Source organism: Urocitellus parryii, chromosome 5 (assembly GCF_045843805.1).
Source record: "Urocitellus parryii isolate mUroPar1 chromosome 5, mUroPar1.hap1, whole genome shotgun sequence".
Classification (NCBI taxonomy): Eukaryota; Metazoa; Chordata; class Mammalia; order Rodentia; family Sciuridae; genus Urocitellus; species Urocitellus parryii.
This window is the reverse complement of record NC_135535.1, coordinates 150978069-151122247: the sequence shown is the minus strand read 5'-3', so window position 1 is coordinate 151122247 and position 144179 is coordinate 150978069. Positions and strand designations below refer to the sequence as shown.

Genomic DNA, 144179 nt, shown 5'->3' with positions numbered 1-144179 from the left:
CAACTTAAGCATCCATTCTCTGAAGAAGACTTCCCTGACACAGACTAAGTTGGCTTCCATTGGTACAATTTATCATAACAGAATTTATTACAATAGAATGGGTTACTTGTGTATGTTTAATATTTATGTCCCCTTTTAAGTTGTAAGGTGCATGAGTCAGGGACTCTGTCTTGCTCTCCAGGGTATTCCAAATACCTAACACAGTGCTGATCACCTATAAAGTGCTAAAAAAATATTTCTTGATGGAATGCACGTTGAACAAATGAATCCCATCTCTACATATGAAGAAATGGGGGTTCAAAGAAGTTAAATAACTTTCCCAAGATTACACCTAGAAAACATAAAGAGCCAGAACCCCAAACTCTAGGCATTTAACTTCTATACTCACTGCCTTCACAGATTTTAACCAAATAAGTTCCACGAGGCAAAGTACTTACATAAAGTCATAAACTAGTAAATAATAGAAACAGGATTCAAATTCATGTCTTGTAACATTTGTTTTATTCTGTGCTACATTATGCTGTTTTAACCTTTCCTCTCAGAGCTTACAACAAGTCGGTGATCTAAGGCATACATAAATGAAGTAAATTCATAGTAAAAGAAATTAAGTAGGAAGAATCTATGTAGCTTGGTATCACACTTGTTACATAATAGATGCCCAGTAAACCTGTGTTGAATGAAAAATGGTCATAGCTCCCACCTTCAGAGTATTTACAATATGTCTGACTACTAAGCATATACATCCATATCCAGTGTTTCTCAAAGCAGGACCCTTGAGGCCTAGGGAGGTGGTCAAAATGAGGATGCCTGGGACCTTGATTGGAATCAATGGGCATGAGTCTTGGAAATATGCATTTTCACCTACCTCTCCAAGTAATTCTTGTTACCACTAATGTTTTGAGAAACAATCCATGACTTAAAAAACCATCAATGGCAGGCATTGGTTGCCCCTTATGCACAAGAGAAAATGTTGCTCAAGATGTAATAAATGCTGCTGTAGGTCACACCACTCATGAGCTTCCAAGACAGGAAGGATTTGAGGCTAATTCTGACTCCAGTGGCTCTTTTCCCTGCCACTGTGGAAGGAACGAAAGCAGAAAAAGAGGATGGGCAGAATGGAAAGTAGGAAAGGATGAGGGAAGGAAGACCAGATGGTTGATATAGAAAATATCTTTCATTTAGAAAAAGAGCTCTTCAGCCTGAGGTTGAATTCCTGCTGGAACCTGTAGGAATTGAATGGAGATTTATGGAGTCCCTTTCTTCTCTGTTTACTGAATAACGTGACTCATTAAAAAAGTGTCAGCCCTTGGAAATCAGATGAATTATTTCACCCAGAGTGCCAAGTAATTATGAAAATCCAGGGCTAGCCACACACTTCCCAATTAGGGCACAAGTCCACTTGCTCCACACTGGCCTTAAGTCCTGACTTTTAGGTAACCCATCAGTTCTCCACTGCCACTGTCTTCCAACTCCTGGCTGCAACTAATTGCATACGTGAATTCATTCTTTCTGTTTCTCAACAAGTGTTATGGCAAGCCTACTGTGTGCCAGTACAAATCACTTGCATCTTTTAAGCTTCAGAGCCCTAGCTGTAATTTGGCTTTAAAGCCTCCACCAGAATAATCTACTAGAAAACACTATTTCCATTAAATTCCGTTGGCATAGCAACCACCAAGCAACACTTTGGAAAGTGCCTTAAATCTCATAGCAGTCTGTTAGCCAGAGTGAATGTATAGGGAGTAGGCCAACTATAGAGGCTAAATTTAGACATCTTACAACACCGTGAGCTCCCTCCCACCTAGAAGAGCAGTGTCATTTGCTCTCCTTGGTGGGGTCAAATGAGAGCCAGGTGAGAAAGGGATGGGCTAGTTTTGCATTTAGCTGACTTCTTTGGCCCAGTGCTTGGATTAAGAATGTAGACACCCAAAGACTAAGACCCATTTCACTCCTAATTAACTTTGAGTTTTGATGTAGACTGGGCAGCACCTCTGAACTTCATTGTCCTCATTTGTAAAAGGTAGGAGCTAGAATGAATTGAGGAATTTCCAGCACCATAATCCTACATGCTAGTCCGTGCATTTATAATATCCTTGATAGCATAGATGGGGTGACTATAGGAGAGAACATAGCAGGCATCCCTGGTGATGGTGGAGTGGCACTTTAGCAAAGAGCAGCATTCACATCTTCCTGTACTGATGCTGATATGCATTGAGTCCTTACCATGTACCAAAAATAGCTCTAAGTGGTTTTTCACATGATATGACACTTAACCTTCCTAACAAGGTGCAGGAGAAAGATATTATCCTTATTTCTTAAATAAGTAAATGGAGTCAGAGAAAGGTAAATGACTCACTTTTTTTTTTAAGAAATACTAAATTATATAGCCGTGATTTGAACCCAAGCAACTTAAGAACCTACACATGTGAGCATTACTTCATCCATGTCTGGTGCCTAGATCCTTACCTAGCAAATTGAGGGCTCTTGAAAAGCACTTGTTGGACATATAATCAACGACGGTTGGAAACTTCTCTGAGTCTATTCCTCACAAGCCTTCAAGGCCTTTTGCTTTCTTGGTAATTTACAATGTGAAGAGAAATCTTTGAGACATCTTCCCTAAGCAAAATGGTTGTTGGAGAGCTAGAAAGCATGTTGCTATGGAATAAAATATACAGAAAAAGATACAGCTAAAACATGGGGATTGTTAAATAATGAGCTTGGATTATGTAATTATGTCAAGAGTGAATTATGAAACTGACGCTCTGTCAAAACAGAGCCTGTTTTCTAGGACCTAAAATACATAGGTAATTTTATTCTGCTATTTTAGGTGAAAATTACATTTGTTTTTAGAAGCAGAGAGGAAAAAAGCACTTTGCTATAGGCAAGAGAACTGAACTTGAAAATAAAATACATATAGACTTGTCTCCTGTATGTAAAAGAAACAGTAAAACCTGGTTAAACCCCATAACCCAACATCATAAGATGAATCCTTTTTAAATATTACTCCAGTGCAGACATCTGAATGTTTAATTGGAGCCCTTTTTACCCTTTGTTGGCTATAGAAATTGTTCTTCTGACTTGGAAGACAGAAGAAACTCTTCTCCCACCCAGATCAGTACAGGGCTGGTTTCCTAGGTTATGCTAAGAGATGTATTTTGCTAAGCAGCTCATGGTTACGATTATAAAGTGAGTTAAAAAGATAGCTCCTTTAGAGCATTATTATTACAAGGTGAAATAAGAAAAAAACTACTTTTCTTTTTGGCGGTGGGGATTGAACCCAGGGGCACTTAACCACTGAGCCACATCCCCAGCAGCCACCCCCGTTTTTGCAGCAAGTGCTCTTTTTTTAAAAAAAAATTGTTATACATGACAGTACAATGCATTTTGACACATTGTAGAACACATGGAGCACAACTTCTCCTTCCTCTGGCTGAACATGGTACAGATTCACACAGATAGTGTACTCATACATGAATATAGGGTAATGTCCATCCCATTCCACCATCCTTCCCATCTCTACCCTATCTCCCCTCCCCTCATTCCCCTCTAAACACTCCAAAGTTCCTTCATTCTCCCCCCACCCCCTATTATGGATTAGCATCTGCTTATCAAAGAAATGATTTGGTCTTTGTTTTTTTGGGTTTGGCTTATTTCACTTGGCATGATATTCTCCAGCTCCATCCATTTACCTGCAAATGCCATAATTTAGTTCTTTTAAAAAAAAACATTTATTTTTTTAGTTGTAGTTGGACACAGAATCTTTATTTTTATGTGGTGCTGAGGATTGAACCCAGGGCCTCACACATGCTAGGCGAGCACTCTACCACTGACCCACATCCTCAACCCAATTTAGTTCTTCTTTAAGGCATATTCCACTGTGTATCTATACCACATTTTCTTTATCCATTCATCTGTGGAAGGACACCTAGGTTGGTTTCATACTTCAACTATTGTGAGTTGAGCTGCTATAAACATTGATGTGGCTGCATCACTGTAGTATGCTGATTTTGAGTCCTCTGGGTATAAACCAAGGAGAGGGATATAGCTGGGTCAAATGGTGGTTCCATTCCAAATTTTCTGAGGAATCTCTATACTGCTTCCCATGGCAATGGCACCAATTTGCAGTCCCACCAGCAATGTATGAGTACACCTTTCCCCCCACATCCTTACCAACCCCTATTGTTGCTTGTATTCTTGATAATTGCCATTCTGACTGGAGATAAAAATCGCAGTGTAGTTTAATTTGCATTTCTCTAATTGCTAAGATGATGAAATTTTTTAAATATGTTTGTTGATCAATTGTATTTCTTCTTCTGTGGAGTGTCTGTTCAGTTCCTTAGCCCATTTATTGATTGAGTTATTTGAGATTTTTTGTTGTTGAATTTTTAAAATTCTTTATATATCCTGGAGGTTAGTGCTCTGAGGTGTGTGTGGTAAAGATCTTCTCCCATTCTGTAGACTCTCTCTTCACATTATTGATGTTTCCTTGGATGAGAAGAAGTGTTTTGGTTTGACTCCATCCCATTTATTGATTCTTCTTTTTTAAGAGAGAGAGAGAGAGAGAGAGAGAGAATTTTTTAATATGTATTTTTTAGTTTTCGGTGGACACAACATCTTTATTTTATTTTTATGTGGTGCTGAGGATCGAACCCAGCACCCAGCACACACTACCACTTGAGTCACATCCCCAGACCTCATTTACTGATTCTTGATTTTACTTCTTGCACTTTAGGAGTCTTGTTAAGGAAGTCAGTTTCTAAGCTTACATGGTGAAGATTTGATCCCACTTTTTCTTCTGGTAGGTGCAGGGTCTCTGTTCTAGTGCCTAAATCTTTGATCCACTTTGCGTTGATTTTTGTGCAGGGTGAGAGATAGGAGTTTAATTTCATTTTGCTACATATGGATTTCCAGTTTTCTCAGTACCATTTATTGAATAGGCTATCTTTTCTCCAATATATGTTTTTGCCCCTTTTGTCTGGAATGAGATAACCATATTTACGTGGGTTTGTCTCTGTTTTCTATTCTGTACCATTGATCTACATGTCTGTTTTGGTGCCAATAGCATGCCATTTTTGTTATTATTGCTCAGTAATATACTTTAATGTCTGGTATTGTGATGCCTCCTACTTTACTCTTCTTGCTAAGGATTGCTTTGGCTATTCTTCCCCAGACCATTTTTATATTTTATTTAGAGACAGGGTCTCACTGAGTTAATTAGAGCCTTGCTAAATTGGTGAGGCTGGCTTTGAGCTTGCACACCTCCTGCCTCTGCCTCCTGAGCCACTCGGATTACAAGTGTGTGCCACTGCACCTGGCCCCATTAGATCATTTTAAACTTTTTATTGAAAGCTAATATACGTGTAAGTTTCATATCATAGTTGTAAATTCTAACATATTTTCACAACTGGACACACTCATGTAACCAGCATGCAGACCAAGAAACAGTAATTACCTTCTTTGCAGAACATTTCTTCCTGGTCCCATCAAGTACTTATCCCTGCCTCCCAGAACAGTCCCACCATTCCATCTCCACACCATGGATTAGGCTTGGCTTTGTGTGTCTCCTTTAAACAGAAGCATGTTGTAGGCATTCTTTTATGTCTAACTTTCATTCGACACTGCTTGTGAGATTCACCCATATGATGTGCATAGTAGTATAGTATTTCATTATGTGAATACACTCTATGCATTCAACAGTGATGAGCATTTAGGTAGTTTCCAGCTTGGAGTTATTGGGGAAAGCTGGTGCAAACATTTTAGTGAGATACTGAGCATACAAGTAGACAATGGGCAGCATATATAAAACCTGAACTCTGACTTATAACATCTGTAGTGATCAGCCCAGGCAGCTAGATCACAACCTCTATATCAGGTGGCCCCCCAAATAGCCAGAACTCAATCACAAATGTCAGTTTCCCTAATTGGGGGCCCTACTTTAAATTTAGGACCAATCAAAGAAAGCCAAATATTCTTTTCTAACCAATCACTGAACCTACCTCCAGCTTCCCTGAACCACAAAATTCCAAGTAGGGCATACCTACAGCCTTTATTTTTTCCATTATGAAGATTTTCTTCTTCTTATCTGTCTTTGAGTCTCTGCCAAATTCAAATGATAGTAGCTCAGACCCTTGCTGGAGATAGCTTAGAATAAATAGCCTTCGCTTTGTTCCTATTGTGTGATCTTCTCTTATTTCAACACAGATGTCTTTAGGTGAGCATATGCACACATTTCTATGGTGCTCCAGGAGTAAAACTGCTGGTTTGTAGAGTGTGCATACTTAGTTTGGGTGAATACTGCCAAATAGTACTAAAAAACATAAAATATACAAGCCTACCATCCATGTATAAGAATTCCATTCTGACTGGGATGAGATGAAATTTTAAAGTCATTTTGATTTGCATTTCTCTAATTACTAAAGATGTTGAACACTTTTTCATATATTTATTGACCTCATGTATATCTTCTTCTGAGAAGTATATGTTTAGCTCCTTATCCCATTTATTGATTGAGTTGTTTGGCTTTTTGGTATTAAATTTTTTGAGTTCTCTATATATCTTGGAGGTTAGTGCTCTATCTGATGTGCATGTGGTAAAAATTTGCTCCCATATTGTAGGCTCTCTCTTCACCTCAATGATTGTTTCTTTTGCAGAGAAAAAGCTTTTTAGTTTGAGTCCATACCATTTATGGATTCTTGATTTTACTTATTGAACTTTAGGAATCTTGTTAAGGAATTTGGGGCCTAATCCAACATGATGAAGATTTGAGCCTACTTTTGGCAGTTATCAAGAATACGGCAATAATAAGTGTTGGAGACATCGTGGAGGGAAAGGTACACTCATACATCGCAGGTGAGACTGCAAATTGGTACAACCACTTTGGAAAACAGTGTGGAGATTCCTCAGAAAACTTGGAATGGAACCACCATTTGATCCAGCTATCTTACTCCTAGGTTTGTACCCAAAGGACTTAAATCAGTATACTATAGTGACATAGTCACACCAATGTTTATAGCAGCTGAATTCACAATAGCTAAACTGTGGAAGCAACCTTAATGCCCATGGATAGATGAATGGATAAAGAAACTGTAGTATATATAAACAATGGAATATTACTCAGCATTAAAAGAGAATAAAATTATGGTATTTACAGGTAAATGAATGGAGTTGGAGAACATTATGCTAAGCAAAGTAAGATAATCCCAAAAAAACTAAAGGCCAAATATTTTTTTAAATTAGAGGATACTGATCTCTGATGGAGGCAGGCAGGGGCACATGGGAAGAATGGAGGATCTTTGGGTTGGGAAAAGGGAAGGGTAGGGAGGGGTTATGAGGGTAGGAAAGATGGTGGAATGAGATGGACATCGTTACCCTAGGTGCATGTATGATTGCACGAATCATGCCTCTCTACATTGTGTATAACCACAGAATTGAAATGTTGCACTCCATTTGCGTACAATGAATTGAAATGCATTCTGCTGCCATGTACAACAAAATAGAACAAACTTTAAAAAATAAAGGATTCCAAATACCCCAGTTCCTGGAAATTTCTGACTTTACTCAGCATTCTGGAAGGAGAATAGTGGTATCTCGCTGCAGTGTAATGTACATATTCCTGATGGCTAACAAGGCCCTTTTCACAAGTGTTTTGGATGCTTGGTTATCTTCTTAAAAAAATATTCATTCAAATTGTTGTTCATTTTCTTTTGAGTTACCTGTCTTAATCCTATTGATTAATAAAACTTTGTATATATTCTGTATTTGAGTCCTTTGTCAGATATACATATGGAGATTCATCCTTTATGGCTAGTGATTTTATGTCTTGTTGAAGATGTCCAAGGTCATAAGGTTGTCTTCCTATGTTCTGTGAAATCTTTATTGTTTTACTTTTCACATTTCGATCTTAAGTTCATCTGGTTTTGTTTTGTTTTGTTGTTTTGTTTATTAGAGACAGGGTCTTGCTGAGTTGCTTAAGGCCTCACTACGTTGCTGAGGCTGGCTTTGAACTTGTGATCCTCTTGCTTCAGCCTCCTGAGATTCTGGGATTTACAGGTGTGGACTAACTGCACCCAACTTGGAATTCATTTTTGAGCCATAGTGTAGGAAAGGGTCCAGATATGAATCAGTTAACCCAATGACACTTATTGAAGCTGCCTTTCACTCATTTCACTGTCGCCTTTGCCATGAATCAAGCGATGATTTGCACGTGGGCTCTCTGATCTATTTTGCTGGTAACTTTATCTATTCTGTATCAATATTGTGGATTTTCACTGCTTTAGCTTTATGATGAGCTTTGTTCTCAGGCAGAATGAATCTTCAGCTTTGCCCTTTCACTTTTTACTACCCTGCATCTCCTAGGACCCTTGCATTTCCATGTGAAATTTAGAATCCATTTATCAACTTCTAAAAAAGCTTCGGACAGCATTTTGATTAAGATAGTGTTGAATTTGTAGATTAATTAGGGGAGAATTGACATCTTTATAATATAGTTTACAAAATATTAAAAACTTACACTCAATGTTTCTCAAGGATGTTCATTGTTGTCAGTTTTGGAGTGGTGCCAATCTTTTGTTAGAATTAATCTTATGTAGTTTATATTTCAATATTATTATAAATAGTATGTTTTAAAATCTAATTTTCTATTTGTAGGTGATACATAGAAATATAAGTGATTTTTAAATAACTGTATTCAGCAACGTTGTAGATTCAATTATTTGCCTAGTTTATAGACTCTTTTGGATTCTCTTGCTATATAATCTTGATTTCTGACTTTCAAATCCAAATTGTTAAAAATATTGTAATGGCTAGGACCTCAGTAAATTGTTGCATATAAGTAGTAATAGCTAGAATCCCTCTCTCATTTGTAATCTCAGAAAGAACATTTTCAGGAAGAGTAAATGTCATATCATTGGTTATATTTATCATTTGAGAAAGCTTTCTTTTGTTTCTGGTTTGCCAAGAGACTTGTTATTTTTTAAAGCCTACTCCACAGGTGCACTTACACCTATTGATGGCATATTTTCTGGTCACCTTCTCGTTTGTAGCAGAATGTCCCTTCCTCTCAGTATCCTTATTAGAAGGAGCCATTCTGTGGACCCAAATTGGAAAAAATAAGCTTTTTCTTTAACAGTTTTGCAGTGGGCCTATCATTTTATTAATCTTTATAAATAACCAATTGTTTTTATTATTAATTATATGCTTGTTCTGCCATTCATTGATTTCTGCTTTTACCTTATTTTTTCTTTCTTCTGTTGTCTTTAAATTTAATTTCCATCTCTTTTTCAGCAGCTTGAAACCAAAACTTAAATGATTTAGTCTTCTTTCATGTGTATTTAAAGAAATGTATTTCCTATGCACTGCTTTAACTGAATTTTATAAGTTTGAATATGTCATATCTTCATTATGATTTAGATCTGAATTTTCCAATATGCATTTTGATTTCTTTGATTATTCATGGTTTATTTGAAAGCTTATTGTTTAATTATCAAGCAGTTAGCATTATTCAGGTTATACTTATTATTATTTATTTCTACCTTGATTCTGCTTCAGAAGGATAAATCGCACACTATAAATGATTCTAATCTTTTAAAATTTGTTGAGACTTTCTTTATCATTTTTGTAAAAGATACATTTGTATCTGAAAAAAGGGTGAATTCTGTCATTGTTTGATGTAATACTCTATGTAAGCCAATTGGATCAAGTTGGTCACTCATGGTATGTTATTACAGTTTTTTGTTTGTTCGTTTTGCTAGACTACAAGCTATTAAATGAAGTATGTTGAAATTTTCCATTAAGAGAATGGATTTGTCCATTATTTGTTTTAATTCTGTCAATATTTGCTTTAATATTTATATTAGTCAGTTTAAGCTTCTATACCAAAATATCACTATCTAGGTAATTCTTAAGCAAAAATTTAGTTCCCACAGTCCTGGAGGGTGTGCAGTCCAAGATCAAGGTGCCTACAGATCTGGTGTCCAATGAGGACCAATTCCTTACAGATGATAGACTGTGCCCCCACATGGTAGGAAGAGTGAAGGAGCTTTCTGGAATCCCTTTTATTAAGATATTGATCCCACCATCAGGACAGTGCCCTCATGACTCCTTCACTTCCCAACCGCCCCACTTCCTAATCACACTTGTGATTATGTTTCAACATATGGATTTTGAAGGGTACACAAACTTTCAGACCATAGCAATATTTTAAGTTCTTTTATGGAGTTCATTCAAATTTGAATGTAATTGCTTCCTGCTGGATTAACCCATTAGTATTTGTGTAATCCCCCTCTTTTCTCAATCCTTTTTTTCTTTAAATCTATTTTGGTTTTAGCATATCACCATTCCTTTGATTAGTGTTTGCATGGCTTTTTTTTCTCACTGTCAACTTTTCTGTGTTTTTATATTTAAAGTGTGACTCTTTAAGCACAATAAAGTGGCTATTTAATCCTCTCTGACAACCACAAACTTTTGATTGGTGTGTTCAGTAATTTACAATTAATGTAATTACTGACATGTTGGATATATATATATATATATATATATATATATATATATATCCCATGTTGCTATTCATTTTTTTATTAAGTTCATCTGTGTGTGTGTGTGTGTGTGTGTATGTTTGGTACTGGGGATTGAACTTAGGGACTACAGGAATCTGCACCACCATGCCCAGCTCTTTCTGTCCTTCTTTAGAACTAATAAAATAGGACTAATGAAACTTTTAAAATTACCATTCAATTTATTCCTTCTATTATCTTGGAATCATGTCATTAACTATTTATGTAGTGGCTCTCCTAGATTTACAACATACAATTTTGATTTATGATAGACTAGTACAAATTATTCCTTTTGCTGTTACTTACCTTTTACTTTTTAAAATTACTGTTCTAAATATAATTTAAACCTCAGGTGACATATGTCTATTGATTTGTATGGTTAATACTCATTTATATTTACCAATTTAGTTTCTCTTTCTGGTGCTCTTTATTCCTTCCTCCATTTTTATTTTTCTATTTGAGATCTTATTTCATCTGCCTGAACATAGTTCTTTATTTTTACTGAAAACATTTTATTATAAAATTTCCTTAATATTGTTTGCCTGGGGAAAAAAGTACCTATTTCACTGTCATTGTTAAAAGATATGTTCACTGACTATAGAATTCTATATTAGCAACTATTTTCTTTTTATCTCTCTAAAAGTTTCACCAATTATCTTCAATTTTTATCACATAGGGGCTGCTGTGCTGTATCACTAGGACTCTCCTTCAGGACCAAAGTATAAACTTCTCCTCTTACCAGGAATATCACATGCCAAGAGCTCATAGCTTGGTCCCTCCTTAAGAATCACTATTGGTGAAGATAGAGGATTACTCAAGCTGTGGCACCTCTGCAGGGAGCATTCACTTCCAATGACTGCTTGATGTGTATGTAGAGTCTGTTCTTAACTCAGGACACATCTGAAGGGCTTTTGCAGCTTCAGAGTTCCCCCAAGGGGTTGGGTGAGTCTACTGTTGAAACTACATCGTACAAATTCTTTCTGCTCAATGCTGGTTTCTTCCTTCCTGCACAAGTATTGCTCCTGCTGACAAGTCCAAATACACTTCCTATGTACAAATCCCCATCTCTATTTCCCATCCCTCAAGACTGTCCCCAGTGATTCCCATCCCTTTGTATTCCTTCCCTTCCACACTGAATCAGAGCAGGCTTGTATAAACAACAGACTTCTGCAGCAATGGTGGTGTATAACTTCTGATGCTAGCTCATAAAAAGGGATGTGGTTTCACCTTTTTCTCTTGGATTTTCTACAGTGAGACAGGTGAGCTAAGTGAGTGAGCTACCAGATACTGAGGACCTCATTTATCCTAATGCAGAAGCCCAAATGGAAGGGAAAAAATAACCAGCATCAACCTGCCAGCTTTGTACAGATGCTTTTGTAACCTCAGTTAAAGCTTCAGTCAAAACAAACTGCTGACTGCATCTCACAAGAGACCCTGAACCAAATATACCAACCAAGCTGCAATGAATTTCTGATCCACAGAAATTATTAGATAATAATTTGAATTTTGTTTTTTGTTTTGATTTTTTTGTTCTAATCCAGTGGGCTTTGGGTGATTTTTTTCTTTTTTGCACAACAGTAGATACAGATTTTTATAACAAAAAATGAGATGATGTCATGAAAAAATAAAGTTAAAAATATGGTGATTGTTTTGGGACAAGTTGGTGGGAAAAACGAAAATGGACTTGGAAAGGTTATTAGTGAAACCTGAATGTCACTTGAGACAGTTAATGGAAACTGGATGGTGCTCACTGAAGATATAAGGTGAGAGAGAGGCAAAGAAAATGTAACTGGAAGCTGGAGAAAAGAGGACATCTATTACAGAGTGATGGGAAGCTTATCACTATTGTTGCCTGAGGTAGCATGGAGAATTTAAAATATGCCTACTAAACTGGAAAAACTGCTAAGAGGATTTCAAGCAGGAGTGTTAAATGTATTGCCTGGCTTCTACTTGCTGCTCCTCATAAAGTATAAGAGCATGGAGATAAGCTAAAGGAAGAAGTGCAAATGATAAAAAAATCAGCATGTGCTAGCTTTGAAATTAAAATCATTTCTTATTCCAAGACTTTACAGATGGCAAACAATGCTAAAATTAAGAAATAGCTTTCAGGCATATATCAATCTAGGGCACTCAGTAAAAACATGATCTAAAGATGAAGCAGATGGTATAACTGTAAAATTCTTTGCTAAGAGTTTAGAAAAATCTAACATAATGCCTTATGGAACTGCTCCGTGAGTAAAAAAAGTTGTACACAAATTTGAAAGATGTTCTTCATAAATCTTCTCTATTAAATAATGAAGCTTCTAAATATCTTGGGGGATGTCTTTCAACAGCCCCAGAAGAAGCCTAAGGTTGAAAAGGGCTTCCAGTGAAGACATTTGTGAGTATGGCTTTAGCTAATAGAGTAAACTCCAGTAAGATTCATAAGAGACTCACACAATTTTTAAAAGAACTGTATTAATGGCTATAGTATATAAACTGATATGGACCAAGATGATACAAAATGCAAAAAGGTCTTCAGACCACCAAGTTTATTGAGTCATATAGAAGGCTGAGATAAACTATTCACCTGCAAGTAGGGGTTATCATTTATAGAAGAGGAAAGAATATTTAGAGGTGGAAACAAGACTCCAAAGAGTAGACTAAAGTGCCATGGGGAATTATTTCCAGAAAATAATATTGAGTCTTAATAACTGAACTGGCAACACATGCCTAGAGAGATTTCAGAATTTCTGTGCATCAGTGATTCCTATCTACCTCTCATGTCCTCTTTTTTTTTTTAATGGGAAGGCCTATAGTGGTTATCTTATGCCTGCCTCACTATTGTAATTTTGAGTATTTGGGAAGTAATAAAATTGCCTCATTAGTTTATGGGTATTCAGACCAAGAGAAATTACTATAGAAGCTATACTTAGGACCACAACCAACAAGACTTACCTGAAACTTCATCCTGTAAAGGAGAAACTACCCAGGATGTGCTGGATTTAAAATTAAAATAATTTCTCCAAGTCTCAACAGATGACAGATGCAGAGTTTGACAGCAGCGGTGTTACAGTTTTGTTAAAGAGCAATCCTTCTGGTTTGACCCCAATTTTTGTTGGAATCCACATGACAAGTATTAGTCTTTTTAGCCACAGAAGAACATAAAAAGGGAACTTCTGCTCCTGGCTGTGACAAATAAGCTGGATAAGATGTACAAGACCATTGTACAGGCTGTGCAGGGCTATACCCGTGAGAGAAAATAATGCAATCCTTAACTTTTTCCAGCTTTGCCTGAATGCACTTTCCAGACTGTGGAACAAGGAAGAGAAACACAAGTAGAATAGGTCACTATCGCTGAGTTAAGGAGACATTAAATTGGAGTTTGGGGAGACTGTGGCTGCTGAAATTTGTAGGGGGGCTTACAAAACACAAAAAGAAATTTAAAACTCTGCAGAGTTTCCTATAAGACTTCAGGCAATACTAAGCTAAATATATGTATGGTGAAACTCCACAAAATGGGGAAATCTGGTTGCTACAAACTGAATAATCCTCAGAGATCATATAAAGCTGGAAGATATTTTCACTCCAATCTTCCAGAGGGGGAAAAGCAGTTAAGTTCCCAGGAAATTCAATAGAAACTTCAAAATTATCATATCTTAGTAGTGGAGATAAACCAGCCCAGAGTAAACCCTACTCTAGACTACTTTAACAAAATTTTTAAATAAAGATAAAAATGACCAAGCTGGTCAGCAAATAATTTAACCAATCACCAAAACAAAATTGGACACAATTTAAAGAAAGACAAGGAAACCCAGACATTTGACTATTTTAACACCATAGTACTTAGCATTCATTTAACACTATATGTGCAAAGAAACAGAAAAATTGTATATCCCAGAGAGTATTCAGTTAATAGAAACAGCTTTGTGAATAAGTGGCAGCTATTATGAAGACAAACAACAATAAGTGTTGGAGAGGATGTGGGGGAAAAGGTACACTCATATATTGCTGGTGGGACTGCAAATTGGTGCAGCCAATATGGAAAGCAGTATGGAGATTCCTTGGGAATCTGGGAATGGAACCACCATTTGACCCAGCTATCCCTCTCCTCAGACTATACCCAAAGGATACTACAGGGACATAGCCACATCAATGTTTAAAGCAGCACAATTCACAATAGCTAAACTGTAGAGCCAAACTAGATGCCCTTTAATGGATGAATGGATTAAAAATGTGACACATATACACAATGGAATTTTACTCAGTATTAAAAGAGAATAAAATACTGGCATTTGCAGGTAAATGGATGTAGTTGGAGAATATAATGCTGAATGAAGTTAGCCAATGCCAAAAATCCAAATGCCGAATGTTTTCTTGATATAAGGAGGCTGACTCATAGTGGGGTAGGGAGGGGGAGCATGGGAGGATTAGATGAATTCTAGATAGGGCAGAGGGGTGGGAGGGTAAGGGAGAGGGCAGGGGATTAGCAAGTATGGTGGAATGTGATGGACATCATTATCCAAAATACATGTATAAAGACTGGAATTGGGTGTCAACATACTTTATATATAAATGGAGATATGGAAAATTGTGGTATATTTGTGTAATAAGAATTGTAATGCAAAATAACAAACTACATGTATAAAGGCATGAATTGTCATGAACATACTCTATATACAAAGATATGAAAAATTTTACTCTATATGTATAATAAGAATTGTAATGCATTCCACTGTTGTGTATTTAAAAAATAAAATCAATAAAACTAAAAAAAAAGAGAGAGATGGTGGTATTTATAGGTTAAGGATTTAAAAGACCTCTGAATAGATGCCCAAGGACTTAAAATATGGACATGAGGAGGAGAGAAATAGAATTTTTAAAATGAACCAAATATAACACTCGGACATGAAAATATAATATATGAAATTAAAACCTCGATGAATATTATGGTTTAGATATGTAGTGTATCCCTCAAAAGCTCATGTGTGAGACAATTCAAGAAAGTTCAGAGGTGAAGTAATTGGGTTGTGAGAGACTTAACCTAATCAGTGAATTAATCCCTAATAGGATTCAACTGGGTAGGAATCCTAGGCAGGTAGGGTATGGCGGGAGGAGGTGGGTCCCTGGAGGTATGTCTTTGGAGTAAATATTTTCTTCTTGTTGAGCAGAGCTCTTTCTCTGTTTCCTAGTGCCATGTCCCCAGCTGCTTTCCTCCACCACAATCTTCTGCTTTGATGTTCCCCAGCCCAGAGGAATGGAGCCAGCTGTCTATGGACTGAAATGTTTGAAATTGTGAGTTTCCAAATAAATTTTTTCTACTCTAATTGTTCTTGTCGGGTCTATTGGACACAGCAACGAAACCTGACTAAAACACTGAATAAACTCTTCAGAGTATTAGATACTTCAGTAAAAAGAGATCATTGAACTTGAACACGTATCAATATTACATATACAAATATGAGGATGGAAGAAACTACAGAATCTCAGTGACCTGTGAGACAAAATCAACCAGGCAGAGATTTATATAATTAGAATCCCAGAAGAGGAGAGAGGAAACAAAGAAAAAAAAAAAACTCAAAGAATCAATGGTTGAGGTTTTTTTTTTTCAAATTTAATCAAAGCTATAAACACACAGATCTAACATCTTTTTACAAAGTGAACTCTGAATCAGATCAAATAAAGACAATGAATCTGTGTAGTTGAGAAAAGCAAATCTGTAATCCCAGCATCTCAGGAGGCTGGGGTAGGAGGATCGCAATTTCATGGCAAGCCTGTGCAACTTAGCAATCCTCTAAATAATTGCAGAAAAGGGGCTGGGGATGTGATTCAGTGGTAGAGCACTTACCTAGGGTACTGAAAGCCCCGATGTTAAATCCTCAGCAACACACACACACACACACACAAGCTATATATAGTTGCATGTTGTTTCAGTTTTTTCGCTGTTCTGACTAAAAGACCTGACCAGAACAATTTTAGAGGAGAAAAAGTTTCTTTGGGGGCTAATGATTTCAGAGGTCTCAATCCATATATACCAGGCTCCATTCCTCAGGGTTCAAAATGAGGCAGAACATCATGCTGGAAGAGTGTGGTGGAGGGAAGCAGCTCACATGATGATCAGACAGAATAGACTCCACTCGCCATATACAAAATATGTACCCCAAAGGCACACCCCAATGCCCACTCCTCCAGCCAAACCCTACCAGATGCTACAGTTAACAATCAGTTAATCCCCTCACAGTATAAATTCACTGATTGGGCTGAGACTCTCAAAATTCAACCATTCCGCCTCTAAACTTTCTTATATTGTTTCATACATGGGCCTTTTCAGGGACACCGCACATCCAAAGCATAACATGTGCTATTAGTTTATTGCCTCTCAAAACCGTTTCAGTAGGTATTCTGTAAGAAGGGGCTGGACCCTATAAGCATTTTTCTATCAACCTTTGTTGGTAGAAGGTGCTGGTCCATCCCGTTTTCTGCTCTTCCTGGTCTAGTTATCTACTGTTTTATTTCTTGTGACTGCAGCTGTACAGCCTGTCCGCTGAACACATGTGGCAACATGAGCTCTCCTCTGCCTCACATGACAGCCTAGAGTCCCCCACTGACCTTGCAGCCCAGCCTCTACCACAGAGCTCCCCTTCCAAGCTTGTCTTTCTTTGGGTGCTCATTCCCCTGAACCCTAGAGTATCCTTTCAAGATCTCTTTATGTAATGAGTCACTTTTCTCTTGCTGCTTTTAAGATTCTATCTGACTTTGTCCTCTGACAGATTGACTTTGATGTGTGTAGGTGTGCAATCCTTTAAGTCTATTCTATTTGGAGTTTGTTGAGCTTCTTCCGTGTGTTGATCAGTGCTTTTCATTAAATCGAGGGACCTTTTTGCTACTATTTCTTCAAACAGTTTTTCTACCACTCTGGACACATGCACAAGCTGTATATAATTGCATATTGGTATGCTTGGTGTCCCTGAAGATTCTGAGACTGTTCATTTTTCTAAATTATTTTATCTTTTGGCCTGTCTCAGCAGGCAGACCTCATTGCTTTCAGTTATCTGATGCTTTTTTAAAACTGTGATTGTTGCAATATATTTGACTTTTGCTAGTTGTTGCTAGGTATTGCCTGATTTGCTGGACTTTTAAAACCTATTTCTCTATTTCTTTCAACAGATTTACTATTTCATTGGGTTCATTACACACTTATTGTTCCCTCTTCATTCTCCCCTTCTTCCATATTAAAGTAAATGTGGACTGCTTGCTGAATACAGGGTTTTCCAAAGTAAGGACTACACTCTTCAACATCTTTTGTAGCTAAGTGTGGATATTTTTTTCCCATTAGGATATGAGCAGAAATCATGCAGACAGCTTCCTGGTTGCATGATCAAAGTGAAGGTGTCTGCTTCCGTCTGTCCTTTCCTTCTTCCTTCTGGTTAGAATACACATGTGGAGGTACACATCTGGTGCTACCTGGAGAAAAGCAACTTCTTAGGAAAAGGGGAGTAAAGAGTGGTGAACAGGCATGACAATCAATACTCAAAGATATGGGTTGGCGAAATAAGTCCTGTGAGTCAAATCTGTCTACACTCTGTTTTTATAAATCATTTTCATGGAAACAGTCAAGCCCACTCATTTTGCCTATAGCCTCTTTCACACTGCTGTGATAGAGTTGAGTAGTTGCAACTAAGGCTACATGACTCCCTTCTTAGTTTCCTGTAACTACTTTAAGAAATGACCACACTGGAAGAGAGAACTTACAGAATGGGAGACAATCTTTGCCACCTGCACTTCAGATAGAGTATTAATCTCTAGGATATACGAAGAACTCAAAACTTAACACCAAAAAAAAAATAATAATAACAACCCAATCATTGGCAAAGGAACTGAACAGAACTTCGCAGAAGAAGAAATACAATTGGTCAACAAATATGTGAAAAAATGTTCAACATCTCTAGTGGTTAGGGAAATTCAAATTAAACTACACTGAGATTTCATATCACTCTAATCAGAATGACATTTATCAAGAATATAATTAACAATAAATGCTGGCAAGGATGTGGGGAAAAAGGTTCATTCATACATTGCTGGTGGGACTGCAAATTGGTGCAACTACTCTGGAAAGCAGTATGGAAATTCCTCCTAAAACTTGGTATGGAACCACCATTTGACCCAGTTAACCCACTGCTTGGTACGTACCCAAAGGACTTAAATCAACAAACTATAATGACACTGCCACATCAATGTTTATAGCAGCTCAATTCATAAGAACTATCCCAGGTACCCTTCAACAGATAAATGGATAAAGAAAATGTGGTATACACAATGGAATATCATTCAGCCATAAAGAGAAATAAAATTATGGCATTTGATGGTAAATGGATGGAGAAGACTATCATGCTAAATTAAATAAGCCAAACCCCCAAACCCAAAGGCCAAATGTTCTCTCTGATATGTGGATGCTAAGTCACAATAAACTGAGGTAGGTAGGGAAAAATAGAAATACTTTGGATTAGACAAGGAGGAATGAAGGAAAGGGTGGAGTTAGTAGAATAAATTGGACATTACTTTTCTGTTTATATATGTTCACATATGAATACGTGACCTATGTAATTCCATATTATGTACAACCAGAAAAATGGGAAGTTGTACTCCATATATGTATAACATGTCAAAATACATTCTACTGTCATATATATATATATGTGTGTGTGTGTGTGTGTGTGTGTGTGTGTGTATGAAATGACTACACTGTATGTGGCCAAAATAGTAGAAATATATTATCTTACAGTTCTAGAAGTCAGAAATCCAAAATCAAGGAACCACACTTTCTCTGGCTACTCTAAGGAAGAATCCATTTCTTACCTTGTGCAACTTCAGGTGGCTGTGGGCACTCTACTTAATGACTCTATCACTCCAATCTCCTTTTTTGATTGCTTTTCCCTTTTCTATCTTTCTATCTTCTGTGTGCCTTTCGTAAGGATGCTTATTATTGAATTTAGGTCCAACTCAGGTATTTCAGGATGATTTCCTCATCTCAAGATCCTTAATTATATCTGCAAGGACCCTTTTTAAAAATAAAGATGTGGCATCTTTGTAGTCCACTACAGTCTCAAAAACTGAAATACGTATTAGTTGACTTTACAGAAATTCCTCAATCCTATACAGTATTGTAAAGAAAGCCAAGTAACTCAGACTGATAGAGATGGGAAATCAAGAATACATTCTTAGAGAAAGTTTTATTTGAGCTGAGTATTGATGGTTAAGTTACATGGTGACAAATCTTGAGAAGTATTGTAAAAATATGAGAGTAGAAGAAAGAACAGTGGGCATACAAAAGAATAGCTGTGCACAGGCTCAGAGGAATGAAACAGTGTGGTATGTAGGTACATACATGTAGCTCAGCATGGCTGTTGTGTCAGGTACATATGAAAGGGTGGCAAACGTCAGGTCATGAGGAACTATAGGAACAAAACTAAAAATTATGGATTTAATCTAAAATACCATAAGATACAATGTTGAATATCAAGCTGGACATAAAAGCAATGAGATATGCATTTTATGAAGATTAATTATGATGAATTCATAGAAAATATATTGTAGAATATAAAGAGTTGGATCAGGAGAAAACTAAGAGGCTATTATAGGATTCTGAAAGTTGTAATGAGGGCCCAAACTGAAGTGGACGTAAGGAAGATCTGGAATTTAAACATAACTTAGAAGGTAGAATCAATAAGACAAAGAGATTTTTTTATGGACATGGCAGAAGTTGGACAGATGACTCCCAGATTGCTGAGCTGGGAAAGTGAGTCAATGTTTATATTGATTATGGAGATAGGAACTACAGAATAAACAGATTTGTGGAGAAAGATGGAGAGTTCCACGGTATAACTATTGAGGTTAGGGGTAAGATGATATCTCACATTTTGAACATGTTTGAGTTGTGGCTATCTATCTGAATCTATTAAATAAGTGTGTCCAAAAGTCAAGAAAGGTTATAAGTTTTATTCTATAATTAGAATTATATAGAGAATTTATTCTATGATTATACTTCTTTTTTGAAAATTATATTCTATTCATTGTCCTTACCTTCTATTTATTGTTTAATATCTTCCCCCATGGAGTGAGGTGAAGATTCATTTTCATTAACTTGTCAAGATGAAAGAAGAGTAGAACAATTATACTTTAGAATAATATTAGGATATGTTCATCACTATCAGGTAATGAAAATCAACCACCACTTCACTTATTTCCCCTCCTACTTTACAAATACTAATTAGTATTTAAAACACTCATGCATGGTGAATAAGAGCATCACAGAGATTATTCATATACTTCCTGGTTGCTGGAGAGCCAATTTATCCACATAGTAGACTGGGCATCCAGGAAGTGACTAACACATGTATTAAGTTGCATGATAAAATAAGTAAAGCAAGCAGAATTTCTCAAGTTGAAAACTTACAAGACAGGAAAACATATCTGAGTTTTAAATAGATGTTCAGATATTATTCTGGGCTTGGTAATTCAGCTTTGTGATTTGTATGATGCGTTTCTTATTTTCCCTCTTTCTCAACCTTATGGCTATTTGCTAAGGAAGATTCTGTCGACGTTAACTAATTCAGGCCTTATCCTACCTCATACGACCTGGACCTCCTTCTTTGCTATGTCCTAGACATGAAAACTGAGGGTTTTTGTTTTTGTTTTAATACATCATGCTTTTTCTGACTTATACTTGAAGATAAAGAAGGAAAGATAGAAATCTCCTGTGATTGATTTTTAGTTTTACCCCATTATGGAGAGGAACATACTTGAATAATTTCAATCCTTTTAAATTTACTGAGACTTGTTTGTAGGCTAAAATATGTTTGATCCTGGGGAATGTTCCAGATACAGTTGAGGAGAAAGTGTCTTCTGCTGTTGAGGAGAATATTCCGTATAACTCTTAAGATCTGGTGGGTTGGTTTATAGTGTTATTCAAATCCTCTGTTTCGTTGTTCATATAATTGTTCTATTATCAAATGTCAGAGAATTGCAAAATATACTTCACAAATATGTTGACTTAAACAACACACTGGCGACTTGGGAGGCTGCGGTAGGAAGATGGCAAGTTCAAGGTCAGCCTCCGCAAGTTATGGAGACCCTCTCTCAAATTAAAAAAATGAAAAGGACTGAGGATGTAGCTCAGTGATTAAGTGCCTCCAGGTTCAAAAACTCTTTTTTAACAATCAGTGGGTTAAAGAAATCACAGGGGAAATTAGAGAATATATTTTGAGACAAATAAAAAGGATAATTTTCAAACTTTTAGAATAAAAAGAAAAAACTATAAATACCTACTTTAAAAAATAGCAAACACCTTGAATCAATAACTGAACTTTAGATCTCAAAGAAATAGAAAGAAAAGATCAAATCAAGCCTAAAACTAGCAGAAAAAAATGAGCATAGAGTGGAGATGAAATGGAGAATAGAAAAAAACAATATAAAGAATCAGCAAACCCAAATTTATTTTTTGTAAAGATGAACAAAACTGACAAACAACAAAAGAAAAGAAAATGCATAAATTGGACCTCATCAAAATTAAAAATTTAGTGCATCAAAGGACAATACTAAGAGAATTAAAAACCCAACTCATAAATTAGGAGAAAATATTTGAAAAGCATAACTCTACTAAGAATCTAGTATTCATAATACCCTCATACTTTGCTGGTGGGCTGCAAATTGGTGCAGCCACTCTGTAAAGCAGAATAGATATTCCTCAGAAAACTTGGAATGAAACCATCATTGGACCCAGTTATCCCACTCCTCTGTATATACTCAAAGGACTTAATATCATCATACTACAGTAACGCAGCCACATCGAAGTTTATAGAAGCTCAATTCACAATAACTAAGCTATAGAACCAACCTACATGCCCTTCAACAGATGAATGGATAAAGAAAATATGGTTTATACAAAATGGAATATTACTCAACCATAAAGAAGAATAAAATTATGTCATTTGCCCGTAAATGGATGGAACTGAAGACTATCTTGCTAAGTGAAATAAACCAATCCCTCAAAACCAAAGGCCAAATGTTCTGTCTGATATGTGGATGCTAACACAAATAAGTGAGTGGGGAAGAATGGAAGTTCATTGGATTAGACAAAGGAAAATAAAGGAAAGGGAGTGGGGATGGGATTAAGAAAGAAGTAGAATCAATCAGATATAATTTTCTATGTTCATATATGAATACACCACCAGTGAAATTCCACATCATGTACAACACCAAGAATGGCATCCTAATTAGAATACATTATACTCCATAGATGTATAATATGTCAAAATACACTCTACTGTCAAGCATATTTAAAAAGAACAAATAAAAAAAAGTCTTTTTTTATTGGTTGTTCAAAACATTACAAAGCTCTTGACATATCATATTTCTTATATTAGATTCAAGTGGGTTATGAACTCCCATTTTTACCCCAAATACAGATTGCAGTCTTATAATTCAACAACAAAGAGAATCATTTAAAAATGGGGAAAGAACTTTAATAGGCATTTCTCCAAACAAGAAATACAAATGGTCAACAAGCACCTGAAAAGAAGCTAACTATCACTAATCATTACGGAAACAAATCAAAACCACAATGACATAATGAGATATCACCATTCCTACTAGCATGGCTAGAATGTTTTCAAGTAAAAAGAATGAAAGAAAATAAAGATCAACGGGGATGTAGAGATATTGAACCTCTCTTATATTACTAGTAGCCACTGTGTAAAAGAGTGTGGCAGTTCTTTGCTAAGTTAAAACAGACTTACCATCTGATTCAGCAACTTTACTATTAAGTACATGCTCAAAAGAATTGAAAATGTGTGTTCAAACAAAAATTCTTAGAAGAACGTTTATAGCAGCACTGTCCCCAGTAGCAAAATAGTAGAACCAACTCAGGAAATAATGACTGGATAAATAAACATAGGACACCTCTACAGTGGAATGTTGCTTGGCCATAAGAAGTAACAAAGTTTTGGAACATGTTGCAACATGCATGAACTTGGAAACATTATGCATAAGTGATGGAAATCAGACATAAATTCCACAAATTATTTGATTCCATATACTTAACATGCAGGTAGTCCTATTCACACAGATCAAAAGCAGATAAGTGGTTGCCAGTGACTGGGGATAGAGGAGCATGGAGAATGACTAATGGATATGGGGTTTCCTTTTTAGGTGACGATAATGTTCTGAAACAAAGAATGGTGATACTTGATACTTGATTGTGAAAGTAATAAATGCCACCAAATTATACAGTTTAAAATAGTTAAAATGGTAAATTTTATGTGTGTATTTTACCACAATGGAAAAAGTAAAAAAAAAAAAATTAAAAAGGCGAATAAAAATAAAACACAAACCCAGTGTCTGGACTCATCATTTCCCCATAAAAATTTTTAGAATAAACCCATAAATACCTTTACATCATCACCATATTGGATCCTTCAATCTATTAATATCGTATAGCTTTCTATGTCTTCTTTGTACTTTTCATTGCAGTTTTGTCCTTAAAAATTGCATATTTTGGGGCTGGGGATGTGGCTCAAGCAGTAGGGCACTCGCCTGACGTGCGTGCAGCCCGGGTTCGATCCTCAGCACCACATACAAACAAAGATGTTGTGTCCGCCGATAACTAAAAAATAAATATTAAAATTCTCTCTCTCTCTCTCTCTCTCTCTCTCTCTCTCTTTTAAAAAAATGCATATTTTAGTTAGATTTATTTCTAAGTATCTTTTATTTTGCAATAATATTTGTTAAATTTTATATATATATATATATATATATATATATATATATATATATTCATATACAGAAAAGAGTAAAATACATAAATGTATGAATTGATGAACTAGCACAAAGTGAGGATACTCACAGAAGTACTAACCAAATCAAAAGACAGAACATTACCAGCACTCTACAGAATTTTCCCTTCTATTCCTTCTAAACTTCCACCCACTTCCCTAAACCACTCTTTTGACTTCTACTTTTGATATAGTTCAAATTTTCAACATTTCCGTTGGGGTTAGTGTTATCTCCCTTTTTCAAATTACAAATAGTACTACAATGATCACATTCAATAAGGTGATGGAGAAATCGAGGATCAACTTCCTAAGAAAGTTCTAATTGTGATTATAATAAGTAATGGGGTAGAAATTTCAGGGATCCAAGAGACAGAGAAACCAGTTAAAAAGAGTTATTGTACAACTTCTTTATTCTCTACTGGGAGCAACATCATCCTGTATTCAAACATTACTGCATTGACTCAGTTCACTGTGAGTACTCAGAACGTTTTAAATATCTGAGTTCTCTGGACTTGCCAAGTTTTATCAAGAGGATCATGGGTGAGTGACATCTTCAAAGGAGAGTATTCGGGCTCTTTTGATTAAGGTACAAATCATTGTCAAGTGTCCCTCTGAGAATAGTTCCACAGATAAGTTCCTCTTGCTAATTTGTTAAAGTGTTATTAAGAGCATGCTGGAAGGCTTTTTGAATAGAGATTTTTAATAAACTTTGCAATCCTTACATGTTCAATTTGTGGTAACAATGAAATAGATTTTTTCTAAGAAAGGCCCATGCAGATCTTGATATGACTTGCGTACAAGTGTTAGATAACAATTTGATATTTTTCCCTCAAGAGATGAAAAATTACAACAGAATGTGTAAGGGTGCTTATATTAAGGATTTATTGGAATGGGGGGGGTGAATTCCTGAAATTTGAAATGCTGACTTAAATAACATGCTTTTAAATTTTGATTAAATGTGTCAAAGTGTCCTCTAAATAGTTATTTAAGTTTATACTTGTATACATTTCTATTACTCTGACTACACACATACATACACAGACACACAATCTCCCTCCCTCTCTCATTCTACTTGTCAAAAATATAATTTGTACACTATGGTACCTTGGTTTTTCATTGCATTCTTAAATAATGAATGAGTTTTAGCATCACACACTCCTTTTGTTTTTATTAGTGTGTTATACATAATAGTGGGGTTCATTCTAGCATAATTATACATGCATTGAATATAATTTACTCCATTTCAGTACCTGGTACTTCCTCTTTCCCTCTCTTCCTTCCTCCCCCTATTCTCTTTCCTATACTCTACTGGTCTCTTATTTATTTATCTATCTATCTATCTATTTATTTTAATTGGTGCTTTCTAGGCATACACAAAGGTGAAATTCACTGTGGTATATTTATATATGTATACATCATAATTTCATCATTTTCATTCTGCAGTGCCTTATTTTTTCAGTCTTACTCCTTCTTCCTCAATCCTCTTCCTCTACTCCATTGACCTACCTTCTATTTTCATGGAGTCCCCCACTATTTCCCCCTTGTTTTGCTCTAGCTTCCACATATGAGATAAAACATTTGACCCTTGAATTTCTGCATCTGACTTATTTCACTTAGAATGATGTTCTCTAGTTCTATCCATTTACTGGCAAATTCCATAATTTTATTCTTCATTATGACTGAGTAAAACTCCATATGTAAATATATACCACAGGTTTTTTTAATCCATTTATCTGTTGACAGGCATCTGGGATGCTTCCATAGTTTAAATGTTGTGAACTACATTGCTATAAGCATTGGTATGCATGTGTCACTATAGTATGAAGATTTTACTTCTTTTGGATAAATATCAGGAAGTGGAATGGCTGAATCAGATGATGGTTCCATTCCTAGATTTTCAAAGTATCTTCATACTGTTTTCCAAAGTGGTTGTACTAATTTGAAATCCCATCAACAATATATGAGTGCATCTTTTTCCCACATCCTTGTCAGCATTTATTATTATTTCTATGCTTGATGATTGCCATTTTAGCTTGGGTGAGATGAAATCACAATGTAGTTTTGATTTGCATTTCCTTGATTGATAGGGATGTTGAACATTTTTTCATGTATTGTCCATTTGTGTTTCTTCTTTTGAGAAAAGACTATTTGCTACTTTTGCCCATTTATTGATTGGGTTATTTGTGTGGGCATCACATAATTCTCTTATTGTGGAACACTTGACTAAAAGTTTCTTTAAAGCACCTCAAAGCAAAGTGAAGTAATCATCTCAACATAGGTAAATATGAAGGGAAGCTAGCCCAAATTCCTTTTAAAAACAAGTACTTTTCCTTCAGTACTACTAGAATTTTTTTTCTACACTTATATGCACTGTGACTTTCCAAAAGGGAATTAAAAAGAAAGGATTTAAAAGAAAATCAGTTCACACTCCCCTCCCTACACCTTTCTTACCACAGCATTTTATAATGATTCCATCACTGGTTCTTTGATGATGTGGAAAATATTACTTATGGGTACATATTACTATGTATAGAAATTATAAAGTGTTTTGTTGCTAAATATGTTAGTTATATAGTTGTGGTGTGTATTTGTCATTAAGAACTGTCTTAGCTGATAAATAAAGGGATTAGATAAAATAGATAAAATAGGAAAAAGATGTAGTAAACTGTGAAGAAGCTTGACAAATACTCACCCTCTCCCTACATTAGCAGACTGTTTCTCCCATCAAGCATGAAATCTATTTCCCTTCCCGTTGTGCCTTCTGATTTGTTGTTACATATAGAACGTGATGGAAATTATTTTGTGCAAGTTCTAGGCCCAGCACTTAAGAGGTCTGATAACTTCTGCTTTTACTTGTTCCTGAGGCAAAATCCAGATTGATCACAATGTAGGAAAGAGGCCCAGCTAGCTTCCCACTTCTTTGCGATGCCCACCCTGTCAGTAGAGCCATCATGGACTTCAGCTCAAGTCAAGCTCCCAGAGGACAACAGTCACACAGAGGATCCTAATCAATGTCCTGTAAGAGGAAGAACCACCAACTGAGCCCAGCTAGCCTGAAAAATCAAGAAAAAATTACATAGATAACTAAGGTAGGAGTATAATAGTACCTAAACACCGAGGTAGGGTATAAGATAGCACCCAGAGACAGTATTGTTATGAAATATAAAATAAAATTTAATTGTCAAGAAAAAGGAGCTCAGTGAAGATGGATGGGGGGAGACCCCAGACCAATAAGAGGAGAGAAACAACAACTACTACTACTTCTCCTCCTCTTCTTCTTCTTCTTCTTCTTTTTTTTTTCTTTTTGCAGTGATGGGGATCAAACCCAGGACCTCACACATCATGCTGGGCAAACACTCTACCACTGAGCTATATACCCAGCCCCCAGTATATAATGGCTCTACCACAGGTTCCTAGATGATATGGAAAATATTACTTATGGGTACATATTGCTGAGCTATATGCCCTGAGTTAGGATTTAATAGCTGGGATTAATATTCTCTACTTGTGCTTCCATTAGAACTTAGATGATAGAAATATTCATCTGTAATGATTTCAATAGTTACTTGGACTATAACTCTTCTGTGAAACTAAATTTTTAATTTTTGCATGTAAATTTAAATAACATGTGGCAGTTAGACAGTGTAGTTTACTATATCACATGTCAGACTTTACCCTGATGAAAGACAACAATTTCCAACCATTCACCCTTAAATTGTATCTTTGCCATGCTTATTCCCTTTGGAATCCTGAAAAGAACCTTACCACTTAGACCTACCTGAGTCAGAGAGCTGTTCAGAATTGTCATGTAATTTCTTGACATCTCTAATGCAGACCCAAGAGTCAGAAGCAATATTTCCCCCTTTTGTGTTTTCTGATAAGAGATGAGGGAAGAACATTAAAACTTTAAAAAAATATATATGGTTCTTTTATTCTAAGGCTATAACATCTTGAGGTAAAAGCATCTATTATAAAAGGAATTTCTAATGACTTTAATTAGGGTAGTATATGAAATTCAATCCCAAACTTTTATATATGTATGCTTGTTCCCCAAACTTCTTTCAATATAAAAATAGTTTGTCTATGTGACCTCTATTAACCTCTTGCAGCAGCAACAGGACACATTTTGCGAATGCTGTTTTAGAAAATTGCAGAAGAATTTTTATTAAACAGGGATAAATGTCATAATGAAATATTGAACACTTCAACCATGAATACTATATGATAACTTTCCAAAATCAATTCCATTTCCTTAATTACAAAATTAATCATTTGAGATTATTAAACAAATATGAGGCAAGATTAAAATGATGATTTTCATTTCCTTATAAGTTAATTTTTAAATATTTAACAAAAATAGAATAATACCCTTCTCAGAGAAAGCAAGATTGTAGCTGAGATTTAATTTAATTATATGGTAACTAGGTTCCAAAATTTTCAAACACTGTTTTTAACATCCCTACCTCCTGAAGGCAATATTGACAGTTACATGAATATAATTATCGTTTTTCTATGCCTACCTGGAAATGAGCCATGATTTTCCAAAGAGCCGAGAACAAATAACTATTTCAAGGACTTTTTATTTATTTCTTTATTTTTTGCTAGAGAAAGTCTTGCTTTCTTAGGAGAGTAGAATTTGTTCTGCTTCACTGTCTAATTTAATACCACTGAAATTGAAAATATGTTATTTCAACTAACATCCCCAAAGGATTCTCCTACCTCTGGAGTTTGTTCCAATCAGATCATCAAATTAAGATAAACCAGCTAATTATTGCAACCACTTAAAGATCTGGTTAAAACGTAAGAAGTTGTTTCTTCTCCCAAAATCCTGTTCATAGAATTTTATTGTTGATAGCAGTCCTCAAAGATTCACCTCCTCCAGGTTTCCATCCTCCATGTACCTTAAACTAACTGCTGGTAGAGGGGTTGCCTTTATAAAATGCAGATTCCTGGGCTCCCACTCCAGACTAATCTCAGCAGGGGACAAGGGAAGTAGAAGGGTCAAGAATAGATATCCTGAAAGCCACTTGGAAGATGCTAACGACTCTTATGACAGCAGGCTGGTCCATCCTACTCACTTTGCATATGTGGGAACTGAATTGTGAGCTGTTGCCATTTCTTTTCTTCTTCATGACACCATCAAGACTGTGGCCCTCTCAGCAAGCTTGTACTTGGGGCTTAAAAAAGGAATGTGTTCAGGGTCACATCAGGAGGTGGGTGGAGATGGTGAATGAGGAGAAACTAACTTCCCACCAAGGCACCACTCCTGTCTGCATACTGACTTTTTTTTCATATTTTGTTTGAAAAGAGGGCTCTTCTGCTAATGTATGCCAAGGCAGAAAAATCACGCCTGGAAAAATGTGAACAGGATGTGAAAAATGTCCATGTCTAAGATGTTTATCTCAGTAACTTAGGAACCAGACTCCAGTGATACTATTAATGAAATGTGAAAACACTTAAAAGAACAGAGGAGTATTTGTTCTTAAGTCACGATTGTTTTTCAGGTGTCTGATGAGTTTTAAGGACATAATGTGAACTCAGATATTTTACCCATGAAAAAATGTGTAGTAGATAAGAATCTCTGAACACGACACAAGTTTCAAATTTTTGTAAAAATATATATATATATATATATATATATATATATATATATTTGTAACTGACAATTACTATTATGCGTCCCATTACCCTAATATATAATATTCAGTGTACGCTGCCCTGGCCCATCGTTGTGCCTGATCTGGGAGATTTAGTCTGTTTACTGGTCACAGGGAGGGCTCTGGTCCTTGGTGCCTGTCTGTCCTTGCTTGCATCCTCTGAGATAACCTCCTTCCCACCTAGCCTGGGGCGGGGGGCATGAATACATACAGATCACTTGCATTCCTGACCACAGAGATTCTTAGGTCAGCTTTTTATCAATGCCCATGGCTTGGTCTTTCAGAAAGCATTCTGTTCCTCCCCTGAGTCCTTCTGGGTTTCAGGGCCCATGTAAGAGTGCCTCTGGATCCTCTGTTCAGTCATCATCCCTTCTGCCATTTCTCTTCTATCCTCTATCACACTGTCAGGAGGGGACCTATGGTGCTTGGTAAACTTCCTAGCTCCAAGCTGGAAGTGAGACTCAGCTCTTCCCCACTGCTGGAAACCCAAAGCTTTCTGGAAGACCAGCCTTAGCAGTGGGGATCCAGGCACAGGGTCGCTTTCAAGAAAACACAAGTGTTAAGTGTTAGTCTGTGGTGTCTTCCTTAAAGAGATGGTAATCGAGGCGCACAAAAACCGTCTTGAACTCAGCACATTTTGTTCCAAAACTGTTACTCTATTATGAAACCTTCAGGATCCAGGCTCTTGCAATGCGAAACACCTTTTTCTTCAAGGTACTTGTTTACAAAGGCCTATTTTAAGACTCCAGGGCAGAGAATTGAGAGCTGTTCTTCCTTTTTCTGTCATCTCAGAGAAGCTGCACCAGGGAGATGGGGAGAGCCACAGGACACAAAAGAGGACCAAAAAAACACATCAGTGAAGACATCGACATTTTCTATACGTGCATATTTCTCAGATTCTGATTAATTCCTTGACCTCCCTTCAAAGTTCATTACTGACTTCATTCTTTTTTCCTTATTGTGGATCTTCTCTAACCAGAACCTCCTACATAATTTGGGGGCTTTCCAGTGAAAAATAAAAATTTGGAACAGCTTGTTAAAATAAAATTTTTAAAAAAACTATAATGATGATTTTCAAGACAGCTACAATGCAGCATCAAACCAAGCACAGGTCCCTTCTGAACACAGTGATCCTGGCCACAGATCCTATACCATGAAACCAGCCCTGTTTTTAACCCTTACAGCATACCTCTTTTTGATTTTCATTGGAGTGTTGTGTATTATCAGAATAATTTTTAAGACAACCTGTTTCCAGCACTAGGAATTCATAATATAAATTATGGAATATGATAAATGGCTATAGTTTAATAATTATATGGGACTATTAAGTGACATGGAAAAAAACGTTATGATTCTGTACATTGGGAATGTTAGCATTGCTTCTCTGAACATACCCTATTGTCAGGGAAACAGCCCCTTCCACAAAGTTTAGCTACCAGGAAGGTGGGGAGACCTTGTTTTACTACATGGCTCCTCCCTCCACTGTGACTGATTGGCTAAGAGATGAGTAACAGGTCCAAGAGCAACCAATCAGTCGATTTGTAAGTTATCTATTATCTCTATGGGCTGGATGGGGAAAATGAACAGGGTGAGTTTGAAATATATACTAAAAACTCAAGATGCCAAGAGATAAAAAGGTCAAATCTCAACTAAAAAGGCACAAAGATGGGTTGAATCTTGAGAAACCCTGTGAGAAGCAGTAAACCAAAAGTATGGGGGAGCAAAAGTTAAGACTCAGTACACTAAGCCATTTGGAGGCAACACAAAAAGATGATCCCCCAAGTGTATCCCCCAAGACTCCCTGTTACTTTTCAATGGAAAAAAAGGCAGGCCAAGTATACTTATCATTACCAAGGACAATAAATTAAATAAGCACCTAAATTAAGAAATTTAGCCTCCTAAACACTTCTCTTTCTCCTTCTCCTCCTTCTTTTTTTGCCATACTGGGATGGGGATTGAGCCCAGGTGCACTCTAACACTGAGTTATATCCACATTCCTTTTTATTTGAGACAGGATGTCCCTAAGTTGCCAAGGTTGACTTCAAATCCTCTTGTCTCAGCCTCCTGAATCTCTGGGATCAGGACAACCTGCTAGGCCACCATGCCTACCAGGTCTTCTTAAACACTTTCAAATTCTTTTCCACATAATAGTATTTTTTTTCTTAAAGAGTGAGCTCTGTCCAAAAGTGCATTCTCTGTTTCTCCAGACAGCAAATATTCTAGTTTTATTTGTTTCTGATGTAACTGGGATGTTATATATATAGTTCTAGTTGCATAATAAAAACTACATGCCAGGAACAGTTAGTCACTCCAAAAGCACCCCTCCAAATGTGCATGCTCGCTTCTGTTATCTAAATAATGCTGCAGTGGTTTAGTACATCCTTACTAAGATGTACTTACTACAAAACCCTTTTTAAAATATTAGATGATACAGACAGCAAAGAATTCTGCCAAAAATATTCAGTAGCCCAGGTATAAGGCTTACCTGAACAACTTGAGCAATCCAGAAGTTTTTTGATTCAATTTGATATACTTATCCCCAACATAAAATTTCCAAGAAATTGTGGAATCTTTTGCAATCTTCTTTTCCTATGACAGTAGAGAGAAATGCATTACTTGCTCCTACCAATATTCCTTGACATGTGCAATAATAACACATGCACTAAAGAATAACTATGGCAGTCTGAACACATGGCTGCAAATTCTTTTGTACTTGCCCCACTGAGAGGTGTTGTGGGGTGAGGATGTTGGGGGTTGGCTTATACTAAAAGTGTTCTACTTTCAAATTTCAAATTCTTTTGAATTTGAAAGCTTGTGACAGCTTAGACAAATTGAGCATGGCAGAAGGGATGTGACATGCTTTCCAAACCCAGGTCATAAATGGCCAAACAGCTTCTGCCTTATTTGTTGGAACATTCTTGGATCCATGAGCTACTGTATAAGATCTGACTCCCATGAGTTTGTCATGCTGGAAAAGCCTGGGGAAGGCACACCAGTTACAAATTTCAGCAGAGTCCAGTCTCTCCCAGCCAGGAGACAGACTTGTAAGTGAAGCTGACTTAGACCATCTAGACCAGCCCATTTTCCAGCTATATTCCATCAAGCAAACAGAAAAATCTTCCATGGAAACTTACTGACCCACAAAATCATGAGATGTTAAATTTCAAATCAACAGGTTTCAGAAATTTGATTTTATAGTAGTAGATAACCACAGGCAACTGCATCGTTAGTTCGGTAGACACTGATTGATTGCAGGATGCCACTCTGAAGCAAGCTAGTCTACTTGACAGTCAAGAAACTGAACCAGAGTCACACAGTAATGCAGGGATAGAGCCTGCTTCCAGAGGTCACTGAGAACTGTGTTCTTTCTTCACAACATCTTTTCATGTTGATCAGGAAATTTTTGAACTCGAATGGGAAAAATAAATGAGTCCATTTGCTGCACCCCCCCCCAAAAAATAGGTGGCTCAAAGCTCATCCTGGGAAAGAAAGCAGTGTGGGTAGAATAGGTAAGTGGGAGCCAAAGGTGGGGGTATTGGGGGTTGGCTTAAACTAAAAGTGTTCTACTTTCAGTAGTAACATAAAGAATGTTGGTATTCCACTTAAGATATCTTTTGAAAAAAAATTCCACTACTAAAAACAAAAACTAACAAACAAAAAAGCTCTCAAAGTAGTGATCTAGTCCAAGTTCCTCATTGTGCAATTACAAAGCCATGACCTGATAAACAAAGCATTTTGCTCAATGTTATAATCTACTTATTAGCCAACCAGGTTCCATGATTCCTTTTGCAGGATTTTGCCATGTTTATGTACAAATAGTCTATGTTATTTATATTAGTATTACCGGAGAATGAGCTGGATAAATTTATCCAACCAATATTTACTAAGTACCTCTCAGGTACCAGTCTCCACACCAGGTTCTGGTGATGTGGTGTTGAACATGGTGGGTCTCATCAGGGTTATACCTGAACAGGAAGTAATTGCCAATCAATAATTCATGAGTTTTCTTTTTGTTAGTGATTTTAGCTTCTCCCTGTCTTACTCTTAACAAGAATTATCAATAAAGAAAATGTCAAAAGTCATTTCACATAGTCTCTTGCTGAAAACAGAAGTCAAGTTATAACTAGGGGAAAGAAAAGAAGAAGGAAACTAGAATAATCCAGAACATGAATAATTAGGTCCCCATTAAGCAGAGTAGGGTCATGCATATAAAAGAGAAAGGCAATATAGACTTTTAAAATTCCTATGAAATCGCCAAAGTGCATTTTAAAGTTATGTTGTTTATTCAATTTTTTTCTGAGAATATTGCTAGAAATTTTTGCAAAAGTACTATACTTTTCAGGTAGCATTTTATATAACACTCCATAAAAAGATCAAACTAAACACAAGCAGGAATGAGAGATATATTTCAAAAAAGAAATAGGCCACTTGAGAGGATATGTGGACGTGGGTGATCTCTGAGCATCTGTAGCTATAGAAATAACAAGTAAAAATATTTCATCAGTTCAATCATAAAAATTCAATCCCTTCAGGCAAATCAATTCTAGAATTTGTGAGCCAAATAACTCTTAATGACTGAGTTAACACATTGGAGTATTTTATTTTTAAAGGTGCAAAAGGGCATATTTTAAACTTTCTATTTTCATTTTAATTTAAATAGATAAAGGTTCTGCTTCAACTATTAAGAAATTCCAGCTGTAGAAGCAATTCTTTCAAGTCATTCTCTTCCTTAAAAACTATAGTTTCGGTAAAATCATCTTCAATTCTTCCACAAACTCTTTACTTTTTATGATCCGCAACTTAAACCAAAAATTGTTTTTCTTTTTCAGTAGAGGAAACTCCTTCATCCAGCATTGTCATCAGAGAACGATGTGTAACAGCAGACTAAAACTCCAGAGTGATCATTTTTATTATATATGAATTATTGGCTTTCACATCTATAAAATATAAACAAAAATATCTCACACAAATTTATTCTGATGATTAGTTAATCTTTGGTGATTCAAATGGCCTAATAGCATCACTAATATAAACATTTATTTTCATTATCTACAATAATAGATATAAATGATGACAAATACTAGGCTAGGTCTTTGGTAATGCTTGGGAAAAGCTTTTAAAATCAATCTTTAATGTGAGCTTTTTATTTCCATTTGTCTAAAAAGCATCCTTAAAAAATTTACACATACATCCTTACATATACTTATTTATCTCCCCAGTCAGAGGTGAACTCTTTGTGACTATAGCCTGAAGCCTTATTTCTTGAAGCTTTATTTATCAAGCTCCTCACAAAGGAGTGCAGCCCAAAGATGGTGCTCAATCAATGTCCACTGAGGAACTAGATAATAAACAGGATTTCGCAGCATTTGGCTTATATTGATTAGCTTTGTTTTGTTTTTCATAACAGCCTGAAGAGTGAAGAAGGTCAAATGGAAAATTAGGTATTTGTCACTTTTACAGCCGTGGTATTACTGTGTGCTGAAATCAGGACTCAACTCTTGCCAAGTCCTGTCTCCTTTCCTTTCCTGGACCCTACCTACCTCAAATTAGGAGAAAATAAAGCTTTCAAGCAAAATAAATGGTACTATGTGGTGTCATTCATTCACTTGTTCTCTAGCACTGGGCCTTTTCTTTTCACTTGATTCACGATATTAGAATTTATAATTCCATACATGGGTGTATGTTTGTTTGGTGCCTTTTCTTTCTAACTAGATTGAAAGTCCACAGGGCAAGGAGAAGGTCAGTTTAGTTACCCAGAGCCCAGCCCAGCACCTCCTGCATGGATGTTTGTTAAGTATTTGTTCAGTGTTTGTTGAACATTACAGAAATTGTTGCCATTCTGTTCTCCATTTGTAAGCTACAATAGTGTCAAAAATCATGATCACCCTGAGGAGGAGGTGTCATTGAGCAAATGCCACAGCCATCTCTAGCACCAGACACCCAGGACCTACCTTTACAAGTTGACTACTCTGAGAGTCACTAAGGAGGTATTTACCCTCATATATTAGCCATTTATCTCACCCAAATGTTGTTTCCAATGGAATCTGATATTTTCTTCTTCAATTGACTTCCTACATAGGAAAAAAAATTAGAATCTTTTTTGCTATTTTCTAGATGTTTTCTTTAGTTATTTTTAACCTTTTTTAAAATTTGAAAGTAAAAAGATTCAAACCTCAGACAAATGACATATAAAATATATCTCTTCCCCCAAAGAGGTCCTGTTATCAAAGAAAAACTCTTTTCAGTTCTTGTATATCATTTCAAAAAGGTTTTATTCAATTTACTCTGGGTGTGTGTGTATTTTCAAGGTAAATGCTTTTAAATTAATGTAATACATATGTCTTTTAAATGTCAGTTTTTAGAATACAACTACAAAAATGACAAAAATCTAAGAGGCAAGCATAAACCAGGACTATCTTGAGTCAGTCCTGACATAAGGTAACCCAACCTTCAAATGTTCCCAAACCCTAGGAAGGTATATCAAGATTGTAACCACTATTAAGAACCTGGTTTGCTGAAAGTGTCACATGGTGCTAGTTTTACACTTTAGAACTTAATCTATGATAAAGCTTTTTCCTATTCACCAAGGAAACAAGTAGAATCCAATGATAATATTTTTATAAAATGAAACTGATTCCACTTAAAGATTTGTGTCTTTTATTTTTATTTTTTTAATTTATTTTTTAGTTGTAGTTGGACACAATATCTTTATTTTATTTATTTTTATGTGGTGCTGAGGATCGAATCCTGGGCCTTGCAAGTGCTAGGCGAGTGCTCTACCACTGAGCCACAATCCCAGCCCCTTGTATCTTTTATTTTGAGAGTATGTCTTTCCCATACTTTTTATTACTTAATTGTCATTTCAAGTGTATAACAGTCATTTTTTAAAAAGTTTTCAATGTTAGTTCAGTTTGGAATGCATACAACTGTAAGGAACAATAACCCACTAGAATAGGCCTACAAAAAAGTTTGGAAGTAGGTAGCAAAGGATGCCATGAAAGTTCAGTGACATCATCAAAGCCCCCAGCTATATTTCTACTGTACCACCCATGGCGTGATGGTGCCTCACATTAGCAAGATAGCTGCTGCAGTTCTAAGTACCTCATTTAAGTTTGTGACAGGAAGGGCTTTCAATCCATAATGTTTAGTGTTTCTTGTTTTTTTTTTTTTGTTTTTTTTTTAACTTGACAACAAAAGCCTTCCACAGTAGCCTTCTTAATGCAATCTTATCTCAACCACTGACCAGGGCGCAACACCATAGCTCTAGAATTATTTTTAAAACAAATTCCAAATCATTCCATGCCTCATTCAAACCCTCCATCATTTTTCCATAGCACTGAGGGTGAAAGGGAAAGCCCATGAGGCCCTACTCAGATCCCCTCCCATTCTGCTTCTCTGTTCCCTGTGTGACGGAGTCTATTTCTCTCCCCTTCTCTATGCCAAATGCCTTGGCCTATTTCCTATTCTTTGGACACTGCCTGCCTTCTTCTCAGTGCTTCTGTACTTGTGGCCTTCTAGTGCAGACATGGTTCATTCCCTTCCCATGAGGCCATCACTAACCATTCTCTGTAAAATAACTACCATCAATGACCACTCAACCTATTACTTCCTGTCTAATCTTGCTTAGTAGTTCTCCCCAGCTCACCACTGGGCATAGTCTATTTGCTTTTGCATTTAATTACTGTTGGTCTCTTCCCAGTAGAATATGGTTGTCCATTAGTATCCAGCAATTGATTTGGGGACCATGCCCCCATACCAAAATCTGTGGACACTCAAGTCCCTCAATAAAATGGTGTGGTATTTGCCTATAACCTACAGATATCTTCCTGAATATTTTAAATCAACACTAGATTACTTACAATACCTAATAAATAGCTTATAGTGTATTTTTCAGGGAACAATACTAAGGAAAAATTCTGTACTGCTCATTAAGACACAATTTTTTTTTTCCAAATATTTTTGACCCATGGTTGACAAAACCCAGGGATGTGGAACACACAGATAACGAAGGCTGGCTATTTCAGCTTCTTGAGGACAGCAGCTTTGTCTGTTTTGTTCATTGCTGTATCTCCAAGGTTTAAAACTAAGTCTGATTTGTTGTGGGTGATCTATTAAAAATTGTTGGACTACATTGATTTCAAGGTGAAGTCATATGATTTAGGTTTAAAGTAGATGCCCGTCTTTCCTATTGATCTAGGATCTCCCCTCTCTAACTTAAAAAAGTCTATTAACAGGAAGGGGAGGAGGACAAGGAGGAGGAAGAGGAGGAAATTGCTCAACCAGGTCTGCTGCCATGTTTTTACCTAAGAAAGTGAAACATTAGAAAACTTCCACTGGTTTCAATCAATTTTATAAAAATGAGAATCAAAATTAAAATACTTAGGAAACTTCCCTGCCCATCTCTTCATCTCTGCCCTACCCCTTCAATACACTTAGTGATCTCAGTCCACTCCTTTAAATTTGGGTGGCCCTTCCATGAGCAAGATGACTTCTTAGCTGTCTGCCTTCCCTGCACTGACTCCCTGAGTCTCCATTTCCCAGGGGTACATGGTGGGCAGCTCCTTCTCCAAAGCCCAAGCCCCTGCTGTGGCAAACCAGGTCCAAACCAATAGAACAGTCTGCAACTACACACTTTCAACATGAATTCCTAAGAAGCAAACCATTAATAAATCCTAATGACTACAACAGACTTAAAAATATATTCGAAGTCACATGAAAACAAAAGCAGTTAGTAGTAGAATAACTTCAAAATTATTTAAGGAGACTTGCTAGAGACATTTGCACTAAATTTTGTTGCTGATTAGAATGAAGATTTAAGTCTTTGGTCAGTAATCACCACTGGAAATTCATTAGACTCAAAGAAACATTTTAAAATATGTTTCTGAACTTTCATGAATTGTTTTTGGTCTTCAAAGGTTATCCCTCAGCCTCCAATCCTTCTCTCTGATTTGTTATAGATTTGTGTGTAATAATAGCCCACTTCTATTATGAATCTAAATGTGCGTGTGTGTGTGTGTGTGTGTGTGTGTGTGTGTGTGTTTAGCAGAGCGATGATGAAACATCAGGACACAGCAGCCTTCTGCTTGGTTCTGTGCTGCACAGTTGAGCAGTAGATGCATGACACTGTGGAGAGCAGTCAGTAGAGCTGTGAGTGAGAGACAAGAGAAAGGACAGATTCCCTGCCCACAGGATGCATGGAACATCTGTAACTTCACATTAGGTGGAAAATTGGGCTCAACACAGTATGACAAACTAGATTCTGAGGTATCATTGAGTAGTTGATCTTCAAATGAAATGGTATGCTCTATAAAAAGAAAACATGTACTCTTGGCAAGTGGGACTCCATTTTTGAGACTTCATATAGTGCCAAATGACCTCTTCTCACTATTTCGACATTAGATTTCACAACAGACCTGAAAGTGTTTTGTACTTGTTTGGTCTTAAAATTAGAAGTAGGAGATGGTTCTCTCCTCCCCCACTCCCCGGATCATTCCCTACATGCACATATGTATGTATGGACATGTGGTAGACATATACTCCTTAAACCAATGGGAGCTGTGGGCCTGGGTGAGTACCCTAGGTGACAACAGTGGTGATCAAGACTCACCCGTTCCTGCTTTCAGGGAACTTCCATTCTGGTGAGAAGTGATAATAAAAACCATTATACAATGAAAAAATTAACAGACCGCCTAGATCATAGTCTCTAAAATAAAATAAATGGCATATTTGAAGAATAGAAAGGTCAGTTGGCTAAGGCAGAATGGAAGTGATAATGTTGGTAGAGTGGGCAGGTCCAGGACTTAATAAGCTGAAGTAAGAAGAATGGATTTTATTCTATTCATTGCCATATAGGATTCATTTTAGGAATATTTTCATTCTCTTTTCATTTGATTGTTTATGGGCATTGAGTTGTTTCCAGTGATATATCGAAGGGTCTTACACTGAATTGGTGTGTATACCTCCCTAACTCCCTTGCATACACATACTCCCTTAGCCCTTAATATGGTCTGTTTAGTCATTAAGAATATACTTATAGGGTTTGACAACACTTTTTTTCCAATTTAAAAGCAATGTATGTTCTTTCTTGAAATTTGAAGGGCAGAAAAAAAGTACATCATAGTCAATAAGTGAATCACCCACATGCACTAGTTACCTTCTGTTTGCCTCTGCAAATCTGCTCTCCGCTTAGTTCATCTTTACCCTTCTTTATGTCCCCGGAGCCTGTCCTGTATGGCTGCATTTACCAGCAACTCAGCCTCATGGCCTCCTATTGGGTGTGATCAGTGACAGGCATCAGCAAGAGACTGGAAGGGTGGAGGAAAGAAGGGTTGAGGGATTTATTCTCCTTGTTCACTCCCAGCGGGCTCGCTAGGAGTTGGCAGCATCTCTCCATAAAAGACCTCAGCTCCCATCAGACAGCCATCTCTATGTGGCCACATTCCAGGTTCTGACAGTCACTCTCTTTAAATCCTCCCCACACCTTTGTAAATAGTCCTTTTGGTAAATGCTCCTCAAAGTACCCAGTCTAAGTGTGCTAACCACATCCTGTCAGGAACCTGACCGATAGACCAGAGATAGGATTTTCTATATTTATTTCCAATGTTTCTTATTAAAAAAGAAAAAAAAGAATTTTATAATTTGGATCATACTTTTGTTACTTATTTATACATTATAAGCATTCTTAAATATTATTTGAAAATGTTACTTGCATGATAATACTTATTCTGTTCACAATTTAAAGATTACTCTACGCTTGGATTGCTTTCACTTTCTTGCCATTATATAAATTACCATGATGAATATTCTTATCTGGATTTCTAATTATTTTGTTTAAAATGATCTTTCCTTATTTTTTTGTCACTTTAGATCTACAATATAACTTGTAGTTGACTTTTCTGATTCACACACACCCAAGCTTTCCCAACACCATTTATTTAAGTGACCATCCTTTCTCACTGCTCTACCATAGCACATTTTCACAAATTTAATGTCCCTATATCCATGTATCTATTTCTGGGCTTTCATCTTTTCCACTGGGCTGTATATTCTTATGACAATTGTCATTTTATTTTGATTAATGCAACTTTATAGTAAATCTTGATATTAGTAGAAGAAGTCCTTTCACCTAGCTCTTCCTTTGAAAATTTGTCTGGGCTATTCATTAATTTATTTTTAGGAGAACATGGGACAATGAGGGTTTTTTTTTTCCTGTTTCATTTTAAATTTCATTTTGAAAATAAACTTATGATGATATCCCATTTTGGAGGGGGTACAGTCCTATGAATTTTAATAGAAGTATGGATTCACGTAACCACCAGCCAAGGCAGGCCGTTGACAGTTCTGCCATCCCAAGAACTTCCACAGGCTCTCCCTTTATAGTCACCTTCTCCTCTACTCCTGACCCCTGGCATTGAGGTGTTCCTTTTCGCTAGACTGTTTTTTCTTTTTGAACAAAGTCATATAAATGGAATCATGAAGCATATACATTTTGAACCTGGATTCTTTCACTTAACACAATGTCTTTGATATCCATTCAAGTGGTTTCATGTATCAATACCTATGTTCTTTTTATAATTCAGGAGTATTCTGTTGGGTGATTGTACCATAGTGTTGTTTACAGCTGTTCCCAGGTTTTAGGTATCATACTATAAGTATTCGGTTTTGTTAGGTGGGTTTGAGGTGGCTAATGGAACAAAGCACCAGGCAACCCACAGGTGAAAGAACAACTAATCAGGCGACTTATAACCACCTGTCAATCAGGGGGGGTCTCCTGATTAATCCTGGAAGGACATGGAGCCCAGCAAGATGCCCCAACCAACCCCAGGAGTACAAAGAACCCTAAAAACCTCCCCTTCCTGCCCCAAGCCCTTCCTTCCTGTTCCAATCTAGCTGAGCCTGGGTGAGATTTCCCTGGACCCGGGGATGTTGGACTGGAGTGTCTTACCTAAAAGCGAAATCTAAATAAAGCCTTGTTCAGCAGTTTTTAATCTTCCTCCTTTTGGTCACCGGTGCCTGACCTTACAGTTTCTGCATGAACGTAGTTTTTCATCTTAATTGAACAAATATCTAGCAGTGAATTTGCTGAATAATAAATGTATTTTTAACTTTTTAAGAAACTGTTACTGTTGGAACAGAACGCTCAAAGAACTCTCTCAGAGACAGGGTCTCACGCTCCATAAGCAGTTTATTGACAGGAATGTCCTGCCAGGCTGCTCAGGTGGGTGGCACAGCAGCCAGTGTCACTTGAATGGAAGCTTATATACCTTTTGGACAAGGAATAAGGGCAAGCTGGAATTGACCTTGGGTGCCAGTGGTTGGTAACAACCATTTTTGTGTGTTTTAGGGACCTTGTGGGGGTTATGGGAACAGGGTATAGTAAGTTTCTTTTTCTTGGCAGTTTATAAGTTTTGGTTTCAGGTCAAGATGGAATCCCAGAACCAAAATGGAGTTACTAATGTCTAGGATACCTCATTATTGTTTTGTAAGTGGTTGTACCACGCCATACACCAGGCTTTGTCCCATCAGGAATACTGAAGAGTTCCAGAGGCATAAGACCTGATATTTCTCTTTTTTAACTTTAGTTTTCAAATGGTATCTTGGTGTACTTTTGGTTGGCATTTCCCATATGATTGATAATGTGGAAGATCTTTTCATATGCACATTTTTCTTCTTCATATTCTCTCTGGTGAAGTGTCTCTTCAAGTGCTGTGCTCATTGTTTTTAGTTGTAGAGGTTTTTTGCCTTATAGTTGAGGTTCAAGACATTTTTATACAGTGGATGCATATCTTTTTTTGTAGGATTTTTGTGTGTGTGATTTGAAAATATGTCATCCACTGTACATTTTTTTTCTTTTGTTTAGATGTTTTCACAGAGCAAAAGTAGCATTTAATTTTGATGAAGTATAATTTATGATCTTTTTCTTCCATGGATTATACTTTTAGTGTTAAGTCGGTCAATCTTTGCCTAATTCCAGGTCATGAAGATTTTCACCTAAGTTTTTTTTCTAAAATTTTTGGCGTGCTGTGTTTTACATTTAAGTGAAATGGGTCAAACAAGTGATATCTTTTGAATTAATTTTTGATTAAAATCTTTATATTAAATTTTGATGTCTGTTTTGTTTTTGCCTATAGATGTATAATTGCTCCAACCCCTCATGTTGCAAAGAGTAGTTTTTCACCAATGAATTTTTTTTTTGCATCTTTGTTGAAAAAATTTGATCTGTTTAAGTCCTCATCAATAGGAGACTACTAAGTAAATTTTGATGGCACCACAAAATAAGGAACTAAGGCATCATTAAAAGTTGAGGAAGATGAGGAGGAAAATGAGTAGGAGGAAGAAGAAAAGGAGAGAAAGAAGGAAAAAGAAGAAATATACATACAAAGATATTCACTGTGAATGAACAAACTGTTTTTTTCTGGGAAAGGGAATTGATTGAGAAATGAGTGAAAAGAAGACTTTTTTTCACTGCTTAATTTTTTATGCCATTTGGATTTTGAATCACATGCACGTTATTACCTATTTGGAAAAGTAGATAGATGGTTTCAAAAAATTATAGTGGCCTCCATTTATAATCACAGGCTAATGGCCTTCCATATCTTGCTTTCTTGATTCTCAGAGTAAGAGGACAATGGACTGAGTCCTCAAGACAGTTGATATATGTTTTAATAGCTGCCTTTTTGTCAAAAGGAGAAAAGCATGTTTCCATCCACCTAAGAGAAGTCTCTGATGTTGGTGTTGCTGCCAAAGATGCTTGCAGGCATGGTCATGGCAAAAACTGTAGAAAGTCCCCTGAAAGTCTCAGAGGATAGTCATGTATGTGTTGTAAGGGGTTCAATGAAGGGAGACCAAGGTGATGACAAGTGACATCCCAAAAGTCTTACCTTCAAATGTAACCCAAGCTCATCAGTAGCAAGTAGCAGAAGCTGAGACAGGCTATGCTGAGCAGATCTGAGCAGTACTGTCTGCGGTATATGGAGGGACGATTTTTAACAGAACTTCCCTTGGATGGTGTGGAATCCAGAGAAGAAAACCACTTCTGTTGAAGATTTGTAAATTAAGATGAATTCTTTTATCCCACTAAATATTAAATTGTAGTAATTTCTCTTTTCCTGTTCTAGGTTTTCCACTTCACTAACTACATCAAGTTGAATATCCTATTAGCTCAGTGTAACCTAAGAACACTCTGTCTTTCAAAATAATTGCTTGGGCTCATCTACAAAAAGTTGAAACTTTCCAATAAAAGCAAATACATAGGCACATTTTAAATAAACTGTGCACACTCTTTTATAGTTTTCTAAGTCAGATTCCCAGAGAAAGCCCATTAGTCCTCCAAATGAGTTTTCGGATCACTTAAACAAATAGAGCATCTTGTTTCTCTCATTACTTGTCATAACGAATATTCTCAAATTAATGTATCATACAGTTGATATGTATGACCTTGTTGTTTTCTTTTATATTCACCATCAAACTTTGAGATGAACAGGCCCCTAGTAACAGAATAGATCTATGTTTTTTTTTAAATATTTTTAAAGCTCATTTTATTCCTTCCATTCTAATTTCTGAAAGAATAACTGAAGCATAATAAATGCCTCTTTCTCTGAGTGTAATTTCTTGAACCTAATGAGAACTGTGGGACACTAAAAATGCTAAGCCTCAAAATTGAAATCATTCTGTTTATCCACCAAATATTAGCTTCTCTCTCACGTTCAAATGTTGACTTTAATAGACATAAGAATTGCCCAGAGCTGCTGATGTGGTTTTAGAGTGGTTAAAAGAGCAGAGCTGGGAAAAGACTAGAATATTCTTGATTTCTATAGAGGAACAGGTTTTCTTAGGATGAAATTCAAGAAGCTGTCGATCAAGGCAGATCTATTCCAAGTTAAGATGAGCATAAGGACAAATTTGAGAATAATGTGAATTTAAAAAGGGAGGAGGTTATTTGTAAAAGTGTTTTGATAGTAGGACCAAATTCAAAATTAAGATGAAGGATAAATAAATCAATATTTCTTAGACAAACAATATTTTTTAAAAGTAATTCATCTTCTTTTAAAAATTTGCCTTTAAGAACAAATAGGTACCTAGGTGGATAATAATCTGACTGCTGTGTCCTCAGCCTCTCACCACGGGGTCTATCCCCAGGAAAATGCTCTCTTATCCTCTTCAACCTCTCTGTGTACTTTCTGCCCTTCACTTTCTGAGATTTACTCTAAGAACTTTATGGTAGGTGCAATGAGGGCTGAGTGATTCATATTTTCACAATAATTACATAAAAATGTTTCAGCAGCTAGGTGCGGTGGCACATACCTATAATCACAGCAGCTCAGGAGGCTGATGCAGGAGGATTGCAAGTTCAAAGCCAGACTAAGCAACTTAGTGAGGTCCTAAGCAACTTCATAAGACCCTGTCTCCAAAAAAAAAATTGTTTTTAAAAAGGGCTGAGGATGTAGCTCAGTGGTTAAGCATTCCTGACTTCCAAAAAAAAAGTACCAAAAAAAGAAAGAAAAAATAATAAAATATAAACATATATAATATGTATATATTCTAGTATGTGGGTAACTGAGTGTGAATGAGTACTTAAAACATCAAATGCCTAACCCCAGAGGAAGGCCAACATAATCTTAGCTTTATACTTATTTGGTTTTTATCACAAATATCTCAGTGAAACAAAACTCAGTACCAATTCTGCTTTATCAACAGAGCCTCGTGGTGAAACTACTAAGAGGAAAATTCTAAAATGTTATCCCTAAAAAAGGAATTGCTAATTTTAGAGGAAACTTTTCCAAATATGATTTGATGACTTTAATGATCTGCTATTCAGTGGCTGAACTGAAATCTTAGGAAACCAGGTCAACCATACAATAATGTCATGATTGATCAAAATTAAAAACTTTTGTTTTTCAATGCCATCCATTTAATTACAAATGTTAAGATTTTATTCTCTTTTATTGCTGAGTAGAATTCCATTGTGTATATATGCCACATTTTTTTTTTATCCATTCACCTACTGAAGGGCATCTAAGTTGGCTCCACAGTTTAGCTATTGTGAATTGTGCTGCTATAAACATTGATGTGGCTATGTCCCTGTAGTATGCTGATTTTAAGTTCTTCGGGTATAGACCAAGGAGATGGATACCTGGGTCAAATGGTGCTTCCATTCCCAGATTTCCAAGGAATCTCCATATTGCTTTCCATGCTAAGTGAAGTTAGCCAATTCTCAAAAAAAAAAAAAAAAAACAAATGCTGAATGTTTTTCTCTGATATAAGGAGGCTGTGGAGTAGGGAGGGGGAGCATGAGAGGAATAGATGAACTCTAGATAGGGCAGGGGGTGGGGGAGAAAGGGAAGGGGTAGGGGGTTAGCAAAGATGATGAAATGTGATGGACATCATTATCCAAAGTACATGTATGAAGACACAAATCGGTGTCACCATACTTTATATACACCAGAGACATGAAAAATTGTGTAATAAGAATTATAATGCATTCTGCCGGCATTTAATTTTTTTTAAATCAATTAAAAATTTTTTAAAAAATAAAAACTGGAAAAAAACTTTGTTTTTAGGTCTTTGTCACATGAATTGAAGATATGTGTACCAAACAGCTGTATCAGATTAATCAGATTTTAAATCTATAAAGAACCTAGGAAAACTTAAAATTCCAAACCTGCCCTTCTTCCCAAACCACCCCTGTTTATTCTTTACTCTTTCTTTATTCCTTACTTTCTTTTATTTTTCATCTTGTTTACTTTCTGTTCAACAATCCAATGGTTGGTATTTTGAGAACAATGTTAAATTGTAATGTGTTTTATCCTCTTTATGACCATAAGGCATGATACATACTTTTGTTAGAGACATAAATTTAATTTCATTAAAGAACTACCAATTCCCATTTTCTTAGAGTTATTTAAAACTCAGAAATTGATTTTTTACTTTTTCAGATAACATTGGGGAATTTACTGACAGGATCACTTCTTCCCTCTTGAATGTGAATGAATTATACAAATAGATGCCCTTAAATTATTTCATCTTTATATTTAATAAATGAACCCACTTGGATATGGTTTATTGTTTCTTTGATGTGTTGCTGAATTCTATTATACACATCTATGTTTATATTCACATATACAATTATAGGTAATATGAACATATTTATACAAACATGCATATACACATATAAAAAAGATGAATCTCTACATTTTTCCCCCTTGTACCTTTTTTGTCATGTGTTTCATATTTAAGTGCCAATGCTGTGCTGGCATGGTTTAAAAATTTTAGTAAATACTCTTCTCCTTGTATGCTCTAAAATAATTTCAACACTAATAAATATTTTACCTCTCTGAATGTTAAATACTATTCATTTGTAAACCATTTGCACTTGGTAGGTCTTAAGATGATAACTGGCAATTTCTCAATTTCTTTCCAGTTTATTTGTGTTTTTAGGTAGTCTATTCCTTTAGTGGTTAAATCGCCATTTATTTCTCTTTTATTCCTCATCTCTGCTATTTATTTCTCTTTTTTCTTTCTTTTAAAAATGTTTTAATTTATTTGTTCTAATCATAATGACAGCAGAATGCTCTTCAATTCATTGTACACAAATGGAACACAACTTTTCACATCTCTGGGTTGTACCCAAAGTAGGGTCACACCATTCGTGCAATCATACATTTACCCAGAGTAATGATGTTTGTCTCATTTCACCATTTTTCCTATCCCCATGTCCCCTCCCCACCCCTGTTTATTCTTGATGAGTAAAAGAGAAAGAGAGAGAGAGAGAGAGAGAGAGAGAGAGAGAGATTAGAAAACTTGTCCAAGGCTACTGATAGCCTAGAATGAATCAAATGCACCAAGGGCTCACTCACTCCCTGATTTTTCTCCTGGTTTTCTCACTTCTGAAAACTCGATTATCTTCTTACCCACTCTTGGAATGTTTTGTAGAAAGTTTCACTCACTCCTAGATTGACTTAGATAGTTCTCTTCTTCCTTACCTTTGCAAAACAATGACACACATTGCAGATAGAATTTATCTGCTGTGCTGTGAGCATTGATTTCTATCTACCTGCTCATTAAACTAGAAGAGCAGGTAAAGTGGGTCCTACTTTCTGTATCCTCAGCACTTCCATGACACTCAAAATATATGAGGAATTTAATGGCTGTTGTCTTTAAAAGATTTAGTCAATAGAACTTTCAAGATTCTGCTTTTTCTATGGAACCAACCTAGGTGCTCTTCAACACCTAGGGGTACAGAAAATGTGGTATATATACATAATGGAATAATACTCATCATAAAAAGAAGGACTTTGTGACTTTCGCTGGTAAATAGATGTATCTGAAGACTATCATGCCAAGCAAAATAAGCCAATCTGAAAAAAAACAAAGGTTGAATGTTCTCTCTGAGATGTGGATGCTAACACACAACAAGAGGTGGAGAGAGAAGAATAGAGGTTCATTGGATTAGACAAAGGGGAATGAAGGGAAGGGAGAGGGGTGGGAATAGGAAAGACAGTAGAATGAATCAAAAATAACTTTCCTGTGTTCATATATGAATACATGACCAGTGAAACTCCACATTTTGTATAACCACAAGAATGGGATCCTAATTAGAATAAGTTATATTCCATATACATGTAATGTGTCAAAATATACTCTACTATCATGGACACCTAAAAATAACACAATTTTTAAAAGATTCTGCTTTTTTTCATTATACATCCTATGCTTGGGCCATATCAACATTTTTTTTTTTTACTGCATTGAACATCTGGGTTTTGTTTACTTAGTAGTTTTGTTTGTGTACACAGCATCTGGCTGCATTTTCCAATTAATGACATTGAAAAATTGCTCTACTCTCTGTGTGGTCTGAATATGTGGACCCCCATATCTAGCTTTGGCAGTAGTCAGAAGACCTCATCATTATACTTTGTGCCCTGGCCAGAGAGATATATCTGTTCCAGGGAAAGGTGTAGAGATCAAGTCAGATGACTTTGACCAAATCCTAGGACTGTGCTAAGAACTCTTTCAGAGGAAATTCTCTTTACACAAAGAAACTTATATCAATAATATGACATTAGTTTGAACATGCTTGGGGCTGCTACCTGGAGCCCAATAACAAAGCCAATGCTGAGGAATACAGAGTTTATATAGAGAGACAAATATTAGGTCATATATCTTAAGCTTCTGAAACTAACAGTGCCTCAGGCAGCAATAAAGTTAGAGTGCTTTTGGCTACAAAGAATAAAATATTTCATTAAAAACAAGCACTTATTTTCCCCATTATCACAAGGAGTTCAGGGGTAGTTTGTTGTAGCACTGATTAAGTAGAGCAAATCAGGGATCTTGACCATAGCTATTGTCCAACCATTGGCCAAAAGAGTGGAAAGAAAAGTGCTTTCTCCTCAAGATCTCTCTCTCACTAGTAGAGTATAATAGCTTTTCGTACTGATTCCCAATTTGACTTCTTAAGTCTCATTGGCCAGGACTGGATCATGTGCCAAACACTTGCTGCAAAGGAGGCTGAGTAGGTGAAGATCTATCATTTTCTACCTCCACAGAAAGGGGTAGGCTTTTCCTGGAAGAAAATAAGTGGTAGTAGAAGGAGGTGAACCATTAGTAGGGTCTCCCACACTGGTTTCCTATGGATTCCTTAGGTACTTGAAGAAAAATTGTTCACTTATTTAAACCACTTCGAGTCGGATTCCTAATCCTTATAGCCAATCATATATAATACTGTATTCTATTTTAAGATATTTTTACTATAAACTTTAAAATATTTTAAGCAAATTTTATATGTGAATATATGATTATCGAATAAATAATTAGAGAAATTATCTATTTTTAGAATAAGCTTTTGATTTTTTGTAGGTTGACCCAATTATTCATGCATGTTAAGTGGTATCATTAATGTATTTACCAAGAGACTACCTGAGCCATTACCTCAAAAACAGAGCTTTGGTACAATTTCAAAATAATATCAGTTAATATTTTATAGGGTTCTTTATCTTTATCTTGTTTTTAATCTTTGTGATAAAAATATTTTTAGAGTTCAAGATTAACAAACTGTTACCTACTACACATTCTCCAAATACACATCATTCCATTGCTCACTTTCTTCTCTTTTAAAGTTTTTTTTTTTTTTTTTTGGTACTGATGATTAAACCCAGTGGTTCTCTTTACCACTGAGCTACTACATCCCCAGATAGTTTTATATATTTTTAAATTTTGAGAGAGGGTCTCACAAAGTTGCTTAGAACCTTGCTAAGTTGCTGAGGCTGGTGTTGAACTTGCAATTCTCCTGCTCCAATCTCCCTTGGATTACACACACCCAGCTTGGAGATAGTTTTTAAAGGGATGCATAGAACACAAAGACATAAAAATTGTACTCAATTGACTATCAGAGTTGAAACTCAGAAGTTTTCTTCTTAAAAATAAACAAAAAAACAAACTAGGTTACTGACATATGTGTCTATATTGCACTACAATGCACTATAATGCACTGAAGTGATTAACTGCTGAAGACTGGAACCATTTGCAACTTAAATAATTTTTCCATTTTCTTCTAGATGATGTTGCTTTTTTCAAAAGCCAGGACAGATGGCTTTTTAAAAAAATTTTCAAACTTAATTATAGCTGCACATATGAGAAGCAGATTTATTGCCATTTGTGTGAATTTGCTCAAAATTTTGTAGATAATTTTATAAATACTAAATTTTTCTCTATTACTGTAATAGGTTCAGAAAACATACATCAGTGAGACAGCAGGACTAATCTGAAATGAGTGGTTTACAAAATAAGCCCCATACTCCACGCATAATTTTATTGAGAATATCAAAATTCCTGAGTGTAATCATACTTTAGTGAATAAAAAATAATCTAATTAGGGAACAAATGAAATTTTTAATTTTTATTGCACTTTTGATCTCTCTCTAGTCACTCAAATAATTTAACCCATTTGAAATGATATTTCAAATAATTTGTTAAAACTAATTAAAATTGAGGGCTGGGGTTGTAGCTCAGCGGTTGAGCACTTGCCTAGCACATGCAAGGCCCTGGGTTGGATCCTCAGCACCACATAAAAATACAAGTATTGTGTCCAACTATAACTAAAAAATAAATATTTTTTAAAAAGTAATTAAAATTGATTCAAAGCAATCAGTGCTAAAATATGAAGATCAAAATATTTAGACAAACTGGAAATTTGGAGGGAAACATTCAAACTCCTGGGTTTTTCAACCTTGGCACCACTGACATTTTGGGCCAGATAATTCTTCTTTGAGGGGCTTGTCTTGTGCATTATAGGATGACTGGTAGCCTCCTCAGCCTCTCCTTACTAGATGCCAAGAGCACCTCCCTCCACTGTGACAACCAAAAATGTCTGCAGGCAAAAATTGCCCCCAGTGGAGAACCATTACTGTATTAATCTGCAAAAAAATGCAGAGGACAGAAAAATTTAAGATGCAATCAACAAGATCTAGACTGTGAGAAATTCTATAGAATTCTGTTGTTTCTACAAATACATCAACTCACTACAGTGTATGGAATATATTTTGACACTGATACATACAAAGTTCAAAATTATACAAAAATAAGAGAACTATGAACTCACTGGCTGGCTGGTTGATGATAGTAAGGAATTATTAGAATCATGGGATTATGGTTATGTTCCTTAAAAGAGATTTTATCTTTCAGAGAGCTCACTGAAATACTTTAGAAGAAATGAAATGTCATTTGGGATTTACTTCAAATTGATCCATGGCTAAGGCTAGGAGGAGGGAAGCAACTTAGATAAAACAAGATTGACTATAAATTGATAGTGTTGAAATCAAATGATAGGTTTATGGGACTTTATTGAATTATTCTCTTTACTCTGGGTTGTGTTTAATATTTGCCATACATAACAAAGAACTTTAAAATATTTATGTCTTTTTTGATAGTTTTAGGCTCATATGCAATCACTCTATTAATGGCTTAATTTTTAAAAACGAGTGATTTAAGTTATTAATTACTAAATTAATTGCCCAGGGAAAACACAATGTATTTGCTTTAATCTAAACTGATAGACTCTATTAATCAACTTACAAAAGTATTACTAACTCCCTTTCTTCTATTAAGCAGACAGAGCAAAATCTGGTACAGAGCCCAGTGCCGTAGTTTTTAAATAAATAGTGTTCACCACTAAACCTGAACTTCCACAAATATTTTGTTTCAATTTCACCTTTCAAATATTTTCCAATTTTTTTACTTTTAGTTGTGGACACAATACCTTTATTTTTTTAGATTTTTTTTTTTTAGTTTTTAGGTGGACACAATTTATTTTTATGTGGTGCTGAGGATCGAACCCAGTGCTTCATGCATATTAGGTGAGCACTCTACCACTAAGCAACAACCACAACCCCAGACCCCCCTTTATTTTATTTATTTATTTTTATGTTGTGTTGAGGATGGAATCCAGTGTCTCATACTTGTTAGCCAAGCTATCTACCACTGAACCACAACCCCATTCCTTATTTTCCAATTATTTTTAAATTGACATTTAAAAACTCAACCTGGAAAATTATTTACCTGTGGTTACTATGTCTATACATTAACTCAATTTTCCTAGGACTAAGGAGTGAAGTTACATTTCCCATCAGTGTTTAATTGAATACAGAATGTTCTGAGATTGCAAAGGGATTAATTGAAAAGTACTATAGTTTCCATACCTAGTTTGTGGTAAATCTGAATTTTCTCTACATTTTATACCTTTTCAAAGATGTGAGTATTTAAAGGGCTTTATAATTTCAATTTGCAACTATAATATCCAAATATTATTTTTTTATTTATTGTTATCTTTAGTCAATATCATTTTTGTGGTCTGAATGTTGGTATCTCTCCAAATTTCATATGATATCCCACGTGACAGTATTAAGAGCTGGAGCATTTGGGGAGCCATTATGTTATGAGGGCACTTGATAACACATAAATGGTTTTAGTGCCCTTACAAAAGAAGTTAAAGAGATCTTTTCTGCTTCCACCATATGAGGACACAGAAAAGTTGCCATCTAATGAGGAGACTCTTAGCACTGCATACTAAATCTCCCAGCACCGTGAGCACAGACTTCCCAGCCTCCACAACTGTAAGAGGTATATTTGTGTTATTCATAAATCACCCATCTAAAGAATTTTGATAGGACAGTCTGAACAAACTAAGTCTGAAATTTGACTCCAAGGATTGGGATGTCACTATAACAAATACTTAAAAATATGAAAGTTGCTTTAGAACCTGGTAATGAGTAGAGGCTAAAAGAATTTAGAGATCCATTCTGGGAAAAGCCTGTACACCCATGAATGGACCAGTAAGGGCAATCCTGATGAGGGCCCAGCTGAAGAGGAAGTTTGTAAAGTAAGCTTCAGTATTCTTAGGAAACTACACAAGTGGGTTCAATCAGAATATTGGTAAAAATGCGGACGGTAAAAGACATGTTATCGGAAACTAGAGGAAAGCCCATTCTTGTTATAAAATGGCAAAGAACTTGGATAAATCACATCTATGTCTTAATGTTCTTGCCAATAATGATAAAGAATATTTGGTAAAAGACATCTATTCTATTCTATTTGTATCAAAATGATAGTGCAGTGAGCCCTAGAAACAAACAGATCTTGTTTAAATTCCAGCCGGGTTGGTTAATTTTAGCTCTGACAGTCAAGCAAAAATTTTAAACTTCAGAGTTTTTATAGTTTCCATTACTGTATTTACTTGCTTCAGGATTGTGAGGATTCAATGAGATAGAATAGAAGAAGCTTTAAGCACCATGACTGCCAAACAAAAATACCAAGTAAATATAAGTTGCTGCTTCTGTTGTTTTTATTACATGCCAAATCTGTAATTCATACTTCCCATCGTAGGACTACTAAAAAGATTATGTTATCATCTAAACAAAGAGACTTCGATTCAATTTTTAAATGGGGAAAATAGTTAAAAGGGGAAGAAAACACTTAGAAAGATGGTCTGCTTTTAGCTTATTTGTATTAAGGTCCATGGAAATAATTTAAGAATAGGTGCATAAGCTATGAAGTCAAAACCATTAGGAAAAAAATTTACTACTTTTCAGTAATGTAGGCGAAAAAGGAATTGACCCCAATTAAATTAAATGATAAACTTAACCAATTAAGAATAATTGGTTGGTAGAATTTTCAAAAGAGTTGTGTTTTCAGGATAATGATTCTTCTTATCTTTGTTCTGCAGTTATTTTTACTTTTTTTCCATCTTAACATTCATTTGTAAGTTAGAAATTGCTAAATGAAGTGGTAAATTCTACAAATGTGAAGAGGGAATGACCCTTCTCAAATACAGTTAACATGGGAGAAGTTGAGCCCCTTGTCATGAACCCAGCATCTCTTCAACACAGCTGAGATTCAAAGGTTTAATTCTCACTGGATATGTCAAATCTATATTCTGTACCATAGCTTGCAGATAATATGACTCTTACTAATACCATATCCTCTGCTAAAGAAAGATAAAGGAGTTTGACTATTGATCTTTTGAATTCGGAGATTTGTGTACCAAGAACACTGAATCACAAACTTCAAATCAGGGAACCAAACTAAATAAAATTTAAAAAAAAATAATGTCCCCTTTTTATACTTTCAGCTAACCATCTTGAAAACCCATGAGAGAGATGTTTGTACTGTGAAGTCAAGTATGATTAATTTTAGAATAAATTGAATTTTTACAAAATGTATTAGACATAGAACTAATACAATTACTGCAGTACTATCATATTAGTATACAATAATTAAAGTGAAAATGAGCATATCAAATTTAAGGGATGAAAACATGATTTATAATATCCATAAGGATTAATAACTTGCAAGAGAATAACTAATTTCTTCAAATAGTTCCAGCTTATTAAAAAATAGAAGCATGAAATGACGAGGACTTATTTCGTATTGACCCATTTTAGAAAAAAAGCAAGTTGATTATTAGGAAAATAAATGAGAGTCGAGAGAAATAATCTATCCTAATTGATCACTAATTAATTTTGACTGGTTATTCTTGCTAAACATTTGTATGAAATTATTAATATTAAAAGTACTTCAATAATTTAGCTATGTATATGACATATGTTGTTTTAATGATACATGAACGACATCTTGTTAACATTCTGGAATGAATAACTTTATTCATACAAGCATAAATATGAGGATCATAATAGCATTCAGATTTGTTATCTCATTTTTTAAATTGATTATTATGGCAGTGGACATTTTACTTAGTGTTGTGTGACCTACTGGTATTAATCTTGTGAATTTGAGGTTTGTAATGCAGCTAGAGAAATAAATAGCAATGACAGAAAATTATTTAATTCAAAATGTAGAATATTACACAGTTTAGTGTAGTATTGAGTTGGAGGGTGAGGCCAGCAAGGCTTTTTGTTGGACTCTTTATCTGAAAAATTAAAGTCTCAAAACTCAGCAGATGAAATTCAGCTTGCTTATTCTTCTAACAGCAACCTTTCTCCAATAAAAGCTGAAAATGAATCCAGCAATTCTGAGGCTGAGTCTTTTTTTTTTTATTGGTTGTTCAAAACATTACAAAGCTCTTGACATATCATATTTCTGACTCTTGACTTTAGAGAAATAGATGTGACTGTTGTCCAAGAGCTCTGTTTTAAAAGTGAGATTTTGCTTTATTGTTAAAGAGAAAATTGTTGCTAGTGTATGGAAGGGAAAAAGATGACTTTCTCAGTGGACGAATGAATACATTTGTTCTGTAACGGGTACAGCTGTACCATCCTTCGGTCATGGTGTCACTAAGGAAGCATTTTATTTAAAAGACATTGCAACTGTCATGACCACCGAGCTCCAGCTTGATTAATGAATCTCATATACACTGTACCAATTGGGTGTGGGAGGCAGAAAAACAAGCAGCACAGCAAGATATTCAGCACAGGGCATCTTTTCTTTCTCACTCTTTTCTTTCCATTGAACTGCCTACACCTCCAACAACACTTATAATTTTAAGGCTCGCAGCTGGAAAGACAAACTGCAGCAAAAGCCTTTCACATATTGCTGTTGTGGCTGAGAGATGAACGTAGGGAGATGGTGCTTAGGGGTAATAATGTACCTGGGTGAAGCCTTTGCCAACAGTGAAAACAGTAATTTTAAAATGATGGAAAAATATTGTGCTAGCCCACCATTAACAACCAATTCATGTTTTTTAGTAAATGTTGTCATCAAAAAGGCTACATCTATCATAAAATCCTATGCAGCGCTTAAAGGGAATAAAAGAGGTAGAAAAATCCCGAGGTGGACCAAACTTCATGACATATTACAAGAAAAGAAGATACAAAAATGAGTAAAGTATGTTTATGTACACACACAAAACAGACCCCCACACTAAATATATACATGTATACATTGTTTACCTTAATTTTATACAATTGCATCTCCAATATATACACATATGCATATGTGTGTGCATATATATATATATATATATCAATATAAATGCAGTATAAAACTTTCAAAAAATGTACTTTTTTCATTCAAATAGTAAAACAGAAGATAATTTAAGTATATCTCTTGATATCAAGATGTTTCATTGTCCACTGTTTACTTGTTTATAGAATTCTAGTAAAGCTAGAGGAAAGGCATTTGTAGTCTACCCAATAGTTCTATGATCACTAAAATTACCATAGTCCATAGGTATAAAGAGTTTTTATATCTGAACATCACAATGTTTGCTTCTTTTAAAGGATAATTTTGTGTGAAGTTGTTTATGATATTGTTATAAAAGGATAGCTCCTGCTTGGGCAAAAAGTAATAGTTTCATGTGGCTATTTTGTTTATTATATATGTTATACTATGAAGTACATCTAAAGGCACATCACTTATTATTCAATAATAAACCCTAAGTTACTCTAAGTTGCTTATAGAAATCTTCACATTTTACCTAAAAAGGGAGCTTTCTATGTATTTGCAAATAAATGAAAATTGCTGCATTAAAAAAGAAAAAAAAAGCCACACCAGAAAACCATTCTGCGAAATGTTCTTTTACCAGCACAGGAATTGAACCCAAAGATGCCATCTGGGGGTTAATACTCAACACAAATACATAATAAATGAAAGTGAGCAATTTACTATATTACTTACAGTCTTTAGGAAGAGATTTACAGCATGTCCCAATAACATGTTAGAAGTACTTAATGAGTGGTAAATCCTTTGTTATTTTTAGAATATTTTATTAAAATATATCTACAATTTTCTAGAAAATTGTGTAATAGAACTAGATAGATAACTCTCTAAGCCTTGTTCTAATTTCCAAAATTCTATGATTGAATCTTCTTTGTTCTGAAAGTCCTAATATACATTTTCCCAAGAGTTCCAAAAATTCTGACCTGATTAAGCCATAAAAAAATGACACCAACCCAGATCTTTGCTAAAATCTTTATGCAATAGATTTTTTTCTCTACACCTTAGAAAAATAAGCATAATATCTACCTTGTATACTTGATGGTAATTAATAAACTATTCTCATATTCATAAAACATAGGAAAGATCTTAAATTTATTTAATGAATATAATCTGTCATCATACAGTTTTAAAATAATTTTCTAGTGCAACCTAAATTAACAATTTCTCCTAAAAAAATTTTTTGGAGGAAAGACTTTGTTTGACTAATAAAAGATTTCAAACATGTTTAGTTTCTTTTTTGTTTCCTCTCTTGATAAATTAAAAAAATATTAAAAAATCATCAAAATACTCTTGAGTCTTAAGGATTTTTTCATTTCTTTCTACAGACATTTCCAATTTATAAAACCCATTTTTGTTTAAAAGGCATTATGTTAAAAATATTTTTTGGCAATCATGATTTTTTAACCAGTCTTGTTATTTAAATATTTTATAAATTTGAAACACCAGTAGTAGATAAAAATTTAGTTTTAGTAAATAAGTAATTTCCAAAAAGAGGAAACAAATCTCACCTTGGATAATAAAACATGCACCATATTGTATGTAATTTCTAGAATTAGGCTGAACCTAAGAAACTATTAAGCAAAGAAGTACTAAGCAGAATTCAGTTAAATAAAAACTATACAGAAAAATAAGATAATGGATATTGGGAAGGAAATCATTTTATCGGGGAGATTACTTAGTCTTTCTATTTAATATTTATACAATATTTGTTTCTAGCCATAACAATATTTTAAAAAGCATGTTTTGGTTTGACATTTTGAAAATATGCATCAACTGTGCAATTAGAGCACAGAAATCTTCTTTAGAACTACACATTAAGAAACATATATTAAACCTATGAATAAAATATTACCTTTTACTTTTACTCTGTTAGAGGGAAAGAGTGACATTGATATAGCAGTTTTCACGAAGCAAAGAAATGAAACTCTAAAGTCTGAAGATATTATTGGTACATAAACAATATAAAGGTGAGTATCTGAAAACCGTATTTTCTAACATGAACAAATGTCCTCTCAAAGCATCAGTCATATTATTTGGGTTACAAGTGACAAAATGTTTCTTATTGTTATTACATGCTTTTATACTTTATTTACTTATTTCAAGTAAAGAATTTAATGTGTGTTTTAAAAATGAATGATTGCCTTTCTATAAGTAACAGAGAAATCATTTGAAGAAATAAAATTATCTTTATGGCAGAATTAATAGATGAAAAAAAATAGAAACAATGACCAGCAAAACATAAGCTTTCACTTAGCATTAGAAGTTATTTAACACCTAGTTTGAGCATAAATAACCAGTAAAGCTTATACAGCTCAAAATGAAACATGAATCTTTTAGACTTCTCAATGCAAAACTAGAAGAACAGAGATAATGAATTCATTCCAGATACCTAATACGAGAAGGAACTCAGGGTTTCATGTATAATTATTCATTACATGTCATTATCATTACTGTGACAGTACCAGTCAGCACAGTAGCACTTCATAGAATTAGGAGGGAGCTCCACCCTACTTCTTGAACATTCATAACACAGCAAAGAGCAAGCCAAAATCAACAATCCCATAAGACCCAGAGTTACCTCTAACTGAAAGTTTAAGGAATCAGTTCATATTCTTCATTAACCCATGCAGAACTGCTGAAAGTCTCCTACTCTGGAAAGCAGTCACAGAAATATTTTCCTATCTTTAGGTTTTCAGAAAATAATGGGAAAATAATGGGAAGGGCATGTTATAAGACTGTTTGGTTTGTTCTTTGTAATGAGGTGATCTCATTGGTAGACAAAGATCAACCCCGAGGGGCTCAGAATTTAGGACAACAGGAAGGGCAGATGGACTTGAAAATAAGATAGTTTAATAAGGTTGACTCTAGAATTGTGGCAAGCAGGCAGCCAACTCAATATTTATTTTGATATCAAATTACATAAAAATAGAGTATTTTTCTATGTGCAAAAAATAAATATTTTGGGCTGGGATTGTGGCTCAGTGGTAGAGCACTTGCCTGGCATATGTGAGGCCCTGGATTCGATCCAGAGCACCACATAAAAATAAATAAATAAAGGTATTGTGTCCAACTACAATTAAAAAAATTTTTTTAAATAAATAAATATTCCTGTTCTAAAATTACCTTTGATTTTATTTTTGTTGTTCACACTTTTATGATAGAATTTCAGAACCATTAAAGATTTAAAAAAAAAGTAAAGAGGACATGCATAATTATTGAAATATTTTAGATGGCAATATATCTACTCCACACTGAAATTATCAAGTCGTTCATTCCATTGTTATCTGATTTAAATCTTGAGTTTTCATAACATCTCCAGTGTTTTCTTCTTGGGATTGGCATTATATAGATGAGAAGATGCCAATTCAGTGTTGTTAATGATACTTCTGGCATATATTTGCACATGCTTTACATTTTTCAAACACCTTTACTTACAATGGATACCCAAAACAAGCCTGGGGAGCAAACAGGAAGTGTAATTAGTTCTGCATTACAGATTTAAGAAACTCCTATTTAGGGATATCAGAGGACTTGCCAAAATGATATTAGGGGGCAGGGCTGACTATAACTGAAATCCTCTTTCTCCCAGTTTGGTCCTTGTATCAGTCAGGATGGACAAGGTAATTACACAATCACCAGATCCAGAGGTTCAGGACAAAAATGAGTGTCTCGCTTCTATAGAGCCATCCCAAGATGACTGGGTTCTGTCTTTAGTTCTCTCACTCCAAACCCCAGGATATATACCATCCACAATCTTGGAAATTTATCTGTCACTTAAATACAAAATTATAGGAAGGGTAAAGGGGTACATACCTGCGATCCCAGCAGTTCATAAGACTGAGGCAGGAGGATCACAAGTTTGAGGCCAGCTTGGGCCACTGAGGAACATTCTGTCTCAAAATTAAACATTTTTGAAAAAGGGTTGGTGATATAGCTCAGTGATAAAGCATTCCTGGATATATGGCCAAAGAGGAAGGAGGAGGGAGGGGGGATTAGAAAGGGTAAAGGGAAGGGGAAGGAAAGCAAATTATACCAAATCACATGCTTATTTTTAGAGTTTGGACTTGAAAATAAGAGATAATCTCAGTTATAGTCAGCCTTGCCCCCTAATATCAATATTTTTTTTTTGTTCACTGACCCTTCTGTTCGTGGTTTATCCACCAAAGCAAGTCTTATAGTAAACTGGTAAACCTATGAAGAAGTGAAACAAACTGGGATTTTGTGTTGGTGGTGGCAGTAGATATCATGGATTATAATAACTGGTTTCCTAGACACTAACCATTCTATTCATTTTCCTTCCTGTAGGAAACAGACATCTGCTTCTGAAGGAGAAAACCCAGAAATTCCATGCAAGATGTTAAGGTAAATGCAAGATTTTGGGTGACACATTGTAGTCCTTACATGAGAGGTAAATGTGTTTCATATGTGTAAGTGCCTTGAACCAAAACTTACAAACCAAAAAGGCAAGTTATCTCCTCCACATGCATCCAATACACTGGGGATGCAAGTTCAGAATAACCTCTGTAACTATTCTCATTTGGAAAGGGGAAGAATGGGAGACACATAGCACTTGTAGTCTGTAGTAGTTGTGAAACCTCAGAGGGCAGATGTTGTAATGATCTTCCATCCCAAGGGAAGAGAAATGTCCCCTAATTAGACCTGGAAGAGGGGTTCTTTGTTCTACTATTCTTTGTGGCACTTGTTCTACTCTTCTTCCTATTCAGTTCTGCTCCAAATGGATCACATTCAAAGGGAACATCAGGAGATATGGTCCTTTTTAGAGACTGAGCAGTTTTTACAGGTGGAAAAAGGAGAAAAGAAAGATACTACAATGAGTTTCCTTTAAAACCAAATATGTGTAGTTTAAAAAGACTATTCTTTAACTATGCACTTATAAGTTTTGTGTTAAACTCTCTTTTCCTGTGGAATTCTATATCAGCAATTCCATGGATTTCATGGGTATGACACCTCTAAATTTTATGTGAATTTTAAATCTTGCATTAAGTATAGTTTTATGGCATTGCTGGGATATCAGGAAAAAATAAAAACCTGTAAGGATCTAAAAATAAAATAAGAACAAAACCAAACAATAAATGAGTTAAAATCAAAGCTGTAAGCCAGAAGTGCATACATTCATGTACACACACACACACACACACACACACACACACACAGAGAGAGAGAGAGAGAGAGAGAGAGAGAGTGTTTTGCTCTGCCTATGGCTGGTGAAAGGACTAGTATTTAAGATTCTTATACTAAGTCTTGGTATCTGAGTTAACTGGTCATGAGTATCTAGAGCCTTATGCCTCCCAGAAGAAGCACATGCAATTTTCTTTCGGTAAGGAAGTATAGATTAGCTAAAAATGAACACCCAATCAATGATTATAAAACACAAGGAATCAAATCAACATTGTAAATTTCAGTGGAAATGACATAAAATCAATACACTCAAGAACTACAAGTATTAGAATGAGTAGATACAGAGTGTAGAATAATTATGAAAAGATTTATGGAAATAAAATAGAATCACAAAAACTAATAGGCAACAAAATATTGTTCAAAATGACCAAGGAGATTTTAAGAAGTAACTAAAATTGAATTGTTATAAAGGAAACATGTAATTGTTGGGGGAAAAAAACCCAGTAGATGAATTTAAGAATTTAGACACAGATAAACAAAAAATATGCTTAGGCCTTATGTGGAAAAGAATTGAAAACTTTATGACATTTAATATATTGAGGATCTAAATTTTCAACCTTTACGATGTTCATGGGTAGGAATACCCAACATCCTAAGTATATAATTTTTCTCTAAATTCAATACGATTCTGATAAAAATTCCAATGGCCTTCCATTTTGCTTCTTCAGAACTTGAGAAGCTGAGTCAAATTTTTACATTGAAAAAGGTCTAATAATGGCCAAGATACCCTTGAGAAGGAGAAAAGGGCGCTGGGTATCAATAAAGAAGACATTTCCAAAACCAAAGTATGAAAAAAGAATTCACAATATAATATATATAAAGAAAAAAATTACCTAGAGAAAGTGTTGAAGCTTCCTGGAAATAAGAAGAGCATATGAGAATGCATGAGAGGTGTTATGGCTCAGAGGGAGCAGAATCAAAGAAGAATTTGCAGTTGTGGGTCTGGTTCCATCTGCAATAATTTCAAAGTGGCATTTGTCATGTTTTAGCATATGTTTTCACAGTTACAAAGGATGTGATTGCTGGTATATTGAAAACAATTACAATTAAAATTTAGAACTTTATATTCATGAAGTGTATTCAATGAAAGAGTTGATACCCACTCACCATCATCATGTAAAAGTATATGAACAACTTGACCTCTAATTTGAAAACTTCACGTTTCTCCTTGGGTTTTTATGTCATTTCTATAGAATTTTATGCTAATATAAAATATTTTTATGTGTGAGAAGTCTTTATTGCACACCTTATCATATTTCTCTGCAGCAAACATATGTATGTATGCTGAAATTTTATACATTTTCACATTTATGGAAAGGATGAGCCCCTTTTTCTCTCATTACTTTCTGTATCTATGGGAAAATATTACTTATGCTAGAATGAGACAGAGTTTAACATCAATTCCACATCTGGTTTTCATTTTTATAAATATAAGCACTAAGCCCCTGGTTCATTGCCTAGAGCAATATCAACACCAATAATTTTAACTTTCCCTCAGCCCCCAGATGGTTTTTATAGCCTGGAGCAATGCCATAGAGATGGGTGAAGTGAAGCCTTTCTTTTGCCAAATGGGAAAAGGTGATTGTGAAAGGGTGACCAACATGAGGCCTAGCAAGCAGGCAAGCTATTAGATCAACTTCAGGATAGGGAACCTAAGTTGAAGATCTTAACAACAAGTCTCTTTAACTGTTCAGAACATCATTTTATATATAACTCCAGTGGACTAGTTTGAGGCTACTGGTAAAAGTCATACAACTAATTCCTCTGATTTGCTTGGTCAGTAAGAAACATTCTGATTATAATGTCACTTGAATTTCTACTGGCCTGTGTGTAATATGTGGGTCATGTTAGCAGTAATAACTTAAATTACACTTAATTTTGTCCTTATCTGCTGACAAGTCTTCTCATCTCTTACGGATTCCCCTGGTCCCTTGCCTCCCACTATTCCCAAATACCAGCTCTTAAATTTGAAGAAAAGTCCATATAGTCAATTCTTTAGCATCTCTTTCTGGGAACATGTACCAGTGCATCATAGTTGTGCTTCCAAGCCATTAAACAGTAAAAATGTACTGGAAATACATCAAATATCAAGTCAAATTTTGGAATCTAAAATTACATCATTATTTTGCTAAATAAAGGTTTTAATGCCTCATATTATTGTTTAACCATCATATCTTATTTACTATAAAATTATTTAATATAAAATGAGGCATATATATATGTATATATATATCAGGTTACCTGACATATATCTGTATAGATCTATCTATCTATCTATTTACCTATATACATAGGGTTACCTGATATCTATCTACCTACCTACCTACCTATCTATCTATGGTCACCCAACTTAATTAAAACATGACCAGTAAATAGCTTTATATCTGTATGCTCTCTCTCTTTCTCATCTTGTTTTCCTCTCAGAGATGTCCACTAAACTAAATCCTATTTTTAGTATTCTCTTTCTTGTTAAGTATAAACTTTTATCATGTGCCCGTTTCCCTAAACAGTAATGTTTCAATTCTCATTATTGATGTTCAAAATAATTGCACCCTGTGTATCTTCTGAAACTAGCTTACTTTATTCAGTATTTCAATGATTTATCCATATTATTACACATAGCTATAGTTTATTCATTTTTAAAGACATATGATACTCCATTGGGTACAGCAGCACAATTTATTCATATTCCTGGAATGAGCACTTGGATTGCTTTAATATTCTATTATAAGCAACATTGGTAATAGAAATTTGTAAGAATTTCCCAAAGGACTGACACCTAGAAGTGGAATTGCTAGATATACACACAGTTTTGACTTTACAAGATACTTCTAATTATTTTCCAAGTTGATTAGACACATTAACATTTCCTCCATCAATGTATAATATCCCTTGTGTTTATAACCTCACCAACCCCTAGTATTATCAGATTTCTTACATCTAGTGACTATAAAATGATACATCTAGTGACTATAAAATGCTACCTCTTTGAGGTCTTAATCTGGCAATTTGCAGACTAATAATAAGGTTGAACAATATTTCATGTTTATTTGCCATTTAGGTTCACTTTCCCATACCATTCGGCCATTCTCCAATAGGATTTTTATTGATTTGTTGGATTTTAAAATGTATATTCTAGATATTATTTATCTATGGTAGGTGATACATATTAAATACATCAGATTCATATACATTTTTCTCCTTCAGTACCCAGAGTTCTGCAGGGCCAGTACAATGGCCTTTGATACTGAATATTCTTCCTATACTAGTAATGGCTCATAATTTTGTGGGACAACTAGTTTACAAAGTTCTCTCACAAATCTTATCTCACCTGAGTCTCTCAACAATGTTTAAAAGACAAGATGGGTATTATGTTCTTGTTTTATAGATAAGGAAGCAGAGTGGCTTGCCTTCGGTTGTAAGTCTATTAAAGTCTTCAGACTCTGCATTCTATATCTTCCTTATGATTGCATGATGCTTCAGCTGTTTGTAGAGTATGGCCCAATCATTTAAGAAAATGCTGCACTTTTGCTTAGCATTTTTATCTTAGTTTTTTTCCCTATTCCTCTCTCATATATAACTCAAAATACAGCTTTATTCTATGAATTTTATTCTAATTTCATTATCTATAAGATGAACAAACAAGTAAAGGAAGCACCAAGAGAATTTTTATAGTTTTGAGAGTCTAGGAGTATACTAGAAATCACAAGAGTCACCTGTTCTGTTGAAAACCACGTTTTTTAAAAATAATGGATCTTTTTTTGTAAGAGAGAGCTGAGTTCAACTTCAGTGTTTTTCTTCCCTTAACCTTTTAGACTTAAGAAGAAGAATGTAGGGAATAAAGAGTAGAAGAGTACACTTTGATATGTATCAATATCATGTAAGTTGGCTACTCTATGACAAGTAGCATTTAATTAATTTTTAAATACCATGCATTTGTTATATCAGATATAGTTAATACTTACTACACTTAGCATTAAATATTGACTTTATCATGGGAAATAATATTGGTAGGGCAATGATCCCATCACTAAATCTCCAGCTGAATCTCTTTGCACCTAAGCAGTTGGGTAGATATCCAACTTCTAGGAGAGACCAAGGAGGGGGAGTTAAGAGATGTCCAAATTTAACATCAAATATTTGAGATGGTGAAAGGCAGTACTTATTACTTCCTGGAGTTATACAATACATAAACTACTTGGGATGAATAAATTCTCAAGTTAATCCAACTATTGCATGTGAACTCTTCAACTTTTTGGCATTTCCATGAACAATTCTGTTGTTATATATATTATACACACCAAAGAGAATATGTTTTATGAGACTAGCAGTAACAAGAAAGAATCTGGAGATAAATAAGGAAACAAAAGTCTTACTCTGAGATATTTTAATCACCAGATAATAGTTAAGCACAGAAGAACTTCCTGGATACATCCTCTGATGAATACAGAGATAGGGTCACATCATATCTTCTCCAAAGAGAAAGGTCTTTCTTTAATAGCAACTAGCTGTAGTCTAGGTAAGTATTAAATATGGCCTTTACCAGATCACCTTCTTGGAGTATTACAAACACATCTGCAGTTGTATACCTAGTATTCACTCATCAAATATTTCCACATAATTTCCAATGTCCATTTGGTTGGCTTGCCTGTTTTCATAAGTGCTGCCTTCTGTACGTATTTTGATCTGAGTCTGAAAGCTGTGTGTGTTATGCGATAAATACTGTATGTCTGATGATGAACTCTCTGTGTGTTTTCTTTTATGAGTCAGGCATTATACCAGACTCATACAACTCACATTGAGTAGGGGATAATTACACCATAAAGTGGTAGCATGAGGTGTGCACTGGGAAAAGGGGAACCTAATGACAATGGAATTCAGATGTGTTTGGAGAGAACAAGATGAACTCTGTGTTGGTAATTCTGAGTTCCATATGCTTTATAGTTGTGTGTAAGGATATGACCCATATACTCTTAATGACCCATATACTCTTTTTGTAAGAGGAGAGTCATTCTTAACTGAGCAGCTTCTAGTATCACCTAGTCCAGAGGATCTCAAACAAACATCTATTTGACAGAAAGAACACTTCTTATATTTTTAATAAGTATATCTTCAAATCAACAACTAAAAAAATTTTGTGTATAAGATGAACATATGTACAAGATGAACATATAATAAAATTCACTCTAGGACATGTGCAAGACTGGTGGAACATTGGGATAACAGATCCATACAGGGACTATCCCAGGCAAATAAAAAACCTGGTCATCCTCTTTATGGAGAGAAGTGTCCAAGGCTTTCTATGAGGCAAGGGTAGGAGGGTTGATTTGTTAGACTCCTTCCTCAGGAGAAAAACGTCTTAAATCCAAAGAGGCTTCCTGTACCCTTTTCAAGGGGGAAATCATGATAAGTCAAGAACATTGAACATTGAATATTGTACAAAAGTCTGAAAACCCTTTAATAAAAGGTGGTCTTTGTACTAATCTTTAGGGTTAGCAAGAAATGGGGGCTCTTGGAAATTGGAAATCATACCTTATGATATGGTGGGGGAATGAGAGAGAAGAGAGGAGAGAAGAAGAGGGGGTGCGATGGAACACATCTGGAATTAAAAACACAACACAACACTGGGGGTAATAGAGGAAATACTGCGAAATAGCTGACATGGTGCCTCAGGAACCTGATACACAAGACCACGGTATCTAAGTGAGTTTGGGTGACAAGGCAGTACTATGAGAGGGTTTGAGAGCCAGGCCACCTGGATCTCTGAGAGCAAGACCGGGGTCTCCTAGTGACACTCTGTTCCTTGAATTGTCTGGGGCGGGGAGTCCAGGAACTGCAGCCTGGAATCTGTTTGCTAGGATCACTTTGGAGGGCCCTACTTAGGGCAAATGCAGGGCACAGTTAACCCGCAGCCTACACCTTGAGCAGGACAGCTTGCCCAGCCGCCGACTCCGCCCCTCGGCCCGCCCCCTTTCAGGCCCCGCCCCATTCTCCGACAGCTCCTTAAGTTTGCCAGCCGCCCGACCCTTCCCACTAGGTCCTCACTCAGCAATCGGGTCTCTGCCGACTTCCGGCGGCGGGAGCCTCTGGGTGCACCTACTGCGCGTGCGCGAGGCCCTGGCGACCCCTGATGCTCAGTTCCCCTGTGGCGGGGACTTGGTACGGCCCAGCGGTTGGCGTACTTTGAGGCTCCAGTCAGGGGCGGGCTTTTCAAATTACCCATTTGAAGGAGAGGCGACAGCCGGGACTGGTTGCGCTGGAGATGGAGAAGCAGACCCTGAAGGGGCCTGAGCTCAGCCTGGCGGGGCTTCCCGCCCAGCAGGTGAGTCAGGAGGGAGCCTGCAGCCCGCGAGAGGGACTCCGCTGCAGCTTTACGCCTCGCAGTGTCTGGTGGCCGGGGAAGCCCCAGCCTCGCGCCCTGAAGACCGCAGTCGCCAGACACAAAGGGAAGGACTAGGAGATGCATTGTTGGGGCTATGAAGGACTTGGCCATCTGCACCCTCTGATTTTTCAGGGAGAAACTGAGGCCCGAAATGGGACGCGATGCCAGAGCCCCGCAGCGCGTTTCTCTGCACTCCTGTGCGTTGCCCTCCGCAGGGTTTGGGCTCTTGGTTTTACAAGTGTAGGTGGTGCTGGGGGTAGTGGGTGCCCCGGGATTTGCAGGAACGCCCTGGAGAACTGTTGACTTGGCGTCGGATTTAATGGAAAGCCTAGCTCTTCGAGCGGTGTCTATGCACAACATAAACTGTTGGTGGGAGGCGGGGTGGAGAAGCAAATTGCAACCTCTCAGCTTTAGAAAATTGAAAGTTTGATAGTGAATTCTTTCCATATAATTAGAACAGAAAAAGGGAGGACACTTTGAATTGGATATAAGCTTGATGCTTGCTTTTTTCCTCACATTTTTATTGGTGCATTCTAGTTGTACGTATTGATGGATTTTGTTGATACATATTCGAATATGCACAAAATAAACAATATCATTCCCTAGTAGTTGGTGTTTGCTTTTTAGATATGATGTAAAATATATGTTAGAAACCTTTTAACTTAACATAGACCAACCTTATTTCTTGGCAACATTACTTAAATATACCATCCACTCTTAACCATAATTATAAGATCTTAAAAGAAAACAATGGCGTCTTTCATTTGGATTTTCACTTCCTTTTTAATCTCTGCCTTTTACCTACTCATGAAGTGCAGTTGTTTAAACCATATGAAATTGCCTGTTTTGTGGGTATAATATTTGCAATTTCATATGGTGCACCTTATATCTTTGTTTATAAGCCTGGAGTTTCCTTAATAGGTAATATGATTTTGAGAAGTCTTAAATAATACTGTGAAAAATAAAATAAAGCAAGATGTTAGGAGTTACAGTTTGGTAGTCCAGGACCTTTATTAGTAATTTGTGCTGTTTATGTCAACATTTAAAAATAAATATTTTGATTAAAATACTTAAAAAAATCTTGTTAGGTACTTTGGCTGCCCCAATTTTTAGCATAATCTTGATTTCTAGTGAATTGACAGTCTGTTGAGGTTCCTGTACTATCATATAGGTGTAGCTGTCCAGCTATATTTATTAGCTGTGATTGCAATAATATTTAGGAAGGATAGGAAAAGGGACAGCAGATAAAATCACAAAATAAGTTTAATTGCATGGAATGAAAATGTTTAAATATTAAATATGCATAAGTGCTGGGTTATATACATGTGTTTAGTGATGTCTAAAGTCAAAATAATTTTCATGTGGAATTGCTTCTGTTGTTTGAACCTTGGAAGAAATCACAAAATAGTAATAGATTTCAAACAATAAATATTTTATTTGGTGTATTTTTTTTCCATATAAATGAAATTGTCATCTAATAGGGGTAAGACTAAAGACTTTGATGTGGTCACATGCTAGGCAAAGACCTATTAAACCTTGGAGTCATCTCTGATTCCTCACAGCAGAGAACATTAGTTTCAGATTCAGAGTCAGGTCAAATCCAACTCTGCTTGTCCAGTTTTTATTAAATTACCTGTCTTTTCTAAGTTTAGTTTCCAAAGTTGTAGAATGCTGTACAATTTTGATTAAATTGTCTTCTTTAATTCCAGTTTCCATAGTTGTATTGTCTATAATTCCTTTCTTAGAAAGTTGTTGGAACTTGAGAACCTCTCTAAAGTACTGAGTACAGCACCAGCACTCATGACATGCTTCAGAGATGACTATTATTATCATCATCATCATCATCATCATCATCATCCTTTGTCCCACTCATCTGAGCAATTGGGGCAGTCAACTATTTTTTATTTTAAAATGTACAAACTCTTGAAAAAGACTTGAATGAAAATTAAATTTGAGAAATAATACTACCTAATTGCTGAAAAGTCAATGGATACAAAACTACAAGTTTAAGAATTCTCTGTCCAATTCCATTTTCATGGTAGTGCTAACAACTCCAGACCTTTTTCTGTACATGAACAATTCTTAAAATACACAAAATTTCTTTTGGAAAACTGCGATCCTACCATATATAGTCTAATATAATTTTTCTTTATCTTTACCTTGGTTTCTTAGTTAAACTTGACTTTTCTTATCATTCATTAGTGAATGATAATTTCTATCGGAATTACTACTGGATAATGTCTATGTTGTCTTCCCAGCAGCCCAACTTCAATTTTTTTTTTAAAAATTAGTTCTTAATAACAACAATAAGGCCATTTTCTTTGTACTTTCTTTGTGTTCTTCTAGCTTGTAAAACCAATTCAATTTCTCATATATTCTGTATTTCTACTTTTTGAATTTTATTTATTTGTTGATTATTTATTTATTTATTTGCAGTGCTAGGGATCAAACTCTGGACCTGGCACAAGCTAGGCAAGCATTCTGTCATTGAGATATACCTCTAGCCTTAGATTTATAAAGTGTCCTCCTATTTGATTCTCAGCCTTGCTCTGTTCATTTATTTTTATCAGCCTAACTTTAAGTACTTACAAGATCAGGACATCAATGTAGGTTTCTATTTGACTTGATTATAAGCAAGCTCTTATTCAGAAAATTGAACTAGAAATAAGAAGAGGGTAGCTCCATCCCATTCTTTGCTATTCTGCAGATTTGTATTCAAACACTGCAAAGAGGGATAGGTACAAGGAAACATGCTTTTGCCATTGGTCTTAATCAACCTTGACTCTGTTTGGCCATTTCCTTGTGGCTGAGGCCACAACAGATGATTTTAGCCCCCTAAACAGTAAACATCACCATTGAATGCTCAGTGGTTGCCCTCATTTCCTCCCTAGGATCACTTTGTTGCATTTATTAACTAAAACCAACTTCTTTGATTCCATCAACCCTTACACTAAAGCTAGTATTGCTTGCCCAGAGAGGTCTACTTCTGAAAGGAAAGAATAGATGTATACTAAAAGAAGTTGCGTGGAAAACACATTTCTGGCTAAAATGATAACCTTTTAGAATTACTCAGAATACATTAAAAAAATCCATACATACACTTCCCAATCCATTCTGCTTATGTTAGCTACCCCAGATCCACTTAAATTAGCCTGACTAGACCTCCTTCAGCAAGAGAGAAGGGTCATAGTTTATGTATGTGAATTGGTGTGGGTAAAGGCTACATATTTTCAGCTTTGTAGGCCAAGTCTATGTTGAAATAACTTAACTCTGCCATTGTATCTTGAAAGTAGCCATAGACAATATGAGTAAGTATGACTGCTTTCCAGTGAAACTTCATTTACAAAACAAGTGACAAACAGGCAATGGTTTACTAACCTCTGTTAGTAACTTTTTCAGATTAGAATTCTAATAGTATCATCTGCTGAATATACCTCATTTTCTTATGAGTATTAGCTTAATCTTACACATAAGTCTTTTTTTTTAAACCTCAACTTATATTTCTCTTCTTCACTATTTCCCAAACCTCTATAATTTTATGGTGTCTTTTTCAATAAGTGACAGGGAGAAGGCAATCTTCATTCATAGAATAGAAACTCTAGAAGCCCAGATTGATTCCTTAATGTGGCTGTGGCCACCTGCTGGTTCTGTAACACTGTTGCAACTTTCCAGGTTGCTGTAGAAATTTCCAGTAGTCCAGTAGTTCCTTCTCGATCTAAGACATAAAATCACTAGAGGAACTTTTTAAAAAATGCTCAGGTCTCGCCTCGAGAGGTCTCATTGGTTTAGGTTAGATAGCAGTTTAATTTTTTTTTTTTAATAAAGCCCTTCCTCTTTGCCTCAGATGATTCTAAGAAGCAGCCAGCTTTGAGAGTCATGTGCTAGTTCAACTGGATGCCTCATTGTTGCATTTAAAAAGCAAAGTTGAATTTAGTGGCACCAGATGGTATTTATATTTGGGTTTTGGGGTAAAGCTCTTCCTCCCAGCATCAAGTTGCTCCCTGTGTTCACTCTCCAATACCAACCAGTCTGCCACTGTTAAGAGACATATGGGTCACATAGATAATTCTTATAATTAATTGCTAATTACATTAAGGAAGAATTTACTTTGGGGCTGACAAGTCATAAAAAGATGAAATGGAGTTGTTGAAATTCAGTCATGTGTAAAAAAGGAAAACCAGCAAATGACTACATTTATATGGTACACCAGTTTTGAGTTACAGCACACCAAGAGAAGGTTTTTATGTGGTGATTACATGATATAATTACAGAAGGTAATTAGATCTGTTTTCTGTATGTGAAAAGCACAGTTGATTGATTTGGATAGTCAAGTTAAATCATCTACTGCAGTTTCTCTTTTGGGGGTAATCTTTATAGACTAATCTCTCTCCTAACATACATCTTTTCTTTCTGAAATAACTATTTTTCTAATATCTGAAACTTTTATTATTATTAGATTCCTTTCATATTTTAAATTTATATTTTGATTTAGTTAGAAAGCAAGTAATAGTGCTCATTTTTACACAAAAATAGACTTAAAAGAAGCATTATTGCATGTTTGTGGTAAAGAGTACCTTTGTGATTTATAGATTTTTTTTACAAAATCATTGAATAAAATCAGAACCATATATTCAATTTGTAGAATTTTATTGCTGAAAGTGAAGCTTGTATATAGATCAAATCATTATAAGATTATTAAATGAACTAAAAAAAGACTTTCAGAACTAAAATACTTAGTAGTTTCTTGATGACTCAGTATGTCCAGAAGTGTATTCTAAGTGTCCGTTTGAGGTAGCTAGACCTGTGACATTTTCTAAGCAGAACCCTGCATTCAAACAAGATTACATTCTGAGGTTCTGGATGGACATTAATTTGGGGGGACACTATTAAACCTAGTATAGTTACAGTAAGAATGTGTACTGTCTCATTATTGTTTTTCTTCTGTTTGTCCAGTAGATTGTAAAAACTTTCTAACAATGAAAGAAATTAAGGTTTTGCAAAAAAAAAAAAATTTAAAAAGCTCTATTTTAATACTATTATATATTTAAAACTTTGTTTCTTTCTCAATATGGTATACAATGAATGATCCCTAGTACATTTTCTATTATGGATTTAAAAAATGTAATTCTGGATTTTTGCTACCTTTTAAAAATGCTTTTTTTCTTTATTTTAGGACTGCAGCATTCAAGAAAAAATAGACTTAGAAATTCGAATTCGAGAAGGCATATGGAAGCTCCTTTCTCTGAGCACTCAGAAAGACCAGGTTTTACAGGCAGTTAAGAATCTCATGGTGTGCAACACTCGAATAATGGCTTACACATCGGAGCTACAGAAATTAGAAGAGCAGATTGCAAATAAAACTGGAAGATGGTTAGTAGCACAGTTTACCTATGACTTTTAATGTGCTTGAATATTTGAACTGAAAATACAATATAATTTAAATGTAAGTACAAATCACCATACCTTTTTAAGCATTTTAACAATAAGACTCAGGGTGAACTATTAAGCAGCAATTTTCATTGGGCAATTTGTTGTTCTCAACATGTAACAATACAATGAAAGTGATTAAGAAACAAGGAGTAGGGGGATATTTTAAGAGGAAAGAACTAACACTGATGAGTACACATAGAAACATAGACTTAAAAAAAATGAATTGCTTAGAGACCTGTTAGTAAAAAGGTACTGGTTAAGAATAACAGAAATTTAGATAAGGAAATTCAGATGAGTGGGCAGAAAAATTATAAAGATAAAAAAACTTATGAATGGAGAGAAATGTAAAAATCTTCTAGCATATCCCTTCAAATGATGAACATAAGTTCTAGAGAGGCAAGGAATTTACTTAAGGGCATGAAACTAGCTAGTGACAAGCTAATGAGAGTTAGGATTTGCTAAGTAACTTCTGAACCTTTGTGCTATCACTCTTTGCTGCCTTTTAGATTAGATTTACAATTTGTATATGAAATTATATTCTATCCTATTTGTAATGCCAGTTCTAACTTTGACCTAACAATCTACTTAATTTAGTGACTAGATGTTAGTGTCTTTTTCAATAGGAATAGTCCTACATGTCTCTTTGTTGATTAGCCTTATAGCTCTGGTACAAGTGAAAAGTTTCTTTGTAGATATTAGTAGCCATTGTGCTGGTCACTACTTGGAAAGTAAGGTAAAAACAGGTAGGAGAAGCTGGGTATAGTATTATGGCACATGCCTATAATCCCAGTTACTTGGGAGACTGAAGCAGGAGGATCACAAGTTTAAGGCCGGCCTAAGTAATTTAGTAAGACCCAGTCTAAAATAAAAAATAAAAAGGGCTGAGGATGTAGCTCATCAATAGAGTGCCCTAGGTTCAACCTCAGTACTGTAAATAAATAAATAAATAAATAGAACAGTTTAGAGAAGATTTTTGTAAAAAATAAAATATTAACAAAATCATGATTTAATAGAGACCTGAGTACAAAGTAGCCAAACATACTAGTTGTATTGCTTTTGGATAGCTATTTTCATCTCTGTGTCTTAGTTCTTTCATTACAGTAGGCATGCTAATATTTACCTTTTAAAGATTGAGATAAAAAATACATATGTAAATAAATATGAATAAACCTAATGTAACATCTTTTGCATATTTAATACTCAACAAATGTCAAATGGTTTGTTTTGTGACCATGCATTATTAATAAATTGTTCCAGTATCATAATATAGGAAAATATTTTTCAGATAGACATACATTGATTTAACTCAGTACTCTTCAAACAGGTCATGTGTCACTAAGTATAGATTATGTGTCCAAAGATAGGTAGTCTTTTAATAAATAATGACACATCTCCTTAGAACATGAACTTTGAAGATGAAACATAAAACTTTAGAATGTGGTAGAGTTGTTAGTTGTGTTCTCAGCTTTCATAGGGGTTTTGTTGGGAGGCAGTTTCAGTGGGAAATTTTGAGAAGTACTGCTTAAAAAAGTATAGGACTAAGCTGGGTGTGGTGGCTCAGGAGACTGAGGCAGGAGGATCAAGAGTTCAAAGCTAGCCTCAGCAAAAGTGAGGCACTAAGCAACTCAGTAAGATTCTGTCTCTAAATACAATTTTAGAGCTGGGGATGTGGCTCTGGTCTAGTGCCCCTGAGTTCAAACTTTGGTACCCACCCCACAAAAAGTAAGTGTAGAATTAAGCATTTCATATTTTATCATTTTTCGTGGTGTCATGGTGTCTAAAATATTCTTCTGTGAGCCATAACTACCTCCATATTTAGTGCTTTATTTATAATAAATTATGAATTGGGAATTTTCTTAATTTGGCAGCTTAAATTTTCAGAAGTTGCTGATTTATAAAAATATTAAACAAGCTTAATCTCTCTTAAATTTATATAGTAAAGATGAGGAAAAATTTTGGAATGCCTATTTAAAAGTGTATGAATTTTAATTTTTTTCTGATCTTTGATAGATAAAAATATCTTTGTTTCTATACACACATACTTGTTCATCTTTCATATAAACCATTGTTACCTTCGCTTATTGGCGTATTTGTAGAATTTAATGAAACCTTGAATATTCTGAATGGATTTTTTTCCCACAACTTTATTTTGTATATACTTTTAGAACCTGAGTTCACTGATCAAATAAAACTAGAAATTATAGTACTTGATATCTTTCTTATCTTTTTAAATTGAGGCATTATAATGATATATAAAGTTGGAGTGCTTTGTGGTGTATTCCTGCATGCACCTAATATAATTTGGTCAACTTTATTCCACAGTTTTTCCCCTTTTGCTCCCTCCTCTCTCTCCCTCTGTCCCCCCATTTCTACTCTCTCCTTTCTATTTTCACAAAATTGCCATTTTTTAAAAATTTCTTTTTTCTCTCTAGCTTCTGCATATGAGAGAAATACCTGACCCTTGACTTTCTGATTCTGGCTTATTTCACTTAGTATGATGTTCTCCAGTACTATGCAGTTACCAGCAAATGACATAAGTTCATTTTTTGTTTCAGCTAAGTGAAACTTCATTATCTCTATGAACCACATTTTCTTTTTTTTTTAAATTAGTTCTAATCAGTTATAAATGACAATAGAAAGCTCTTCAATTCATAGTACACAAATGGAGCAGAATTTTTCACTTCTCTTGTTGTTCACGAGTTAGAGTCACACCATTCGTGCAATCATACATGTACCTAGGGTAATGATGTCCTTCTCTTTCCTATCCCCTTGCTCCCTCCCCACCTTCCATTTGTCCCATCCAAAGTTCCTCAGTCTCCTGAGCCACTGGGATTACAGGTGTGCACTACCACGCCCAACTTAGTTTTACACTTTCTTAAGCAGTACTTCTCAAACTTTTCCACTGAAATTGCCTCCCCACAAAATCCCCTATAAAAGCCGAGAACAAAACTCAAAACTCTACCACATTCTAAATTTTCATGCTTCATCTTAAAAGTTCATATCTAAGGAGATGTGCCATTATTTATTAAAAGACTGCCTATCTCTGAATGCATGATCTATATTCATCCCATGCTGGATGGATTATGGATATGGATTAGCATATACTTATGGATTAGCATCTACTTATCAGAGAAAACATTTGGTCCCTGGATTTTTGGGACCAAAAAATGCTTATTTTGCTTACCTTGATATTCTCCAACTTCATCCATTTACCTGCAAATGCTATGAATTTATTCTCTTTTAATGCTGGGTAATATTCCATTGTGTATATGTACCACAGGTTCTTTATCTATTCATCTATTGAAGGATATCTAGGTTGGTTCCACAGTTTAGCTATTGTAAACTGTGCTGCTATAAACATCTATGTGGCTGCGTCACTGTAGTATGCTGTTTTTATGTCCTTTGGATATAGACCAAGGAGTGGGATAGCTGGGTCAAATGGTGGTTACATTCCAAGTTTTCTAAGGAATCTCCATGCTGCTTTCCAGATTGGTTACACCAATTTGCACTCCCACCAGCAATGTATGAATGTGCCTTTTCCTCAACATCCTCACCAAAACTTATTGTTGCTTGTATTTTTGATAACTGCCATTCTGACTGGAGTGAGATGAAATCTTAAAGTATTTTTGAATTGCATTTCTGTATATAATATATATATATATATATATATATATATATATATATATCTAGAGATGTTGCATTTTTTTCATATATTTGTTGATTGATTGTATATCTTTTTCTGAGACGTGTCTGTTCAGTTCGTTAGCTCATTTATTGTTTGTTTGTTTTGGTGTCAAGTTTTTTGAGTACTTATATATCCTGGAGATTAAAGCTTTATGTGAAGTGTGTATGGCAAAAATTTGCTCCCAAAATGTAGGCTCTCTCTTCATCTCATTGATTGTTTCTTTTGCTGAGAAGAAACTTTTTAGTTTGAATCCATCCCATTTATTGATTCTTGATTTTATTTTTTGTGCTTTCCATGTCTTGTTAAGGAAGTCAGGTCCTAAGCCAACATATTGAAGATTTGGGCCTCCTTTTTCTTCTATTAGGTGTAGGGTCTCTGGTCTAATTCCTAAGTCCTTGATCAATTTTGAATTGAGTTTTGTGCAGGTGAGGGAGAGAGAGGTTTAGTTTCATTTTGCTGCACATGGATTTCCAGTTTTCCCAGCACCATTTGTTGAAGAGGCTATTTTTTTCTCTAGTGTATGTTTTTGGCATCTTTGTCTAGTATAAATGTTTTTATGTTGGTTTGTCTCTGTGTCTTCTTTTCTGTACCGTTGGTCTGCATGTCTGTTTTGGTACCAATACCAAATACCATGATGTTTCTGTTACTATAGCTTTGTAGTATAGTTTAAGGTCTGGTATTGTGATGTGTCCTGATTTACTCTTCTTGCTAAGGATTCCTTTGGCTATTCTGGGTCTCTTATTATCCCAAATGAATTTCATGATTGGTTTTTCTGTTTCTATAAGGAATGACCTTGGGATTTTAATTGGAATTGCATTGAATCTGTATAGTACTTTGGGTAGTGTGGCCATTTTGACAATATTAATTCTGTCTATCCAAGAGCACTGGAGATCTTTCCATCTTCTAAGGTCTTCTTCAATTTCTTTAGTGTTCTGTAGTTTTTATTTAGAAGTCTTTCACCTCTTTTGTTAAATTGATTCCCAAGTTTTGTTTTGTTTTGTTTTGTTTTGTTTTAGGCAATTGTGAATGGGGTAGTTTTCCTAATTTCTCTTTCAGAGGATTCATCACTGGTATATAGAAATACATTTGATTTATGGGCATTGATTTTATATCCTGCTACTTTGCTGAATTAATTTATTAATTCTAGAGTTTTCTGGTGGAGTTTTATTAGATCCTCTATGTATAGAATCATGTCATCAGCAAATAATGATAGTTTGAGTTCTTCTTTTCCTATTCATATTACTTTAATTTCTTTTGTCTCTCTAATTGCCCTGGCTAGACTTTCAAGGACTATGTGAAATAGAAGTGGTGAAAGAGGGCATCTCTGTCTTGTTCCAGTTTTTAGATGGAATACTTTTAATTTTTCTCCATTTGAATGATGTTGGCCTTGGGCTTAACATAGCTTTTACAATGTTGAGGTATTTTCCTTCTAAGTTTTTCTAGTGTTTTGAATATGAAAGGGTGCCGTATTTTGTCAAATGCTTTCTCTGCATCAATTCATATAATCATATGATTCTTATCTCTAAGTCTATTTATGTGATGTATTACATTTATTGATTTCCATATGTTGAACCAACATTGTATCCCTGGAATGAACCCCACTTAATGATGGTGCACTATTTTTTTTAACATATTTTTGCATGCAATTTGCCAAATTAAAAAAAAATTATTTATTTTTAGTTGTAGTTGGACACAACACCTTTATTTCTTATTTATTTGTATGTGGTGCTGAGGATCGGACCCAGGGCCTGGCACATGCTAAGCAAGCACTCTACCACTGAGCCACAACCCCAGCCTCAGCGATTTGCCAAAATTTTATTGAGAATTTTGCATCTATGTTCATTGGGGATAGTGGTCTGAAATTTTCTTTCCTTGATGTGTCTTTGTCTGGTTTTGGTATCAGGATGATACTAGCTTCATAGAATGAGTTTGGAAGAGTTCCCTTGTTTTCTATTTCATGCAATAATTTGAGGATATTAATTCTTCTTTGTAGGTCTTGTAGAACTCAGTTGGAATCCATCTGTTCCTGGGCTTTTCTTGGTTGGTAGGCTTTTGATGGTTGAAATTGATCTGTTTAAATTATGTATGTCCTCCTGGTTCATTTTGGGTAGATCATATGCCTTTAGAAATTTGTCGGTGTCTTTGAGGTTTTCTATTTTATTGGAGCATACATTTTCAAAATAGTTTCTAATTCTAATTAGTGTCTGTCATGATATTTCCTTTTTCATCATGAATTTTAGTAATTATTGTTTTCTCTCTCCTCCTTTTCATTAGGGTGGCTAAGGGTTTGTCAATTTTATTTAATTTTTCAAGTAACCAGGGTTTCATTTTGTCAATTTTTGAATTGTTTCTTTTGTTTCAATTTCATTGATTTTAGCCTTGATTTTAATCATTGCCTGTTTTCCACTACTTTTGGTGTTGTTTTTTTCTTTTCTAGGGCTTTAAGAGGTAGTGTCAGGTCATTTATTTGTTGACTTTTTCTTCTTTTAATGAATGAGCTTAATGCAATGAACTTTCCTCTTAGCACTGCCTTCATAGTGTCCCAGAGATTTTGATATATTGTATTGGAGTTCTCATTTACCCTAGGATTTTTTTTAAATTTCATCCCTGATATCTTCCATTATCTGTGTGTCATTTTGTGGGGTATTATTTAGTTTGTAGGTGGTGGAGTAACTTCTATTTTTTACTTTTTCATTTATTTCTAATTTCATTCCATTATGGTTAGATAGAATGCAGAGTAGTATCTCTATATTTTATAATTGCTAAGACTTGCCTTGTGGCATAACATATGGTCTGTTTTGAAGAAAGATCTATGTACTGCTGAGAAAAAAGTGTATTCTCTCATTGATGGGTGGAATATTCTATGTCTGTTAAGTCTAAATTATTGATTGTTTTATTTGAATTGTATGGTTTCTTTGTTTAGTTTTTATTTGGCAGATCTATCCAGTGGTGAGAGAGGTGTGTTAAAAGTTACCCAGTATTCTCTGTTGTGGTCTATTTGATTCTTCTTGTAGAGAGGGGTTAGTTTGATATACCTAGATGCCCCATTGTTTGGGGCATATTTATGTCCTGTTAATGTATGATTCCCTTGAGTAGTATGAAATGTCCTACTTTATCCCTTTTCACTAACTTTGGTTTGAAGTCCACTTAATCTGATATGAGGATGGAAACCGCTCCTTGTTTACGTGGTCCATGTGAGTGATAGTTTTTTCAGTCTGTGGATGGCTTTTCCAATAAGATGATTCCCTTGAAGGCAGCATATTGATGGGTCTTTTTTTTCTTTCCCCTTTAATCCAGTCTGCAAGTCTATATCTTTTAATTGATGAGTTTAGGCCATTTATATTCAGAGTTATTATTGAAATATATTTTGTATTCCTGGTCATTTTGGTTTATTTTTGGTTTTTAACCTGACTTCGTTTTACCTTTGATTGGCCTTTCGTTTAGTGTAGTTCCTCCCTTTGCTGATTTTCATTGTTGTTTTTCATTTCCTCCTCATGGAATATTCTGCCAAGAATGTTCTGTAGTGCAGGGTTTCTTGCAGTAAATTCTTTTTATTTTTGTTTATCATGGAAGGTTTTTATTTCATTATCAAATCTGAAGCTTAATTTTGCTGGATATATGATTCTTGGTTGGCATCCATTTTATTTCAGAACGTGGTATATGTTGTTCCAGGATCTCCTGGCTTTGGGGGTCTGGGTTGAAAAATCTGCTGAGATGCAAATTGATCTCCCACTACATGTAATCAGATTCCTCTCTCTTTCAGCCTTTAAAATTCTATCCTTATTCTGTATGTCAGGCATATTCATTATAGTGTGCCTTGGTGTAGATCTGTTGTAATTTTGAACATTTGGTGTCCTATAATTGATTTTCCAATTCATTCTTCATGTTTGGGAAATTTATATTATTTCACTGAAGAGTTTGTGTATTCCTTTGGTTTGAATCTCTGTGCCTTCCTCTATCCTGATAAATCTTAGATTTTTGTCTTTTGATGTTATTCCATAATTCTTGGATATTCTGTTTATGGTTTCTTACCTTCTTCACTGTGTGGTCAACTTTGTTTTCAAGATTGTATATTTTGTCTTCATTGTCTGAAATTCTGACTTCCAAATGATCTAGTCTGTTGCTCATGCTTTCTATTGAGTTTTTTATTTGGTTTATTGTTTCCTTCATTTCAAGGATTTCTGTTTGGGTGTTTTTGTTTTTTTTCTCAGATTCTATCTCTTTCTTGAAGTAATCTTTTGCTACTGTATTTTTTCTCATCTCTTTGTTGGTGTGGTCAATTCTTGCCTGAATTTGCTCTCTTATCTCATTGTTGGAGTTATCAGTCTTTGCCTATATTTGCTCTTTTAGGTCACTCTTTAATTTACAGATCATTTTAATTATATATATTCTGAACTCCTTCTCTTATATTTCATCTACTGCCCTGTCAATGGACTTTATTATTGTAGTATCTTGATTTGTTTGGGGCACTTTCTCCCCTTGTTTTTTCATGTTGTCTATGAGTCTTCCTCTCTTGCAGTGCAGATCTGAGGTATTGCAGATTCTACCCTATAATCTTGAGTATCCCTGCAGGTTACCAGTACCACCTCACCGTGAAGGGGGAGATGAATGTTTGCAGCACCAAAGCAACCAATATGCAGCCATAAATCAATTAACTTCTATTTAGACATTTACAGTTTTGTCTCTTTAAACAGAAATGATGAGTTTGGTTATCTTCTACCACATAGCCAGTAGGTTTGCATAATGGTTACAGTTACTAATAGTGGACAGAGAGAGAATGGGGAGGTAGGATTAGGATGTGATGTTAATGAGGTAGGATGTGAGAATATAGAGGTATTAGATTATATGACAAGTGAAAGGGGAATCAAAAGAAGTTGGGTGTTAGCAGGAGGAAAAAGAGAGAGAGCCGATGCCATGCAAGGCTCCCTGATACCTCTACAACAGGGTGGTGTCTGTTAGCACACCTAGTAGGGATACCTCTGTTGCAACTGGGCCCACAGGGAATTTGGTAATGGTCTTCCAGGTCCTAGTTGTTGTCCCTGGATAGAAGCAGCCATGTCCCTAGTTGGTGGCGGCAGTAGTGTTAAGCCTGTTGGTAGATTTTGGGCTTCTGGGCCCGTTTGTGTCACAAGATGGAAGCTGCCCCAACTAAAGATGGCTGAGGTGGCAGCGGAGGTAACCCAAGATGGTAGTAGAAGTGTCCCAAGATAGAGGCAACCACTTTCAGAGATAGGGCTGGAAGAATGGGCTGTGCAATGGTGTTGGACGGCCTGTTCGGTGATGCTGCACTGTGGTGTGCTGTGCTTCAAGAGCCAGCTGCCCCTGGCCCTGTCCGTTGTCCCATGGTGGAGATTACCACATGGGGAGAGCTATAGCAGTGGCTTCAGTGTTCTATGATGGAGGTGGTTTGGCTGGAGCCACATGTTGATGGATAGGGAATCCCAGCACAGTGGTCCTCTCTGGGTGGGTACAGGCATTTGCCATGGTCCTGTTTCCAGCAAGGCAATCATGCAATGGTAGTCCCTGTGGTCTCTCTGTGAACCACATTTTCTTTATCCATTTGTCAATTGACACACCCTTAGACTAGTTCCATAACTTGTCTATTGTAAATTATGCTGCTATACATATCAATATGCGTGTATCACTATAGGATACCAATTTTTTTGTTTGTTTGTTTGTTTTGTTTGTTTGTTTTTGTTTTTGTTTTTTTTTTGGGGGGGGGGACTGCCGCAGTCTGGCTGGGCACAAATCATGAGCCACTGAAGCAGGAACAAACTTTATTTTTGAACTGCAAGAAAAAACCTCACACACCCTCCTGGGGAATTCTCCCGAATGCCACGTGGCTGGTCCAGGAACCCCCAGCCGGAAAAATCTCTCCCGGAAATCCCTCCTCCTGCACTTCCCCAACCAATGGGAACTCTCGGGGAATCCCCGGAAATCCCCACGAGAACTCCAAAATAGTGTGAGAACTCAAAAGTAGTGGCAGAGGCGGATAGTAATGCCTCGCCTGTCAATCAATACTGTTGGCAAAATGCCAGGGGCCATACAGACTCGGCGGTGGCTCTCAGCATCTCTCCCCTTCTGTTTAATTAAACAACAAGCAATGTGGCTTAGGGACCGTGCCTGTTAGGTAGTCCAATTCAACATATGGTCCTTTCCCGTCATCGGATGAACTGACCTCTAGGTGTCAGCCTCCTGTCTTAGGTTGGTACCACTGCAATTGGATCATACCCGTCACTGACTACCGGTCCAGCATACAGCCATACTTGTGGATAGGCCTTTGCAACAGTGGGGGGGGGGGGTGAGGTTCTTTGCCTCACCTCTGTTGGCCCCCAAATTTTAGACCATCACTAGTAGAAGGGAGGAGGATGCAAAATGCCATGACACTAAGCCAATTGAGGGCTCCTTTGAAAAATTGTACCACCGGTGACACCATCAGCAAAAATACTCCAGCACTACCACAAGTCGCTGCACCAACAGATAGTTCACAATGCATACAAGTGATACATAGTCCAGGCAAGTTCTGCAAGCAGTTCAAAGCAGAGGAATCTATCAATATGTCCATTTCCTCCCAAAGTAAATCGACTCCTTGATTGAGCATTACTTGTTATTATTCATTGATGCATCAGTTTATACAGTTTGTTGTGATAACTATTGAAGAAGCTATAGTTTGGTTTTATCTTTGTCTTCACCAGCACTGGGATGAAAATAGGAATTCTGGCAATGATGCTAAGAAAAAAATCATGTAACATTCCAACAGGCACTAAGAAAACAATTTTTGAACAATTTACATTATCCTGAACAGAATTATTAAATATAATGAGAAGGAAAGGTGAAAGTAAACAAACAGATCTGTTAACCTCCTCATTTGTTCACATATTAAAACAATTTTCAACAGCTGTTTACCCAATCTAAATTAAACCATTAAAATCACATGAATAAAAAAATTTGGATCCACTTATTCATGAGCACTCCTCATATATGATATATGGACATACGCACATACAGACATACAACACAAAACAGAAGTGTGCACACATAACATACAACACATAAGACAATAGTAAAGGCCTTGTAGCTTTACCTAGGTGAAATCTCCATTGCAATGTTTAAAAACTTCACAGTCAAAAAATAAAACTGATCAGAAAAACATTAACCTAGATCTGTATGAGCTCAAAAAATAAAATAGAACTTTATGATGTGGGAAAAGGCAATAATAAAATAAATATTGAAAAAAGCATCCTGGTTAATCACTGTCACAGATGTAAGAATAGCCAAACTGGAGCTCTGGATATCAACTGTTATGGATTTGAGTCAAATCACCTTTTTTTTTTTGGTCCGTAGAATTCGCTTTGGTTAGTTTCTCTGGAATCCAAATCGGCTGTTGTTCTCCCTGTGGAAACACACAAACAGACCCCCGATTCCAGACAATCACTGGGTCAGGACCTTTCCATTGTCCTGTTAGAATATCCTTCCAAAGTACCTTAGGCTTACGTACATTTTTTGGACACATATGCCTTTCCGCAGCACTAAGCCCTGATGAATCCAAATTTTAAAAGTTTAGAATAAAAAGCGTTATTTTAAGTTTATCTTTGGGGGATATATACCCCTTTCCAATTCCCTCTTTTTGTTTTAATAAGTACATCTTAATAGTTTGATGAGATCTTTCAACTATGTCCCTGAGGATTGTATGGGATTCCTGTTATATGAGTAATGCCAAATGATGAGCAAAATTGTTTAAAAGAGGTAGAAGTATAACCAGGACCATTATCTGTTTTTAACTGTTTTGGAACACCCACAGTGGCAAAATTTTGTAAGCAATGAGCTATAACATCTTTATAGTTTTTTTCTCCGGCATGAAGGGAGCCCATCAAAAATCCGGAAGAAGTATCAACTGTAACATGCAAATATTTTAATTTTCCAAATTCTGGCAAGTGTGTGACATCTATCTGCCAAATATGGTTAGGTATCAGTCCTCTAGGATTGACTCCCAAGATTAACTTGTGGTAAAAAGGTCACACAATTTTGACATTGTTTTATTATTTGTCTAGCTTGTTCCTTAGTTATTTTAAAACGCTTTTGTAAAGTATTAGCATTGACATGGAACCTTTTATGAAAATGTGTAGCTTCTTCTAGTGTAGAGAAAATATGTATGTCATGCGTAGTTTTATCTGCTAAATCGTTGCCCAAACTAAGGGCTCCAGGCAATCCTGTATGTGCTCTGATATGTCCTATAAAGAATGGATCTTTTCTGTCCCAGATTAGACCTTGTATAGCAGAAAACAAAGAGAAAACAGTAGAGGAAGGGGAAATCCTACCAGCACCTTCAAGGGATACTATAGCATTAACTATATACTGACTATCAGAAAATAAATTAAATACAGAATCTTCAAACATCACAAAAGCTTGTAAAACTGCATTAAGCTCTACCTTTTGAACTGATTGTTTGGGTACTAAAAATGTAAAAGTTTGATCAGGGGTAATTACTGCTGCTGTACCATTATTTGACCCATCAGTGAATATATTTGGAGCATTCATGATAGGGGTTTTTCTTGTCATTTTTGGAAAAACTACAGGATATGAAGACCAAAAAGACAACAAAGGATTAGATGGTAAGTGATTATCAAATGAAACATTAGATTTACACATGATTATTGCCCAAGTATTTAATCATTAGCTAACTCATCAATTTGATCCATAGTATATGGAGTAATAATTTTATTGGGAGAAATTCCAAACACTCCCTTTGCTGCTTTTATTCCTTTGAGTATTAATTGTCCTACAGCCTCAGGATACCTAGTAAGAATAGTATTAGGAGAATAAGATAAATGTATCCACAATAATGGACCTTCTTGCCAAAATACTCCTGTAGGAATATTTTTTGTTGGTATTACAATAAATAATAAAGGCAAACTGATATCAATTCTATCCAAATGCATATTTTCCATATATGTTTCAATGATTTTTAATGCCTTTCTTGCTTCAGGCGTTAACATGCGGAGTGAATTTGGATCTGATGGACCTTTTAGGATATCAAATAAAGGTCCCAACTCTCCTGTTGGTATGCCTAGATAAGGCCTTTATCCAATTGCCACTCCTAGGCCTCGAAGCGTTTGAGTGGCTTGTTGTAACCGCCAATGTTTTGGCCATTCTTGATGAGATATGATGCTAAGGTCTGCACCTGTATTCAGTAGCCCATTAAATTCATGTCCTTGAATATTTAGTTTTAGCATTGGGTGAGAATCTAAATTCAAAGACAGCATAGCCCAATCTACACCTGTGGAGCCTAATCCCCTGGAACCTCTTTCCGTAGTACTACTGGAAAATTTATCATGCAGGCTGGGTATTATTAATAACTGTGCTATTCTATCTCCTGGTGAAATTACTGATATACCCTTTGGAGAACTAGCTATAATTTTTATTTCACCTTCATAATCGGGATCAATTACCCCGGGACTTATCATAAGTCCTTTGAGCGTAGAAGAACTGCGGCCTAACAATAAGCCTACTGTTCCTTGGGGAAGAGGTCCTTTTACTCATGTGGGAATGATTGGAACTCCCATCTCTGGAGTTAGTACTGCTCTGGCGGAGGCGCAGATGTCCAACCCTGCGCTCCCTCTGGTTCGTCTGAAGAGAGATCTGATGGATAATGTGTCCTGGGCACTACCCTGATGGTGTTGCTAGGTTCCTCCATGGTGTTTCTGGGTTCCTCCAGTGCCCCGTACATTTGTGGTTGTGGGCCCCGGAGCATTGGGCCCCCCTGTCCGTTTTTTGGCAATGGAGCACGATGCCTTTCTCCACGATATCGTGGGTAAATACCTGATCCTTGTCTGTATTTTGATAACGGAGTACCTTCTATGGTGGTTTGAGAACGGCATTCATTAGCCCAATGTCTCCCTCTACGGCATCGTGGGCAAATACCCAGTATTCTATTCCTTTGATACCTAGCTTTGTTAAACCCTCCTCCTATGGGGCAACTCCTTTTAAAATGTCCTGTTTGTTCACAATTGTAGCATTTTTTTTGGCCTGGCATCTAAAGTCTGTTGTACTGCTGCCAAGACTTGTCCTTGTTCATTAATGTCTCTACATAATTTAATATATGTGTTTAAATCTTCATGTCTCCATGGTCTAATGACCTCTCTGCAGCAACGATTTGCTTGGTCATAAGCCAGTTGTTTTATAAATGGCATTGCTTGTTCTGTATCCCCAACAATTCTGGAAGCTGCTTGAATAAGCCTATCTACAAATTTAGCGTAAGGTTCATTATTTCCTTGTATTACCTTAGATAATTGTCCTTGTAAATCTCCATGCCCCTGTAAAGTTTTCCATGCCCTAACCGCATCTACAGCAATTTGTGCACATATGCCAGGATCATATTCAATTTGTTGCCGTTGACCCTCATAAGGTCCTTTCCCTAACAACATATCTAGATTTCTTTGAGGGTAACCGGCTGCTGCATTTCGCCTAGCTGTCTCCCTGCAAAATTCCACATTGGCAACCTTCCATAACAAATATTGTCCTCCATTTAGCACAGATTTACACATACTAGCCCAATCTGCTGGCGTCATGTCCAAGTTGGTAATGGATTCGACCATGCTTATAGTGAAGGGTGCTTGAGGACCATAGGTTGTTACAGCCTCCTTTAACTGCTTCACTGTTTTGAAATCTAAAGCACGGTGAATTCGCTGCCCTCCTGCCTGCTCAAGTACAGGGCATGCTAATCTTTGAGGTCCTGTCTCAGGATCCCATCTATCAACTACGGGGGTTGAGGGCCACTCAGCTATCTCCATAGGTGGAGCTGTTGGTTGAATTACGCCCTCTGGTATTAGAACTGTGTTAGTAGCAGCCTCCTGTTGTAGCTTTTTCCCTAACAGCTGTTTCTCCTCTAAGCTTTCTTCCTTTAAATTTTCTTCCTCTGTCTGACTAGCTTGAGAGACCTTCTCTTTTGCTTGATCTAAAATGTCTTTCTCCATGGTCTGAACCTCTAACAATTTACTTAACACTCTTACAGTTTGTTTTTTACTAATTTCTAATATGTTATAAAGATAACGCAACCCAATAAAACTGAAACAGAATGAAACAAAAGCAGAACAAAAAATCGTTGTATCAATTTTCCTATTTTCTTCACATGTGCATTTGTGGTCTATTTCTATCTCTTCCTCAGGGGCGAACAACTTCAAACCTTGAGCCAACCATTTTTCCCAGTCTGCCTGAGAAAATTCTAGGGATAGGCAGCTTGAAACGAACACAAAACAAATCAAAACAGGAACACATTGTTTTTTAAAATGGTCACCCATTCTCTCGCCTTCCCTTAGGGGCAAGCAATTTCACTTACCCCGAAGCTTCAGACGTTCCCCGCACGGGCCGCCAATTGCTGCAGTCTGGCTGGGCACAAATCATGAGCCACTGAAGCAGGAACAAACTTTATTTTTGAACTGCAAGAAAAAACCTCACACACGCTCCTGGGGAATTCTCCCGAATGCCATGTGGCTTGTCCAGGAACTCCCAGCCGGAAAATCTCTCCTGGAAATCCCTCCTCCTGCATTTCCCCAACCAATGGGAACTCTCGGGGAATCCCCGGAAATCCCCATGAGAACTCCAAAATAGTGCGAGAACTCAAAAGTAGCGGCAGAGGCGGATAGTAATGCCTCGCCTGTCAATCAGTACTGTTGGCAAAATGCCAGGGGCCATACAGACTCGGCTGTGGCTCTCATCAGGGGACAAATACCAAGTAGTGGGATAGCTGGGTCATATGGTGGTTCCATTCCTATCTTATGAGGAAGCTCCATACTGCTGCTGGAAGTGGTTGTACTAATTTGCTGCCCCACCAACAATGTATGAGTGCATGTTTTTCCTTATGTCCTTGCCAGCAATTATTATTTGTATTCTTTATGGCTGCCATTTTAACTGAGGTGAGATGAAATCTCAGTGTGGTTTTGATTTGCATCTCCTTTTTCATACATTTATTAGCCATTCATATTTCTTCTTTTGAGTAAATGTCATTTTTTTAGATCTTTTGCTCATTTATTGAGTGGGCTATTAGTTTTTTGTTGTTGTTGTTTGTGTTCTTTACATATTCTAGTTATTAATCCCTTGTTAGAAAATGAACCACTAATTTTTCTCCCATTCTGTAGGCTCTCTCTTAATGCTTTTAATTGTTTTATTTGCTGTGCAGAAGCTTTTTAATTTAATGCTATCCCAACTGTTGATTCTTCATTTTATTGCTTAATCATTAGGAGTCTTATTAAAGAAGTCAGTGCCTGCACCAGTGTGTTGGAATGTTGATCCTATGTTTTATTTTATCAATTGCAGTATTTATGGTCTAATACCTAGGTCTTTGTTCTACTTTGAGTTGAATTTTGTTTGGGGTGAGAGATAGGGATCTAGTTTCATTCTTCTATGTAGGGGTATCCACTTTTTCCAGCACCATTTGTTAAAAAGGCTATCGTTTCTCCAACATATACTTTTGGCACCTATGTCAAGGATCAGATGACTGTATCTATATGAATTTGCCTCTGTTTTCTAGTCTACTCCACTGGTCTTCATTTCTATGTTTAATGCCAATACCATACTGCTTTTGTGACTATAGCTCTGTAATATAATTTGAGTTCATGTATTGTGATACCTCCAGGCGAACTCTTGTTGCTCAGGATTGATTTGGCTTACTGTGGGTCTTTTATTCTTCCATATAAAATTTAAGACCCTTTTTTTCTATTCCTATAAAGAATATCATTAGTATTTTGATGGGGATTGCATTGATTCTGTAGCTCATTTTTGGTAATATGGCCATTTTGACAATATTAGTTCTACCTATTCATAAATGAAAAGACACACATTTTCTAAGGTCATCTTCAATTTCTTTCTTCAGAGTTTTATAATTTTCATTGTATACATCTCTTATCTTCTTAGTTAGATTTATTACTAAGTATTTTATTTGTGTGTGTGTGTGTGAATGAAGTAGTTTACTTAACAGATTTCATTTTCAGGATATTAGAAAGCTATTGATTGTTGTATGTTGATCTTCCTGATACTTTGCTGAATTTGTTTATCAGATCTAGAAATCTGGTAGATGGTTTTAGGTTCTTTAGGTATAGAATCATGTAATCAACAAGCAAAAGTAGTTTGACTTCTATTTTTCCTATTTGTATTCCTTTATTTTTCTTTTCATGACTGAGTGTTCTGACTAGAGTGTCAAGAACATTATTGAACATGAGTGGTGAGGGTAGATATTCTTATTTCTTTCTGATTTTAGAGAAAATAATTTCAGTTTTTCTTCATTTAGTATGACGTTAGTGTTGGATCTGTCATACATAGCCTTTATGATGTTCTTTCTATCCCCAGTTTCTCTAGTGTTTTTATCAGGAATGGGTGCAGAATTCATGAAAGGCTTTTTTTTTTTTTTGCATCACATGATCATGTGATTTTTGTCCTAAATTCTATTTATGTGATAAATTACATTTATTGATTTATATATATTAAACCAACCTTGCATCCCTGGTAGTGTACATTCTTCTTAAGTGAGGTTAGATTTTTTTATCACTGAGCTACATCTCCAGTCCCCCCTCTTCCCACTTTTTTTTTAAAAATTTCTATTTTGAGACAGGGTCTCAAAAAGTTTCTTAGGTGTTTGCTACATTCTTGAGGTTAGCTTTGAACCTGTGATCCTTCTGTCTCAGTCTCCTGACTATAGGCCTGCACCACCATGCCCAGTTGCTAGTGTTTTGTTAAAGATTTTGTGTCTCTGTTCATCAAGAATATTGTTCTGTAGTTTTTTTATTTTTTTCCCTTAATGAGTTTTCATCTGATTTTGGTAGCAGGGTGGTACTGGCTTCATAGAATTTAAGAGTGTTCTCTCCCTTTCTATTTAATGGAATAATTTGAGGAGTAGTAGTGTTCTTTAAATGTCTGGTAGAACCTAGATGAGAATTTATCGGGTCCAGGGCTTTTCTTTGTTGGAAGGCTTTTTTTTTTTTTTTTAATTGCTCAGTCTTATTGCTTGATATTGGGTTGTTTAGGTTTTCTGTATCCTCTTGGTTCAAATTGAGTATGTCACGTGTGTTTAGAAATTTGTCAGTATTTTCTAGATTTTCTGATTTATTGGAACACAAGTTTCTGAAATAATTCCTGTTGATCCTCTGGATTTCAGAAATGTCTGTTGTGAAATCTCCTTTTTCATCTCTAATATGTTGATTTGGATCTTCTCATTATTTTGGTTAGTTTGGCTAGGGATTTATCAAACTTGTTTATTTGTTCAAAGAACCAACTCGATGTTACTTTGATCCTTTGTAATTGTTTTAGTTCTCTATTTCATTAATTTTACCTCTAACCTTAATTAATTCCTGTCTTTAATTTGTTTTGGAATTAGTTTGTTGCTGCTTTTGTAGGGCCTTGAGATATAGCATTAGACTATTTATTTGGGATCTTTCAGTTTCTTTGTTTTTGTTTTCGTTTTTTTATTGTGAGCACTTAAAGCTATAAACTTTCCTCTAGTACCACCCTCATAGTGTCCCAGAGATTTTGGTATATTGTATCGATGGTATCATTTGATTCCAGGAATTTTTAGAATTTCTTCTCTCATTTTCTGAATAATCCATTCCTCATTTTTAAAAGTATTATTCAATCTCCATCTGTTTATGTAGTTTCTATAAATTTTCTTGCTGTTGATTTCTAATTTCAATCCATTGTAATCTGATAAGATGCATGGGATAATATTGGTTTTGTTTGTTTTGTATTTGCTAAGACTTTCTTGGTGTCTACAATATGGTCTGTTTTGGAAAAGATTCCATGGACTGCTGAGAAGAAACTATATTGAGCTATTGCTGGGGGAAATAGTCTGTCATACACACACACACACACACACACACACACACATATACAGACATACATATATACACACACACATATACACACACACGCACACATATATGAACATTTGATTTATAGTTATCCCTTAGGTCAGAAGTGTCTTTATTGATTTTTTATGTCTGGATGACCTACCTGTCTCTTGTTGAGAGGGATATATTGAAATCACTAAGAATGCTTATTAAGCACTCTGCTAGAGTGTCTATATTAAAAAGAAGGCAGTTTGTCAACACAGGAGAATGTATATGCAGCTAATATTGTACCTTTAGATACTCAGCAGTCTTTTCCTTAGTTTTATATTACTACTCCATTTTTGTATTACTATCAGAGTTAAATAACATTTTAATGAAAAGAACACTAGTCTACTGCTTCTAAAATTTTATGATTAAATAGTTAAAAATTAATATAGACAATAAATTAGACTTTTCCACAGGAGAATCAAATCAGTATAAAATGGTAGAATAAAAGAATGTCTAAGAATTGGATCTAGTTCTCGTAGATTGTGAAGGATGGAGAGATTTTAGTTAAGTGAGTCAGAAGAAAGCAGCATTCCAAGAAAAACCATTAGAAAAATGAAGGCTTAGGGTGAAAGATGAGCATGGATTATCCAAGAACAGTGGAGATGTTTCCCTGCCCTTTTTATTTTTTATTTTGAGACAGATTTTCACTAAGTTGTTTAGGGCCTCACTAAATTGCTGAGGCTGGTCTCCAACTTGCAATCCTCTTTCCACATCCTCTTGAGTTGCCACCATGTCTGGCAATTTAATTTTGTGCTAGTTTTTATATCATCCTTGAAAAAGTAGTCTTATTGTAGTTAGATGCGACACTCCAGTTGGGAGATCAGTGATATTTTTTAAACCACATATCTTTTGAAAATATTGATAACTGGCTAAGGGTTTGATTAATGTAATGTTCTAATACTATAACAAAACATTGTTCTAAATTGTATTTAGGTATGAAATGCCTTATATTTTTTTATGCCTGAATAAGCAAAATATACCTAGCTTTATTTATAATTCACAGTGAAGTTAGACTGATCCAAAAAAAGTGGATGCACAAATTTTTCTAGATTGGGTAGATATTAGGTAGTTAGGTGAGAGTACAGATGGCTTTCTGCCTCTGTTTAGAGCATGGAATGGCTTGTTTATAGCAATCTGTCAATTTGGTAGCCTTTTAACTTGCTAATTAGACTATCCCTCTACTTCTTCCCTACATACTATTGCTACTAGGTATGTCTACTTAATAGACTTGTATCAATCCACTTCTCAAAAAACAGCTAATAGTTTCCATTTACTAAAATTTTTTGGATAGGCATTCTAGGATCTTTTTAGTCTAATTCCAAACTTTTCATAGTCTTATCTCTCAATTTCTAGTTATTGATTGATCTGTATCTCCAAAATAGTTCTTTCATTTTCTTGTCTCCAGTGCCTTATATTAAAGTGACTGTCTTCCATTCCCACTTGGCAAAATCCCTTGTGTTCTGAGACACTAATGGCAGCATCAGGGATTCCTTGATAATTCCATTCAAAAGGTGGTTGTTTCTTCTTTCATGTCCAGAATAAGGACTCAAAAAATTATTACTTGCTTCCTCCTGGTTCTGGTAGCATCTGAATTGTGAATATTATACCATAACTTATTACTTTCTGGGAGCTATTTATAAGTACATCGTTTCAATCAGATTGTGAACTTTGGAAACTGGGACAGTGTGTAGTTCTTCTTATTGGGAAAATAGATTTGAAATCATTCCTCACTTCATAGGCTAACTATGAGGATTAATGCATGGAGCTTTGCGGGTACTCATAGTTGAGACAGCCCATTTAAGGATGGTTCCTCTTCTTGTTTAGTGGGAGTTCCTTCAGCATTCTCCTGTAGTCTTTAAGAACTTCTTGTATTTTTGACACACACAAAAAAGACCAAAGTTGTCTTGTGTTTTCCCTGCTCCAGGACTTGAGTCAGCCATTTGTATGAGTTCTGGTTCCCTTTAATGGTTAATGAATTCTGAAAGCAAAGTCTGGGTACCACTGATTCTAGGACTTTTCAGTGGACATCGATACAAAAAAAAAAAAAAAAGACTTAAATCACGAGTTTACATTGATATTGATAGGCCTTTGTTTTCTTAAATTAATTCTGTTTTTTATTTCTATTTCTCTTATGCTGAAAATCTTTATTGCCAATAACAGTAATATTTTTTTTATTTTTATACAATGATTATGTAAACTAGTTTGACAACTATAGAACAGTATTCCTGGTGGTAAACCTATCCAGGCAAATTCAGGATTTCTTTACAGTTCTTTTTCAACATACAGAAATAATAATGAAGAATTTCCAACATACAAAAAAGTAGAAAAATTATACTGTGGGGACCTACATGCTTGCCACATGGATTGTATAATTAATATTTTGCCATATTTGCTTTTTTTGCCTTATCCTATATCTCTTTCTCTATCCACCCATCACTTCAACTTACTTTTTTACAATGCAATTAAAAATTAAATTCTTTAGTTCTTGTGTGTGTGGTGTGTGTACATGTACATATGTGCATATTTGTGAGTATATACATATACATACATGTGTGTCAACATAGAACAGGCAACTATTCAAAAATTACTTGAAATAATCTTTGTCTCTCTGTATTAATTTCATAAACTGGGTTATTTCTGTTTGTGTTTTACTTCTTTTCTCTTTGAATTAATTGCATTTGGGGGATATGTCCTGTTTCCATGTATTCCTTCCCAATTCCCAATAGTCCTTGCTTCTATTTCCCTCAAGAGGCCGCCAGTCTTTTGATTATTTTCGACCATATCTGCAGCATAATGTAAATGGAATGTTTCAACATAGTACTTGTGAAATTGGTCATGTATGTTATCTTTTCCCCTCTTTATTGGTAAGTATTGTTATACTATGTGTATATTCCATAGTGCCACTCCCTTTTCCCAGTTTTGACTCTTTTCCAATTACTACCTGCTTTAGGGCACTTGCAGTTCTTTTCAAGTAGTTATTTTTAAAATAGTTTTTCTATTATATTGTTTTCTGAAGGAGGATTTATTCAATCTGAGCTACTTTGCCATTATCAGAAGAGGAATCCATTTAATTATATCTTGATGGAATACATTTTTATTTTTTCTACTTTATGGAATATCTTGAAATTTTATGACTTAATTTTCTTGACTGTCTTATTGGCTTTTGAAGTTATATTTTATTGGGATACAAAGTTTACTATGTGTTCAAAAGATCTGTCTTCCCTAACCTTACTTGTTTTTGACTGCTTGAAATATCATCTATTAAATGGGTTAAATTTCTTTTTCAAGCCCTGCTGTCTTTGACCTTCTGTCTCCTGCATTTTCTGCTTCATGAAGATGTAATCTAACATTTGGTACATGAGGTACTTGGAATATCGTCATTGGCAGTTGCAGTCTCTAGCATTATAAAGTGTCTTTTGTTGCTGTTATCTTATGTAATGCTTTTGGACCTGTATTTGCCTTGCCTGGTAATAATACCACATCCTCTGCTTCCTTATTGTTTGCATTTGTGTAATATATCTTTGACTATCTCTCTATTTTTAGCCTTTCTAAATCAAATTTGAAGGTGTGTTTCTTATAGAATTTGGTGAGAGCTGATTCTATATGTGCAATAACTTGTTTAACTTATTTATGTATTTTTAGACAGAAAAAGCAGGAAGGGTTTATTTAGTGAAATGAAAGTATAATCCGGGGAGAACATGGGCAGGACCAGTCCAAAAACAGGAGGCAGCCTCTTGGCTTCTGCCTTGTGGGTTTTTTATGGCCTGCTTGGAATTCTCCCATGAGTTATTCATTCAGGGTAGCTACTACAGTTTTCCTCCATAGCATTTGGACTTTATATTTTATAAGCCAAACTGAAAATCCTTTTAATGGGAAAATTAAATCCATTTATATTTAATATGTCTGATGTATTTTATTTCAGTTTTCTTCATATTCTTTTATGTTAACTGTATATTTTACTTATCTGTCTTTTATCATATGGTCTATTTTCTTTGCTTTTTTAAAATTACTTTTAATTCTGGGAGAGTTAACAGTTTGATAATTGCTATAACTTGATATAAAGATTTTATATAGTGAGATAATACCAGTGCCCTTAGTTTTTGTTCCCCTTACATTATCTTCTATGAATTTATTTTTTTCTGCTTTAGAAATAGTATTATTTGTTTCCACTTATTACAAAGTTTAATGTGTGTTCCCTTTACTATTTTCCCTTTTCTCCTTCTGCTTTTTCAAGATTGGGTTATTTCTGCTTTGGTACAGTGGATAATATTCATATGCTAATCTTAAATTCATATTTCCACCTTTGTTTTAGTCTTTGATCTGAAACTAAATATGTATAATGTTCACTACCTGTCCTTGTAAATTGTGCTTTCTTAAATCATCATCTTTTGAAAGAGAGCTCATCAGCTAGTAAATTTCTCAATATAAGGACTGTTTTCTTTACAGTCTTAACATGTTTAAAGTATTTTTCTTTAACGTTGCTACTTAAAAGGCAGTTTGGCTGGTTATAAATTTTTTAGCCAATTCTTTCTTTCCGTGGATTTCTTGAAAACCTTATCACATGTTGTCTTGCTATTAAAAATATCTCATGTTAAATTTTTTTCTTTTATAAATTACTTTTTTTTTTGGTCTGGAAACTGAAAGTAACTTCTTTGTTTTGTTTTAATCCTTAACATCTGATCATTTTAATGGGTTATGTTTAATGCTGACCCATTTGGCTCATTTAGGGCCCATTCAATAATGCAGATTCATTTCTTATTTTCAAAAAATTTTCTTAGATTATAAAATAAATTATTAATTCTATCTTATTATTTTGTTTTTCTTATTGGAGATCTTCCAGTTACACTTGAATTGGATCTTGTTTTGCCTATCTTCTGTTACTATCACTTTCTTTTTTTAAAATTTATTTTAATTGGATATATATGATAGTGCAATGCATTTTGATTCATTGTACACAATTGCAGCACAACTTTTCATTTCCCTGGTTATACACAATGTAGCATCACACCGTATGTGCAGTCTTACATGTACCTAGGGTAATGATGTCCATTTAATTCCACCATCTTTCCTGTCCCCCTACATTCTCCCCCCGTCTCCCTCCCCTTTGCCCAATCACAGTTCCTCCATTTTTCCCATGCCTCATCACCCCCCGGTTAATTTGCTGCACCTCCCCCTTCCCTACTTTCTTTTTTTAAAATTTTTTTTTATTTTTTTTTCTTTTTTTAATTTTTATTGGTTGTTCACAACATTACAAAGCTCTTGACATATCATATTTCATACTTTAGATTGAAGTGGGTTATGCTACTTTCTTTTTAATACATAATTTCATTTTTGCACATTTGGTTCTTTACCTCCCCTTCCACTACACCCTTTAGTGTAATTTTACTTATATCTGTTCATATTTGGGTATCTTATATTTTAATGTTCATTTCAAAAATGATTTTTTTTCCAACTTCTTCCTTATTCTTACTTCCTGTTTGTGTATCTGCCTATTGTTTATCCTTTACTAGTCTAAGGTTTCATATTTCAGGTCCTTGAAATCATGTGTGCATTCTTGATTCTATATGTGCAATAACTTGTTTAACTGCACTTAATTCATTTGGAATATTGTGTTCTAATAATATTGTGAAGGTAGGTTTGGTGGAGTATTTTTGTCAGCTAAAGATGTTTGATTCTCTACTTGTATTTATAGTGGCTTTTTAAAAAATATTTTTTTAGTTGCAGATGGACACAATATCCTTATTTTTTACGTGGTGCTGAGGATCAAACCCAGTGCCTCACAGAGGCAAGGCAGGCGTTCTATCACTGAACCCCAGCTCCAGTCCTATAGTGGCTTTATATAGATAATAGAGTACTTTTTTGTTCCTAATGAAATATGTAGGATTTCCACAGTGACTAGGAGTCGGGGTGGGACATTATTAGAAGTGCTTACTTGGTTTCTTAAATAATGTTTTCTATTTTTAGAACAGTGAAGAGCTATTTCTTTAATAAAAGATGACTTGGGATATTGATTAGTTGATTTTCTGATTCTTCAATACTCTTTGGTTTCCTTGGATTTTTAACCTGCTTTCAACCCCTTCCTTTCAACTCACCCTAACTAATGCTATGGTTTTTATCAGGTCTTTTACCTAATTCTCTCCTCTTTTAAGAGAGTAGTCACCTAACTCTTTCCATAGGTAAGGCCTCCATGAGCTTGCTTTGATGGTTTCAGATGGTAGTTTCCCCATTATGTATAAAATGATGCTTGATAGTAGTCTCTGTTTTTTAGTTATATCCTCAGTATAAACTATAGGTGATTTTGTTTTCTTTATTTATCTGAAGGCTTTTGTAGAATGAGTAAAGAGAATCAGATTTTGATGGCCCACCACTATTTTACAAGAACTGGCAAGTCAAACTCTGATCACTTTGGCAAATGATCTAGTGCCTCTTCTGTGTAAGCCCAAAGATAAACACTTGGGCCAAAAATCCCAGTAATTCTTTTATTTGTGTAATATTTTAAAGAAAGACATATGATACATTTAAAATATGAAGTTGTTGAGTAGCTCTGTGAGCTAGATATTTTCCCCATTTTATAAATAAGGCTAATAAAGTTAAGAGGTTAACAGCAACTTGTGAACATAACCAGTAATTAATGCCTGAAATCCAAACCTAAGGCTTGAGTCCAGATCCTACTGTTTGTTCCATCAAAATGACCATATCCTTATTTCAGTTTATTCAACAGTAGTACTCATTCACTAGTGCCATAGAAAGCACTGAGCTGTAGAACAAATATTTTGTTACACAGCAAAAAACAAAATAGATGGACCGAAAAATCCCCCTATACTCGCAGATCTTACATCATAGCAATATCATCTATTCATCCATCTCCCCTACCCCACCCAATCCATCTCTTGTTGACTTAAATTCTGAAATGCTTTATTTGGCTTTGTAAAAATAATGCTAATTAGGGGCAGGGGATAGCTCAGCATTAGAGCGCTTGCCTCGCACATGTGAGGCACTGGGTTTGATCCTCAGCACCACATAAAAATAAATAAATAAAGATATTGTGTCTATCTTTAAAAAATGCTAATTAGAGTCATTTATAGGACTTAATTATGTGTGTCGTTCAACATAATTGTGATGTTTTGAATAATGCTAAAATAATATTGCAAATTTTATGAGATGACTATACTTGTTTTTTTATACTTCAGTTTCCTAGTTTATTGTACTATAAATTAAAAAGTGTAGATTGGAAGTTAAAAATTATGTTAGTAGTTCTATAATGAAACATGCATTTGCAAACATTACTGTTTTTAAACATATCACATTTGGAGTAGAATTTAAGATATTTCTGAAGCTATTAATTTATATCACGTGGTTTTAAGAAAGGTTAAAATTCCATGCTAAGCATTTCTGTTTTCTATTTTCATTTACTTGTATAAAAAGTGAAGGATTTTATAACCTCTTTTCAAATAATAGAATACCATTTAGAATTCTTTAAGTATTAAATTATGAAAATGTAAAATAGTTTTATCATTGTGCTATTTCTCATTATAACTTGTTAGTTTTAAATTCCCTTATGTAACAATAAGTAGGATAATCTGTGTTTACTCGGTCAATTTTAACACAGATATTTGAGCAACAAAGTGGCAGATTGGCACCCTCTTTTGGTCATTTTATTTACCTACAGGCAGAAATATAAGTAATAAAATACAATTAAAAATTTGTCTTTTATATGTTGATCTTATAAGTTAGCATTTACAGGTCTCACCAAAATCATGCCTCAAACTAGGTTCATATGAATAAAGCACACTATTATTTATTTGTGAATTCTTTTAGTAATTTGTGGTTATTTGCTTTTTCCTCAGGCTGGCTCTCTAATCATAGAATTCAGAATTGGCATTAACATTGCAGATTTTCTAACAAGTATTTATTTAACTGTAGCAAACTGAACTGCAGCAGCACATTATTAAACAGATAATGTTTAACAATTTTATTGTGAATTTGGATTAATTAGAAAAACATCACCTTTTAGTGCCCTTAATAACAGTTTGGGGAATTATTTGAATTGAAAATAAAGTTAAGCTTCAGAAAATTGAGGCTGAGTTCTCCTCCTCTCATGTTTTTAAAATCCAGAAAATTATTCTGTAAGATTATATGGTTAATTTGATTTATATTATAGTTTGATTATATTTGTGTATAATATGTTTGCTGTGAATGCTCCTGGAAATGCCTATGCAAATAATTTATAATTGCAGGGAAGAAAGCTGTGCTCTGCCAGGTGGTTGGGTAGTTTGGAAAGGGAATTTTTCTTCTTGTAAATATTCAGCAAGTTTTCTTTTTGGTGGTTGTAGTATTTCAGAATTTCACATGCCTGCCAAAGCCTCAAATGTAATCCAATTTAATAATACCTAATGGATCTCAACTCCGGCAAAATATAGACCTACTCCATAAACTTTAGGTACCACCATTTTAGAGCTTCCTTGCATTTTTTCACTGAAATAAATATTTTAAGAATTTTTACTATGTATTGCTCATATAAAAGCTGATTTTTAAAGTTATTGCTTACAAATACCAGACAACCATATTTGTATAGCATTTTTGTACCAGTTTGAGGACACTGAGATTTGTGTTTTGATTCCTAGTGGTCCTTTTAGTATGTTATTTCTCCAAAATATATAATGAACTCCTCAGATGAACTTTTCATCACATGATGAAGCAATAAGCATGATATTCTTTAACATAACACATTTTAATGTCAAACTCGACTTTTAAATTTGTGATTCAAAGAAACATTATTTTGAAATAGAATACTGATATTTTTAACTACATAAATTCCCAAAATATCAGGCATGAGCATAAAGTAATTAGATGGGATTCTGAGAATATATGACTTTAAATCTACTATATTATTTTAATCATACATTGGGTATGATTCCATAAATGTCTCATGTAAACTTAACAACTTAAAACATGTCAGTATATTATTTTAGCTCATTTGGACTATATGTCAACTCTGATACTTTTATGTTTAATCCATAAAGGGAGTAAAAAAGTAAAACGATATATTTTACTTACAAATTGGATGCATAATATGAATAGATAGTCCTTTTAATAAGCCTGCTGAGGGCAATGAGTTGGTGTGATCCTCTTCTAAAAATTAAATAACTTTCCACTTCAAATTCTGACCCAATTTTTTCCCAGAAACTCTTAGAATCAAACAGTATTCAAATGGAAAGTTTTCATCATATATTTGAATTACCTAATTAGCTGACAGTTAATTGACAACTCAAGTTGAACAGGGACAAAAATAATACAAAATACTCTTAAAAGTATTGCCTTAGAAATGGAATACTAACTCAATAAAACTCTCCTACTTAAAAAAAAAAAGAAATGGAATACTAATCTGTAAATGCAGGTTATTAGGGAAAAGGATATTGGGGAAATATTTAAGGATTGGGAGTTGTTATGATCTAGTAGGAGTTAACTATTATCGATTTTGAAGGATTTTTTTATGATAGTATATTCTTAATTACATTTGCAAATGTCTTATATTCCCAGAATATTCTTTGAAACTTTTTTCTATTGGCATAGTCAGACTTTTCTCTCCACATTTTATTCTCTCTATAGAGTTATCGTCTTCCTTTTTCAATTTATTATTTGCCCTAGTATATATTTGGTTCTTTGACATTTAGTTCTTTGATATTGACTGCATATAAACATAGCAGAGAGTAATTTTTGGATATTTTTCAGATTCTATAAAGATGAGCGAGGTATTCTTTTGAGTAGCACATCAAGTGATTGGGAAGTATGTTAACTTTTCAAGCCACTATACTTAGTAAGCTAGAAATGTAATTTATGGAATAGTCATTTCCAGGTAATGGGGACCTGGACAAATATTGTTTATCTCATTTATAAATGCAACAAAAGAGTTTCATTTTAGAGAGACCAGTATACAATCATCAAGGAATACAAAGTTTATATGAAAAAGAGAATGATTCTATGTATTTCTCTTAATAATTGTTAGTTGTTGACTAAATATCTTGAAGAAGTTTCAGTCAAATAGTTTACATTAACAAAGTGATTATTCATAGGTATGTATTTTAATATTTAGGCATTTTTAAGAGGTTATTTGAAACAGTTGCTTATTAGAAAAGTTTTTTTTGTTTATTAGAATTTTTCTTTTGACAGTGATATGAATTCTGAAAGTAAAGAAAGAACAGCTTGCAAAGGAAAGGTTGCCATATCAGGTATGCTATATTTATATTGCTGAATACATTGTATTAAATAACTAGAGTTGATGAGTTTTCATTCTTGATTTCCAGTCTCTTCATTTTACTTTTCATACATGTATCTGAATATTTGATATAAATCTATTTTAATCATTATGCTCTACATTTGAATAGAACTTTATGGTGTGGGAAAATAAAATGTTTCAGGAGCTGGTCTGGGGATGTAATTGAGAGGTACAGCACTTGCCTGACATGTGCGAGGAAGCCCTGGCTTCCATCCTAACAGTGCGCATGTACACACACACACACACACACACACACACATAAAAGAATAAGAAGAAAGAAAGAAAGACACCCTCCCCTTCAAAAAAGAAGTCTCATACATTACATATATTGTGCACTTTTTTTCCTTGGGGCAGCCTTGTAAAATAGGTAGGATAATTATTCTCATTTTCTATAGATTCAAAGGTTAAGTGACTTGCTGTAAGTGGCAGAGCTGGGCTGCAAACTCAAATTGATTGATACCATTCCTTTTCTGTTTTAATGATTGTCTAGACCAAGAGTTTCATAGGGTTGGAAATGTTTATTTTTTGTTTATCATTTTATACTTATAAGCTAGCTGGTATAGTGCTTGGTGCATAGAAATTGCTCAGTGAAATTCATTGAATGGATGACTCTTGTTGCCTGTAGGATGAAGACCAAACTTTTCCCTGTTTTCCTTTCTGACTCACTTCTTTTTCTTAGCCACATCTTCCATTACTCCTATACAGAAGCCATTTGCTTTAAGCAGACATTTCTCCTGTTTTTGACACACACTATGTGGCAGACATCTAATTGACTTGTGAAAGAATTAAATTTTCTTCAACAAACTTGTTGAACTACAAACCCTCCCCTGTTAGAAATGTTTCCTTTGAGTTATTAATGCAGTTAGGAGACCTTTTACCACTAGATGGCACTTATGCTGTGTAGTCTCAGTTTCTCCAAGTGTTAAGGAAACTATAAGACAATGGAGATGCCTCAGATTAAGTGAATACATGACTGACTCATGTGTACACTGTTAAGAAAATGCACTTTTACAAATATTATCTCATCAGTACATTTTGGAAACAATAGGACCTCTATCAGTCCTTAAGAAATAACTGGTTTATTTCCTTGGCCAAAAGCATTGTATTAGGGAGTTTGCTGCTACGTTTCAGCCCCTGCCACTTAAAGAACTGTTTTCCATTTCCGGCTTCACCACTCACTTTATGGCTAAACAGACATTATCATCCAGGAAGAAAAGACCTGCACTTTATTTAGGACATTTTTGGCTAAAATCAGAAATTTCCAGCAGCTAAGCAAAAAAATTTTCAGAAAAAGAATTAAACTATATTGAGAAATCTGTTGCTTGTTTTATAGTTATTTATATTCATGTTGTCATCTTTCAGATTGTAAGACTGACATGAAACATGTTTTATATCTCCTTGTATCCTTTAGCTGCCAAACATTACAATTATATAATAGTTCTCTAAGTTTAAACATTTTAATCTTAATAAATATGATAGATGTTTGAAGGGGATTTTCTATAAATACTTAAAGCATAATCCTTGTTTCGCTTCTAATATGGCACTATTCACTATACAAATGAGATATATTAAATTGCTATTGAACATTCAAATTCCATGATAGATTCAACATTTCTTGTCATTTCATAGACTGCTGCAATTCATGATATTAGAATTAACTATATATTTAGAAGGGAGACTAAATTAAAGCTTTTAAAATAAAAGAACAAAACCTTCATGACTACAGACATTCACATATCTAAACTTATTTATGCATGTGTTCCTTCTTTCAAAAGATAATTTTGAATTAAATTAAAGAACCAAAACTCTCAAGAGATGGAATACATAGGTAATTTTATCTTAACCTAGACTAAATTATGTCTTGTATGTATATTTATAAAAACAATGAACTAAAAAACAAATTTACCTTTGTAATTCCATTTTCTCTTGCCATGGGCATGAAAATGTGACTTTTATTTTGGCCAAAATAAATTTGCAGCAAAGTTTCATAATGTTTCTGAGATTACTTTCATAGTCAGGAGACAACTGGATTTTCCATTTTCAGCCTCACCACGCACTGGCCAGATCTCTATATATGTAAAAACAATAATAAGCTTATCCTGATTCTTTCTGCCGAGCACCAAATAATAACACTGTGGTTATTGTCTCACCTTTTTTACTAACTACTCATTCAATGACTAAACCAAATCAATTTCCTAGTACCTCAATTTTCCCTTTAGAAAATATCTTTAATAGACTTCAAGGATCTGATACTTTTAAGTTAACTATCCGAATTTGACTCTCTTGGTTTATTACTAAATTTCTATGAAGACTTAAGAAAAACAAAGGTAAGAATATTCTAAATTAAAATGGAGTCAACCATTGCAAGAATCTGGAAGGAACTTCCTTCATTGGAGCTGAATTAGGAAACATAGTTAATGTGTTATACGTTCTTTGATGTCTCAACAGTACATGACCACCTAGGAAATCGATAAGAAATGTCTACCTTACAGAGCTTACATAGATAGGCCTGGGAAAGGGCGAGATCGACCCACAGGCTATGGGTATACAGCAAAGGAAGTCAGGGTCCATGTTCTTTCCATGATAGTGTAAATAGTTAATCCTACCCAAACAGAGTAAGAACAGCTGCGAACAAGAACAGTTATGAAATGAAATGAGTCAGCAACTGTGGTCAAGCAAGAGTGGGCTCTTTGACAGGACATTAGCTAAATAATAATTATAAAATAATAAAATCATTCCCATTAAAATCAAGAACAAAATAACAATGTCTATTATGTCAATATAATTTAACACCATTTTGGAAATTCTGGCTAAAATAATAAAAGATGAAACTATTGAAAATGAATAGACAAATTGAATATTTGAAGATAATGGATTGCAGACCTAAAAAACCTAAGGGAATTTACTGAAACACTATTTGAATTAATAATTCAGTAAAAAGTGGCTGGATTTAAGATAAATATAAAAAATGGCAATTTCAAAACTAGAAATAGCTGACTAAAAAATATAATGGCAAAAAAGATCTACTTTACAATGAAAATAACAAAAAACAAAACCATTAAATACATAATGATAACCTTTGTTAAAATGTAACAGTAAATATACTACTGTATGTAAAGACAAACTGTTATTAAGTTATTAGTTTCCAAGTTAATATGGATAATAGAATATAGTACTAATGAAACACTTGGGAAGAAAATTCATATAATGAAATTAGCATAAAATGCTTCCAAAAAACCTATTTCTGAAGTAGAATATAAAGGAACAATAGTTATAATATTATGGTATTGATTTTAGGATATTTAGTAATTGATAAATGATTTAATTGAATCCATAAAGTGGATAGCCTGGCAACATTTGTTCAGAATGGCATATCTAATAAATATAACATCATAAATCAGTGAGGAAGAAAAGGGTATATATGTAGAGCCAGAACAATTATTCTTATAAGAATGTTTATATTTTCACCTCACATGCTTCAGAATTTCAGACATATAAAATAGCTTTTAAGTGTACAAACTAGGCTGGGCATATAATAGCACAAACTTCTAATTCCAGAGACTGTGGAGTCTGAAGCAGTAGGATTGCAAGTTCAGGGCCAGCCTAGGCAAGATCCCATCTCAAAATAAATAGGGTTAGGAATATGGCTCAGTGGTAGGGCACCCTTGAATTCAATTTCTACTACCACAAAAATAAATAAATAAGCGTGTAAATAATTATTCCATGTACAAATCATAAAAAGTAACTAGAAAATTTGCTGTTATATAATACATTTCATTTTGGTTTCAGTGGTCAGAATCTGTCATAGAATTCAGAAGTTCAGGTCACTGTAATAAATAAAACTTACTGAATTATTACTTGTCATTTTCCACCTTATTTGTAGATGTTCGAATACCACTAATGTGGAAAGACTCTGATCACTTCAGCAGCAAAGAACGTATGTAAGGTTTTAATTTGTAATTGAGAAGTTACCTTTAGTGAATAAATAAATTGACGTCATTTGACAGAATAACCAGAATCTTGTTGAACTGTTTTCTAATTTTTAATATAAATACGTTGTTCCTTTTGACTAATTAAGATATGATGCACAGCAAATGTAATTTTTAGTTGTTTATCAGAACCTGTGCAAGGATAGTAACTAATGGGTTCAGGGTGGTGAGACAAGAAGGAAAATGTGGAAATTAAAAAAAAAATGTTCACAGAATAAAGGTAAAGGCAACATTTCTTTGACTAGAATCTGGGGGATCTTTTCTGCTTTATTTTGTTACTTCAGATTATTTAACAGGATGTAATAAAGGAAGATTTTTAGCTTGATCTGATGTTTTTTCTTCTTCAGCATTTTATGACTTTATATGGTCTTCACAAATCTTCGTATTGCTTAGGTCATGGAAATTAACCTCAAATGATTTCTCCTTGTTAGAGGCAAAGAGAAAAGATGTGATAATCCTTTATCTTTTTGTCTATTGTGATGGCTTTGTTCCTCATACTTGAAAAACTGAATCATATTGAGCATAATTAGTTTTATATGAAGAATTTAAAATCAGTTTAGTGTTTGTTATTCAATTAGGAAATATAATTTATTTTTCAAAGGAATGCATGTGGGAATTAAGTAAATCTGATTTCTATAGAGAATAAGTTTTTCTAAAGAACTGGTTTCTCAATAATGAGGATTTAGCCCTTTAATCACCTAATACTTTTATAACATCACCAAATTAAAAGGCCTAGCAGCTAAATTTTTTGTGTTCCCATGTCTACTTTTAATTTATTTATTTATTTTTTGTGGTTTCCTCCCTTGCTTTTAGTTTGGTGGAAAATATTTTGCTGTTGTTAATGTGTCTACTCTTAACCTCTTCTAATAAAAAACATTTTTTTCTTAAATAAACTTGGGGACCAAAATGACAGAAGTGATAGCGTGTACATAACAATAAATTCGTTATTAATTAAGAGTTAAGAGTTTTCTGGTAATAAAGTTCATGATTTTGGTTGTTTCTTTAGCCTGCTGATAGTCCTTTAGAGTTCTTTATGTTTAACTAAATTTTTTAATACTCTTTGGTTTAAAGATGTTTGTTAGTTGAGTGAGGTATTACTGTATACTGACAGAATAGCTATTAAAACAGGTTAAAGGTTACAATATACAATGTATGAAAATTAGAATCTATTAACAAATATTTAAGCTGATACTTTTCATTTTCAAGATGATTTTAAGACAATGTTAATATTTCTTGTATGTATTGCTGCTTAAAATGTTGTCTTCTATAGGATCACAGCGCTATGCCATTTTTTGTTTATTCAAAATGGGAGCTGAAGTTTTTGATACTGACGTGGTGATTGTGGATAAAACAATCACAGATATATGTTTTGAAAATGTAACAATATTGTAAGTATCTTTAATCTTCAAAGAATGAAAGTATCTATGAAGACTTTTTCTTTCTGGGTTTGTTTGTTTTCTTAAAGAATTTTAGTTTGGGAGCCTTTGGATGAAAGTCTATTTATTGGGTCATTGTAGTCTTACTTTATTCAAAATGAGGCCATTTTTCATATGCAAATTTATGATGTAAAATAAAATGGAAATCTTATAATGAATATTAGCAGTGAATATTTGACTCATTGGATATGATAAATTTTAAAATATTTTATAGTAAATATATTTCCATTATTGACTAAACTATGACTAGAATGGAATTTCACTTAGCATTGTTTGATATAGAGTGAATTTGAACATAAAACAGACTCTTCTATCTCAATAAGAAATTTAATTACAGATTTATTTAATTACAGATTTAATTAGTAGTAATGCAGGTCTTTTTATAAGCTGTATTAAACCAAAGGAATTTATTTAGGGTCCCTCTCCTATCAAACAACCCCTAATACTTAGATAATTGAGGCTAAATGTTTTCCCTAGTTATCTAAATATATTTATTTCCATTATCAACTATTGTTAAGAAATTTTTTTTTTCTGACAAAATTATCCTGTTAATGGGACTCTTTTCTTCACATCACTTTGCTATTGTTTATTTTTACCACAAAGCCAAAAATCAGACTTTTTCAAGGGTTCAAGAACAATAAGAATTACTTGGGAAGAAAACACATGATTTATAATTTTTTTAAAATTCTGTAAATATTTAAAATTGTTCTAAAAATAACTGCTGACAAATGTTCTAAATGTTTAAAAATGTGCTTTTTGTTATGATGATTGTTTTTAATAAGTATTCAATATTTATGAAGCTCTGGTTTTCCTCTAAATATTGACATTTGTTAGTCATTACCAGGAATACTGTATGTTTAGAAGCTGCCAAATAATAAACTATAAAAATATCTGGAAGTTGTTTCTTGGATTTATCCAAACTATAGATTGGCCATTTAAAAAGTTCATGTTGCATTTCTAAAATCTTTGAGACCGATAGACCTTCTGTCTGCAGGCAACATCTGTTGCTGACAGACCTCTTTTGCAGTCTTATTTTATTGTTAGTAACACCACCACAATATTTTATGCTAAAGGTAGTTCATTGTGTCTGAAAATAGGCAAAGCCAATCTTAGTATTTGCTCAAATTGCAGAATTTCTTCATATGAGTTTAATAAATGTGTATTGAGTACCTTCTAGTTCCAGGCACAAGGTTGGGTTAAGAATACAAAGATCACCAAGACAGCACATCCCAAGGAATTCATGCCTGAACGTGTTATCATTTCTGTTAGCTTTGTGACATTTTTCTCTCCTATATAACCAAAAAGTGAAATGTTGTTTATAGTTATTAGGTTACAGAAATGGGGAAGGAATACCCAGTGGTAAGGGGACTAAGTGACTATGAAGAAGAAATGAAAACTAAATGTTCAAATTCAATTTTAGAATATCGCCATCATCCCAAACATTACCTTAAACCTGTGTGTAGTCAATCCCCACTACCCTCTATTCCCAAGGCAACCACTGATCTTTCTGTGTTTATAATTTTGCCTTCTGGACATTTTATATAAATGGAGTCACAATTTTTTAAAAAAAGAAACTAAAGGTTCAGCAGATTTTGTTTTGGGGGAACAGTCATATCAAGAAGTTATACATGTAATTTAAATACCTTAAAAACAGTGGTATTAAAGGCCTGAAAAGGACAAATACATTGGAACAGAATGACCATAGCATTTTATTCTTTTAAAGTAATATGCCTTTATACATTTGTTTTACTGAGTTAAGTTTGTCTTATTTTAGAAGCTGATAGCTCTGAAAGTTGTAGTGACATGCTTAGACTATTTGGATACTAAATAAACAGGAAGATTCTGTCTCATTACATTGTAAATGCTGATTTTGAATGTTATGGAAACATCAAAGGACGTTGTAATTTTATTTTCTACTGAATTAAATTTCTAACATGAATGCCTTTGTTTATAGTAATGAAGCAGGACCAGACTTTCAGATAAAGGTGGAAATGTATAGTTGCTGTACAGAAGAATCTTCCATAACCAATACACCAAAAAAGCTAGCTAAGAAACTTAAGACATCTATAAGTAAAGCTACAGGAAAGAAAATAAATTCAGTGCTTCAGGAAGAGAATCATGAAACATGTTTGTTCTTCAATTCTACTACTGTGTAAGTTTTCTAATACAGTTTTTATGGTAACATAATATACGTTTGTGATATTTCAAAGTATAATATATGGAGTATGTGTTTATGTTTTGAATGGAAAAGCATCCTGAAGCAGAAACAAAACTTAGTTGTCTGACATTTACCCAGCTGAGTTAAGTGTAGTATTTTCCTTTGAAGGTAGGAAGTCATTGACACAGTATTTTAGTAGTTTGGAATTCCAATATCTACCAGAAAGATGAAATGTTTTGCTTGAGAAGGGATTGTGTGTCTATTTTTTGCTACATTTAAGTCTACTAATTGGATTTCTGTATGTATAGTATGATTTATTCTCAGACCTTAAATTTTTTTAATCACATTTTAATAAACTTACATTATCACTATTACATTGAATGAAATTAAAAATATCTTTAATATAACTAATATCTAGCCTATATTCAAATTGTACCATTCTTAAAATGCCCTCTTGTGATTTGTTTGTTCAAATCAGAATCCAAACAGATTGCTGGGTGAGGTGGTGCATGCTTGTAATTCCAGTGGCTTTGGAGGCCTAAGAAGGAGGATTGCAGGTTCAAAGCTAGCCTCAGCTGCTTAGGGAGGCAGTCAGCAATTTAATGTGACCCTATCTCAAAATGAAAAACACTGGGGATGTGGCTCAGTAGTTAAGTGCCCCTAGTACCAAAAAAAAAGCATCCAAACAGGTCTATATTATTACATTAAAAATATAAATATTGCAATTCTCTCTTTTTTGCTAGTCATTATTTTTTGAAGAAACCAGGTCTTGTAGGATTTTCTGTAGTTTGAATCTATCTGATTGTACCTTTATGATCTTTTTAAAACATTTTTTTCTGGCCACTGTATTTCCTATAACCTGGTAGTTAGATCTGCAGCACTGATTAGATTCAAATTCTTTCAGGGTAATGATACTTCATATCGTTAGGTATATTTCCTACTGTCTCCCAATCCTTGTTCCACTTGCCACCCTGAACCATACATTATAAAGTTCCCTATCAGTCTTTTTTCTAATGCTTTTTACAGCTATTACTGATAACTCATTACTTCATTAGGGATTGTAATTAGGTGACTTCCTAAATTTGTCCTGTACTTTTTTCTTGACTGTTCCCTTATAAATTCTCTGTATACAACTACAATAAAACTTTTAGAGGGAAAACTACTTGATTCTTAACATGTACCAAGTTTTAAAATAAGTTGATACCCTAGGAACCATGGAAGTAAATACTGTTGTTTTATTTGAACTCTGACTTTCTATTGTTTTGTGTTTCATTCTGTTATAGTTCTTCTTCTTCTCTTTGATGCCCAAATTGTTGCATCTTTGATCAGTGGGAAACCTTCAAGATGATTCCTGCATCCTTCTGATACTACCTAATCATTGATAGCTTCTTCTCTTCCTGCCATCATAGAAATGTTCACTGTTTGTCTTGTGTTTGTCTACACAGACTTGGAATCACCATTTCTCCATGGAGCATTGATTTCTTTCAGATACCTTCTTCAAACATTTTGTTTGGGTTTTTTCCCTCAAATAGTTTTATATTTATATTTTATTGGGAAACCATTGATTAGGCATTTCTAGAATTTCTTTACATGTCTAATATAATCAACTCTTCAGCATGTCCACAGTTTTACTGTAATAACAAAAAATGAAGTATTTTAGGTATAGATCCTGGAAGCATCAGTCATCCAAATGTAATTAAATAACTCATGTCAGATGTATTACATGTGAAATGTGTGTTGGCACTCTAGCATAATGACTTTCCATCAATTTTGATTGAGGCTTATGCTAACATATATTTTATATCTTAACTGAATGCAATTATGTAAACAGATTTCATAAGGCAATACTTGACCTTTATTATTTATAATATAATTATTAGGTATCTGTTCTATTTTAGTTGTTTTTGGTTTTTTTTTTTTAGTTTTTTTAAGGTATCTGTGGATCATTAAGTTGATTTTATTATTCATGAATAGGGCTCATTCAACAGTCAAAAAAAACAATCAAAGAAAATGTGAGTCTTTCCAATAAAAATGTCATTTCAAAGGGGTCAGAGGACCTTTAATTTTCATCCTTGAGATCTAAGACTATCTCAAAAACTATTCTACATTAAGATTGTGTCAAGGATTTGCTGGAAAGTACTTTAACTCAACCAAAAGGTAATGGAACTATTTTTTTTTTTGATGATTAAATAATTCTATGTTCAGGTTGAAACATAGGTTTTAGAACTGAAAGAGACCTTAGGGATAATTACTTAGTTCAATAGTCTAAAAAATGTTTAAGCAGCAGAATTTCTTATTTAAGAAATAGCAGGACCAGTAGTGTCTCTTATTCAGCTATACTATATCTTGGGCATATTACGTTTCTCTCTGGGTCTCAGTTTGCTTAAATGAAAGTTAAAGATGCTTAGATAGAGCCATTTCTCTTTTAAAAATTTTCTTAGGGACATTCCCAGGGTTAATACTCCCTTCAAAGAATGCAAAATAACAAATGGAGTCTTCAAACAATTAAAAACTTCGTTTTTGGACAGCGAATACTCAATTTCTTATTCTGTCACTTATTACTTATCATTTATTACTTGACCCAGTGCAAATTAATATACTCTGTTTTTTTAATCCTCTGTAAAATGAGAATAATAATAATAACACCAATATCATCTCACTCCATAAGATTGTTGAAGTTCAGAAAGATAATTTGTGGACATGATCGAATAAGCATTTAATAAATGTAGCTCTTGCCATTATTGTTACTCTTTTACTGTTGTTTAACCAGCGTTTTCTAAGCCCTCTCTTAAATGTGTGCTGAAACATTGCCTTTTGGAAACTTGACATAGGATTATAAAATGTAGAGACTTTTTTAAAATTTAAAGTCATGTTAATAATTTCCTAGCTAAATATTTTCTAAATTATATTAGAACCTATATTTAACATGTATTTCTCTTTGAAGACTAGAGTTAGTTGGAGGAATAACATTATTTTGTCTTAAATTCTTTTTCATAGGGATAGGCATGTATTTCTGTAAGTGTTCACTCTGCTAGTCACATTTGTCATTCTACTTGGTTTGTCCCAGAATTCAAATGCTAATTTTCTTTATGAACATTTCTCATGCAACTTTGCCATTTGCTTATTTTGTCCCATTATAGTTGGTCAAGAGATACAATAATACCTTGTATAACACTTCATCATATTATGTGCTCCTAATACCAGCATTCTCTTCTCTTCTGGTCAATCCAGAGTATACTAAGTTATACAAGGACTATTTTTTTTTTTAAAGAGCTTGGTCAGCCAACATTTTATTTCATAAGCCAACATCTTAATGTTCTTTTTTTTAATTAGCTACACATGACAGTACAATGATCTTGACAATTCATACATTTGAATCAAATGGGGTATAATTTCTCATTTTTCTGATTGTACAGGTTACAGAATCACATTGGTCATACACTCACCTATATACATACCTACAGCAATAATAATGTCTATTTTATTCTGCTGCCCTTTCTATCCCCTTTTCCCTCCCCTCCCCTATTTTTACCTGGTACTTCCTTAACTGTCCACTTTAGCACCGTGACAGGAGTTTTGAGAATAACATTAGTAATCAAAATGCATAAAATGATTAATTTTTTTGCTCTAGAGGTGTGATCTAGTTCACTCTGAAGACTTCTGTAGATTCTAGTTTTAAACCAAAATGAACACATAAAACAATGTATATCTTTCCTGGTAATATGACATGTGACCAAATATAGCTATTTTTCCTGATAAAAGGGCATTATTTCAGACTACAGTTTAAAATAGTTGTTTTTCACATCACCACCCTCATGTTATAATTGTTGGCCCATTCAATTAAAAATGTAGCTGATTAAACTTTTGGGAACTCAATATTAGGGTTGGCTAAAAGGAATGAGTGTAATGTTTTAGAAAGAAAATATTATCCTGACAAGAATGTTTTAAAAGTGAAGTCATTGTTGGTTTTGGAAGCAATGGCATTGTAATTAGTCATGGTTTAAAAATGAAGTAACTTGAAATATCATCATAAAGTATTGTTGGATCTGAAAGAAGACAGTGAACATTTTTGGTAATTTTTAGTATGCTCCCTGATGTGATTCATTTATTCATTTTATTTGTGGAATTTAGCTTACTGAAATTCCTTTAATTCAACTTTGCCATTTCCTCTAATAGCTGAATTATCTATTTCATGTTCCTTTAACTATTTAGTACATTATTCTCACTGAATAAACATATACCTTTTAAAATATAATTTTGTGAAAACTGGTAAAATCAAGTGTGATATTTTACTGTACAAAAATTTGTACTAAAATATTTAAAAATAAGGCACAATATTACATTTTAAATTACACTGGAGTTACAAAACAATTATCCTAATCCTTGTCTGGATATATAGATTATTTATGTTTTAGGAGCAAGATTATTAAATATTTGAGGTTGTGAAAGATAATGCAGTTTTTAAATATGAGTAAAGACTTATTTACTTCTGCATATAATTGTTTGTTTAATCATTTACAAATGATTATTCTGCAATTATGTCAGGTGGTACATTGTATTCAGAGGTTAACTCGAGGCTCTTACACTCAAAATTCTTGGAGTAAAATGTCACTATGTACTATATATTTAGTTTAGTTTTGGTTTTTGTTTGTTTGTTTTTGGTGGTGTTGGGCATCACACCCTGGGCCTTGTGCATGCTATACAAGTACTGTACCACTGAGTCGCATCAACAGCCCTTGTATTTGTTTTAATTGAAAAGGTTTCTTAATTTTAAACGATTAATGAAGCATGTAAGTAGTATGGTATAGTAGGGTCTTCTTGTTAGCTACAGGCAAGTTAGTTAAATTCTCTGAACTTCATTTTTTCCATTTGAATATATAGGCTGAAATATCTGCCCTACCTACCCAAGGTAATTGTTTTGAATATTAAAAAAGATATTAATTGTCAAAGTGCCTTAAATTTAATATATGTAGATGTAGTATTATAGTACTTTGCATGTAATTGATTCTTAGGGATGGTTTTAATTGTAGTATCATTTAACCACATTAGTTATTTTATTAGAAAAGTTATATAAATTTGAGAAATAGAATCAAGAAGAGAAAAAATGTTCCTTATATTCAACCACTGTAAATTAAAACCTTCTGAAACTTTGAGGTGGTATTTTCCTCCCAGGTTTTTAAATGCCTAGCTTTGGGAGATATTTAGACATTACTAATTATACTGTTTTCTCCAAAGTTACTCTAGAGTCTTTAATCATTTTAATGGCCATATTATCTGTTTGTTGGTTGTATCCTAATTTTACCATTCTTAGGAGGATGTCAATAACTTTTTTGTATTGTTCTTTTCACATGTAGCATTCATGGAAAATAGAGGTTAATGTCTTACATATTTATGTTAAAGTAGTTGAGGAAGAAAATTCCCAGTCACAATCATCACTTAAGGCCTGAGAAACAATTTAAACATGTAATTTGGTCATTACATAACTTTAGCCTATTCTGCCACACAAATTGCTCCCTAAACATGCCACTTCTACAGCGTTCCAAGTTCAGATACACAGTTTATAAGTTTTCTTCCAGTGCACAATAATAGCAATATTTTGTATTCCACTGTGTATTGAAATTACTATTCTTAAAATGAAGACTACTCAAGTGTTTTTGGTGATCAGTGAGAATAAATTATAGTGTCACTTTTAAAATTTCTTTGTATACTTGTAGACACCCTATTTAGTAACTTGATCTCTTAGTTTCATGACCTTCTTGCCTCCATTGATCCTGTCCTTTTCAGCATCTATCCCATGATTGTTTCCTTGGTGTTGTCATTACTAACAATTACATGCTCTCTAAAATCTTTATAGTAGGTTTTTCAGTCTTTACCACATCTTCCAGGTTCTTTCATTCAGTATTCTTGCTCCAGCTTAGTTTAGACTTCAAGATTTACTATTTTATTCTTTCCCAGCATATCTTTCCTTTTGTCATATGTACCTCAGAAGGACTTCAACCTTGGTTACATTCTCCTTAGCATCTTTGCAGTGTACCTACACTTATGAGGTATAAATGAAGAAGCTGGAGAAAAACAGTTCATTCTGCTTTGTTCACTCTAGATAGATGGTTCTCAGTATATGACTGAACAGTTCTACTAGGTTTTCATATCTCCCACTTTACCTCTTTTTATGTTATTTCACATAATTTCTGTCTTTGCTACCTTTAGGTATCCCCTTTTTATGCCTCATTCACACCTGATGACTTTGTTTCATATATCAGGGATATTTCTGAAGTAATCAGAAAACAACTAAAATTTCCTCCATCCACCTGCATCTGTGTCTGTTTTGTTTCCTTCCTTGTGAACTGCCTTTGTATCTAGGCCCATCTGCTTGTGAACTAGATTCCATCCTCTCCCTTAGTCAGAGCTGGCTCCCCCTTCTCCTATATTATTAGCTTTTCTTCTACTGCATCATTCCCACACACATAAACACCTCCCATTCCATAGCTGTCCTTTATAGGAAAGAGCTTTTTATATTTCTGTCTCCACTTCCTCTCTTCCCATTCTCTTTCAGACTGTTTCAATGATTTCCATTGTGATACTTTCATCCTATCTTGCAGAAATTGCTACTCTTGTCAAGGTCAACAGTTATCTGTATGTGACCACATCTGATGATCAATTATTGGTGTTCTTCTTCCTGGACCTTCAGACTAATAACAAAATTAATCATTCTCCATAAAATAGCTTTTTCTTCACCTTCCAGGATACTGATTTCTTGGTTTTTTTCTTCTACCACGGTGACTGTTCCTTTTCTCTCGCCTCTTGCTTTTCGGCTTAATCTGAGATGATGGAGTATTTGGCCATTGGACTTCACAGGACTCTATAACTTTGATTAAATTTCATATACATACTGGTAATTCCCAAATTTATATATCCAGTATTTTTTCCTCCACTGTCACCAGGCTGTACCCTACCTGTCTACCCAATAATAAATCTAGATATTTGAAGCAATTGAACTTGCTTGTCCAAAATTAAATTCTTACTTTCCATATCTGTTCCTCTCTTTCTTCCTCATTCTAGTAAATAACTGTTTTAGCCTTCCATCCTGTGACAAAATGCCTGAGAAATGTGTCTGTAAGGCAGAAAAGTATTTTGGCTCACAGTTTTAGAGGATTCAATTGATGATGGATTGTGGTGAGGCAGAACATCGTGGAAGGTATGGCAATGAAAAGCTGCTCACTTCATGGTGGCTAGGAAGCAGAAAGAAAGAGAAAAAGTAGCCAGGGACAAGATAGACCTTTCTAGGTCACAACCACCAGTAGCCTACTGCTCTAAATAGGCCCTACCTCCTACAGTTTCTACCACTTCCCAGTAGGCCATTCACAGGTGAATCCATCAATTGGATAATCCATTGATGTAGTTAGAACCCTCATGATCCAGTCACTTCACACAAGCCCACCTCCAAATATTGCTGCATTGGGTACTAAGTCTTTAACACATGAGCCTTTAGGGGACATTCCAGATCCAAACCATAACAACAACAGTTCTACTTTTCTAATTGCTTGGACTTAGACTCAGAAATATTCTTGATTCTTTTCCTTTCTTCCACAGTTAATGTTCCCATTGAGTCAACATTGAGAATTTATCAAGAACATTACCACTCTCTACCACTGTATCACTACCATCCAATTCTAGCCTTGCCTGGCCAGTTGGAGGAGCTTTCTAGTTGAAGTCTTTGTTTTCACTCTTGGCCCCTGTAGTCTGTTCTCAACACAGAAGTCAGAGCAATCATTTAATTATGGTACAAAGCAGACCATAACACATTCTTCTGATCAAAACTCACCATTTGGTTTATATCTCACACAGAATAAAATCCATAAAACTCATGTGATTATGAATAGATAGGTTTTTATATAACAGCTCTTCCATTGTAATTGCTGGTCTTAATTACACTAATTCTTTCTCCACAGTTTCATCTAATAATTCCTCAACTTTGAGAGACTCATTGTATAGACAGTAGACAAAAATAAAAGCTATTTTTGAATAGCTCTGTAGAGCCTTCAAAGTGGCCCACATTAAGTGTGAGACTAATACCTCTCTTAGTTCTAGCAGTAGTGGAGATTTGTTGATACTTAGTGAACTTTTCCAGGAGTCTACAATGTAAGTCTGACATTATACTGATTGTTAAATGTGACTTGAAATTTACTCATGCATTGTTTTGTTTAAAATGTCAAGTTGAGATTTGGAGACAGAAACATAAATTTTCCTATATATATTTTGACCTAAAACATTGTGTATTGAGAGATATTTCTAGTCTTTAGTGATGATTGTACATTAAAAACCAAGAGACATTCTCCCCGTGGGGAACATTCTATGGGCTGGGTCTTTGTTTACTTAAAAAAAATACATGTATACATTGTGTGGCTATTAATTTTATGCTTATTTTGTTATAAAGATTTCATTAAAGATTTAGTAAGAGACAAAGGAGGTTTATGAAATGTATCACCTGGCACAATTAATAAAAATTCCCATCATACATCAGTCTCTTAAAGTTTATCCACATTTTTTTCTTTGTTTTTCTTCTCTTTTAATATACTCTTTCATGTTTGGGTATTTTACTGTTTAAGTCAATAAAAACCAAGAAAAGTCACAAATGAATTTAAATTAGTACAGAAAATAAAGTTGTTATTAAAAAAATTATCTTCTTATCACCACAGAATGCCAGGATATGAAATTTGTCACCAAAATTCCTAGATGTTTTGGCAAGAATGCTCTTTTAGCTTAAATAGCACAGAAGTGGCTATAGTGATAAAAATGGAATTAGTAATAAAGTCATCTATTCTCCCATACTATAGATAGGAATTCCAAATCTTTGAAGTCATGTTTGAACTAGAAGGAGATTCATTTTGTAAAAGATAAAACAAAGCTGGGCATTAGTTAAAGGGGTAAGTACAGATTTTAATCAGGATATGCTATTGCAATTGAGAGAAAGAATTCAGCAAGAATTGTGCCCCACTTTAATTTGTGTAGAGGTGACCAGGCATTATAAAATGGAGAATAAGGAAACAGGGAGAGTCAGAGTCAGTAATGTGCAAAGGTTCCAGTTTCTCTGCATCCTAGCCAACATTCCTTACTTTCTGCATCTGTTGTTGTGTTTACTAATTGCCATCATAACGGGTATGATGTGATGTCTTATTGTGGTTTGATTTGTATTCAAAGGACTGTTGATGTTGAATATGGCTTTTTGGTGTTTTCATCTTTGGAGAAATGTCTGTTTAAGTCTTTTGCCCATTTTTTAAATCGGGTTGTTATTTTGTTAATTTATAAGTATATTACATAATAGAGAACATAAAATTACTTATAATATGTCTTCTTTCTCACCACTAGTGGTGCAAAGTATAATTTGCTAGCTCATACCACCCTAACCTTGGAAAGTGCTGATGATAGCTTCAAGACTCACAATCTATCTATTAATGGAAATGGTGAGTACATTATATATTTTTATTTACTACATATAGTATGTCAATATATATGTGGTGACATTGATTATTTCTAATTTTAATGTTCTGATTTGGATGTTGGCTTAAGTAATATGGGCATGAGTGATTCTCTAGGTTCTTTTAAATGTATCTATCCCTTTCCCAAATAGGAAGTGTTTTTCTTTCTTTATGCTGAGATTTGCTTTTAATACTTAGTAAGAGGTTGTCTGAGTCCTTATCTTTGACTTGAAGTTGATGACTTCACTACTTTTTTAGCTGAAATTTAAAGACCTGTCTCATATTTAGGTTTGAAATCAAGCCAAACTCCACTTTATTTTTGGTTTCTTTTATTGATTATTGAGAATTGTTTTTTACCTCTGTGAAAGTATTGTTTCATTTATTAATCTCTTTGCCTTTGTTTATCCGAAGTTTTACTGTGATATAATTAAGAGTAAAGCTTATTTTATTTACTCTGCTTCAGGCTCCTTTAGCTGTGGGTGTGGTTTGGCAGTGAGATTGCCCTAGTTATGAAATTAGGAAAAGCATCTATTATGTGCCAGGCATATAATAGATGTCATGTATGCATTATCTTATTTTCATATCAAACCCCCCCTACTTAAGGTAAGTGGTAGTTTTTAAATGAGAAATTAATACTTAGACATATAAATGGCTAGCCTTAGATGCCATATTTCTTGTCAGAAGTATGGAAGAGCTGTGGCTCTATACTGTCTTCCACAGGGGTTCCCAACTCTGAGAAACCCAGGTTAGAAGTAATAGGTGATTGCAGAGTTTGGGCAAGCAGGCTGTGGAGCAAGGAATTCTATATTCACTTTTCAGGAAATGCAAGCAGGAAGGAGTTATTTTCCTTTACATCACATAAAATCTCAACTTATTTACAGAGAAACACATTATTACATGTGGTATTTGGTTCTATTTATATTATTGATTGCACCAAGTTTACATTCTGGTCTGAAAATCAAATCATTTGTTATTCTGTTTCTTTAGGAAGTATATTCTAACTTAAAAACAACTGGCTTATAGGTATTTAGAATATAATTCATTCATAAATCTGTGATTCCCTATATAAAAAATTTCTGATATACTACTCAGATACATGCCTTTATGGAATTCTTATTGCATTTCCTGCCTATGTTAAGAAAATGTGACTCATTTATTTATTTGTGACTGCATGTTTGAATCATCCATGTATTATGTTTATACATTTATTTCTCCCAGGTCAAGCCCTTTATTTCTAAAAGTTAGCAGCTTTAACAAGGTATTAATTAAAAAAGATTTGAATAGTCCCAGAAAAATTGTTGTGTGCTATTCCATAGTAGAATGTTGGGTAGGTAAGTTATTGAAAACTTTTTTTGTTTTACTTTTTGTTCTGTATTATGGCTGTTCTTTTTCCTTTAACCAAATAAATCATCTTGGCTACTCTGCATCTATGTATTAAATAACTATATTTACCAAAACCAATTTTTTTCAGAGTTACTTAGACTTTTTATGTAAATAATAATTATAGCTAATGGTAGCCATTTTATAGGTACTGCCCATAAGAGTGCAGTGAAAACTTCAAAAGTCATTTATGTGTGGATCAGTGTGCACTAAGAGCCATGGGTAGTCCACTAACAGTAGGATTTTTATTTGTACCTGATGCACAGAAAAAATTATTCAATATTTTCCTTCAATACAAAGGATATATACTTGCTTACACACTAAAATACACTATAGCAAATTGCTTACATGATGCTAAGTTACCCCTGAGAATGTTAATAGGTTAACAACTATCATCTCATTCCACTATGTCACCACAACTACCAACTCAGAAAACTAAAACATTACTACCATCTAATTATTCAAGTTTTACTCATTATTCCAATAGTGTTCTTTATACTAAAAAAAAAAGTGCAGAATTACACATTAAATTTAGTTATCATACTTCTTTAGTTTCTTTCAGTCTGGACCACTTCCTAAGTCTTTTGCTGACTTTTATGACTTCGATATTTTTCAGTATTATAGTTGGTTATTTTGTAAAAGTTTCTCATTTTAAGTTTATATGGATTAAGATTCAGAATATGTATCTTTGACAATGATGTTTTGCTCTTGTTGTATCCTATCAAGTGGCATGTAATTTTGATTCATCCCAGTACACTTGGTTAAAGTGGCATCTGTTAAGTTTGTCTACTGTAAAGTTACTCTTTTGCTCTCTATTTTCAAATTAATACATATTTTGTGGTGGGAGTAGGTGCTTTGAAACTACGTAAGTATACATTTCTTATAAGACTTGTACTTTTTGGATTCATGTTTTTCTGTTTTACCCAATGTACCATAACCCATTGATGTCACTGTTTTTTTTAAGGGTCAAATTGTTCCAGATTGGGCGAGTGGGAGCCCATATTTAGTATGGTGTTCATCTTTTTGATATCTTTCTTTGAGCACTTTCCTGCTCAGTGACATACCTAAATATTCCAGCTTGTCATGTATTTCCCCTGGCCCATTCCTGGAGTCAGCCTTGTTCTTAAGGAACACTGGTTGCCCTTCTTCTTGGAGGTAGGGTTCTGACAACACTATGCCTATTCACACCATGTGTGGATGGCTCCTTCACTGCTCTCAGTCTCTGATTCCCGTGAGTGGGATGCCCACCAGAAGTGGTCACTGTTATTCTGCTTGTGTTCTGACGCTTCACATCAAGCGGTCACTCCATAAGGAGGCCCTCCTCACTCTGCTGAGGCTCTTACTCCCTGCATCACACCACCCCTTATGGCTCTAGTACCCACCTCTGTCTGCCCTCCTCACTCTCCCTACTCCAGACAGATTCCCCAGTGTAGGCTGTGCCTAGATGCGAACATCCTTTCAGCCCATTCAAGTTCTGTTGCCTCATGCTGGCAGCCCTCCTGCTTATCCTCATTCTGTCTGGCTCCCATACCCAGCTCAAGGACAGCATAGCTCCTTCCTCAATCCCTGCACAGATGATCTTGGGGGGCTGTACCTAATGGATTATGACTTAATTGTTCAATAAGGGAAGATAGAAGAAAGTTATTGGCTGAAATAATGTTTCATTCAGAGGATCCTCTTGCTAGTTATCATAATGAGCAATAAGTAGAATTTGACCAACAAATCATTAGAATGTTTTTATATTAAAAGAGATTACTTCTAGTCTCTGAATAATCCCTATTGAATAATTACTTTTAAGATCAAATAAAATTAAGAGGCTAAAAGATCCATGATTATTCCAGGTGATCACATACTCTAAACTATCAGTTTAATATTATCCTATCCTCTCTACTTGCTTATATTTGATCGTCATTAAATATAATACTGGTACATGAGTAGGTAAAAACCTTTATATGAAACTAATTTAAAAATATGTTCATGTATAATGAAAAACCTATAAAAAGAAATACCAAAATGTGTAATGACCTCAAATAAGCATATATTTATAACTTGAGTTTTTTTTTTTTTCTTTCTCCTTTGAATAGAGGAGTCTTCATTTTGGCTTCCCTTATATGGCAACATGTGCTGCCGATTAGTTGCCCAGCCAGCTTGTATGGCTGAGGATGCATGTGCAGGATTTCTTAATCAGCAGGTTAGAGGACTTTAAATATCCTACAACAATTGTAGCTTTAGTTGAAATCTTATATACAGACAGCTGTTTGACCTACTAATATTGAGAAGTCTTTTTTTAAATGTTTGTTTTCTAAATGTTGTTAAACATAGACTGTGGGAAGTGCTGGGGTGAGAAGGATGGCAAGGGCAGGGGTCTGATGCTGTTTTGATGGCTCTGGAGCTACTCCTCCCTGCTCCTCTGCTCCATGACCCTGCAGTAAGTAGCAGGTAATCTGCAACAGAGGACTCCTTGTGGAAACTGATGATGGCTGTGCAACATCGCTCACAAAAAGGCCCTTCTGGCAAACAGCTTCTGGCACAGTTTAGGCCTCTGGGCTTCCAAAGCTGCCTCTTTGCCACCTACTCCTGATTTATTTATAGCCATAGTTATTTATATTCAGTAAATAATTAATTGTGGGCTTCAATGAATCAATAGCTTTTTCTAAAAGATTCCATTAGGGGGAAAGAAAATTTGCATTCTTACCAGGTAGTCAACATTTTCTAATGTTCTGAGAAGAGTAAGGGAAAATTATATTTTCAACATTGAGAGTTATTTTTATAATTTTCCTGAGTCATTTGATGAATTGCTGTGAGAATCTAAGCACTAATTTTTAATAGACTAGCTTTCCTAAAACATTGATTTATGATTTTATGTGTGTAAAAGTTATATGGTAATAATTACTTTCATTTTGCTTTAATGCTTTTCAGAATTCCAGACATTTCTTCTCTGATATTAACTTTCTTTCAGATTTGAGGCAGTTGAACTTATTGTAAAGCAAATTAGAAGGTTATTTCATCACATTTTAAAAGGTCTAAAAAGTGAATATAAGTTTAATTATTTAGGTGTTGTATTGAGTTTAGAAGGAAGGTGATAATGATCTATAGTTGATTGTTTCTTGATTTTTTTTTTCTTTTTCTAGCAAATGGTGGAAGGTCTGATTAGTTGGAGGAGGTTGTATTGTGTTTTGAGAGGAGGTAAACTGTATTGTTTTTATAGTCCGGAAGAAATTGAAGCTAAAATGGAACCAACCTTGGTAGTGCCCATTCATAAGGTAAAGGAAATGCTATTTTGAAAATAAAATGTTTTATGAAGTTTGTTCTTGTTTATATATTTCATTCACATTGTTGCCATCCTATAAAGAAAGGATTGCTAAAAACAGATTAGTTCATAAAGGTAATTTAATATTTACTCTGTTCTTATTTCTTTGCTTTATAGAACTTATTCATTAAAGGAAATGCTGTATATTTTCTAAGAACACAGTAAGAGAAACCAATACTGGTAAATAAGTTTTAAGTTAAAGAATATAACTCCACATTAACAAGATATTTACATTTTTCATGAATTTATTTAACTAAGAGATTATGTAAACATAAAATGTTAGCTCATGTTACAATGATGCTCTTTGTAGTTAATATTCAAATCAACCCATAAAAAGATATGCCTGAGTATATCTCTTCTGATTTCTTTTGGAATCGTTGGGCAGTTGTCCAATCTTCTGTCAGGACAGGGAAGTCTAACTTTAGCAAAAGCGAAGCACTAAGCAACTCAGTGAGACCCTGTCTCTAAATAAAATACAAAATAGGGCTGGGGATGTGGCTCAGTGGTCGAGTGTCCCTGATTCAATCCCCAGTACCCAAAACAAAACAAAACAAAACAAAACAAAAAACTATTGAAATTTAGTTATAATTTTTTAAACTAAAATTATGTAGGAAAACTTTCCAAATAAAGCAGACTTAATTTGTTTTTTCTCACTGTCTTAAATTTAGTTTCATGTTTTCAATTCTAGTATCTATGAGATAGTCTTTTTCTTCTCTTTTATAGTATTCCTACTCTAGAACACTTTAGTGGTATTTCTAGAGTAAAATACTGTATTTTCTGCCTGTTGGGTAGCACTTGTTTCTAGTTTTATTTTACTTGCCTTTTGAGTGATTTAACTGAAGTGAGTACATGATAAAATATGAACTATCACATCTGCTACTATACATGTTCTACTTTAAACTTTTAAAGAAAAATGTAAAATCATATGTCCTTTTATAGAATAGTGTATTCCTGAAAACATGTCAGCACAGTCTTCTGGTCTATATGGACTTGTTTGATTCCAAAACCTTTTCCAATAATGGAGTTTTTGTCTCGCTGTCCATCCTGCTTTTAGAAATTACACTGCTTTTTTCTTTTTCTTTCCTAAAGGAAATCCTTTAGTAAGATTTAAAAAAAAAAAAAAAAAAGAAGAAGAAGTTTTATAGTGGGTTTTTTTGTTATTGTTGTTTGAGGTATAGGTATTAAACCCAGAAGTGCTTTATCACTGAACTACATCCCCATTGGTTTATAATTTTTTATTTTGTTATTATTATTTTTAATTTTGAGACAGGGTTTCACTTCTCAATAAGTTGCTTAGGGCCTCCCTAAGTTGCTGAGGCTGACCTTGAGAACTTGCAATCCTCCCGCCTCAGCCTTTAATGTCACTGAGATTATAGGCATGCACCACCAACTTTTTATAATATTGTGGGACCATCTAATTTAACTTTTGTTTATTAGAAGTATTAGTGTTCTTCCTAAATAATATAAATAAGTAATTAATCAATATTATTACAGTGAATTTATTTAGAAAAATTAGGTTTATAGAAATGTGATTTTAGTAATGAAAAATTGATTTTTTTTCATTACTTGCCACCTTTTGTTTTATTTTGGTTTGTTCATATAGTGTTTCTCTTTAATCTCACTTTTCTATATCTTAGTCTTTAGGAAATTAAAATAAAATAATGAATACCTATATATCCTTCACCCAGATTCTTCAGCTGTTGTTAATATTTTTGTTACATGCTTTCTCTCTAGTTAATTTTCTCCTGAATCATTTGAAAATCAGGGTACACAGTATAACATGTCTCCCCTGAATATTTTGATATATTTCTCCTAAAGCACATTTTCTTCAGAAACAAATTATTATCATTCTAAAGAAATTTATTGTTGATACAATATTATCTAATATGCAGAACAAATTGCCCCAGTTGTCCCCAAAATATTCTTTGTAACTTTTTTTTTGTTTGAACTAGAATCTCTGATCACCAAGTACTTTATTTCCTTTTATCTAAAAGTATGCTCTTCATGTCCTACCTCTGTTTGTTTTGATCTTTCATGACATTACCATTTTTTAAAAGTTCAGGCCAATTTTTCTCTTGTAATGTATGTGACTAATTGTTTCACTAGATTCAGGTTAAATATTTTTGGAAGAGTTCTACCATATGTAATTATGTCTACCTTGATTTGTACTAGATAACTAGATAGTAAAAATGCAATATTACCAATTTTTTTCTTACTTCTTGTACTGTAGAGTATAAATAGTCATAAACCAAATTAAGATTTAATCTAAACAAACATTTTTTCATATTTTTTATCGATGCATTTTAATTACATGTAATAGTGGGATTCATTGTTATGTATTTGTACATACACATGATATAACAATATAATTAGGTCAATATAATTCTCCAGTATTTCCTCTCTGCTCCTCCCTCCCGCTGGTTCTTTCCTGTGGTCCTCCTCTGCTTTCTTGAGATTCTCCCCTCCCTACCTTTCTTTTCCTTTATCCTCTCTACTTTCCACATATAAAAACATAGGATCCTTGATTTTCTGAGTTTGGCTTATTCTATCTATCTTTGCTGAAAATGACACAGTTTCATTCTTCTTTATGACTGAAAACTCCATTATGTATAATGTACCACATTTTCTTTATCCATTCATTTATTGAAAGACCTAGGCTGGTTCCGTAGTTTGGCTATTGTGAATTAGGTATGCAGGTATTGCTATAATATGCTGACTTTGGTTTCTCAGGATAAATCTTGAGTGGTTACTAGCTGGGATATATGGTGGTTCCATTCCTAGTCTTTTGACGAATTTTCATACTGATTTCCATAGTGGTTGTACTAGTTACATTCCTGCCAATGGTGTAAAAGTGTTCCTTTTCCCCATATCCACTCCAGCTGACATTTTAACTGGAGTGAAATAAAATCTCAGTGTAGTTTTCATTTGCATTTCCCTAATTGCTAAAGATGTTGAACATTTTTTTCATCTATTTGTTGGTCATTAGTATTTTTTCTTTTGAAAAGTGTCTTTTTAGTTCATTAGTCCATTTATCAATTGGATTATTTGTTTTTCCAGTGTTAAGTTTTTTGAATTCTTTAATATTCTGGATATTAATTCTCTGTCAGAAGAGTAGCCAACAAAGAGTTTCTCCCATTCTGTAGGTCCTTTCTTCATATTCATAACTAAGCAGATAATGGTTTTAAAGTTATTTCCTTTATTTGAAGAAAGTCTCCATGGTATTCAATTTGCCTTATCTCAGCCCTTTAAGGTAGACAAAGCAGGTATGTTATTTCTGTTTCACAAATGAAGAAACAGACATGGAAATCAGACAGAACTTGCCAAACTAGTAAGGAAAATTAGATGACTCACTCTTTTTCTAATGGGTAGGGGAAAATAAGATAAAATTCATTGTCTGTTTTTCTGTTTCCTCGTAGACATACTGTTAGACCATATTTAGAAGGTAAAATTAGACTTTCCTGTCTGTACACCCACTCTGAATCAGTTTTAAGTGTAAAAAGTATTTCTGAAATGAGCTTGAAGCCACAGTTGACCTATAGGTAATGTCTTAGCCATGTATTGTATCCTTACCATTTCAATTTAGGAAGAAATATATAATGAAACACCTCTGTGATTATAGCCAGTACATCTGTATTTCCTGTCTAATTATAATGATGCAGTTCCATGAAAGTGGTAACAGTGTTTACATGGCCTGAGCAAATTGACCTTTTTTAGTTGATTTATTTTTCCTAGTGGTAACAAAAGCTGATGGCCAGGTGACTGATGGTATTCTATAATCAGTGCCATTCTTATGATGACAGAAATCAGCATAGACATTCCAGTGCGTGTTCCACAACTGACCATTATGTACTCACAGAAAAATATTAAGCCAGCAATTAATATAGATTTAGACTTAGACTTGGGGGCAACATGGACCATATTTGATCCTGAAGACTAATAACTCAAATATTTCTTCCCATTGTACATGACAATCTACAAAAGTAGAGAGTTTTGTAAAGTACAAAAGAGAATTTTGAAAGTTAAACAAGAGGTGAAAGTTAAGGTCAGAAATATCAATATAATTTAATTGCTGCCCTCAAAGTTGAAACCAATGACAAAATCCTCCATTTTCCAGCTTTACAATGTTGTAATCTTAATTTTCTCTAGTGCTGATTCCTGTTCTTTTTCTCTGTAGAAACTTTCCTTTGCAGTTCCTATGTCTACTTCAGTTCCTGCTTCCTTTGAGCCCTTGTAAAAAAAAAAAAAAGAAATATATTAGTTATTTTAAAGTAAGTTTTATTTATTTTTCTGAGCTTACAAAATGATATAAATGTACAGAAAAGTTTTAAAAACATACTATAGTGATCACCCATATTTTAGTCTTCTCTTTAGTTGTATCTGTATTTTTTTCTTATCCATTGAAACATAAGACTTCAACATAGTGACACTTTGTCCCTGAATAAGTTAGCATGCAAGTCTTAAAAATAGGGGACTTGTATGCATATATAATTATAGTACTATTATAACAACTAGGAAAATTAACTTCTAGGTCATCTAATATTTAGACCATTCAGATTTCCTCAGTGACCCCAAAATGTCCTTTCAATTTGTGTTTTCAACCTAGGACTGTTCACTAATTTTGTATCTTCTAGACTGTGAATGAGGCCTGAAGGCTTGATTATATTCATTTTAAACCTTTTTGCTAGAGTTTTTTTGTTTTGTTTCATTTTGTTTTGGTACTGGGGATTGAACCCCTGGGGGCTTCAACCACTGAGCCATATTCCCAGCCCCTTTTTGAAATGTTTTTATTTAGAGACAGGGTCTCACTGGGTTGCTAAGTGTCTCACTAATCTACTGAGGCTGGCTTTGAACTCATGATTCTCCTGCCTCAGCATCCTGAGTTGCTTGTATTACAAGTGTGCATTACTGCACTTGGCTAGAGTTTTAACAAATGCTTTGTAAAGGATTCTATTAGGAAGCACATGATATCAAGTTGATTCACTACTCATAATTCCACCTCTCCAGCTAGAAGTAATTCTTCCTCTTTTAAGTTAGCAAGTGGTCATTGAGGTGCTACCTTGGTGCTATGTGAGATCTTTGTTGTCCAACAATATTTCACATAATGGTTTCTATGATTTTCCTCCCCTGTGTAGTTATAATATTGGAGATTCCATGTGATTTTCTCTTACTTTCCTTCCTTCTCCATATATTAGTTGGCATTCTTTTGTAAAGAATCAACTAGGGATGAATCCCCTCTGAGAAGGCAGGATGATAAATCTTAATATTTTAATTACCAATTTTCAGAGTAGGGAATTTGTGGTACACATTGGTATTGTAGTCTTGTTGGTAACATAGTATTGGGGTTGGTATTGCCCTTTCTGTGGGTAGCAAATAAGTATTATAAGTATTCTCTTCTTCCTTTCCCTACCTCTACACTCTGTCTCATATCATGATAAACAGGTTTTATATGTAGTCTGTGTTTTAAATTACTTGGTTTTAAAATACAAAGGTAGAGATTTTTCCACTTTCTTTGGAGTATCTAATGGACATATGTCCATTAGACATTACTGTGTTGTTAAATAAACAGTGGATATTTGATACATGCCAGTTTGTAATTTTTTATATATAGCAGGTAAGGACCAAATCAAAAATTTAAGATAATGTTTTTGCTTTTGTTTTCAGTTTATTTCCAATGCTGAATCTCTACATTCTTTTTAAGCTTAATAATTGAAACATCAAATACAAATCTGAGTTTTTCTTTCATGATTTAGAAAATAATAATTTTGTATAATGCTACTTTACAAATTATGTGAAAACTGAATTTTGCAGTTGCTAAGATATATAAATAATAGTACTGTTATTTCGATCACAGAGTCTGTTCTGTAACCATAATTCTTGTCCTTCTAAATGGCATTTCCTATAAGGCTATGTCAGTTCATTAATTTTCATAGGGAGCCATCTGTGGAAATAGTCACATTAAGGGAAGAAAAGCCTAAAAGCTGTTCCCCTCCCCTTTTCAATCCAAATTTGAAAGGGTGATTTACTTCAAAGTGATTGCTTCAACTTCAAAACACTTCACTATGAATGTTGTTGAGCAAGACATTCTCTATAACGGGTACTTAACTGAATCTCCTCTACATTGTAGAAAGCATTTTATTAAGCCAAAGCTTTATCCATTGCCAATGGAGTGGGGGTGGGATAGAAAAGAAGTATGGTCTTTGAGATCAATAGTCTTTTCTTGATTTAAATACTATACATCATTCATTTTCATGTTGTAGTCTGTACTAAGCAAATCAATAACACTGTTTGACATCTTACAGCTTTTTAAAATTGTCTTCAAATTACCTTTAGCTATTGTATTTTTCATGGACTCCAGAAAGAAAAGTTACTATGAAGCACATGGTATTTTTTTTAAAAATTTAAGTTAGTCTTCTTAATATCTGACCATTATCAAGTATTCACATTGTCTTTTATTAAATATAACAATAAAAACTTCTGAAACATCCTTTTTTCTTTAGGAATTTACAGTTTACGTTATCATAGATTGAAAATAATTATATCAAATTGATAGTGATCACCCCTAATACTTGGTTTAATTTATGGCAATGCTTTACACAGTTCAAGTACTCCTAGTCATTTATTGTGAGTGTGTGATTTTTTTTTTGTCACTAGAGTATGTATAAACTCTGAGGCTTGTTTTAAGCAGCAACATTTATTTGCTTTCACCCCTGACCAAGAACCTTTCAAAACATCATGCATCTTCACAATATGTTTATGAGGCAAGTGTGAAATGTTATCTGCATTACATATACACAAAAAGGCATTATTACAGTTACTTGAATTTTTTAATTTACATTTTTTATTTTTTTTAATTTTCAAGATAATTTCTATAGAGAATAGTACAAATAAACCCATGTGTAGCCTTACACATTGCCCCCACTCTAGAATTACTTGAAGCACATCCTAGAGACCATAGTGTTTTAGTTGAAAGTATCCCAAGTGTGGCAAGTAAAAACAATTGTGTGTGTGTGTGTGTGTATGTTGTGTGTATATGTATAATCATATGTGGTTAATATATCATTAAATTCTTGTTGCACGTTTTTGCAACAGTATTTTGAATCAGGATCCCCATACATTTCAGTTGAATAGATTTTTTAGTCTTGGTTCTTGTTCTATTCTCTCTCTCTCTGTTTCTGTCTCTCACTCATTTGTGCATGTACACAAATACACATGCATGCATACACACATACCATTTATTTATTGAAGATAATTTAGTTATTTATCCTACAGGGTTTGTTATAATCTGAATTTTGCTGATTGCATTTCTGGGTTGCCTTTTTTCTTCTATATTTTGACTCATTCTCAAGTTGTTAGTTGTTAAGAAGATATTTTATCTTATTATTGTGTGTGGTACTGGGAGTTGAATGCAGGACATCATGCATGCCAGGCAAGCACTCTACCACTGAGCTACATCCCCACCCCAAGAAGATATTTTAGTAAGTGTTATGTACTGTTATTAGGAGGTATAGAATATGTTTGGGTCTTCCACTCATTTTAATATCCACTGATGAACATTGCTTAGATTCTTTATTTTATTTTATTTTTATGGACTGCAAACTGACAATATTTTAATAATTCTTCATTCATTTATCAGGTGGGAATACCTCTATGTAATCAATTGTTTAGTTACCCTGAGGTATAGTTCTTACAGAAAAGACAGAATAAGTGTTTGATTTTCTTTTTCTTTCTTTTTGTATTTATATGTAAGTTCCTAAAAAAAATTAGGTGATTACACCTTCAAAGGTGGCCAGTGAGTTACTATTTAAATATTATGACTATGGGTTCAAATATATATTCAATATCCAAATATAGTTCTTTGTACTATTCTCTATATAAATTTATGGATTCAAAAACAGCCCATGACCAGTGTTATTCTTATTGATGCTTTAATTGTCCATGCTGACTAATGGAATCCTTCCCAAGTTGGCTCTTGAATTCTTTTGACACAACCCTAGTAACTTTTGATTTCTGTTAGGAAAGGATGCTCCAAAATCATATTCTCTACATTTTCTAGATCCAGTCTGGCAATTGGCCATTTTTCCATAGAGCTCTGATTCCTCTTAATAGGAAAGACTGTTTAGACCATAATCTGGTGCAGTTGTAAACTTTTTTAAAGTCAAAAGTAAAATAATAAACAATTTATAAATCTAGTCCTGATCTATTAATTTTCCATTTACCCAGAAATGGAGAGGTTAAACAACAGTTTCAATTTAAAATAATGGAAACCCTGAAGGAAATTTTCCTTTAACTTTGGAGTTTTATGTTTTTGTTACAAACTCCTCATATTGTTTTTATAACCCTCACTTGGCCTTCTCTGGGTACTGCTACTATCTTATGCAGAGAAAGTTTGTAGTTATGTGTGTGCTGATTGCAAAAGCAAAGCCAGCTCTCAATTAAAATTTTACAGTAATTAATCTCCAATCAATAAAAGTTGAGTACCAATTCTCACAAATCAATCAAAAGATTTTGGATAAGCAAAAGTAAAATGGGAAACTCGGGTCTCACATAGAACATCTCTCTCTCAAAAGCTGTTTCCTCATCTAAATTAAAGAGTTGGATTTAAGCTGTTTCTGGGATCTAAGTCTATTAATGCCAAATTTTCTTTTATCATTATCTAAGTTGTTCTTTTCCTATCTAGTTCTTTTATTCATAATTTTTTTTAGCCACTTACTGGGTGCAAGGCAGTATTTTATGTGGTAGATATAGGAAGGGGCAGAAAGTCCTAAATTGCTTGCTTTGAGAACCTGCTAAGAAGAAATACTTCCCTCTTCTACCATTACAAATTCTTTAATGAGCTGCCCTAAAATACACCTTAGTGTTTTCTAATCACTTTCTCTTTTGAGAAGGGAATACCCGAGTACTATTATTGATACTTGTCTCCATTTAAAAACAGCTTGCATGCAGTTTCTAAAGTTGAGAAACTTTACTTGTTCTAATCACTTTCCCTTTAATGTGTAATTTTTAGTGTAAGATATTTCCTATTAGTTAAATTATTTTGGGTGAAAAGAGAAGTTTATTCAGATTTTTGCATTTCATTTGCACCTTTTAAAAACCTCTCACGTTTTAAAAATGTAGTGGTATTTATGGTTGCCAGAGTTAATGGAGTGTATAGTATTTATCTGTAGATTCTTGTATTTTTTCTCCTAGGAGGATATAAATGATCTACTTCATCACAATTTCTACATAGGAGTTTCATTTTAAATGATACATTGTTAAAAATATAAACATTAATCTATAAAATCACATATTTCTTATTTAAAAGTTTAATTTATTTTAATCCAATATTCAAAAAGTAGTCATAAATTTGCACTAAAATGAAATTGAGTGGAAGGGAGCACACTTTCAGTAACAAGAATGTTTCTTATTTTTTAATAGAAACAACAATAGGTTTTTCCCTCCACTATGATTCAGCCTTCGTTTAGTCTGATAGAATTCTTCCTAGAGCTTAATTCATTCTCTGATAATGATAATAAACTTTATTTTTATTGGTTCTTTTTAGTTATGTGTAACATTAGGATTCATTTTGGCATAATTATAAAAGCATGGAATATAATTTGTTCTAATCTAGTTCCTAATACTTCTCCTTTCTCTCCCCTCCTCTCTCCCCCTGTTCCCTCTACTCTACTGATCTTTCTGCTATTTACAATAATTAATATATATTTAATTACAATAATTAATATTTATTAATTAGTGTCTTGTGGATGTACATGATGGGGAGATTCACTGTGGTATATTCATATATGTACATAGGATAGTTAGGTCAGATTCATTCCACTGTCTTTCCCTGTCCCTCTTACCTTCACATCATTCCCCTTTGTATAGTCCACTGGTCTTTCTACTATTTTTTAATAAACTTTATTTTTAAAGAGATTCATTAGATGCATTATTTTTCAGCTTGCAAGGATACCATTTAGGACAGCTTATTTTTACATTGTGTAAATAATTACATAAGAGACAATTCACAAAGTTTTATTAACAAGGCATTGTCGTGTACAAAGACCCTGTTATAATAAAATGAAGATGCTAGCCATAAGTCCCATTACAGTCCTCTAAAGATATTCCAAAGTTCCCAGATTTCTACAATGACAGAATAGACTGACTCTAGGAGGGTTAACAATCCATATATTTTGCAACACTCTAAAGTTTCAAAATTATGTTGCTTCTGTATATAGCATCTATTTTGTTCATGTGATTTTAAATAAGAATTGATTCCTTCAGAAAAGAACTTCTTCTATGGTGTATGTATAGTGTCCAACTGCCTGTAGTTCCCCATTTTTTCAGGGAATGAATAGCTTTTCTTCCTAACTGATACTTCTCTAATACCCACATAAATATCATTGTGTGTGTATGTGAGTTTTGGTTGTGATTGTACATCCAGTCAGTCTTTCTTGACTTTATATTCAGTGAAGTGAAGAATTTCTTCCCACTCTTACTCTGCTTTTGTAACTGCCAGCCAAAAGAGTTTTCTACATACATTATTATAGGCTTAACCATGTTTTTCTGGTACTACTATATACAGTAGCCACTAGCCCCCAGTGGCTGTTGGGCACTTAAATTGTGGCTGTTCTGAATTGAGACATGCTGTTAACTGTAAAATACAAACTGGGTTTTGAAAACTGAATATGAGAAAATAATATAAAATATCTCAATTTTTAGATTAATTATATGTTAAAATGACAATAGCATATGTTGGGTTACATAAAATTATTAAAATTAATTTTATCAGTTTCTACTTTTTAAAACATTGTTTCTAGAAAAATATAAATTACATATGTGGCTGACATTGTATTTTTCTTGAACAGCACTATTCTGGAAAAACGTAAAACTAGTCATTATGCTGGCAGCCAGGTCTCTAGCTTTGTATTATGAATAGTTCCATTATAGACTTATTCTCCAAAATTCCTTGGTCTAAACTGTATGTTGTTTATAGTTTACTTGTGGCTGGCTGTGCCTTGGGAGTAGACTTCTTTCTTCTACCTATAGACACAGTGTCATCATCAAAATGCCATACCTGGTACAATTTAGAAAAAAGGTTTAAACTATAAACTGTAAACATGAATGAAATCATTGCCTTTGTGGTCAAATGTTGAGTTCAGCACTTAAAAAATAATTTTAATGTTATAAGTTATATTAGCTTATGGATCTTTAGCTATGAGATGTGTAAATGAATGTTACATGTAAAATAAACATTAAGAGGAATGAATGCCTAACTGTTTTGTTGAGGTAAACACTAAGTTATGGCTTTACTACTTTAACTGATAACACTATAATATGTATGAATATTAGAATAGGAAACATACTTTACTGATTCAATTTTATTATTGTTGGAAATACATTTAGTATATAATCCACATTAAAGTTATGACATGCTGTACTTGCTTTATTGCAGATTTTAAGATGTATATAAAAGACAGCAAACTCCCACTTAAACTGAGATCCAAACAGAGGTTGTTTTAATCTTGTGTAATTTAATGTTGGTGCTATATGTAGCATACTTTTAAGCATTACTCAGATTTTTTAATATAAAGCGTTCTTTTTTAAAAAACCTCCTAAATTTGAGTTTGAATATTGAAAATTCTCAAAATGACATATTTTAAATTTCAAATGATCAGCACTATTTTTATAAGTATATCTTGTATAAATATGGTAGCTAAGCAATAAAATATTTGTTTGAGCACTACAGAAATATTCTCTTATACAACACTAATTTTGCCCTAATTTTTAGGAAACCAGAATCCATGCAATGGATAAAGATGCCAAAAAAAGAATCCATAATTTCTCTGTCATCAACCCTGTTGCTGGACAAGCTCTAACTCATGTTTTTGCAGTTGACTGTAGAGAAGATCTTCAGAAATGGATGGAAGCCTTCTGGCAGCATTTCTTTGATCTTAGTGAGTAGATATTGGGAATCTCGTAGTATATTCATGTGGCCTGAAAGGTTACACACAGCAGTCTAAATATTAAAATTATAATTTGTAGCAAGAATTTTTTGTGCTTTTGGAAAAAATGGTAGTATTTGGATGCACTGATTTTTTTTTTCTCTCTCAATCTCTTTCCAATGCCTGACTATTGTATAGTATACCTTTGAATTCTTAGCATACCTTTCTCATACTCTTAAGGTCCTTTGATCCCTAAAACAACCAGACACGTTTTCTCAAAATATTAGATTTTCACTGCTTAAGGCAATGCATTTGAGCCAAGGGATAAGAAGCCATTTGAGGAACAAAAACTTTTCTAGGATAATGATGATCCTTAAATATTGAAATGTTCAGAAGGAGCCTCATTTTTATGTAACCTTCTGTTAACTCCAGATTTGTTACAATATCATCTTGGACATCATCCAGAGACTTTTTTTCTTTTAAACCACATATGGTTTTCCCATCTCAATAATACAGTCAAATCAGTGTGATAGTATTGTATTGGGATTTTAGTGTGTTTAGTTTATGAGGTTCTAATATTTAATTCTCAATTTAAAGAGGAATTTTACCAACAAGAAAATATTGAAATTACAGCAGCTCTTTGTCTTTACTGACAATAAATTAACAGAATATGTATTATCTTTAATTTTATGTTGAAAATCTAGAATGTTGATGATGGCTATTTCTGATCTAAGTGAGCCTACTACTATTAGATTTAACCAGTAATTTTTATGTCTATAGAATGCTATTTTGTAGAAATACAAAATAGACCCATTTCCAAACAATAGAAAGTTATTTCTATAACTCATAGAAATAATACTAAAGACATTTTGGGAATTTCTGGAATACTATAAAGAGAGTCCTCAGATTCATTTTTCAGGCCTCCTCTGATTCCTGGCTTTATTGGATATCATAGTGAAGGTTGGAAAGGAGGTAAGAAAGGGAGCTAAATTTATTGATTCCTTTTCAAGTACTTGATGGCTTCATTTACCTCTCATGATACCCTCATGAGGTAGAAGTTATGTCACTCTGTTCTAAAATTGGGAAAACAGCACTAAAGAAGTATCTGGATCACTCCATTGAACTAGAAGATTCTCTATGTGGTCTTCATGGATACTTTAGGATTTGTTTTCCTTAAGTACCATCCCTAGGCATTCAAAAAATTTAAATATTTTTTCCATGTCCATCAGCTTGTACTACATTTCTTTAGTTGAAAATTTCAGTAGATCAAGTGTAACTCAAATGATAACTTCCTTTCTTTTGCTGATTGTAGCTTAATTTTAACTGTTTTCCTAAGTCCTTCAATTTAAAGTCAGTTTTACAATTATGATATTTTACACTTTTCTATGTACACAGAAACAGAAAGGAGAGGTATATGGAGATAATAATGCCAAAATAGCAGTCTGTCAACTATTATTAGAAAACAGTCTCATTTTCTAGATTATCTAAAGTAATTTATCTTGCTGAAGTGGAGAGTTGGAAGGATAAGGAATTTATGACCTTTTTTAACTATCAAATTAAGATAGTGATAACAACTTGGTTCTTGGTCTATTTCTTTGGTATTTAATGCTTTTTAGAATAAAAAACTGCCAATCTATGTAATTGGTTTTTGTTGTTTTTGTTTTGTTTTTGTGGTACTTGGGGTTGAATACAGGGTACTCTGCCACTGAACTGCATCCTTAGCTCTTTTTATCTTTTATTTTGAGACAGGGTCTGGCTTAGTTGCCCAGGCTGACCTGGAATTTGTGATACTCTTTCCTTCTAAGACACTGGGCTTATAAGCATGCTCTACCAAGTCAAGCAATTTATGTAATTTTTAAACTGCAAATGTTTTTACACTTTGAAATACAATGTGAATAATGATATGAAACAATGGTGGAAGCGTTTATACTATCCTAAATATTGACTTGTACCTTATAATAATTATTTTCCCAGTAACAAAGATAACCTCTTACGATCTTGGTTGAAACATGGTATTTAGAATGAAGCAGAGGGAAATATCTAGAACAAAAGAAAATAAAAAGAATTTAATGTTTGCAGCAAATTTCAATTCTTTGGCCCTACCTACGAGTGGGAAACCAGGAGTAGGATAATTAGGATTCCTTTGGAAGCAATGATGGAAATAGGTCTGTTTATCCTGGAGAAGAATAGTCATTTCACAGAGGTTAGGAAGAAAGGGTGGTATAGTGGCTAATTTGGGAAACATCGTCAGTAAATGGATTGTTATGTGAACAGTATGTATCCATTTAACATTTCATATTAGGCCTCTTTTTCTGTTGGCATCTTGGCTATCTCTGTCTATGCATACACATTTATTCACTGGCACAGTGAGTATTTCAATTGTAAAGTCTTGACCAGTGAACATATTACATTTGTACATCTGACACCCGATATACACGGAATAATGTGGCATTATATTCCAATTTTCAACATGATTAGTATTCTGCTACCAGTTTAACGATGAAATGCTTTCATCTATCAATATACAGAAAATACTATACTTTATAATAATTTGTCTAAGAATGTGACAGAGAAATATTTGCCAGTTTAAAGTGAATCATTATTTTCCCATTAGATAAGGACTTTTTTCCTGCTACCAAGAAGAAAAAACTGATTTTTATATATTTATTTTTAAAAAAGGAAGTCGGGGGAGGAATAAGTTGTCAGATCTCAGATCCTACTGGATTTAAATTTTAGAGAGCAAACTTTAAAGCCTTGTACTCAGGAATTTATTTCCTCTTCAACTTGCTATGTGGGTTATTTTGAAATTTTTACCATATTCTGTACTTAGCATCATAATAAAACATACTGAAAGGCTTTTTTATATTTCTTAGCTAGTTAAGATAATGGATTTTAAATTTATGCACACAATCTCATTTTGCCATGGCAGTACATTCAACTAGAAACAACAAAAATGAATAGATAATTTGACTAAACATGGAATGTCTTTCAATTTTTAAGCTATGGAAAACAACTAAGTTGGATATTTAAAAAAAGAAAAAGAAATATAGAGTATGATTCAGTCTTAATAAAAAGGCATATAGGTGGATCTCATTTAGTTTTTTACTGTTGTAAGATATAAAAATGGTGATTCTCAATTATTTTTGTAATCTTAGTATAGAGGGACATAGTATCCAGCATAGTTGCTGTGCAGCATGCAGGTACACAATAAATTTGGAAAGGTTAAAGTTTATATAGCCATTCAGGAGAAATATGAAAATTTTGTCAAAATAGTGAAACAATTAGAAGAAAAATTAATAATGTCCACACTTTAAATTTTTAATGGAATAGTTGAAACACCTTACCCAAGAGTATTGTTTTTATCTTATTCTGAATACCTAATGGCATAATTTAAAGTGCCTTTCCTTAAAACAAATTAGACTCAGAATTTTATTGCATGATATTTTCTTATAGTAAAAGGTTTTTATATACCTTTTGGTTTAGATGAAAACACCATTTTTATCTAGACTTACATGATTTTGAAAAGATGATAATCATCTTAAAAAGATAGTAATTAGATAAATAATTCTTATTTCTTAATTAAAATTTTCAAAATTAAAGATATTTTTGAGAACTCTCATACTTTGCCTTTTTTTTTCCCCTCCTTCCTTCTAGGCAATTGTGTTTCAGTTGATTTTTTAATATTTAAAAGAAGAGAACCTGAACAAACTTTTGCCATGAATATATATTTTAAAATTATTATTGGCCATTTATTGAAAGAGTATAGTATCTAATAGCCTAGATATTTTAATATCTGTGCATAGAACTTTATTTTTTAAATATATTACTTTTATGTACAGAATGAGACTTTGAAATTTTTTAGGTTTTTCAGCAGGCTTTCTTAAGGCAATGCTTTATTTGTAGATTCATTGTTATTTTTCAACAAAAAATATGTTAATCTCTGTTAAAAATGAAATAAATATCTTCACATTTATGTTCTAAACTAGCCTGTCTTTTTCTTTCTTTCTTAGGCCAATGGAAGCACTGTTGTGAAGAACTTATGAAAATTGAGATTATGTCACCACGGAAACCACCTTTGTTCTTGACAAAAGAGGCAACCTCAGTCTACCATGATATGAGTAAGTGGGGTTTGTCTTTTCTAAGCTACAGGGTAACAAAAACAACATTGTCTGTACTCAAGCAGCTTATTCTATTGACATTAAAATGCTAAAATTTTCAGAGCACAATCAAAATGAATGAAAAAAGACCATGATTACAGACTAGAGAACTCATGTTTAATAAATGAATTAATACAAAATTAATGAATACACATTTTTCATAGTTTAAATGCTCAAAATCAAACAAAAATTTTAAGGCTTAAATGAATAAGGTTGCAGCAAAAATAAATATTAGCTGGGTAGCTGATGAAAATTCTAAAACTATAAACTTGAAGATTCTAAAATGTCATCATATTTAATAATTTTTTCTGTATTTTATTAATTTAATTTTTAAGTAGTAGTGATAGGAGCATATTAATGAAAGGAAGCTTTCATCTCTGACCAAAAAATGATTAGTTAAGTCTACTACTTTAAAAAATTTTAAATTTCTTAGCTTATTAATATGCCATTTACCTACACTTTAAAAGGTGTTTATTTATCCATGGGAGATTACCTCCATGAATAATGTTGTGAACAAGAAAAGTCAATGGTGAATTCTGGTCTAATTTTCCACTAATTTGCTTACATTTGTATGTACTTTAAAATGTTAGATTAAAAAAATGGTGCATTTAGTTTTACACAATTAAAAACATCAGAATTTAATTCAATAGAAGTTATCTCTATTCTCATTTTTCCCAAGACAAAAGTTTTACTTAGCACTATTATCATCAAAATTGTTTGAGGACTTTGTTCTCTTTTCCTGGATTTTTGATTTGGGTTTTCTTCCCATTTAACAGAAACTTCACTGATCTACAGAAAAGAATACTGAGTTGTAGTCATTTCAGTTTATATATCAAGTTTTCCTAGAAGACAAAATAAGGCTTTAAATCAAAGAAAAGTTACCTAATAAATACTGAACCTATAGAATTTTAAAAAGTATTCATAAGGCTCTACTTTATTTAGGGGTATATTTATACATGGGTGCAAGTGTGTATTATGCTTATTATTTATGTGTACCCTATGTATTTAGTACACACTATTATGTGTGTGCTTGTTTGTTATATATAATATGTGTTTATAGTGCAGTTCAGAGTACCCTTGTTTTTTGGATCTGTTGATTCAAGTGAACATTTTATTGCTTATCCTACTCTTGAGCTTTTGATAGCAATCTTAGCATATTCATTTGAAAAGCTAATAATTTACTAAAGTGCATACATTTTTTGAATTTTTCCTGTGTACTTTTTTCTTAAAATTATTCCAGGTATTGACTCGCCTATGAAGCTTGAAAGTTTAACTGATATAATACAAAAAAAAATTGAAGAGATGAATGGACAGTTTCTTATTGGTCAGGATGAAGAATCCTCCCCTCCTCCTTGGGCCTCAGTCTTTGATGGTAACCATAAAATGGTCATCCAGAAAAAGGTATTGTCCCCTACAAGTGAGCAGTTACATGATGGGAAAAGGAAAAAGAGACGAGCTCCCCTTCCTCCTTCCAATAAACCTCCATTCAGCTTAAAAACACAGAGCAACACAGATCAATTGGTTAAGGACAACTGGGGAGAAGCAAGTATATCTCAAACCTCTCCTTTGGATACCAGACTATCAATCCTAATGCATCATTTACAGAAACCAATCGCTGCTCCTCGAAAACTTCTTCCTGCCAAGAAAAAGACTTTAACTGATGGTGCACACACGGATACTGAAACCAATATTGAAGCTAAGCCAGTGCCAGCTCCAAGGCAGAAATCCATCAGAGACATTTTGGACCCTAGATCATGGTTACAGGCACAAGTATAGAAAGCCCTTACCATATAAAACATTTAACAAAATCTATAACTGTGAGGCTTAACTCAAAGTCATAAAAATATTAATGTCATGTAATTTCATAGGTAAATATGGTAGTGGTTTGCATATGTAATTAATAAGCTATTTGGTGTAGAAAAACATCTTTATAATGAAGACATTGATTTCTCTTTTATTTCTGAGTTTCAGAATATAAGTGATTTTCCCTGCAGAGTGTAAGAGGCAGTTTCTAGACAATATCCTAATTGTTGGAAGGGTTAATTTATTCCTAAATTAGTACCAGGCAGTGAATAAGCACTACACAGAAGAAAGCATTAACATTTCTTTTGGGGAGAGACTGTCTAGTAATTTAAAATGTGTTAAATATGAGCCATATTCTCATTGTGAGAATTTTAATACTAATGGAATGTTTCAAAGGTTTTATTCAAACCACAAATTATAGAATCCACCCAAGAAAATTTTCTTCTTAGCATTCTGGAATTCTCATCTAATGGTTCACTGACTCTCATCTATTGTTTAACTCACTAGTTTATAGGGTTGACCTTTTAAATTCCTGGGATAAATTTTGGAATATTAAATTCTTTGTCTTTAAAGGGAATTTCTAATGTGCTATTCAAAGTCATTTCCTTGATGAGCCCTGAAATCCTGTTGACATTAATTCTCATAAGTGAAGCATAACATTTATTAGTTTAGAGAAATGGTAGATGAAATGTTCTTTACATCCACTTTTCTGTGTGTGGTGCTAATTTCCATTGTGATTTTTTAGAATTTGGGGAAGTGAGTAGCTGATTAACACCTTAAGATTTATTTAATACTTATTTAAAAAGCAGATGGTAGATTCAAAAATATCTGAAAAAAATTGGCCATGGTAATAATTTCCAGAATTAATCCTTTTTAAAATTTTAATTAGGTTTCCTTTCTCTAGTAAGGGTTGATGTCTGCTATTGATATTATTCATTAAAAGTCATATTCTTACAATAATAACATTGAAATCATTTCCATAGGAGGTAATTTCCATAGCAACTAATCGCAGTGACCCAAACAGGATTATGAAATGAAGGGAGGAATAAATAGCAAGAGGATGAATATCTTCAAGGAACAAAAAAATCCATTTTTTAATGCTCCTTGTAAACAACAGCTGAATGGTTTTAAAAATCTAATCAGAATTTCCAAATAAAAGTTTCCATAAGGTGTCAGCAACAGCACTAAAAATCTCAATTCACACTGAACCTTAAACGTTATTGCAAGAAGTAAAAATATAAGAATTAAATTACTGCCCTGTGTGTAATCTCTAGAGATCTTTTTAAAGCTAGTAAGAACTCTGTTTGGATCAGAACTATATTATTACAAAATAAAATGAACACTTGACCAAAAAAAGCATTAATTTAAATGGAGCCTCTCGTTATTTTTAGATAGCTGAGTCTTTCTTCATTTATAGAGTATGATGTAACTGCCAGGTTACTTTTGTGCTTGCCCAGGATTCTTAGTAAGAATTAGAACTCTAGGGAGTAAAGACACAAAAGGTCTCTTGTGATTGGTGACACCAGGACGCATTTGGTGAGAAGAAAGTATCTCGTGTGTTTACCTGATGGAATTCTGACACAATTACATGTATGAAAATCTAAAAAATGGTTAGTTTATTTATTTATTTATTTTTTGACGAGAAGGCTCTTATAAATTTCTATTGTGTTTGCTGTTTCAGTAAATGGAATATTAAAAATGGAAAGGATATTGTTGTTTAAATATTTTGTTTATTTTTTAAAACCTCACTGCTGTTTTTGACAGCATTCGTGACTGTCAGTGCCCTAAATTTTTGAGCTAGAAGATGCTGCAGGCTAAATTGTTTCTTCTTAATGGCATCTAAACATTCTCTTTTTTTCCCCCTTGTTGTTGATACCTTCTTTTATTATAAGCCAGTATTAAAAGTTCCAAATTATATTCTTGTCATTTCTCCTCGTGCAAATGACAACAAGAAAAATCTAAGTTGTACAGGAAAGAGAATTTACTCATAGAGAAATTTCCTAGCAGTTGTGTTCTCAGAGAGGAACTCAGAAGCAGATCTGAAGTCCTTCCTAGAACTATTTAGGTGAAGCCTAATCAAGGACCAACCCCCTACCCTACCCCACCCCCACAAATGATTCTGTTTCTGAGGACCCATCTTATTATATGTTACAAAGCCTTTAAGATCCCTTGAAGTCTTCAGCTATGCCCTTTGACCACTGTGTTCATTAAATGCTAGCTCACACCCCCTTAAAGGGGGTG

General features: G+C 34.3%; 1 protein-coding gene across 1 annotated transcript; it reads left to right on the top strand.

Annotated features, from left to right (window-relative positions):
* The first annotated feature begins 67918 nt into the window (after positions 1–67918).
* On the top strand, positions 67919–141911 carry Rtkn2 (rhotekin 2). Its single transcript, XM_026393741.2, has 12 exons — positions 67919–67978; positions 73212–73408; positions 102206–102264; positions 106195–106248; positions 107571–107688; positions 109691–109888; positions 119261–119355; positions 122835–122941; positions 123882–124013; positions 135825–135990; positions 139989–140096; positions 141376–141911. The coding sequence occupies exons 1-12, from the start codon at positions 67919–67921 to the stop codon at positions 141909–141911; spliced, it is 1830 nt and encodes a 609-aa protein (XP_026249526.2).
* The last annotated feature ends 2268 nt before the right edge of the window (positions 141912–144179 follow it).

What these genes read in the sequence shown, in the direction of transcription:
- Rtkn2 (XM_026393741.2), top strand. Translation starts at nt 67,919, where the DNA reads ATGGAGAAGCAGACCCTGAAGGGGCCTGAGCTCAGCCTGGCGGGGCTT. An exon ending in CGGGGCTTCCCGCCCAGCAG is followed by an intron (nt 67,979 to 73,211) that starts GTGAGTCAGGAG and finishes TCTTTATTTTAG; the next exon opens with GACTGCAGCATTCAAGAAAA. An exon ending in GCAAATAAAACTGGAAGATG is followed by an intron (nt 73,409 to 102,205) that starts GTTAGTAGCACA and finishes TTCTTTTGACAG; the next exon opens with TGATATGAATTCTGAAAGTA.